Source organism: Equus asinus, chromosome 4 (assembly GCF_041296235.1).
Source record: "Equus asinus isolate D_3611 breed Donkey chromosome 4, EquAss-T2T_v2, whole genome shotgun sequence".
NCBI classification, from domain to species: domain Eukaryota; kingdom Metazoa; phylum Chordata; class Mammalia; order Perissodactyla; family Equidae; genus Equus; species Equus asinus.
This window is the reverse complement of record NC_091793.1, coordinates 69,298,866-69,419,736: the sequence shown is the minus strand read 5'-3', so window position 1 is coordinate 69,419,736 and position 120,871 is coordinate 69,298,866. Positions and strand designations below refer to the sequence as shown.

The following is a 120,871-nucleotide window of genomic DNA, read 5'->3' as shown; positions in this document are numbered from 1 at the left end:
CCCAGAACCCAAATCCAGGCTGACTAAGCAAGGTCAGCCAAGCACAGCAATCAATGAAATGCAAAGCTGGTCTAATTGTTTAATGACAGGAAAACGACATGTTATGAAACAAGCTGGTTACAAATAGTGGGCAGAGGATGAATTCATTGGATAAAACAATTAAAATGTATACAAAACACTGGAAAGTTAAATACCAAAATATCCACAGTATTTATTTCTGTTCAGTGATTAAATATTCTTCCTTTTGCTTTAGTCTAGTTTTTGAAACATGATTATTTCTGAAACAAAAAAGGAAACCAAGTTACTAGACAGAGAAACAGTAATTAAGCACGAGGAACGCGGCAGCTGAGGTCTGAAACCAAGGACAGGTCTACCTGGGTGACAGTGGTCACGCCCAGGTGCAGAATATCGTTCTTTTCTTTTCCGACTGAAATGCTATTTATCACCCTCTTTCCTCTAATTTGATGTTCTCAGCGTACTTAGGAGTCTATGAATATGAACTGGCACAACAGTAAAACAATGCTAGTACTTTGGTTTTGAATTGCTACAAAATGTTATAAGCACTTTGTAGTTATAAAATACACTAGAAATAAAACAAACTGTGAAACATACTAGAAATTAAGAGCTCCTGTAACAAAAAACCCATGTGACTAAACCATCGTCTCTTTCTGACCTCCATTCATTTCCAGTTTTCACTGTGAATCTATTTTTGTTTCATGGATCTGGAAGAAGTAATTTTTCCCGAAAAGGTAAGAGCATTGTGTGCGCTCAGCACCGTCGGCTGGCCGGGCCTTGAGTCTGCTGACAGTCGGCCCCGCCTTCTAATAACTGCAGTTAGGAGGGCTCGCCCAGTCCAAACCACTGGAGACAAACTCAAATGAGGAGCATCACCACTCTTTGTGACTACTCTTTTTTAAAGTCTCTGCCAAGTTACCAAATAAAAGCCGGAATATTACGCCTATATTGGTATAAATGAGGCTCAGTACATCCGATTCTGCCCCCTCTCAAATGTTAGGACTGCTAGGGGTGCTTGATTCAAACTATGACAAAGAACCCACATTTCTTGATGTTAAAAAGAGTTGAGAAATGCTCATGGTTTTAAAATCTGGTGTATATAAAAACCGATGCCACCTTTAGCACAAGGTGGCTTCTTAGGCGTCCCCCGGAGCTTGCTGCCCTGTGGCATGGCAGCATTTGCAGCAGGGGTCAAGAACCCCTGTTAAGGTCTGAGAAACAGCCAAAAGGAAAAAGTAAACCAAGACAGTTTTCTGCATTGCCACCAGCGTGCTAGGTCATCGGCCTTTTACAGCAGGCTGGTACAGCAATGTACGCCGCAAGACTTCAGACACCAGGAAGGAAAGGCATTACACTAAAGAAGAATTTAAGGAAATTAAGGAAAGAATTACACTAAAACAGTGACAAATGGGGGGGGTTAAACTTAAAAATACTCTATCATCATAACAAAGACCAAGAAGATCCCTTGCTTTACCGCTGGGCAATCAAGAAAAGCTGAGCTCCGTTTTACATTCCCAAGAGAAAAGAGAGCTGTGGGAACGACAGCACTGCGTGCTTGCAACCCAAGTCCAATTCCGCCCTCATGAGAACGGTCCAAATCCTGGTTACAGACCCTCCTTGCAGAGAGCAGGACAGTACTGCATTTCAGGACACGAAGGAAGGCAGGCCGGGGCGTCCTCGGTGAGAGAACTGCCTGCTGTCCGACGATTTCCTGCTGATGTGCTTGAAGATTTTGGATTTCTCGACTTTCCTGGTTTTCTGGTAACCGAATCCGCCACCGCCTCCCCTCTTTTTAAGCTTGCCTTCGTTGCTGTTCACGTCTAAAGGTGACCGTTAAGGAAATGAAGCAACACACAGATAATGAACTCCAATGCGACATCTATGAGAGAACAGACCAGCATGCGCACTGCTGTCCCTCTACCACAACCTCTCCCTGAACTACGAAAACGTGCACACTCGGGCCTGGGCAGCAAATTTCCAGAAAATCAGGAGTGGCCACGTAACCGTGAACTAAAATTAGCAGGTCTGATTTTAAGCCCAGTGTAACAGTCATATTCATTCTTCTCTCCACACAATGAAACTGAAGACAATTATTTGTAAGGACTTCCGAAGGAAATCTGCAAGTTTACAGGAACATAAGAAAAAATACCCTGTGTCAAAACAAATGACTTTCACCTCTGCTTGGAGCTGATTCAGGAATGCTTTACCCAGCCAAGGAGCTGTTCCTCCTTTCACAGGAGTCAACAGGTATTCATCACAACAGACATTTCCGCGACACCTACACTGGGGATGTTGACCCAAATGTGGTCCTCCAGTCTCCTTGGGAGGTACTGCCGGGGTGTTAACCAACAGGCCTCACTTCAGCTGCTTCAGCTGCTTCTGTTGAAAATGTGGTAATAAAGCACACATTATAAACTGCAACAGAAACAACTGGAGGTATTCCCTTTGCATTTTACCTCAGGCAGCACTTAAGTTTTATTTTCTTTTGCTGATCTTGCACCCTCCTTGTATGAAGTCTATCCATCACTGGCCGTGTGAGGATAAAACCTTCGGGAGGCCCCGTGTTCTCTCCAGTGTCAGGACATCCCGCTCCTCCACACCCCCATACGGTGAAGCCTCCTGACCACGGAGCCCTGCAATTTTACCCTCCGTGCCTCTCTCCGGAATCTACGACTTCCTCTGGCTCCCACTGTTTGCCAGTCAAATTCCTGGGTCTTTTTTAAGGCCGAAGTCATTCCTTCTGCAATCCCCACTCGGATAATTAATCCCTGCCTACTCTGTGCTAGCGCAGACAGTCAGACGGGGACCAGGACGAACACCTGGGCCTCCAGTCTTCAGCCAGAGCACAAACTAACCCAGGATCTAAGCCCAAATGCTTCTCCATCAAGCTCTTGTCCCCTAGGTCCTGGATGAATTCATAACAACAAAGAAAAGGATACTCAGATCAACAAAAGGAGGCACCTTGAAACCAAATGACAGAGCAACCTGAGGCAAATTCAAGTTATTCACATTAAAGATCTGTTTCAGAGAGTGGGAATCGTATGCTCGAATGTACGACTTGTATGCTTCCTGGGCTGACTTATGAAGGAAGCAGTTCTTTTCAATCAATTTTTCAAGCTGAAATGGAAAGACACATTGGTTTTAATAAAATAGGAAAGCAGATTGCATACATATTAGAACAAAACCATCCTGTAAAAAACACTTGCTCTAAGCTTTGTAATATATGCAATCAAGCTGCAGTAAGAATAATGACAAAGTTCTTGGAAGTTATGGATGAGAACAAGGTAGAGAGTACAGGAATGCAGTAACCAGCACAGCAAGAAACCTAAAAGATCACACAGTCCAAATTTCTCATTGATGAAAAAGGAGATGTGGAGGACAATGGCCACCGCTGAAACACTACATGGTCAGTGCTGGGACAAAGCCGAGGCTGGGACGAAGAGCATACCTGAGACTGAATGTCAGAAATTTTGGACCAGGAAAGCTCAAACTCACTTAATGGAACCTAGAAAATAAAAGCAGGAAGATTAGTAAACCAGGGGGGATCGACGTTCAGAAGCCTTTTACTCTCAATAAGGATCTCTACGGATGCGACATGGTTAAGTAGGTTGCAGCTTCCAGTTAGAAGGACCACTAGCCCTTCCTTCCATGTCAAGAGAGCTGCCCTAACAGCACACTGCCCTGTGACTTGACTGGGGTTTGTGGCCAAAAACTCCTACAGGAAGGAAAGCAGTCTTAACTTCTTAGATAACTGGAAAGTGCCAGACCTGTGCTGTGTGCTGGGGGTTGGGGGGATGCAGCTCACGTCCTGGGCCCAGCCTCAGAAAGCTTGCAGTCTTGCCGGGGACACAGGTAAGTGATAAGACGACAACTCAATGAGCCCTTGTGCTGTGGGAACATGAGGGAGGGCAGGAGATCAGCGCTGGCTTCCCAGAAGAGGTAACAGCTAGCTGAAACCAGAGCAATCCAGAGAACCAGGAAAAGGGCATTCTAGAGAAAACGTGCAAAGGCTGTAGGGCAATTTTGGGGAAATGTACCTAGCTGCACAGTGGAGGAAAATCTACTTGGCAAGACTGCCAGGGAGGCCAAAGAGGAGGCAAATGTCAGAAAAAAGAAGGCCTAACAAAGTTTATAAGATCTAGCAAAAAAGAGGCCACTGGACTCTAATGAATTCAGACTTGGTGGACAGGAGGAGGTCAAAGTCAGATGAGAGGGGCTGGAGATCAGGGGGAGGGGAAAGTAAACGGAGAAGATACAAAGCACTTCTCAAAAGTCAGGCTGAAGAAAGGCAAGGGGCAGTAGCCACGCTGGAGGTGGTGGTAGGAGAATGGGTTCAGCCTTGAAGCTCTTTTTTTAGTGAGACTTGAGATGGTAAAGAGCTAACTGCCAGGGAGAGAGTGAAGGTAAAGCACAGAGCTGTCGAACGAGGGCCAGGAGGAAGAGGAAGAGGTGGGAGTGAAGGGCGACCCCACAGCTTGCGGTGAGGTGAGAGGGAAAGACACCAGGATGGAGAAGCGTGGAGAAGATGGAGGAAGGGGAGCAGGAGCTGAAGATGATCAGGTGTGAGGGAGCTTAGAAGGAGAGGAGGTCTCAAACAGGGCTGGACGGCTGGGAGAGGGGAGCCTGGGGACATGAGACGCACCGATGAGCAATGCAGAGCTCCAGGGCTGAGCTGTGCGGGGAGCTCTTCCTGTTCACATTTCCTCGGCTGGACCCACGGAAAACCTCATTTGCTTAACTATGCACTGTAACCATTGTTCTCCCAGCACTGCAGTGACTCATGACTCCTTGTACACATCTAGAAATGCTGCTTACTGCTGTCTGCACTGGCAAACGAGGCCCAACAAGAGCAATCTGCTCCCAACTGAAGATTTTCCAAGCAAAGATCTTTACCTTGGATTGCTTCAAGTAACGAAGGAAACCCAACTCTTCAGGGCGCAAAATGAGCAAGGCGTGCCCTCTTCCGTTTAGGCCTCTGGCTGTTCTGCCCACACGATGAATATATTCCTTTGGTGAAGAGAGATAACCTGAGTTACACACGGACCTCCACAGAACCAGTGGCGGGCTGCATTCCCTGGACTTGCACGGTAGTGGACAGTGTGTGTCAGCACATCTGGATGAGACGGTGTTGGGCCTCCAGGGCTGTGCCACACAGACCATCATCACATACCACAAAGCTGGCCCACCATTCCTTCCGCTTGCACCATCCCCAAAAGGTAACAGGGCAGTGACCGAGGTCGAAGGAAAGCTGGACACGATACTCACATTAACTCTATGATCTGATAAAATGACTACTAAGTGTGCTTCATCTTCAAAACGGCTTTTTGAAACATGTTTAAATGCTGGATAATTTACATAATCTATTGTTTGTTTAAAATACTTAATGTAACTTATTTTACCACATATGCTACAGAATCTTACCTATCTCTGTAAGCAAACTGTATTTTCTTCTGACACCTACTGCTCCTAACACATCATTCCAAGCCTGTAAAGTTCCTAACTGAAGTCCCACTGATGCCTCTCACATCTCCGTGCACACCCGTTGTGAGTCCTGCAAACGCCCTAAATATTATCAGCAGCAGAGAAACGTGGCAATGGCTGCACAATAAAACATGACGGAACGACCAAGGGAGACACCTCTCAATGCGAAATGTGCCGTTCCTCAGGGAACGTGGAGAGTAAGCAAAGTCCTTAATGAGAGCCACTCTGGAGAAACCCCAAGGATGCCAGTTACCTTGGGGTCATCTGGAGGGTCATACTGCACAATCCAGTCGACTTCAGGAATATCCAGCCCTCTAGCTGCCACGTCTGTGCACAACAATATCCCTGAATCCTCATTGCAGAACTGGAAGAACATGGTGGTCCGCTTGTTTTGCTTCTGCTTTCCCTAGAATCCAATCACAACATCCATCAGAGCTGGACAGTGGAGGCTGTGTCCGGGAGGCCAGATGTAGACGCCCAGACTGTGGCATTGTTAACCTGCTTTCTTTCAAGTGCACTCTCTGGCCTATGTCCTATTTCCCCAAGTGGACGGCGTCTCTTACTCCTGTGTGGTCCTCACCTCTCCACACCGAGCAAAGCTCCCTCCACATAGGATCAATCACCCAATGCTCAGCGAACTACTTGGAACTATGTTTAGAGGAGAGAGCAATAGCTTAAACCCCACCACCTATATAACTTGATAAGCATAGCCTATTTTCAATAAACTCATCGTGATCACTTACATGAATGGCCAAGACAGGCAAATCGATGTAGTTCAGCAATTCGTAGTGGTATTTCACAGACTTACAGGAAGAAAAGAAGACCATTAGTTTCTTCTTCCGGTTCTTCTTAAGGAATGTAAAGAGCAGGAGGAACCTCTTCTCAGAGGGACAAACAACGTACCCCTAGAAGTGGTTCAAACGAGGAGATACGGAATAAGCAAACGGACATTTGCAGCTTCATGAACCAACATAATTTGATGGCGAGCACAGAAGGTAAGTATCGTACGCACTGTTATGCCTTACCTATAACAAAACCACTGCCTTCATTCTAACAAGCATTCCTAACATAAGACTAATTTGAGCTCTTTCGATTCCTTTTACTGGCTGCGAACACTGGATACTAAGTACTTTTCATATTCCTGAGATTACTGGTTATCAACAGTTCTTGCAACCATAATATATTAACACCTCTATTAATTAGAACCCTCAAGGCATATCAATGATTCATTTTTTTAAAAAGGTTTTTAACAGCAAGATCTCAAATAACCACAGCTTAAATGCACCGTTCCAAACAAGGTAACAAGGCTGGGTGAATATATTTTTAAAAATTAGACAGCACATGAAAGGTTTTGAAGCTAAATTGTTACAGCAAAATATTTTATTCAACAAAAGATTCAATCTTAAAGTTCTATTTTTTTTCGTGAGGAAGATTCACCCTGAGCTAACACCTGTGCTAATCTTCTACTATTTTGTATCTGGAATGCCTCCACATGGCTGACCAGCAGTGTAGGTCCGTGCCTGGGATCTGAACCTGTGAACCCAGGCCGCTGAAGCAGAGCACGCAGAACGTTAACCACTCAGCCACAGGGCCAGCCCCTTTAAAGTTCTACTTTTAATCAACCTAGTTTAGATCTTTGTCATCTCATTTCCAATCTTCTAAAGCTACGTGGGTGAAACCAGTCTCTCCATCTTCTAACTCACTTTGCGTCTCCAAGCAGGAGATTAATAAACAAATTTTTTTACTGCATTTGCAATTGGTAATGATTAATAACCTCCCACGTGGCAAGCCATATTGAGAGAGAGAGTAAAGAGAGCCGACCAAATTATTCAGAGTTCAAGATACTTTATATGAAAGAGCCAGAGACCCAATACCAAGTTGACTATATTCGAATTAAAAGTTCATTAATCCATCTGCTTTTTGGATGATCCTCCAAACAGTTACAAGGAAACATCAAGGAAGATCCTTAAAATTTAAGATATTGACACAAATTACCTGCTCAAGACCATCTACTGTTGCATTAGCTTTATCATCATCAACACCAACATACAATGGCTCCTTTTTTCAGAGAAATCCTCGCCAGGTCTTCAACTTTTTGAGTTTGTGTGGGAGAAAAGAGCGTGGTCTGTCTGCGTGCTGAAACAGATGCAAATAAAGGTAACACAAATCTTTCAGGAAATCTTCAGAAGTGCTTCACACCTACAAATGCTCCAAGTAGAACTCTGAACAACGGGGACATGACAGCACTATAGACATTAAGAGGAGAACATCATGAACATCTCTGTCCACAACCTTGATAACTTAGACGGAGGACAATTTCCCTGACAGACAAGCTGCTAAAGGCCACTCAAGAGAAAGAGAAAACGTGGACAGCCTCTATCTATTAAAGAAATTGTACCCCAAATCTTCACATAAAGAAAACTCCAGCCCCAACGGCCTCCTCTGGTGAAGTCTATCGAACATTTAAGGAAGAAATATTACCAATTCTTCACAAACTCTGCAGGACACTGAAGAGAGTCTACTTCCCGGCTCATGCTTTGAAGCCAGTCACTACCCTGATCCCCAAACCCAACGACGGTTCATAAGCATAGATGCAAAATTTCAGCACAGTGACTCAATATACAAAAAAGGATAATGCATCATAACCAAGTGGGGTTTTTCCAGGAATGCAGGGTTGGTTCAACATTTGAAAGTTAACCAATATCATTTACCATATTAACAAACTAAAGAAATAACATCTGACAGTTTCAAAGGACACAGAAAAAGCATTTGACAAAATTTAACATTTATTTCTGATTAAAAAATCTCAGCAAACTAGGAACAGAAGGGATCATGCTCAATATGATAAAGTGCAGCTACAAAAAAATCTATGGCAAACATCCTACTTAATGGTGAAAGACTGAACGCTTTCCCCTTAAGATCAGGAAGAAGACAAAGATGTCTTCTCTCACCACTTCTATTCAGTATTGTACTGGAGATGCTGGCCAGTGCAGTCAGGCAAGAAAAAAAGTAAGTGAAGAATTTTATTTTTTTACATGTAGGTGGTATGTTTGCCTAGGTAGAAAACCCAAAGGCTAATTTCATCTGGAAGGTCATACTGAACAATCCCACTGAGTACAGTAATAATTATCTTGCCAGATAAAGGGTCAAAATTAAAAAATTAAATGTATTGTATATACAAGCAATGAACAATTTAAAATTTTAATAAAATACTTAGGGATAAATCTGGCAAAAGATGTGAAAAAACCTGTACTCTGAAAACTCTAACACACTGCTGAGAGAAATTACGGAGCTAATCAATGGAGGTATACCTTATTCGTGGGTTTGAATGACTCAGTATTGCCTTCCAACAATGATCTATATTCAACACAATCCCAACCAAGATCCCAGTTTTTTAGGGGTAGAAATTGACAAACTGACTCTAAAATTGATACAGAAATGCAAAGAACAAGAAGAGCCAAAACAATCTGAAAAAGAACCAAGGTGGGGGTTAACACCACCCAATTTCAAGACTTAATAGGAGGAAATGGAACTCTCATACACTGCTGATGAGAAAGCAAAATGGCACAAGCTAAACATACACCAAACACTCCACTCCTAGGTAGTCACCCAAGAAAAAAGGAAATGTATGCCCATGGTAAGAGTTGTAGATGAATGTTCACAGCACCTTTATTTGTAATAACCAAAACCCGTAAACAGCACAATCATCCATGAACAGGTGAATGGATAAACAAGTTGCGGTACATTTACACAATGGAATGCAACTGAGGAATGAAGAACTACTGATACACATAAACAGCATGGATGACTTGCAAAAGAATTTTCTGAGCAGACAAATTTATACTGTATGATTCCATGCATACAAATCTCTAGAAAACACACACTGATCTGCAGTGACAGAAGGCAGATCAACGCCACCTGGGAGGCAGACGTGTGTGAGCAATCGTTGGAAGCAGGTGAGGGCTGTTCTTACTGAAGGTGAAAGGGAGGGATCACAAATGTGCACAAAGAAGCTTGAGGGTTACGGAGATGCTCACTGTTTGATTGTGGTGACGGCTTCACAGGCATAAACGTATCAAAACTTAAATTGTTTACTTAAAATATGTGCAGATTATGTCAATTATACCTCAACAAAGCATTAAAAAGCAAACTCTCTAATGAAGGAGATTATGGCCTTATTATAGATATAAGCAGCTTACAATGTTGCGAGTACTATAACCAAGATATGTACAACTCAAATACAACACAGAAGGCCACAAGTCTACTGCCACCTGGGAGACGCTAGAATGAGGTAAGGAAAGGAAGATGGGGTTGCGGATGTGGACTGGAATGACACGTAAGGACTGTTTAACTTGCATTATAACCTCTAAAATGGCAAAACCACTGTAACAAGTTACTAGTAAGCTTGATGCTTGCATTTCACACAACCTCTAAGGTTGATTGACACAAGCTCACTTGGCTGTGTTAGAAATCTGGTATTAACAGTTTTCACATAGGAACAACCCTCACCTACTTCCAACTACTTTGCAAACCACATGCAGATGCCACCTACTTACTCGTCAGAAGTTTAATAATTTGCTTTAATTTCTCTTCAAACCCAACATCCAAGATACGGTCAGCCTCATCAATAATCAGACACTGCAGATTTTTATACATAAACCCTGGGGTATTCTAACAAGACAAAGAAAAACTGTTAGCTGTCAGGTTGAGGTTTCACACAAGACAGTAAGACAGGGACTACACAACAGTGTTCTCTTACCTGCATGTGGTCCAGGAGACGGCCTGGTGTGGCCACAATAATGTTGATCCCATTAGCTAGTTTCTGCGCTTCAGCAGATCTGTTACTGCCCCCCATTGTTAACCCATACGTATGAATATGGTGTGTCATTAGCTCCTTAAGAACACCAAAAGTCTGCATGGCCAGCTCCCTCGTAGGTGAGAGAATAAGGACTCCTGTTCCTACAAAGGCAACAATGACACGCGGTGAAAGTCAGCCTGCAGTTATCACCATGAGTATGTACCCGGTACAATAACTCTAGTGAGGTACGGCAAAGACAGTGGATCACAGACTTACCATTTCTGGGCATGAACTTTAACTTAACAATGAGTTCAACCGCAGGGACGAGAAATGCCAGGGTTTTGCCACTGCCTGTTTTTGCAGCTGCTAGAAGATCCCTAAGGATTAAGACAGGAAAGGTCAGAGACACTTAGTCTACTCATTCAACAAGTCATGTACTGAATATCTGCCATGTCACTACCGCATATGGTTTGGGCATCAACGCCAGAACATGAGCAACAAAAGACCCAGTCCCCACCTTCTCCATCGCTGAAAGCAATCACCTGCGTCAGATACCCAACTCAGAAATAAGAACCAGGCTATACAACAGAAGGGAACGCTTTTCTTCAAACATCAGCAAATAAGTCTTTAAAGCAGGTTGGATACGTAAGCCAACACACAGTGCAAAATCAACCGAACATACTGGTATTTCCTTTCTGAACTACTGGCACTGAAAACAGATTAAAGCCCAAACATCAATGTGGATCATACCTTCCTTCCAGAAGCGGTCTGATGCTTTTATGCTGAATCTCGCTCATGTTTGTAAAGCCCATTTCTTTTATTGCCTTTAGAGTGTTCTCATTGACAAGACTAGTCAGAGAAGCAAATGAAGTATCCTCGAAGGCTCCTAAATAGAAGACAGTTTATCATGAGCAAGTTTCCCCCCCCCGCCCCTTTTTAACAGTTGATACTGCTATAATTGCCTGGTTAGTTTTGCTGGCTAAAGGCACCACTGGGTTGGAGTCAAGCTTAGAAGAGCTTCCTCCAGTCAGAAAAGCCAAATCCCCAACCATTTCTATATATAAAGACGATGACCCTACACTTCTGAAGTTTCTCCACCGCTGACGGTGGTGTACCTTATAGCCCAGAGCCTAAACTGTGACAAAATAAGAAGGGGCGGAGAGGACGTACAATCAAGGAACTTGTATGAAATGAAAATGGCAAGGCTGGTCGGGTTGGGAGAGAGTTCAGAGAAAAACGAAATGTTTAAGAAATCTGAAATAAAAAGTGAAAACATTTAGTATAATAACAACTGAATTTGAAGTCAATCGAAAGAGTTGTTAATTTAACTCTAAAGAGACTACTGAGAAGAGTCAGGTACAGACACAGACTGTTGGAGTGAACCCACACATCAACCGTGCTGTGGACCTGCAGCAGGTGAAGGCATCAGAATGACCCATGAGTTCCCCAGCCCACACACGCCCTGGCTATAACCCAGGTCTTGCCAACATGGGCACTATGGACATCGTGGGCTGGATAATTCTCTGTTGTGAGAGGCTGTGCTATGCATTATGGGATGTTCTGCAGCATCCCTGACCTCCACCCACTAAATGCCAGTAGCCTGTCCCCAGTTCTGACAACCAAAAGATGTGGCCAATCCTCACAGGCCACCTGGGACAGAGGTGGGATTTATGGGATGCAGGACCTTCGATGTTAAAACTGGTCAAGTCCTGGGTAAACTGGGATGAGCTGGTCACCCTACCTGGGAGGCAAAACTGCCCTGGCTGAGAACCACTGCCAGAGCCTTTGCCATTCTGATTGAGCACGTCTGGTGCTGGGCCTCAATATTTTAACAAACAAAAATCTCAAACCAAACCACTCAAGTAACTCCTGGACATCTCTGGTTAGGAGCAACTCATGCTAGCCTAAACTCTTGACTTTACAGACAAAGAGCCAAAGGCCAAAAGAGGTCAAGCCAGCACAGGCCCTCAGTAATGTTAATCTCATCCTTCTTCCTTATCAGTAACTGAGCCAGTACTAAACTTCTGGGCTCCAGACTCCTGCGCCAATGATTTTCCTACTACGGTATGGGATGAGTTCTAGAAAACGACAAACCGAAGGAACAAAGGATCCCAGAAGTTGTTTGTGTACACAGCAAAATATTTCAAGACTTTAACTCAGAATTTGATTTGTGTCTTTGTTAGACTTTTTGTCTGGTGCAGAGGGACAGTGGTGCCTGACCCTTTTTGTGAAACTAGGAAGTAAGGCCCCTGTGTTATTACTAAAACCTCCAACACTGTCACTCTGTGAAGTTGTTGCCTTTTCCCCCAAAGCCTGGATCTCTAGTGATTAGACCTTCCTCAGCCCCATGCTAGAACTCTGAGGGCAAAGAATCTAGTCTAGATATGAGGAGAGGGTGAAAAGGAAGTGATCTTCTGCATTTGGTTTGGGCATTTTGAGTGTCTGTGAATGTTCCGTGTTGTGAGTTGAATGCTGAGGGGCTTCCTGTCTGGATGTGAGGGCCTAGGCTGCTGGTTACCAGATTTCTTAATTTCATGGACCAGTAAAATTTTAAAGCAAAAATGGAGGTTGACCTATGGTTGCCATCTGTCTTTTGCCAGGCAAGGGCCTTTTTAAAAGTAACTGCTCTTAGTTTCTCTATCATTTCCTAAAAAGCCATTTAACTCCCAATCTTAAAATAAAAGACAGTCCTTCAAATTGAATACATTTAGCATCCTGAAAAGCTTACCACATGCCTCTAGTTTTTTCCTGTTTTGCTGGAGACCAGTGAAAGGATAGTCACGGACCAGCAGTTGGGAACCATTGAACTCGTTGTCTTGTGCGGGGCTCGAGACTCATCACCCATGTTCACACCATTTACAAAGCTACAGTAACACCCTCCGAATGCCAGCCAGGAGAAAAACAGGTCTAGCTTCCAGCCATTGGTATTCTAGGTCACATCTTTTTCTCCCACGTGGGATGTGTATCCTGTGAGGGTAGCTATTTTTCTCGAATGCCAGGGAGCTGTGGCAGAGCGTGGCTGTCCAAGAGGTTCCCTCCACAGCCCTTCATGCTGGGAACTCCAAAACAGTATTGGATTGTCTGTGGGAATCCTATGACTCAACATGCTTTGCCTTCCTTATCTGATCACACTCTCCAGCATCCCACCAAGTGATAATTCTGGGTAGATCTGATTAATGGAAAAGGAAACAAGTATGAAAGGCCAGAAACTGGATCTGTGGATCCAAAGCAAAGCAGAGACAAATTGACTTGAGCAAGCGTCAGCCTCCTTAGTTGTCTGGGGCTGTGGTGCTGGGGTCGGGGTGCGAGTTAGGAGCTACCGTAGTTCTGAGTGTGGTCTCATCCTCTGCCCCTGCTTCTGGCTTTGTCCGTGCCTGAGGTGGTTGTTTGGAGGTGGGGTGGAGTGGAGTGATGGAAATAAATGGAAGATGCTGACAACAAAAGAATGTTCCTTATGTAGATATTCTCAGCCGCCCCTATCCTGGGCAGCCACTTCCTAAACGTGTCCTTTCCTGGAGCTGGCTGCCCTCCGTGATCAAGCATTTCTTCCTGTCCCTGTGGGAGCACCATGCAGCATGCCACGTGTCTACTTTCCTAGGCAGCTAAACCTTGCCACGTGTGGCTGTGCTCTTGGGGAAACACAACTACTGTCCAAAAACTGCTTTTGAGATGTAGTGGCTCTCTCTGGAGAGAGAATGGCAAGCCTGACAGATGGCACCCCCTCCATGATGTTCTTCAGTAGTAAAGGAATTGAATGAAGAGCCAGGGGAGGACAACAAAGGCTCTTATTTGACTTTGCGTTCTTACCCTCAGAGCACTGGAATCTTCCACAGGTTATGGGGTGTGGGTGTGTGTATGTGTGTGTTTTAATTAACTGGAGTTTTAGGTAGGGAGAAACACCTCCTTTTGCACATCAGCCCAAAAGAGCTGGGAAACATTTAATGAAGCCCATATGTCCAGCCTTCTGGTGTGGAAGAGCCTGTGAGTTGTGACACCCAGCTTTGTGGTTTGCTAGCTGTGGATCAATGGGAAAATTACGTACTCTCTCTGAGCTTCACGTTCTGTCATCGTGGCCACTACCAGCCACCTTGTAGCATTGTGCGGATTGAGAGAGAGAATGTTGTGAGTGCCAAGCTAACCCGAAGCCCAAGGCTGTGTACTCAGTACACCCTGTTCTCACATCTGAATAGTTTGGGGATGTTTTCTCATCTGTCACTTGAGGGTTATACTAGGGGTTCTCTCTGGTTCTTCCCCTTTCTCTGGTCTGTGGTGCAAGAAGCAGGAAAAAGAATGACGTTGAGATCGATCGCTAGAACCAGGTGGTTGTGGGGATAGCTGCATTTGTGTTATGTTTCAGGTATTTACAAAGCACTCTAGTACATGTGGTTTCATTTGCTCCCACAGTAGCTCTGTGAGGTGAAAGGAACTGACATTCTCAGTTTCACTTTACATGGAGAGGGAAACTGAGGCCTGAGGATCTGAAGTGAGGCTCCTCCTGCACAGCTGCTCAGCTCTAGCTCCCACTGGATCTTAGCATCTCAGACGCTAAGCCAGTTGCTTTTGCTATAGGACAGTGTTTGTTGATAGCTTGTCATCACTTGGTCAGTTCAAGGACAGTGATTTGGGTTCACGAGTGGTGAGTTGGCCTTCACCGCAGTGGTGTTTCACCCCATCGGCTCACGTTTCCTAACTTTCTTCTGCAGTGGCTGGTGAAGCGAGCTATAGAAACAAAAGAAGAGATGGGTGACTACATCCACTCCTACTCTGTGTCCCAGTTCCAGAAGACCTACAGTCTCCCTGAGGTCAGTGTTCTCATTTTCTTTTCTTGTCCAGCTGAGAGCATGGGTGCACACTTAGAAGGAGCAGAGTGAGCGCAGGGTGCCCTGCACTCCCAACCCATATGGCATCTCTGCCTCTGCCTGGGCAGCACTGAGACTGGGCCTCCTGGGTCGCTAGAACTGCCTCTTTAAATGGGCACTGAGTGGAAAGCCCTATGGTTTTGTCCTTTTCTGTCAGTTTTGGTACTTGATCCATTATTTTTATTAAATTATAGGAACATGAGTATATTTTTGTATAGTCATATAAAGCTTCTCAAGAGACCACTTGCCTAGAACATTCTTAGAGTAACAGTTGGAAGGTAATCACAACAACAACAATAGCTCATCACTATGAAATGCTTACTACATTCTAGCCCCAGCACATCACCTGCCTTCTACTCTTTAATCCTCATGACTGCCCCCTGAGATAGGTGTTTCTGTCCCTGTTTTACAGATGGAGAGACTGAGGCTCAGAGGCTAGGTAACTTGCCTGAGGCTTCCGAGCTCATAAGGATTTGAAATGAGAATACTTGTCGTCACCACTGCACTCAGTGGTCCCCGTTTTTCTCTCTGACTATAGAGCTCTGTTTTGGAGCCAGCTGCAGAGGCGGCAGCTTTTTCCCGTGCAGAATGTATTCCAGTTTGTTAGAAAACTGAGACTGGTTCAGGTGAGGTAGTGACGGGAAGTCGGTTTATAGGCCAACGTCTGAGCAGTCCAGTGCGTTTCAGTCTTCGCACAAGATTTGTTTATTCCTTGTTTTGTCTTACAGGATGATGACTTCCTCAAGAGAAAAGAAAAGGCCGTCAAGACTGTTGTTGACCTCTCAGTAAGTTCGCCTGTCCGAGTCCCTGTGTAAGAGAAGAACGTAGGTTCACAGCCTCCAGATAGCCCTTTGGTTTAGTCACAAACGCCCTGCTCCCTTAGGCTCCGTCTGCTGGGGCTGCCCAGGAGCTGGCCTCAGGTTGGGGTGTGAGGGAAGCCCTGCCTTCTGTGCCCGCTGTCTGGACCCGGCGTTCACGGGGAGAACTTGCCACGACCACTGCACAGTGTTTTTCTTAGTTTCGGTTTCAAGGGAGAAATATTCCAAACTCGTAGCCCTTCCTTGTTTGTCCCAGTGCAGGTATAAACTTTGAGTAGCTCCAAAGAGGAGATGCTGACCTGGAGAGGGTAGATTGAGGTTGCTGCCCCCATGGTGGCTTTGGAGAAAGAGTAGCTTCTGTGGAATGTTCTGGGATGGCCTCTGTCACCATGCGCAGCCTGTTGTAACCTCTGGGAATCTGTATGCGTGTGCCCACTTCTCTAGCACAAGGGGTAGAGGAGCTTCGGGCCTTTTCAGAACACTCTGGGCCAGAGCCCAGCAGAACCCGGTCAGCCCGCCCCCACTCACCACCCAGCCTTCCTACCTGAACTGATGGGAGTGGAGCCTCAGTGCCAAGGTGCAAATTCTCTTTCTTCCGGAAATAATACATCATGCTGTTTTGCCTGTTTTTCACTTTAAGAATAAGTGTGTGGTCTCCCAAAGTGATTATTCTGAAAAGAGTATCAGTCGTTTGATGATAAAAGACATAAAGTGCTTGTTTAAAACAAAAAAAGTCTTTGTCGCTTTATAGTTGTCATGCGTATTTTTTCCCCTGTTCCATTTTGGAAATAGGAAGAGTGGAAAACCTTTAAGATAGTTAGGCTGTGAAGCCAGATACAATTGTAAGTTTGGTGGCAGTATTAAGTAACAAAAAGAAGAGGACATGCTATGACAGCAGAGTAATTTTTTTTCCTGGTTATGAAATAGGTGTTCAGTTTAGAATATCCTTAAAGTGTTTTTTTTAAAAAGGTTGACAGCTACAAGGGAAGAAACTCAAGCTTAATTTCACAAGACTGAAGCAGCCACTTCTGATGGTTGGACATGTTTCTTTCATATTTTTAATGTGCATTTTTATAGAATTATGCTTTAAATATAATTTTGTAGTGTTTTTCACTTACCAATATGGAGTTTTTTGTTTTTTGTTTTTTTTGAGAAAGATTAGCCCTGAGCTAACCTCTGCTGTCAATCCTCCTCTTTTTGCTGAGGAAGACTGGCCCTGAGCTAACATCCGTGCCCATCTTCCTCTCCTTTATATGTGGGACACCTGCCACAGCATGGCTTGCCAGGAGGTGCCATGTCCTCAACCGGGATCCGAACCAGCAAACCCCAGGCCACCGAAGTGGAACATGCAAACTTAACTGCTGTGCCACCGGGCCGGCCCCCCAGTATAGAGTCTTTTGTATGCTATTAAAGACTCCTCCTAACAGCATTTGTCATTACAAATAATAACCACTTGGTTGGATATGCTGTTGCTTTCTCTTCTTTTAAATGATGCTTCATTTCTGGAAAGATACGAGAATCAGATGACAGCCTAGCTCTGATACAGGGAATTGGGAGCTGGGGCAGGAGAGGAAGGGAAATTCTCTTTTCCCTATAAACCTCGTAGTATTTGAATTTTATACCAAGTCTGTGTATCACCTATTCAAAAACAGAAAATAAAAGTAAACTTTTTAAATGAATGCTTAGTTGAATATCTTCCTGTGTAAATCTCACTCTGAGCCGTGCGTGGTGAGTGGGAAAACATTACGGTTTTCAGCCTTATCAGTGAGAATAGAAGGCCAGCATAGCTGTCAGTCCTCCTATCAGTGGAACTGGGACTGGCCTCTCTGTACCCATCAGACATTTCAGGCCTCTAGAGACACATTATTTCTTCTTCTCATTTGTAGTGGAGTTTTTAAAGAAAATCATCTGCTTGGTAATGTAACTGTGTAGAATTTAAGGAGACAAAGACAAAAATCTGGTGCCCAGACGTTGTTCTAAGCATTTATATATAACTCATCTAGCCTCACAGCAACCCTAGGAAAAAGGAGTATTTTTTACAGATGAGGAGACTAAAGCACAGCTAGCTTATGTATGTTGTACAAGGTCACATTGGTGATGGTGGAGACTGCAGGCAAACTCTTGTAACCACTATGCTGTGAGCTTCTAGAGAAAACGGTGTTTGCAGCTAATGAGAAAATAATATCAAGAAAAACAAAAGTGGAAAAATATTTGCAAGTGTCTTTGATAATAGTTCAAGTTGCATAGTTTTTTTCTCTTTATATGTGAACTTACTCCTCAATTGTCTGTCAGTACATTTGTAGCAGGAATGATAAAGAATTTTTATGGAAGGCCAGACCTGGCCTTTGGGCTTTGTTTTCTTCTTTCCCTGTCTACTGAAAATACTTCTCACTTCCGGATTCTGTCTTCTTAGGTTTCTTAACTGATCTGCGTTGCTGTTAACCTCCATCCCTCCTGCCCCTCGCTTTTGCGAGTGCTTCCTTGCAGCCTGGAAATAAGAGTCCCAGAAGCTTGCAAGAGACTCCAGGGCTGCACTGCATGTCCCTGGCTTATTCTTGTGAATCAGTGTAAGAAGTGGAGCAGCTTGCTGTTTGTTATTGTTGTCACTGTCCCCAAGGAAAATCCTTCCCTTGGTAAAGGTAATGAAATCCTTCCTAGATGGCCAGGGCTTGTGGCTCTTCACCAGTCTCAGGCCCTGAAGGGAGTTTTCTTCTCCTTCTAGCCTTTTCCCAGTACAGCCCTTCAGATGCCTCATCAGTGTTTGTAACTTGCTCCTTATTGATAAATCTGGAATCTCAAATTTAAATTATGAATGGTAAATTGAGGATTAAAATGTGGCCAAACATTTTAATATAGGTGCCTGGTTTCTAGACCCAGCCGCTAATAAAATATGTATTTAGGGGCTGGCCTGGTGGCGCAGCAGTTAAGTTCGCATGTTGTGCTTTGGCGGCCTAGGGTTTGCTGGTTTGGATCCTGAGTGTGGACATAGCACCACTTGGCAAGCCATGCTGTGGTAGGCGTCCCACATATAAAGTAGAGGAAGATGGGCACACATGTTAGCTCAGGGCCAGTCTTCTTCAGCAAAAAGAGGAGGATTGGCAGCAGTTAGCTGAGGACTAATCTTCCTCAAAAAAAAAAAAGTGTGTAGTTGCTATTTATTGACTGACGGCCTCCGAGGAGCATGGCACCTAATTAGGCATTTTACACATGTTATTTCATTGACTCCTCACCAACACTCAGGGAGTTCTATATTATTATTTTCATTTTAGAAATCAGTAAGTTGAAGCTCAGAAAGGTTAGTAAAATGCCTACATAGTTGCAGAGCTAGGAAGAGGCAGCCAGAGTTTGATTTTATATCTGACTCCTCAAATACAACAGATGTTGGTGCTTTTTCCAGTTTTCTCCCTCTTCACCTGGTCTCTGATTTCTCACGTATTGCTGGCCCCAATTTTGTAGTAATGTTCTTGACATTTCCACACTCTGGGCAATTATTCTTCTGGGTCCCAGAGACTCAGACGCATCCAGAGTGGTTGGGTGCTCTCCCACCACCACTTCGGTTCCTTGTGGGGCCAATTCCTGTGACTTTTCCTATTTGAAGACCCCTTGTCCAGCTGGACAATAGATGCTAAGTGGAGATTGTTGTGTTGTCTTCTTTTTTCATCTATTAGCGTGATACTGTTGTGCCTCAACCAGTAGGCTTTTACTTACTCTTGTTTAGATATGACCTCTTTAAAAAAATCAATATTAAACATTTTAATGTTTTTCAAAATATTTAGCTTATTCTTATCTTTAGCCATCCTTATAGGACTATTCCAGTCTTTGCATTCATGCTTGGTTATGTAGCCCAGGCTTTTTTTTGGTGCATGACTTTTTGTTTTAAAAAAGCTTGTTTTTCTTTTGTACTGGTACTCTAGTAATAATGATAAAAAACTAGAAATTGGAGGAAAAGTACAAAGACTGAATCACCCATGATACCACCAGCCAGGAATACTCACTTCTATTCCAAGCATGAAATACAGGGTTTACAGCTATCAATATAGAGAATTAGAGAGAAGAAAAACTGGTATTATACTGTATATTCTGTTTTGTTGTTTGCTCATTTTGCTTAACAATGTAATTGAAGATATCTTTCCATGCCAGTAAATATGCCTCCATAGCTGTAGTGGCTGTGATCGTTTTTAGTGGCTGTTGAGCATTCATTGTGTGGTACTAATTAACTAGCTTAGTTTGTATCTTTTTTTTTTCTTTTGGCTATTATGTAGGACATCATCATGGCTAAATTTTTTCTTTTATCTTTAATTATTTACTTAGGATACATTCCATGAAGTGGAAGTGGGTCAGAGGTTATGCCTAAAGCTATTAGGACCTTTTGCCAGATTACCAGGCTGAAAGGCTGTTGTGAACTTTAACTTTTGAGCTCATCACCTGGGATATTCTCTTTGTCTAGGCCTTATTTTTCTTTCTCCTGGGGATTATTCCCAGTGCTTCTGCTTTTTTCTTTGAAATGTGTTGGTGTTGACTTTAAACAATAGACAGCCAGTTATTTCTCCAGCAAAAATGAGTTTATTCGGGATCAACAGAGAATTGCAGTTAGGCATCTGTCACCATGGTGAGCCACTTGCAAGGTCCAAGCAACAAGGGGAGGAGAAACTCTTTCACAGAGGGGAAGAGGATGTGGGGAGGGCTAATGTAAACAAAGAGTCCATTGGAGGAACTCAGAGTTCAAAGTGTACTGGCTTTTCACTGGCTGAGTTGTGACACTCTCTCACTAGCTGTGACAGTCTCTCATTGGCTGGACAAGAAGAGGAAGTCTTTCTTCTTCCACGTGGGCTGGACCATTGTTGTAGGATGTGAGAGCTTCCCCTTCTGGCCTCCTGACTCCATTTTAAATGAGGTTTCTATTTATTAATTTTCACATTTTTCTCTTTTGATCAAGACCTTTCTCTGAAAGCATCGCTGATTGAGAGGTTTTCCTGATTTTATCGGCCTTTATTCCTGGTGCTAAGGAATTTTCCTGGGTGTCGAGTCCCACATCAGAGGGAAAGTGCACAGGTTGGAAACCTATTGAGGTCACATTCAAGTAACAGGGAGGAATAGGAGGGAGAATTCTCAGGGTGGTTTTTTTCTTCCTTAAGTCCATATCTTATCAAGATCATAGGCATTGGAGGTCATCTGAAGCGTTATGTCAGCATCAGAGGTTTGGCAGACAAGCTCCCAGCAGGCCTCGTCTGGACATCTTGGGAAAGCTGTCTCATCAGATGTCATCTGCTTTAATTCCAGGAAATCTTTACTTTCAAGTCACCAGATGATGTGCAGGTCTGCTCATGGTTTGGTGGTTTCTTTAGATGTGTCACATGAATCCAAGAGTCTATTCCAAGAGTTTTGTGGAGGAGGGGTTAGTTAGCAGTACCTGATAGGGGCCTTTCCAGAGAGGTTGAAGAGAGTCCTTCTGGAGGTGTCTTTTCTAATAGATGGAATCTCCAGGGTGCAAGGTGTGATGCTTAAGGTCTTGGTCTCGCTGGAGCACACCGTGAAAAGATTGCTCTACCAGAACGTGCTTAATTTTGTTAGCATCTGTTAGACCTTTACCGTGTTGCAAAGTACCTGACAGGTAAAAGGGGTTCCTCGATCATCATGAAGTTCCAGAGGAGTTCCGCAGGTGGGATCTCCTTTCCAAAAGGATCTTAGCTACAGAAGAGGCATTAGCCTGTCTGCAAAGGAAGGCTTCAGTGCAGTGAGAAGACACAGACCATGATTAAACAAATTTATATCCACGAGACAGGGGAAGTTGGATGAAATTCATTTGCCAAACCTCGACTGGTTCGTTAGACCATTTAAAATGTCTGGGAACAATACAAACAGGCTTCCCTGGATTATATTTTGGACAAGTGGAACAAGTGAGGTATGCATTTCTTGTGGCCTTGTTTCTATTTCCCCACCAATATTGATTGATGAATGCTATCACTTTGTCAATAGACAAGTGGTTAAATGCATGTACACTGTTTAGGAGGGGGCATTCTGGAGTCTGTGGTAGGACTTGGTTGGTATTTAGTTTGAACCAGAGCTTTCTCTTCTCTTATCAAACCAACAACTGTTGAATTTCCACTCTTTTTCCTCTTCTGAGGCCAATTGTTAGGCTTCTCTAGCCAGTTTTGCTAAGTTATCGTTTGGGGAAATATCCCTTTGGATCATGACAAAGGCTTGGCTGCTGTTGGTTCCTTTAAGGGCAGTATTCCTTGTGGAAGTTTCAGCAAGGTGATTTTCTTTTGCTTCCAGAGATTCAAGTTTAGAATGCCCCGGTATCTTGATAATAGCTAAAGAGCAGGTAAAAGTATAGCATCTAATAATTTCTGAGTGTAGGGGCCATTTTTAAGTAGGCAAGCCCCATTTCTTTCACAACATTCCAAAATCATAAGCTTACTCTGAAAGTGTGTCTACTATTAGTATAAATGTTGGCAGTTTTGCCCGTGGCTAAAGTACAAGCCTGTGTTATAGCCTATAATTAGACCTGTTGGGCTGAAGTAGCCATAGGTAATGGTGCTGCCTGAACAATATCAAAAGGAGTTGCAATAGCATACCCAGCACAGTGTTTGCCATTGTCGCCTTTTAAATAAGAACCAGCAGTGAACCATGAGAAGTTGATGTTACTCGAGGGAGTTTCCTGAGATCATCCTGAGGGGTCAGGAGGTGATCTGGCGGTGTTAAATTGTCGTGAGGGGCGTTGTTGGTACTGGAGGGGAGAAGAGTAGCAGGTTACGTTTATTACAATGTGATAGAGTTACGTGAGAAGCAGTTACCAAAAGGATTTCATAGGAGATGAGGCAGCTGGCTGAAGTATGTTGAGTGTGGTGAGAATTCAGGAGGGCTTCTACTGCATGAGGTACAAAGATAGTTGAAGGGGATCCCACAATTTCCTTGGTGGCCTTGACCTAAAGGGCAGTGGCAGCTTTGGTTCTAAGACAAGGGGATATCCCCTTGCTACAAGGTCCACTTGCTGGCTATAATACCCTATGGGTCCATGGTGGTCTCTCTGTCTTCATGTGAGCACCCCAGGGGCATTCCCTTTCTTTTCATATACAAAAAGGAAAAAGGGAATCTGATAGTTGGGATGTCCAAGGGCAGGTGGATTTGTTAAACTCTCCTTTGGGTTGGGGTTTTTCTTTAGTAAAACATACAGAGGTTTGGCCATAAGAGAGAAATTTGGAATCCAATTTTGGCAGTAGCCAACTAACCCAAGAAAACCTCACAGTTGGTGCTTAGTTTTGGGTTTTGGAAACAGGACACTATGAAGCCTATCTGGATCTAGGTGTGGCCCTTGTTCTGATATCAGATGCCCTAAATATCGAACCTGGGTTTGGGCAAACTACAATTTTTTGTTAGTGACTTGTGTCCCTTAAAGGCTAAAAGCTTTAGTGATTGGATGCTGTCTTCCTGTGAGGAGGCAAGGGAAGATGAGCAAAGAAGCAGATGGCCCACATATTGCAGCAATTAGAACCCCTAGGGAACTTTCTATCGTCCAGATCAGCTTTCAGGATTTGTGAGAAATGGGGACTCTCAGTAAGATCCTGAGGTGTTACTGTACAGGTGAATTGTTTTCCTTCCCAAGTAAAGGCAAAAAGGTACCAGCTAGCTTTATCAACCAGAAGACACTAAGAACACAGTGCATAAATCAGTTACATAAGGGATCTATTTCCACTGAGAATGGGTGTTAGTAGCATATGAGGATTAGGAACAACAGGATGTCAAGGGATAACAATGTTGTTTATTGCTTGGAAGTCCTGGACAAATTTCCATGCTTGGCCCTTGGCAGAGCCTGAGATAAAGAAGCCGGGAAAGAGGAATGTCAAGTTTGGGAAGCCATTTTATCTTTCTTTAATCATTTTTATTTTGCAAAAGAGGCAATTTTAGACTTGTGATAATGTTTGGAAGCCTCAAAATACCATTCAAAATAGGTATTGCATTCAGTTTTGGAAATTATGGAGCTATGGTTGTCTGGTTTGGTTTTAAAAAAAGTAAGTTTGGAGAGTTCAAGAGTTCCCTATGATTGCCATTGGTGTTCTAAATTACCTTTGGTTAAGTTCATCCATTTAGTTAGAAACGTGAATGAGTGAGGACTATGTTTTTTTTTGTTGTTGTCATTGTTATTGTTTTTAAATATGGCGTATGAGGGCAATCTTACGTTTTGTTTTTTTTTATTCATTTTTTTAAACTTGATTATCTTTGAATTATTATTTTTTTGGCAGGGGAAGATTCACCCTGAGCTAACATCTGTTGCCAATATTCCTCTTTTTCCTCCCCAGAGTCCCAGTATATAGTTGTATACTCTAGTTGTAAGTCTTTCTGATTCTTCTGTGTGAGCCGCCACCACAGCATGGCAACTGACAGACTGATGGTGTGGTTCTGCAACTGGGAAGTGAACCCAGGCCGCTGAAGTGGTAGCACTGAACTTTAACCACTAGGTCATCAGGGCTGGCTCAGAACTATGGTTTTTAAATATAAAATCAGCCAGGGTCCCTGTGCAACACAGGGGGCCTCAAAATGTGTTCAAACAGCCTAAACAGCCTGCAGGTTTAATACCAGCACAATTCTAAGAGAACAGCCTAATCTGGGGTGGGGGGGGGGAGTGGCGGGGGTCAGCTTGAAGGCCAAAAGCACAGTTCCAGTGGAACATCCTAATCCAAAGGCTAAACAGCCCAGTTCCACTTGAACAGCCAAGTTCCAAAGGAATGGGGCCGAAGGCTGAACAGCACAGTTCCAATGAAATGATTCAGGATCAACAGAGAATTGCAATTCAGGATCCACAACCATAGTGAGCCCCTTGCAAGTTCAGAGCAACAAAGGGAGGAGGATCTCATTCATAGAGGAGAGGAGGAAGTGGGGAGGGCTGTTGTAAACAAAGAGTCTATTGGAGGAATTGAGAGTTCACAGTGTACTGGCTTTCCATGGGCCGAGTTGTGACAGTCTCTCACTGGCTGAGCTTTTGCTGGGCAAGAAGAGCTGGTCTTCTTCACTTGGGCTTTGCCATCATTGTAGGGCATGAGAGCTTCCTCTTCTGGCCTCCTGATTCCATTGTAAATGAAGTTTCTGTTTATTAATTTTCACATTACTTTCTTGTCTTCTCCATACCTCCTTTGCACAGAATAGCTAGCTGCTTTGCAGAAGGCTTGCTTCATAAGAGGCGGTATTTTTCAAAGGACGTAAGAAAATGAAATTGTTGCCACCCAGGACAAGCCTCCCCTTACCACCTTCCACTTTTGCATCATAATAATAATCGCTCATTTGTCTCAGTGTGCTGCTGTATAGCTTACTTCCTCCTTTTCTGAGCTGTCAGCCTTCCATGTTCATGAAGTCTCTGTCCTGTGCAGCGAAGTCTATTACTCTCTCTTAACCTTGAGTAGAGAGTACCTGTGAATTTTTACCCAAAACCCCAAAAGATATATTCATTTATTATTTATTGAGCATTTTTTGGTAATGTTTAGAATTGTGTATGAGAATAGAGGGGACAGGAAAAAACAAGACTTTTTAGAGCTTCCAGTCTAGTTGAAAGGAAATGCATTGCTGAACTTACTGGATCATCTAAGAAACCAGGTCATTTAAAATTACTACTCCACTGTGTTCTTCCATAGGGCATTCTGTGAGGAGGGCCTCTTCATTCAGCAGATGTCTGATAAAAATATGCAAAAAATATTTGTCTTATCCGTTATTATTTGTCAGATACCGTTAAATATATTGATTGATTAATCCTCACAATAACTTTACTTATACCTGTTTTACAGATAGAAAACCAGAGGTTAAAATAACTCGCCCTAAATCAGACAGGTAGTGAGTATTGGAGCAGGGACTAAAACCTTATCTGTCTGACCCCATGTATTCATTCAATAATATATATGTTTTAAGATTGGCATCTGAGCTAACATCTGTTGTCAGTCTTTTCTTCTTTTTCTTCTTCTCGCCAAAGCCCCCCAGTACATAGTTGTACATTCTAGTGGTAGGTCATTCTGGCTCTGCTGTGTGGGACGCTGCCTCAGCACGGTTTGATGAGCAGTGCTAGGGCCGCGCCCAAGACCCGAACCAGCAAAACCTGGGCCACCGAAGCAGAGCACGCGAACTTAACTTTTCAGCCACGGGGCCAGGCTCCCATTCAGTAATAGTAATTGAGCACTCACTGTGTGCCAGACCACATTCTAGGAGCTGGAGTAAAAGCAGGGACATTCCAGTAAGAGATTCGGGGTTTGGGGACCACAAGGTGGCAGTAGCCCACACAAGCTTTATTTGGGCTGTGCTTTGACAGGTTTGCATGTGCAGTGAGGGAGTTTCTCACAACGTGTGGCCATCCAGAGGCTTAGGCACAGGGGCCACCATCCAGAAGGGGAAGGGAAGAAGGGACCCCCCCCCCAGGGGTATCACAGAGGAAGTTTCAGTGTCTAGGTGATGTTGCTCAGCAGCACAAAGGGAAGTCTCTGGGTTAGAGGTGTCTGAAGGGCTTGGGTTCTTTATTGACCCAGGACTTATCCTGCATGGTTAGCACGTGCTAGGTGCAGTTTCACAGAGTATGCAATGTACCCAGACTGTAAGTGGCTAAGAGTCTGCTTATTTGGGGCATGTTTAAGACAATTGGCTGTGTAAAAACTTGAGTTTGGCACTGGCAGGCTTTTGAGCCAACAGGTCTCAGCCTGCTGTGAAGAAATAAACCTTGGAGCCAACATACAGAAGCCATCTGTGGCTGATATATATAATGCAGTGACCTGATTCTTATTTACTAAGTTATACAGTTTGGTACATACTCAAGGAGACCCGAGGCGGGACTTGTGCTGGACCTCAGAGCAGAGACATGCCTGCAGGGCTCATGTAAAAGAGAAGAGAAAAGAATTAAGGCTTGGGGTGTCTGGAGAAGTCTGCCTCCCCAGCTAACTTTCCTGTCTATAGACATGTTCCTCTCTTCAGAAATGATCGCCGTCCGTCCATCTCTCATCATTTCCTTCGCTCAGTCCCCAGGGGCTTTGTTCTATTTGTTGTTGTTTTATTAATGTGAGAATGAAAAAGCAAACAAATGTATTTGTCTCAGTTATAACTTTTTCTCATGGGATCTTTCAGGACTTTGCCCTTGGTGGTGGAAACATCTGTGGAGCCCCTTTAGGTGGAAGCCAGTTTGTTCACGGGGCTCACGGGCTGAGGCGTGTCTGTTATGGGTTTGGCCTGTTGAGCCCTGTGACAGTGAGCTGTTGAGGTCAGTGGAGGCAACTCAGGAGTGTGGCTTCCTGCCGGGTGGGGTGTGGTCTGGCCCACTGGAGCTTTGGAGTGTAGGATGCCAAGTTGGTAGTGACTGTTTCACTGCCTGCTCCTTTAGGTCATAAAGGAGTTGTGAGGGGCAGCAATCAGGGCTTTGCCGCAGACACTGCCGTGGCGCTGTGCTCTGCTACTCCCTCACCCTGGTGTTTGGCTGTGATTCAGAGCAGTTGCTCTCACCGGTGAACCTGCTAAATAGAGACGTGTGACTCTCACAGTGCAAGAATCTCTGCTTTACAAAGGACTCCCCTTAATTTTTTAATCCCATGCATGTGTCCTTTAGCATCTACTGAGACAAATGATCAGAACCCACCATGACGTGTGGTCAAAGTTGGGGTATCAAACACCTTGCAGAGTCCCAGTTCTGGAGTGATCCTGCCTCTATCATTTACTACCTTGTCCCAAGCTGTTTAACCTCTCTGTGCCTGTTTCATCATCTGTACAAGGAAAACAAGGATAGCTACCCTCGTAGGTGTGAGGATCAAATGAGCAGCACATATAGAGCAGTATATACCTGGCACATACCTAGCATTCAATAAATGCTTGCCATTACTATTGCTACCACTATCAATGGCAAAAGATAAGTTGATTTTGTTTCTTTTTTAAAAACACAATCAAGTGTAAAGCATTTTTTAATTAATCACAGACTTTAAATTATTGATGGAATTATGTTACCACATCAGTATCTTTGCAGGATTAAAAGAACATGAAGAATGAGAGACTGGGAGTATCCTTCAAGATCTGTTAGTCCAACCTTCATTTTACAGATGAAGAAATAGGCCCAATGAGAGGAACTGCATTTCCCAAGGTCATAGAGCTAGTTAGTGGCAGAGATGGGACTAGACATCAGTGTTCCTGCCTCCTATTGCTGCGAAGGGTGACTTGGCAGTAGTTCTTTTTACAGTTGGCCTGGAAACCTCTATAACATTTAGGTCCCTAAGCAAACCATTGTAAAGATCCATGTGGCAGCCTCACCTTGTGCAGTGAGTCTTGTGAGGAGGCTCAGCGGAAATGGCTGGTGGGGGACTAGAATGCCCACCAGAGGCAAGTTAGTGTAGTGGAAAAACCTTGGGACTGGCAGCCAGGGTACCCAGAGCTATGCTTGATACTATTCTAGAGATCCTGGACAAATTATTTAATCTCTGCTTCTGCAGTAGTAACGTGGAGGTAACAGCATCTGCCTTGCCTGTACTTCATAGAGTAATTATAAAATGCAAAAGGTGAGGTGCATATGAGGTGCTTTAAAGTAAAGGAGTAATTACATAAAGGCCAACAGTGTCATTGTTTGCCAGAATAGAAGGTCTTTGTAGCTGTTGGTTTCAGTATGCTCTCGCTTTGGAGTCAGTCTTCTTTGGAAGAATCCAGTTTCCTGTCTCAGGTCATTGACTGTGGTAACTAAGGAAGATAGCAGTTAAACTCAATTATATGGTACTGCTACAGTAGTTGAGCTCAATGGAAATTAAACCATACACAGTAAGTGACATCATATGGGTTAATTATATTTTCCTTTCCCTATAAATTTGTTTTATGTTTTTCATAGTTTCCTATTCATGTAGACACTAGCAGCAAACTAGGGAATGTTTGTGGCAGCAATTATAAGAACAACCTTCAGCATCATCCCGGACTCTTTTCCATTCCTTTTCTACAAAATTGTTGAGATTCTGTAGTATGTGTTGTAGAACAAATGTTTTTCTGTATGTTTGAAACTTTTCATAATAAAAAGTAAAATAATAAAATTAACTAGAATTCTCAAGGGGGGAACAATTCTAATTAGAATAAAAATGCCACTATCTGGAGAAGCCTAACAGGAACACTTGTCTTGGTGTTGTCCGGGTAAAGATTAGATGTGTTGAACTCTGGTGGTGGAGAAGAAAAGGTCCAGAAACAAATGGAATACCTTGGTTGTGTAAACAGCTGCCTATTTGTACCCAGAGCCTTGAGAAAATATTACTAAGGTATTATTTGACTGCTAGCTTGGCAGTCAACAAGGACATTTATTTGGGGTAGAATGACAAACCAGGTTATCTGGAGGTGAAGACCAACATTAATTGAGCACCTGTTACATGCCGTATGCTTTGTTTAGAAGACAGGGAGAGAGAGAAAGAGAAAAGATATATATATAAAAGACATGTATATGTAGATATATAGAGAGATATATAGTTTCAGAAGGTGTCCTACACAAAATAGATCTATATTTTCTTCTGCATTTATAACTAAATCACACTCTAGTAATTTAAAAAGTCAGTGAAAATTTTTAGCGCATTTTATGTTTTCATACATCTTTTTGAGGATAAACCTTGAAACACTTTTATAAAAAAAGATATGTATCTCTGAAGGATTTGTATCCACTCTCCTTTTCTTGTATTAGAGCCTAAGAATTGACATCTCCTTTGCCATTTCAGGACTTTTTTTTAAGGATTCTGGGTTAACATATATATGTCTGTGATTGTTGAACTGGTTTGCCACTCTGGGTGGTGGAAAGGTCTGGATATGTAGTGACTGTGCAAAATTTGTGTTTTTTCTGGAAAATTTTATTGAGGAATAAAAAAGATTTGAATACAGAGAGAACCCTTGTTTCTCAGTGCAACACTCAATATTATAAAGATCTTGGTTCTTCCCGAAGAAACCTATAAATTTGAGGTGATACTAATCAAAACAATAGTTTTCCATAATGAACTTGATAAGCTGATACTGTGATTCATTTGGAAGAGAAAATGTGTAAGAATAGTCAGGAAATTTGAAAAAGGACAGTGGAGACATGATAGAGACTCATAAAGCAAGAGCAATTGAAGAGGATAATATTGGCATATGTTAAATATGCATGCCATTTCAAATCAGGGAAGAATGACTATTAGAGTGATAATGCTGGGATTCTTAATTTTCCATTCAGGAAAAAATATCCCTACCTTTCACTGTACCAAAAAAAAGAAAACCTGGATGGATGAAAGAGCTAAATATAAGTTACAAAAGTAAGATACCAGAATTTTTTTCACAATCCCTAGGATAGGAAGTAAGATATAAAATGATTAATAACTTTGACTACATAAAATATGAAAATGTCATAGGACCAAAAAAACCCGCCAAGTTGAAACAAAGTTGGCACACAATAGATTGGGTGGAAATACTTCTACCTGTACGGAAGTCAAAGGAGCAGACTCCTTGAAGGCAGTGACCCTGAGTGCGCCCTGTGGACCCGCAGGAGAGCTGCGCGCTCGCCCTGATGGGGAAGGACTCACTCCCTGCCTGACTGGACGCATCTGGCAGCCAGCTCAGGAGGAGAGCCTTCTCACACGCAGTAACTGCCCTGTCTCCTCCACTTCTTAGGATGTTTACAAGCCCCGTCAGAAATACAAACGCCAGCAGGGAGCAGAGGAGCTGCTTGATGAAGAATCTCGAATCCATGCTACACTTTTGGAATATGGCAGGTAATGAATGGGACCCTGTCTAAAGTGTCTGTTTTATAGAACCATTGGAAAGAAAAGCTAATTTGAATGGCTTCATTGCGATTAACTTGGTTGACTTTTACCTGATTGAGTTTGCTGTTTTTGGCCCTAGATTTCCAGTGTCAGGGGCTTTTCTCTCTCAAGTTGTTAGCCAAGTTTCCTGATGGTGCTAGAGACCTGACCTTTGAAATTCCTCTCTGGAATTGCGGGTGTAACAGGGAGCCCTGGCTCTGCCTTCCTTGGGGGGTTGGGGTGTTCGGGGCATTTGCAGCAGCTGGAGGGAGGGTCTGCACTTCGTGCCCCCGCCATTTGTTGAAATCTTTAGATAAACTAAAGAATTGAAAGCAGTTATAGCAGTTTTACTTCCTTAAGTGTTAGAATAAGAGTTTTGGTTTCCTGTGAAGAATTGTCCTAACCAGAAAAAAGAATTTAGAAGTGGTTTGTTACTTCTTAAAAAAGTCTCTAATTTTTAAAAAAGCAACTCTTAGATGCTCAGTTTTTCTGTAAAACACACACACGGAAGTGCTTCTCCTCACTGAATTTTTGGTTGACCCTGGGTGTTGACCTTCGTTCATGTCCTGCGTTTTCTACTTAGGGTGACTGACTCCTTGATGTGAGTGTGCCTCCTTGTGCTTCTTCCTTTATGCTGGAAGTGGTTGCTGTGCGCTGCCTCCTAACCCAACCCTCCTTGCGTGGCTGGAACTAACAGCACTACCACCTAGTGTCTCCCTAAGTGAGCACTCGATGGCTTCCCCCTCTGGGGTAATAGAACCAGCGGAAATTAGGCTTAATTGGCTTAATTGTTCCATCTTTCAAATGGAATTGCAATCACCACTTTGTTTTTGTTTTTGAGGGAGTAGTGTGGGGTCAAGTCCTTCCTTCCCAAGGATGAAAACTAGTCTGTTTTCTAACTAGTTGTTAGTTCTGTCCCTAAGCCACCTGGTGTGTTGGCTGCCCCCACAGCTGACAAGTTGCTACTGTGAATTGAACTCCTCTTCTGAGTCAGGCAGTACCAGAGCAGCTACGTAATTTATGGGACCCAATATAAATGAAAATGCAGGGCCCCTTGTTAAGAATTATTAATAATGATTAATTGTCAAGAAATTCAAGACAGCAACAACAACCAAGTATGGGGCCCTTCTGCCTGTGGGGGCCCTTCTGCCTGTGGGGGCCCTGTGCAGCTGGACGGTTGCACGCCATGGGCACCGTGATGGGGTCTTTCTAGCCAAGCCCAAGCTGCAAGTGAGTAGATGAGGCTGCACTGCTCTGGGTGACCCAGAGCTGGAGAGACAACCTCTGTGAATGTCACATGTTCCAGAGCCAGAGTACTTAGGGGAATCTTGTGCTGTTTGTTAGTTTGTATTGTTCATACCTCCATTTTTTCCAATATCATGGATCCTCCAATGTTCCTGGGAGTGAAAAGGAGTCAGGGAGTTGGTAAATGACCCACCTCACGGAGACCATGCTGACGCTATTTCGATACTTTGTTTTGAAATCCTCAGTTTCAAATTGGATCTTTTGGTGCCTGATATATGGTAGCTGTTATCACCTTGGGAGGGCTGGGTAAATTCGAGACATCCTCTGCATCCTCAGGAGTGCTTGGTGCAGTTTGAGGCCAGAGTCAGGCTGGGCTTTCTTTACGGAAGGGAGCAGGACACAGCTTCTGTTTGTGACTCCTCTCACATTTGGAGGGTGAGAAAGGGGCACAGTGTCGCAGTACCAATCTTAGTTCCTGTTGGTGGGTCATGCTGAGTTCTCCTGATTTCTCAGACGAGGGTAGGTGTGTGATGAGGATTTTTTGTTTTTGTTTTTTTGGGAGAGGGATTATTTTGCTTTCTGTGGAGCTTTCTGGCAAGGAGAGAGTGGGTTTGTGAGAGGTGGGCAAGTGGATACTTAGGACATTTGATAGTTTTTTTAGCTCATTCTCCTTTGTGAGAATGATAAAGACAGCATTCAGAAGGGTTAGAAAATAATTTGCCCAAGGTCAACTACTAACGGTTAAGAACTATTAAGAGCCTCAGACTGTGACTTGAACTCAGGTTTGTTGGGCTCTAAAAGCGTGTCATTATCGTTATCTAGAAATATTGTTTGAGCCTCCAGTGAGAGTCTGGCTCTTGGTTTTAGAAAGACAGGTGTAGTCTTAGTTATTTGGTCTGAGACCGAATAAGAAAGGAGTGGTTGTTAAAACTGACAGAGTATATTGGATAAAGTTAAAGTGCCAACAAGTGTGTTTTGTTTTCCTTCTTTGGCAAGTCCCCTCCCCTCCTTTCTGGTTCTCCGACTCTTTCCTCAGGGTTCTGTTCAGAACTCTCCACTGCATGGAGACCTTTCCCCTTAAATGAGGATTACATAACAATATATATGTGAATAACTTTGAACAGTTTGTCTTATGTAGAAAATGGTAAATGTCAACTCTTAGGTGCTATCTGTCATCACCATTATCACCATCATTATTAGCAGCAGCAGTTTTCTGTTCTCAAATGCCCTTAAATGGGACCTTTAGATTCAAATGAGGATGCTATCCTGAGCCTCTCCTTTCAGTTCTCCTTGTCCCTAAATATTCAGTACCCCTAGCACTAACGCTCCCTGCAGCCCCTTCCCATCCCCAGTCAAGCAAGGCTGGCCCCCTGCTGGCTCTGGGACTCACTCTGCTGTATCCTGCCTCTCCCTTTATGTTGTGGCATCCCTTACTTGCTCATCCCCCCCTAGGAATCCAGATCCCCCATCTGTTGTCAGGACTTCTGTTTTCCTCTTCATCTCACCTCTTGATCAGAGGGAAAGTATTTTGACTCCGAGAGGAAGAAGGTCTGAAACTAGAGTTTCCTCTTTGGGCTGAAGATCACTCGTCAGCCGAGGCCCACAGTGCATCTGGCTTTGAGGTCAGCATTGCAGCTTATTCCTTCTTTTAGACTTTCAGTGGCTTAAATAAGGCTGAGCTTTAAGCCTGGTCAGCCCTGCTGAAGGCCTTAAGGACCGTGTGTCCATTAAAAACATGTTTGAGTATGTTTATTCAAATGTTATGCTGTTGGAAAAACAAAACTCATAGTTTTGATTTTTGACTTAAAATTGAAACGCTATAATATTTCAGTTTTATTATGAGTCCAGTCAACTTTTAGGAGCCAATTTAAACACCTAACCATGCTCTACAAACTGCCACTGTGGGGAAATGCATTTTATGTGCAGTGTGTTTGACTTGCAAGTGGAATTTTGAAGCACAGCCACTAGAGGCTGGAGTTAGCCTTCTCTACGCCATTTGACGCTTAATTTTGAGTTGCCTTGAATTCATTCTGTACTTAGTAAATGAAATATGATGTGCCTCTCCCGGGCTGTTTGTGTCCTCTCTGATGTTGAGGCCCATGACATGCTCATAGAAGGTAGTTAATAAATGCTTGTTGGATGAACAAAGAATAAGGCCCACAGTCCTTAATATTTAGGGTTTTTTAATGTCCCTATTTTGTTCTGGGTTGCAGATCGTTTGATATTTGTCTTAATTTGTCCTGGGGCAATTGTTCTTGATGTTTAGTTTGTTTTTTAGAACTGTGAGTTCCCACATGGTAGCCACTAGCCACACATAATGGAATATTATTCATCCTTGAAAAAAGAAGGAAATCGTGCCATTTTAACAGCCTGGGTGAGTCTAGAAGACATTATGCTAAGTGAAGGAAGGCAGACATAGAAGGAGAAATACTACGTAATACCACTTACTGGAGGCATCTAAAACAGTCAGACTTACAGAAGAGAGTAGAGTGGTGGTTGCCAGGGGCTGGGGAAAGGGGAAATGGAGAGGTGTCAGTCAAAGGGTACAGTGTCAGTTACTCAAGGTGAGCATGTCCTGGAGAGCTACTGTGCCTCTGGGTACTAGTGCTGGGTGTTGTATTTAAAACTTTGCTCAGAGGGTAAATCTTATGTTAGATATTCTTATCACACACACACACAATAATAAATAAAAAGGGTGGAGGAAACTTCTGGAGGTGATGGATACGTTCATGGCATAGATGGTGATGGTTTCACAGATGAATACTCATCTCCAAAGTCATCAAATTGTGTGTGTGAAATCTGCACAGCTTTTGCATGTCGATTATACCTCAAGAATATGGTTTAAAAAAAGTAAGAGTGGGTAAAGAGGAAACTGACTTAGTTTAGAAAGCTGCTGCAGGCCTCGTGGACAAGGTGACTGGGACGCTTTTACACTCCCTGCTGAGTGAGCAAAGCGGGCATAGGATGATATAAACCGTCATTTTGACCATATAACAAAATGGATAGAAGGCAAAGTCCGGAAGGAAACATGCAAAAATATTACAGTGATTACTTCCAGGCAGTGGGATTATAGAAGATTTTTACTAATTTTTCTTAAACTTTCCTGTATTTTTTCACACGAGACAAACAATAGAGGTGATTTCAGAATCTAAACTTGTGCCAGTCTCAGTGATTAGTTGCAGATGACAGAATCCATTCTTTCTGGTTGGAGCAGAGGGGAATCTGTTCATGGGTGCTAGGACTGAGATGCCAGGACCACCAGGGGACCAAGCTTGGATGCCCCATGGCCACGGACAACACTAACAGTCACCTGGACAATCAGTAAGCCCGCCCTCGACTGTTGCCGTGGAAACCCCACTGCCTGTGATGCTCAGGCCCAGACACTGGAGCATGCTGCTGTGGGAGAACCGGACCCTCTGTTCCCTGCCAGCCAGGAGCCCCATCCTCCACCACCTTGGGGGGCTCCCTTCCACGTTTTAAACCTCAGGCAGGCATCTGTCCAGAGGAGCTGAGGCTACTGGCAGAACCCTGGCTGCAAGGGAGTCAGGCAGATGCAGGTTTCAGTTTTTTCCAGAGACTCCCATGCAGCCAAGCACAGAAGGAGGGGCTCAGCACACATGTTGAGTGAATCAGCCTGCAGGGTCCACCAGAGAAGTGAAACAAGAGTGAAAAACATGATCAGCTGTACCTTCACCCTCCGAAGGCCCGGTGAAGGCTCAGTTATCTATTGTGCTATAATAGGGGACAGCAGGAAGCTCCCTCTTTGTCCCAGGAGCACTGGCTCTCAGAGCCCCTAGCCTCCACAGCGCACACTGGCCTGACTTCCAGCTGTTACTAACATCCTTGATCCACAGACTAGCAAACCGAGGCTCCTACAGGTTGGGTGACTCATGCTGCTTGGGGCTGGGACCAGGAAGGACTGACTCAGGGCTCGTGCTTGTTCCCTGTCATATTCTGGCTCCTCAGACACGGGAGGTCAGAGTGATGGGGCTACTGGTTTGCCGCATTGCTGCACCTCAGCCATTTGTCAAGGAGCCTCTGTACTGTCTTGGAATGTGGGGACCCTACAGTGAACCTAACAAATCCCCTGTCCTCACGGGGGCTTCCTCCTAACAAGAAAGGCAGAGACAGTAAACAGACGTGAGACAGCTCCAGGGGCCCTGAGTGAAAGCTGCCAAGCGGGGGGATAGCGGAGAGGCTCTGAGGAGGGGTCTCTCTCCTGCTGGGTGACAAATGACCCTGACACTGAGCAGCTACTGCAGTAAGTGTTTATTTTCTGGTCTCTGTGGGTCAGGAGCCCAGGGGCAGCATGGCTGGGCAGCTCTGACTCAGGGCTCTCGTGGGGTCAGTGAGGATGTCAGCTGTGGCTGCCTCGTCCCAGGGCTGGAGATCTACCTGTAATCTCCCGTGTGTGGCTGGCGGCAGGAGGCGTCAAGTCCTCACCATGTGGGCCCCTCCACAGGGCCGCTCACAGGTAGGGGATCTGGCTTCCCCCAGGAGAGATGGAGATGGAGATGAAGCTTGAGGTATGCACATGCACACCCACACACTCACACATACGCACACACACCCTGCCCTGCCTGCTTTCCTCCCGCACAGCTGTGATGAAATGGAGAACAAAGCGAGGACAAACACCCTCTCCCGTTGTTCCCAGACCACCCTTCCTCCCCGTCCACAGCTTGCTTTCCCTCAGGCTTCCTGAGAATGGCCTTGGAGAGTCGTCCCGCTGACAGAGAGCTGTCTGCTCCTTGTCCGTGTCCCCTGGAGCAAGGAGACAGCACAAGTTTCTGCTGGCCATTCCAGTCTTCCATCACCTGCCAGCACAGGGGGCTTTGTGGTGGGCACCGATGCCCACTTGGAATTGCTGGACAGGGCATTCAATGTCCTTCTAGAACAAGGGGTTTCCATTCAGGCAGCTGAGCACACATCGCTGGGAACTCCCTGCTTTGGATCTTATTTGCTGTTGGCGAGTTCTCAGGGCGGGGGTGGGGGGTTGGGCACTGGCAGGGGAGGCTGGGGGCGTCCACCTGTGACAAGGGGCCTGGATGTGGGAGGAGCAAAGTGGGGGCTCTTTTCTCCTTTTTAAAATAGTAATCCATCACTTCGTTGGACAATTGCTCATTTTTTTTCCTTTTCAAAATTATGATATAGACACACAGAAGACACCCAGTGTATACGCATCCATATGTGCATGTGTGTGTGTACAGTTTAAAGATTCATGTCGTGGAGATGTCTGTATTCACCCCCTGTGTCAGTAGATGGGATATTGCTAGCAGCCCAGAAGCACTTGTATCCCCCCTGACAACAGCCCCTCTCCCTGGGGTGACTGTCAGTGCCCTGACTTTGTGACAGTCGTGTCCCTCCTCAGCCTCATAGTCTCACTCCCCAGGGGCACGTTCAGCTGAGGCGTTGCATTTTCCCCATTTTTCTCCTTTACGTAAAGTGCAATGTGCACCCTGTTTGCGGCCTGGCTGCCTGGGTGACTCACTCGGCTGCTGGGGGTGGCCAGGGTACCTGCATTCTGGTGGCTGTTTTGTGTTCCTTGTGTGGATGGGCCATATTCAGCCATTGTCCCATTGAGACATGCAGGCCCATTCCAGCTTGGGGCTCCGAGAGCACACCACCCTAGGCCGTGTCCCACGCTTCACTGGCATTTATACCTGGGAGCAGAACTTCTGGGTCCAAAGGTGCTCTGACCTTCCTGGGCAGTGCCACTGTCTTTTCTAAACCAGAGCACGTGTGTGCAGGTCCTGTGCGGAGTTCAGGGAGGTGCAGCGTCCTCCAGGAGGATCAGTTGCAGAACAGCCTGGGTGGAGAGGAGAGCAGCCGGCTGCTCAGAGAGGGATGGATGGTGGAGGCCTAGCTGAGGGTGTGGAGGCAGTCAGTGATGTGGCTGCATAGAGCGGCCGCTGCTGAGAGGGACAATGGCAGGCATTAAGTACATGGAGCTTTCCAGGCAGGAGCAGGGGTGGGCAGGGGCTTTGAGGCTGGGGGCATCTGTCAGCTTGGCTGCCACAATAGAGTGCCATAGACGGCCGCGTGAACAACAGAAGTTCATTTTCCTACAGTTCTGGAGGCTGCAGGCCCCAGATCAGCATCTGGCAGGGCGGGTTCCTGGGGGGACCCCTCCTCCTGGCTGGTGCCTTCTCCCCAGGGCCTCACGTGGTGGAGAGATCATGCTCTCGTCCCTTCTTCTTGTCAGGGCACTGGTCCTACCGAGCTAGGGCCCCACCCTCATGGCCTCATTTAGCCCCTAGCACCTGCTCACAGGCCCCGTCTCCAGCTACAGCCACCCTGGGGGTTAGGGTTTCAACATAGGAATTTGGGGAGGACACAAACATTCACCCAGTAACGGGGGCTTCGGGGCCTTTGAGGAACTGGAGCCTGCATGGAGCAAGGGGGGAGAGGTGTTGTGGTTATCTGTCGTTGTGTAACAAACCACCCCCAATGTTAGTGCTTTAAAATGAGAATCATCATTTATTCACTCACGATTTCAGTTTGGGCTGGGCCCAGGGGGACAGCTCCTCTCCGCCCTCTGTGACATCAGCTGAGGCCTTGCTCACAATGCTGGCAAGTTGGTGCTGGCTGACAAGCTGGGAGCTCAGCGGGGCTGATGGCCAGGGGCCTTGGTCCTCTGCCATGTGGCCACGTGGGCTTCTTCACAGCGTCATGGCTGGTTCCTAAGAGAGAGAAAGTGCCACTTGCCAGTCTTTTTCAAGGTTAGGCCTGAACCTGGCAGGAGTGTCATTCCTTCCATCGTAGAAATCACAGAGTCCAGGTACAGCTACTGGCCATTCCTACCACAGACCTCGTCTTTTTGGGAAGAGAATAAAAATTATACATATTTAAGGCGTACAACATGTTTTGGTACTCCGATACATAGTGAAATGGTTGCTACAGGAAAGCTAATTAACATGTACATCTCCTCACATAATTGTCTTTTTCTTTTCTTGGTGCAAACACCTGAAATCCATTCTCAGCAAATTTCCAGTGCATGAGACAGCAGTGTTATTACTGCTGCACGTTAGATCTCTAGACTGACTCATCCTGCTAACTGCAGCGTGTGCCCTTTGACCCCTGCTCCCATTTCCCCCACGCCTGCCCCTGCTGACCACACAGGCCTCGCTTCTCTCGGCCGTGTGCGGTGGGAAACATGCCACCTTTTATGTTGGCCTCACATCCTGGGCTAAAGATCTTCATGTCCTTGAAGTGCATATTGCCTAGCTCTTTCTCCAAGCCTGCACCACCCCAAATAGTTAAGACACGGTGGAGCACCCCAAAGCTGGGACAGTCAGGGCCAGCTGTCTCAATTGCTGGACATTGCTCTGTGGCCAGTGCACAGGACTCTCCATGGCCAGAGTTGCAGTGGAGTGTGTGCTTTTTTCTGGCGTGGGGTCCATGGCTTTGATCACATGCTCTGATGGGGCTCTCACCCAGAGAAGGGGTGCCGTGATCGTGACCACAGATCTGATCGGACCAGCTCTGCAGCGTGGCTGTGAGAGGAGGATGGTCTGTCCAGCCTCTCTGAGCCGACCTCACAGAAGCCACGGTGCATCACGTGCCTGCTCCCCATCTGCCACTTAGCAGGAGTCCAGGAGTGCGGCTATCCAAATTCACTCACTTTTGTGTTTTTGTTCAGTTTTTTCTTGTGGAAAACCAGAGAGACACGAAAGTAGGAAACACAGTATAATGACTACTCCCCCCATGTGCCCAGTTCCAGCAATTATCAGCTCCTGGCTAATCTCGTATCGTCTATCCCCCCTCCTTCTTCCCCCTTTCAGATTATTGTTCTCAATGTTTTTATAGACTAGAACACACACTGCACAGTGCTTCTGTCCTCAGTGTGTGCATGGTGGGTTTGCACACTGTGAGCTCACCTGGTTAGAATCCTAGTACCCACTTCCGATGTGTGGATAGGGGGACAAAGTGTTCCCACACCACCAGCAATTCCCTGACATCTGACAATTCCCTGACAGTTCAACTCAATTGGGACCCTCTCCACTGGAGTCAGCATACTTACTTGGACCAGAGACCTTTATTTCTGCATAAGGTGTCAAGTTAAGGTCCCCTGTGGTTTCCTTTCAGCCTGAAGGACTCCCCTTGCTGGAGGCAGGTCTGGCGTACAGCACTCTCTCAGCCCTGGTTCTATGGGAATGTCTTAATTCCTCCCTCATGTTTTAAGGACAGTTCTGCCAGATATAGGATTCTTGGTTGGATTCTTTTTTCCTTCTGCACTTTGAGTACGTCAGCCCATGCCCTCTTGCCTCCAAGGTTTCTGGTGAGAAATCACCTCCTGATATAACTGGGGAAAATAGGAGGAAAGCTCTCTTCCTCTCAGCTCTGTGAACGTTAATGATGTCTCTTCGCATGTGTTATGCAACAGAACATTTTCCTATAGTATTATACTATCAGTTAAGTTGTAGGATCATTTTCAGATTAATCAGAATTTAAGGAAAAGGAATTGAATATTTGACATCTAGTCGTTATGAGGTCTTTAAAAGCCAAATATGATTACATATTTTTAAATTAGAAGTGAAAAGGCCGTTGAAGCATCCTACAGATTTTAATTGCTAATAAAGGAAACACCACTCTCTAATATCCCACACAAGTAAAAAACTCTTTGGGGTCCTTTTTCTTAAGAGTAAAGGGGTCTTGAGACCAAAAAGTGAGCCAACCACTGGAGTCTATCCCCAGCCATGCCTGGTGCCTTTCTTGCTCTGACCTCATAAGGAGCCACTATGATGGAATTGATGAAAACCTATATCAGCCTCTGGGTGGGGTTAGGTTTTCGGTCTTTTGCCCAGGCAGCTGTTTTGGTGACCTGTTGGTAGACCGCACCCAGCTTGTTTTCTCCGATTTTTTCCCCCATTTTGTTTATTTTTTCATCTACTGTTTTTTCTTCTTTCATTTTTATTTTCTTTTTGATTTTTCTTTGTTCTCCTTTCTCATTTTTTTATTCTTTTTGTCTTTTTCTCATTTTTCTTTTCCTTTCTCTCAGTTTTTTCTTTTTCTCTATTTTTCTTTGTTTCTTTTTTCATTTTTGTTTATTATTTTCTTTTTTATTTTTCTTGGTTCTCCTTTCTCACTTTTTTCTATTCTCATTTTTATTTTTCTGATTTTTTATTGTTTTATTTTTCTCTGTTCTTTTCTTTTTTTAATTTTTATTTTCTTTTTATTTTTCTCATTTTTTATTCTTTTTGTCTTTCTAATTTTTCTTTTTACTTTTCCCTTTTTTCTTTTTCTCCATTTTTCTTCTTTCTTTGCTCATTTTAATTTTTTCTTTGTTTTTTTTGTTTCTCCCATTTTATTTAAATTTTTTAGTTAGTACTTTTAGTATTAGTGCAGTTAGTATAGTTCGTATTGTTAGTGTAGATAGCATAGTTAACGTGTTTATTATACTTTGTATTATTTGTTACTATAGTTAGTATAGGTGCCCTTCTTAGAATCATTAGTGTTAGTTACTTTTGTTTATTAGCCTAATTAGTAAGTAGGGAGTAGTGTTAGTTAGCGTTAGTTTCAGGTCACCATGTCTCTGGGCCTGGCGGCCGCCTCTGGCAACAGTAAGACCCATGTAGCCAGTTACAAGCTGCTAAAGACCATCGGGCAGAGCAGCTACTGCAAGGTGAAGCTGGCCCGGCACCTGCCCACCGGGACCGAGGTGGCGGTTAAGATGGTGGAGAGGAGTGGGAAGAGCGCCTCCAGAGCAAAGGCGCTGCACTGCGAGGTCCAGAGCCTGAAGACCGTGCGCCACCCGAACGTGCTCAAGCTGCTGGAGGTCGTGGCCACAGAGGAGACGTCCTTCATCGTCAGCGAGCTCGTGACCGGAGGAGACCTGCTGGACCACATCCGGAAGAGCGGCCCCATGGCGGAGGACGAGGCCCGAGGGAAGTTTCGGCAGCTCGCCTCGGCCCTGGAGTACTGCCACCGGAAGGGCGTGGTGCACCGGGACCTGCGGCTGGAGCACGTCCTTCTGGACAGCGAGGGCAACGTGAAGCTGTCGGGCTTCGGCAGCAGCGCCGTGTTCCTGGGCCAGGAGCTGAGCACCCAGTGCGGGAGCCCCTGGTACGCGGCCCCGGAGACCTTGCAGGGCCGAGCCTACGCCGGGCCCCCGGCGGACGTGTGGAGCCTGGGCGTGGTGCTGTTCTTCCTGCTCACCGGGGCCCCGCCGTTCTGGGGGTGTGACCTGGTGACGGTGCGCAGGCGGGTGCTGAGTGGGAGGTTCCCGCTGCCGATGTTCCTGTCCTGGGAGTGCAGGAACCTCCTTGGCAAAATGCTCACCCTCAACCCACAAAAAAGAATAAGTATCCAGAAAATCCTGAAGGACCGCTGGGTGAATATGGGGCAAGAGAAACTGCGGCCCTACAAGGAGCTGCCCTTTGACACCAGGGATCCCTGGGTAATGAGTGTAATGCTGAGCATGGGGTTTCAGCAGGACAGGATAGAAGACTCTTTAAAAAACAAGCGATATGACTCCCTCATGGCCACGTACTTAATGCTTAGTGACAAGAAACCACGGGTGGTGGGCCACAGCATCCTCGTAAGACCTTATGTGCCTCCCATGGACCCCAGCAGCCGCAGCTTCTCCCTCACCTACTCGGTGCAGCTGAAGGCGTCTGCGTGCGCAGGGAGACGCCATCGCATCAAACCTGGCTTTCCCGCCTGGCTCTGCAGGGCTGCAAACCAGCATCAGCTGCCTAAGGGGAACGCGGAGTCAGAGCTGAAGGCCACAGAACCTGCCAGGATCCTACCAGGCCTGGAGTACAGGACCGCCACCCCCAGCCCAACCCCCCTGCATGGGCCTGGGGCCTTCCCCTCCACCCACAGCACCAGCAACATTCCAGGGGGCCCAGAGGTCACCTGCCGTGGCAACCTCCTCCATGCTGGGCAGCGTGAGGGGGCAAGGCCAATCTCTCCTTCTGGCCCCACCCAGGGCCGGTGGCGGGCTGCTGGGAGCTTCTTAAATTTCCTCAGAGACTGGTGTTGTTGCCTGGACCCCAAAAAGATACTTTGAAGTAAAAAGTACCCTTGTAAAAGATATTTGTTCTTCATTTGTTTAAGCTTAGTGTCTGCAAAATATCTTGTAGGGCCGGTTTAAAATAGAATGTATTAATGGAAATCTGGAGGTTCGGGAAGGCCAACAGATGAGGAGATGATGCCATTGCCAAGATAGTTTGTTGCTCATAGTTCCCAGAGGGGCCACACCACAGCACACAGGGCCCCACGGGGAAGCCCCAGGGTGGTCAGGAGGCAGAGGGAGCGGGGGACACTGTGGGCAGGAGGAGCCTTTCCTGTGATTTCTGGAGGAAGGAACAGCGAGGCAGGATGAGCAGGCTCAGGACTGGCTGGTCTAAATAACTTCACAGGCTTTGGGGCACGAGGCTGTCCCAGTTGTCTGATACCCACCCTGGGGGACAAGGCCCGGGGGTAGCAGCCTCGACTACACATGTCCAATAGAGGAGGTAGTTGGGGTGTGGATGGACACTGGATTGGTTGGTTTGTTTTTGAAAAATGGGCCCAAGAAGGAGGGTTCTCCCTGGGGAAGGCGGAACGGCATGACGAGGGAGGCAGGAGGCCGAATTGATCGGATTCAGAACAAGGCGTGTCCACATGTGCACGCAGGACACATGTTAAAGCATCAGGTTACAGAAGCTAGAAACATGGTCCAGACAAGGCTCAGCTCAGATGTCACCTGAGGAGCCTTCCCTGCCTGCTCCGTCTACAGTGACAGCGTCCCCACCCCAGTCTCCCTGCCGTCACCCACCCCATTCCCCTCACAGCGTTCAGGGCCCGGCCCCTTGCTCAGCACCCCACCGTGACTCTCCCCACCCAGAGGAAGGTCCTCACAGGACCTCCCATGCCCTGCACCATCTGGGCCTCCCCGTCTCTCGTCTCCTCCCACCACTGCCCCCACCCCCCTCTCCTGGTCCCCCGGCCCTGCTTTTCCTCTGTGGCACTTCTGCCGTCTAACCTGCTGTGCTCTGCTCAATGTTTGTCCCCCTCTGTGATGGCTCCATGGGCGCAGCAGAGTTTGTTGTCTCATCTCCTTCACTGCCATCTGTCCGTGCCTCCAGCCTGAGTCAGGGCTGGGCACAGAGCAGGGCTCCATGGACAGCGAATGAACAGATAACGCTTAGCACTCCTGGAAGCGTGCTCCTTTGTAATCTGCAGCGTTCACTCACTAGCGCAAGTCTGAGGCCCTACTGCTGCTGGGCCAGCTCCGGACACTGGGCAGCAGTGGGAGAAGCAGGCAGAGGTCTCCAGTCTCATACAGCTGCCAGCCTAGTGGGGGCTGAGAAAAAGTAAGTAAAATATACACAAAGCCAGGCGGGAGTATGTACCATGGTGAAAAAGTGAGGAAGGACTTGAGCAAATTCCTGAAGATCTTTAGGGAGTAAGCAATGCAGAGGGTAGAGTGTTCTAGGCTAGAAGACCAGCAAGTGCAAAGGCCCTGAGGCCACAGTGGGCTACAACTTAGAGAGTCTTAGTTATTAGTGTGGAGTGTTAGTTTTGTCTCGAATCTGAATTTCGCTTTTGTTTATAAACCTTGCTTTCACCTTTCTAGCTAGTTAACCTGAGTTCAGCAAATTCTATTGTATTCTATGATTTAATGTAGAACCGGGTGAATTTGGGTGAAGTCAGTATGTGTTCATTGAATGGCCTCCCTGGGCCCAGCTGTATTAGGCATCAGGAGGCTGTGAAATCAACACAGTGGTCTCCCTCTTAACGACCCCACTGGATGAATATCCTCGCTGTCCTCCAGCCCCTCCACTGCCCCATCTCATCTGAGTCTCGAGCTCCGACCCTGACCCTCTGTTGCACCTTCACCCCCACTTCCACTTCCCCCTAGACTTGTCTCTCTGAGTGTCCTTGAGCTTCTTGAAGTCAGCTTGACCTAAACGGAGTTCAGCCCTTGCCCCATGTCTGCATCCTCTCCATGAAGTCCCTCTGGGTGAGGGACCCCCCCCAGCGGACTCCTCCACCCCCAGGCAGGACTCCTCCCCACCCTGCCTTGCCGATGTGCCAACCCCCTGGATGCACTGCCTCGGGAACCCTGTGACCTTCTCCCTCCTGTCTTCAGCCTTGGGCTGCACACTGACCTCCCCCTCTTCACAAACTGCCAAATGGCTGCTACACTTACAAATGGGGACGCAGAGGTGACACAGGCAGGTGTGATTGGAAATGGTGAGCAGCATCGCAGAGCAGAGCGCAGACCAGGGCTCCCGAGAGGGCAGAGAATGGCTATTGTGGCATCAGGACGGCCATAAAGGGGGCGAGGTGGGCACCCACAGCAGCCCCTCTCCATGTTCCCCAGGAGCCCTGCGTCTCAGCCTCGGCTTGGGCTGGCTGCCCCTCCTTCTGTCTGTTAGGTGGGTGCCTGTTCATTCGTTCACTCACTCATTCGCTCATCATGGACTTGGTTCCTGCCTGGTGCCAGGCCCTGGCTAGATGATGGCGGGTCCTTGGAGACCCAGCTCAGACCTTGTCTCCTCCATGAAGCCGTTCTTGATCCCCACCCCCTCCTGCAGCCCCTCTGGCCTCACCTGGGCCCCCAGTGCTGTGATCACACTCTGATGAGCTCTCCAAGCTGTGAGCCCTCGGGGGGCTCTGGGCCAGATGCAGAAATGGGTTCAGACATGGGATGATGGCTAAAACCCTGAATACATGAGAGGATTACCCACGGGCCTGATGGGGGTCAAGTTCACCTCCTCTCTCCCTCCTGGACCAGGGCTCCTCATTCCCAGGAACTGAGTGACCTCACCCTGTGCTCATTTTGACCCTTATCCATCGATTTTCTTTCAATGTTAATTCTTTTTAAACTCTGAAGTCAGGTCATGAGGGTGTTCCTCAGTAATGAGAAACTTAATTATGACTTCAAGGGAGGGAATGCATCTGTGGTGCCTGAACCAAGACAGAACAATGTGGAAAGCACAGGATGCTGAGGAGGAGCTGGCTCAGGGGCTGGGCCTCGGGGCAGCAGAAAGAGGGGAGACAGAGACTTAGATGGAGACAGAGCTGCCAGGGTGGGGTTCAAGCCGGGAGGAGTGGGAGTCCAGGGGCCTCCACACGTGAGGGTGGCGGCTTCCGGAGTCCCCCTCTGTCATGTACAAGCTGTGTTTCTCATCCTGCAGCACCTCCAGGCCTTAGGACGAGCTGGTCCTCCAGCAGGAGCGCCTTTGCTCTGCTCTCCAGACAACAGTGCCCTCACGCTGGGAGACTCTGCCCTCTGGGCATCTGTTCCTCAGCCTGCCTGTCCAGTACCCCCACCCCCACCATGACACACGCAGCCCGCTCTGTGCTTAGGTCACCTGGTTGTCATCGCCTGAGGCTGGCCTGTCTGCTTGTGTGAGAGACCGGCAGACCTGGCTTCTAAGCCTTTCAAGTCTGCGTGACCTTGGACCAGTCCCTTGTCCCTTTGGAGGCTCAGTTGGAGGCTCAGTTTCTCACTATAAGTGGGTCTGGCAGTGGCCTCCTCACTGTGGCGCTGTGCTCTCTGAGCTGCTGGAGATGGCGCATTGGATGGGTGCCTCTTGCTGGTGCCCTTGGTGCTGACCCCAGGGTCATGGCCCCAGCATGCCCAGGGTTTGTGGAACACCCGGCTGTAGTGATGCATGAGGTAGTGGGAGATGGGCAGGAGGTCAGGGTGCAACTTTGGAGTCAGAAGACACAGCATTCCTTGGGGACACTTCCCTGAGCCCCTGGTCCCAAGCCTCGCCCACCCACACCCCTTCTCAGCTGCCTTCGGGGAACTCAGTGAACCCCTGCTCTGAGGCTGCATTCCCCGTGCATCTAACCCAGGCCGGACACTGCTGTGGTCACGTCCCGGGTGAAGGAGTGAAGCTCCACGGGGCTAACGGGAGGACCACAAATTCAGATGCCTCCAGGGGTCAGGCTGGCTCAGGCTGTGGAGGACCTGGGCAGGGGGAAGCTTAGGGAGTAGCAAGCTGGGAGCACAAGCGCTGTCCAGAGAGCAGCTGCAGCTCAGCTCTAGAAGAGCGTTGCCTTGAGGGACTGTCACAGGTGGCCAGATCTCATTTCATACATAAAATAAGCTAGACAGCTGGAATTTTGTTGGTAATCTTCCAGTTTTTAAATGTTAGCGTTAACTTTTAAAATCTAGATTTGCCGCTATTCCCTGTTTTGGTTTAAAATGCTTGGCTGTGTGTGGGCTCAGGAGCAGCTGGCAGACTGGATGCTCTTGTGACTCTATTCCCCCTCCTAGCTCCCTCACCTAGTGCCTCCTTGTGCATGTTCAGGGGACAGCTTCATCCCCCAAGGCAGAGTATGTTGGCCTGTTGGCTCCTGGGTGGCTGGCTCCCATATGGGGGCGCTGGGCTCTTGGGGGAGTCACCCTTTCCTGCAGCGGCCCCGTGGCAGGTGGTGCTGTCCAAGCCCACTCACACATACCTGGCGCGTCCATCCACCCTCTGTTAGACTCGCTCTGCTGTATCCTGCCTCTCCCTTTATGTCGTGGCATCCCTTACTTGCTCATCCCCACCTAGGAATCCAGATTCCCCATCTGTTGTCAGGACTTCTGTTTTCCTCTTCATCTCACCTCTTGATCAGAGGGAAAGTATTTTGACTCCGAGAGGAAGAAAGTCTGAAACTAGAGTTTCCTCTTTGGGACTGAAGATCACTCGTCAGCCTAGGCCCACAGTGCATCTGGCTTTGAGGTCAGCATTGCAGCTTATTCCTCCTTTTAGACTTTTAGTGGCTCAAATAAGGCTGAGCTTTAAGCCTGGTCAGCCCTGCTGAAGGCCTTAAGGACCGTGTGTCCATTAAAAACATGTTTGGCTATATTTGTTTAAATGTTACGCTGTTGGAAATACAGGGATTCATAGTTTGATTTTAGGCTTAGACAAAATTGTAACTTTGTAATATTTCAATTTTATTGTAGATCAAATCAACTTTTAGGAGCCAACTTAAACACCTAACCATGCTCTACTAACTGCCACTGTGGGGAAATGCGTTTTATGTGCAGCGTGTTTGACTTGCAAGTGGAATTTTGAAGCACAGCCACTAGAATGCTGGAATTAGCCTCTTTTACACTATTTGAGGCTCAATTTCGAGTTGCCTTGAATTCATTCTGTACTTAGTAAATGAAATTTGACGTGTCTCTCCCAGGCTATTTGTGTCCCCTCTCACGGTAAGGCCGATGACATGCTCATAGAAGGTAGTTAATAAATGCTTGCTGGATGAACAAAGACTAGGGCCCACAGTCCTTAGTATTTAGGGGTTTTTAAATGTCCTTGTTTTGTTCTGGGTTGCAGATAGTTTGATATGTGTCTTAATTTGCCCTGTGGCTATTGTTCTTGATGTTTGGTTTGTTTTCTAGAATTGTGAGTTCCTACGTGGTAGCCACTAGCCACATGTGGCTATTGAGCACTTGAAATGTGACTAGTGTGACTCAGGAACAGAATGTTAATTTTAATTAAGACACACTTAAATTTAAAAATTCATGATTGATTTAGCTATTGGACAATGTTTGAGTATGTTTGGAGTGTCTTGAGAGGTGAATCTACTGATTTTAAGTTCTGTGTGTGGCTCCCGTATTTCTCGTGGACTGTGCTATTCTGGATGGTCCCCCTTGATGTCGAAGACCCGATACTAAGTCTAGGGCATGAGGAAGGGAACTGAGGGGTAAGAGGGCTGGGACGCCATTGATGCTGACGGTGTAGGACGTGAGCCCGCTTGGGGAGTCGGAGCTCACGATAGGGAAGGCAGGAACGTACTGAAGTATATGGCACTGAAGTTCAGCCTGGCATTTGGGAAGAAAGGGCAGGGCTGACAGGGCAAGAGGAAAGGGTGTAGGATAGAGCAGCATAGAAAGGATAAAAGAGAAGTAAATGCTTTTGTAGTAGAAATTAGTGGAAGCATTCCCCTGCTCTTTGTGAGGGATGACAGGCCGTAAAGGGCTATCTTACTCTCTTGATGAAGCTCGGACAACATGGAAGAGTCTCCCGGAGACACTGGAACACCTTCTGTTCAGAGACACTGAACGCAATGAGGCAGGCATTAATAGGCAACTGAGGACAGCTGTTCTTTGTTATGGAAGCATTGCCTCTATGCCACATGGAGGAGGAGCCCTTTAGGAAAATGAGCTGGACTTTTCATTCATTCAGCAAACGTTTATTGAGTACCGACTGTGTGCCAGGCACCGTACCAGGTGGTATCGAAACAAAAGTGAATGAAGTTGTACGTGAATATTCATAGCAGCAATATTCACAGTCTCCAAAAAGAGGAAACAAACCAAATGTCTATCAGCTGAGCAATGGATGAACAAAATATGGTTTGTCCATACAGTAGGGTATTATTTAGTTATAAAAGAGAATTAAGTGCTGACTCATGCTACAATATGGATGAACCTTGAAAACATGCTAAATGAAAGAAGCCAGGCACAGGAGGCAACATGTTGTATGATTCCATTATGTGAAATGTCCAAAATGACCAAATGCATAGAGACAGAGAGTAGATTAGTGGTTGCCAAGGGATGCCGAGAGGGGGCAATGGGACAGACTGCTAGTAGGGATGGAGTTTCTTTTTGGGGAGATGGAACTATTCTGGAATTCAGTAGTGGTGGGATTTGCACAAAATAGTGAATACACTAAAAACCACTGAAGTATACACTTTAAAATGGTGAATTTTATGTTATATGAATTTTGAGGGGTGGGATGCGGACATAGTGGGCCTCCTGGTGCGATGCATGGAGAAGAGCTCAGCAGGCGTCTCTGTAGTTAATTGCAAGAACGTAGGACCGGGTCTGCACGTGTGCACACCCCGAGTGGCCTGAGGTTGAGATCATCCTGTGGAGTGAAAGTCCCGTACTCTTAAAACTCTCAAGGCAGGGGAGACAGGGAACAGCCGAGGAACCGTTCTGGATGGAAGGAGACCGAAGAGACGGGACAATAAACACAACGTGTGATCTCGAACAGGATCCTGGGCCAAAAAGAAAAAGCGATTCGTGGGATAGTTGGTAAAATTGGAAGGAGATCTATGGACTGGATGGGAGATTGGTATCAATGTTCATTTCTTGATTGGAGGAATCATTCTAACGTAGGAGACTGACTAGCTACACACTAGGGTATTTAGAGGTTATGGGCAGGAAAAAAAAGAGGGAGAGAAGTGGAGTAAAATGTTAACAGTTGGAGATTCGGAATGTAGAGTATGAAGAAGTTCTTTGTATTATTCTTGTAACTTTCTGAAGGTCTGAAACTTTAAAAAAAAAATTACTTAATTACCAAAAAATTAAAATAAAAGAGCTGGCAAAAACTAGAAGATCTTGAATTAGACAGGCTTCAGGCATAGTTTGCTCAGGGCTCCAGCTCACTTTTTCTCCCTCACTCTCAGCTCTGCCCTTCTCTATAGATTTTACCCTCAGGCTGGTTTCCTTTTGGTCCCAATGTGGCTGCCAGGAGCAGGGACTATAGGCCCCCAAACTTCCAGGGGGGAATTAGTGAATTAATTACATTGGTTGGACTAATCTAGATGCTGGATGTGTGTGAATCCTACCCAAACCGTAGTGTTGTTGCATCATGATGAAGGGGAGCTCCCCAATGGAGAATGTTCATGTTCTTGGGAATCAGCCTAGGTACTTAACCAGTGAATGCCCAGCACCCAGCTGTATGTTGAGCAGACACCCAAGAAGGTGAATTTAGTGCAGATACAGAGGACATGAGTAAACACTTGTACTAAAAGAATTGAAGGTATTTTCTAGGAAAATATAAATTATTCAAGAGAATGAGGAAAAAAAGCCACAGAAAGAGAAAATATTTGCAAAAGACTTAACTGATAAAGGTTTGTTATCCAAAATATACCAAGAATTCTTAAAACTCAGCAATAAACAAAAACTCAATTAACAAATGGATAAAAGATCTAAACAGACACCTCACTAAAGAAGATGTACAAACAGCAAATAAGCATGTGAGAAATGCTGTGCGTCATATGTCATCAGGGAAGTGCAAATGAAAACATCAGTGAGATACAACTAGACACCGAATAGAATGGCCAAAACCCAGAACCCTGACAACGCCAAATGCTGGCCAGGATGTGGAGCACCAGGAGCTCTCATTCAATGCTGATGGGAACGCAAAACAGTCCAGCCACTTTGGAAGACAGTGTGGTGGTTTCTTACAAAACTAAACATACTCTTACCGTATGATCCAGCAATCATGCTCCTTGGTTTTACTCAAATGAGTTGAAAACTTACGTCCACACACAAAAACCTGCGCTGGATGTTTCTAGCAGCTTTATTCATAATTGCAAAACTTGGAAGCAACCAAGATGTCCTTCAGGAGGTGAATGGATGAATGAACTGTGGTGCATGCAGACAATGGAATAAAAAATGAGCTGTTAAGCCATGAAAAGACATGGAGGAACTTTTAATGCATGTTCTAAGTGAAAGAAGCCAATCTGAAAAGGCCACGTACTGCATGATTTCAGTGATGTGACTTTCTGGAAAAGGCAAAACTTTGGAGGCAGTAAAAAGACAGTGGTTTCCAGGGGATAGGAGGGAGGAAGGGATGAGCAGGTGGAGCATGCAGGATGTTTAGGGCAGTGAAAATACTCTGTGTGATGACATAATGGTGGATATGTGTCATTACACATTCGTCAAAACCCATAGAATGTACAACACCGAGAGTGACCCATGGAAACTATGGACTTGGGTGATAATGATGCGTTGATGCAGGTTCATAACTGTAACAAATACTCTACTTTGGTGCCGGGATGTTGATAGTGGGGTATGTTGTGTGTGGGGCAGGGCTGGGGGAATATGTACAGGGTATCTGTACTTGCCACTCAATGTTTGCCGTGAACCTAAAATTGCTCTAGGAAACAAAGTCTGTTAAAAGGGATATGAAACAAAACAGCGATTGAAAAGATAGTCAAAGATCTATACCTCAAAAGACAGCAAGCCCAGTGTTGTAGGTAAGTTCTACTAAGCTGTCAAGGAAGATACAATTCCTGTATAATATAAACTGTTCCACAACTTAACAAAAGTAAAGATCTTCCTGCCTTTTTTTATGATCCTGACATGCATATATCTTAGATTAAATATTAGCATAGTCAATTCACTACTGAATTAAAAGAAAAAAATGTACCATGACCGATAGAATTCTTCTCAGTAATGCAAGGAATGTGCCAGATTGACGTAAAGGAAACTCTAAAACTAGATGGAAGGATGTAAAAAACCTGAAGAAATGGAGAGACAGGCAGTGTTGTAGGAGAGGGAGATGTGACCGGGTCAAGAGGCCGTGTCTTCCCAAATCAATGTGTAAGTCCACAAAAGTAATTCTAATCAAAACGCCAACAGGATTTCAGTGAAGCTTGACAAGATGACTCTTAAAGTTCATCTGAATTAGAAATGCATAAGGATAACAAAGTCAATTTTGAAAAAGAATAATAATCAGTAGGTATATGAACTATTTACCAAACATATTTTGAGGTTAAGTAATAAAATACTGAGGTATTGGTGCATGAACAGACAAATCATTCAATGAAACAGAATAAGGTATAGAAATAAACCTGATTATTGAAATATTCACTCATCCAACTAATGTTTATTGAACGTATCAGCATGGTTCTCTATGTGGGTGAGGTAGGAATAAACAAAACGGATAATGTCCCTGCCTTCTTGGAACTGACCTGCTAGCAGGGGAGGATGAACAGTGAGTGAACCAACAAGTCCTTTGGTATGGCACGTGGTGACAGGTGCAGCTCAGGCCAGGACGGCAGGAGTGGAACTGGTGAGAATGGTCCAATTCTGGAATATTGTGAAGGTAGAGCCAGCAGGATTTGTTCATTGCTGTTGATGTGTGGTATGTGAGAGAGAGGAATCAAGAATGATGCCAGGGTTGGGGCTCATGTACTGAGATGGGGGAGATTTGCGAGGGGGGGAGTGCATGAGTTTGCTTCCGGTCCTTTGGTTAGAGATGCTCACCACACCCCCAAGAGCATTTATCCGGTAGGTAGTTGAGTTTGTGGGTGTGGACTTAGGTGAAAGTATTGGGCTAGAGATATTAATTTGGATGTCAGTCAGAGACTGGAGAATGATGGAGAGAGTGCAGACAGACAGGAGAAGGACAGAGCCCCGGGCCCTTCAACAGCAAGCAGTGGGGAAGATGAGGGGACCGAGTGAAGGACACTGGAAGGAGCAGCCAGTGGAGGAGGAGGAAAACCGGGAGAGTGAGGGCTCCTGGGAGCACGGAAGGCAGTGTCTCGAGGCGGAGGGAGCGGTCCACTCCGTCAAGCGCTGAGAAGTCCATGACCGCGGGGTTTAGCACAGTGCTTGTGGTCTGCACAGAGACAGCTCGGGAGCGACCGGCAGCAACTTCAGGGTAGCGAGGGAGGGGAACCGTGGGAGGGGGATTAGCTTTATACAGCACATTCCATTTCCTTTATCAAATTAAAAATATCTCTGAAGCGAGTATGGTTAAAGTTGTATTTACTTCTATTTAATCTGGGTATTGGATTCATGAGTGTTTGTTACATTATTTCCTTTATTTTTCTATATGTTTAAAATGTTGCCTAATTACAAAGAAGAAAAACCATTTATACATAAATATTAAAAACAAGTATGCATAAAATATTTTTAGAATGATGCCCAAGAAACTGGTAAATACTTGTCACTGGCAGGCTGGCATGCGTTATGACGTTCGTGGGTCCTGGGCAATTTTGCCTCCTTTAAAAAATATTAAAAATTATGTTTTATAATTGCCTTGGTATAAAGACAAATATCATCCAGGCTGGGTTCCTTATTATATGTTCATTATTATTATATTTATTTTTTCTTGTGATTGTAAAAGAAATTAAAATTAAAACATTTCCGGGAGCCCCTGAAGGTCGTGTGGCTGTGTGTACGGTGCCTGTGTGCCCAGTGGAGTCGTCGGCCCCGGGCGCCAGGCGGGGGCTGGGAGTCAGGGATGGAAGGCGACTTCCTTTTCACTCTGTACCTTTTGTTTTATTTGAATTTTTTAAATTCTGCGTATTTATCCCTTTTTTAAAAGGAGGCAAAGCCTACACACGAATAAGTAAAAGAGAATGAAGCTAAGAGATCGGGCAAGGATGGAAAGAGACAGTTCACAGTCGAGTCAATACAATCGGCCAGTAGCCCTGAAAAGACGCCCAACCAGACGTGATCAGGGAACTGCAAATCAGACAATAAAAAGTTTTTAATGGCAAAAATGAAGAATATTGATGCTGCTGCTTGCTGACTGGCATGGGGAACGGGCGCTCTCAGTGTGATGGGCTGTCACTGGTTCAGTCTTTCAGGAGAGCAATTTATCAGTGTTTGTCCACACACGTGATGCAAATGCCCTTTGACCAGGGACAGTAATTCCAAAATGTCTAACATATAGAAATACTCTCATGAACGAAAAAAGATATGTGCATTGCAGCCTTATTTGAGTGAAAATTAAAAATAACGTAAATGTCCATAAACAGGGGAATTGATAGATTGTGGTGTATATATCCTGCAAAAAATTTTAGTTAGTTGTTGAAGTGATAAGATAGATCAACATGCAGCAACACAGAAAGTCCACCGTATTGTTATGTGAAATAAGCCAGTTGCAGACTGAGTTTGGGCCTCTCTGCAGGTGTGTGTCTGTGGAAATAGATGGAAGCCATCTAGAAGAATCCATGTTCAACTCTGGAAGGGAGACTGATGGAGGCGAGGGCGGGGGGTTAATGGGGGATTTTTAGTCTGTAGTTTGTATATGTCCATAGTGCTTAATTTTATTACAAAGAGAATATGTTTATATAATACTTATATAATCTTTTAAACAATTAAAAAATTTAAGGTAGTTAAAATTTAAAATTGAATTAGTTACAATTTAAGGTAGTTGCTGCGCAAGGCTGGATACGATCCTTCCCAACCAGGCCGAAGGGTTGAGAGGCAAGGAGAGGCCGGATTTGTGGGGTCTGGGGGGAGCTTCAGTTTGGGATTTCAGAGCTTCAGGGTTTCCAAGCTGGAAAGGTCCCGGGCCCTTTGCCTGTGCAGAAATCCAGCTAAAATCCACGAACTGCTGGCCTCTTGTGGCCAGGTCTGCGCCAGCCAGTTTCACAGACGTGAGATGGTGCAGGTTTCAGCCCCACCCCACGAGGGAGGGGTTCTCATTCCCACTCACAAGATGAAGTCTCGAGGCTCAGGCAGATGGCCCGGCAGGAAGTGGCAGAGTCGGCTGGAAGCCTGGGGTAAACCCTCCCAGAATGGTGGCCTTGCCAAGCCCCAGGGTGGTGGGGCTGAAGCCTGGCAGCACCGGGACACCCCAATGAGGGAGGGGTAGCAGGGCACAGGGCTGATTTGGGGCAGTTGTGCCCTCTGTTCCAGAATAGGTCTGGATTTCCAGGGACCGTGTTTGTCCTTGAGGGCCAATGATGGTTTGAGCAGCGTCAGTGCCGGTTGCGTGTGTGAGGAGAGTGGGTGAGGGCAGAGGACCCTGTAATGCAAATCAGAATGGGCAAAGGACTAAAGGAGAAAGGTCAAAGAGAGCCCCAGGCTAGGCTGGTCCTCTGAGTCCCAACACACACAGTTCTGGGAAAGCAGCCGGGTTCCATCCAGGTCCCCAAGGGCACAGCCTGTGTGTGGGGTCCCTCCCTCTCAGGATTCTGCCCCAAAGAGGCAGCTGAGATGTCCCTAAACATCACCAATTTTGGGGAAGCCCCAGCCCAGCTGGCACCGAATCTGGGACTCCTCTTCCTCACGCTGCCACCGCAGCTCCCGCAGCCGCCTCAGTCAGCCTCTCTGTGGTCCCTGCATGAGCTGGCGCCCTCGCTGGGGCTGCTGCTCAGGAGCAGAGACTGTGGAGCCAGGACGCTCAGGCCTGAACCCACTCCACTTCCCGGCTGGGCCTCAGTTTCCTCATCTGTAACATGGAGTTAATGGTAGGTCTCTGGAAGGCTGGGGTGGGACTGAGTGGGTTTACACTTGCAGAGAGAGAGTTTAGAATTCGGCCTGCCACGCCTCGGTGCCTGGTCACCGCGCTCCCTGGTTATCCCCACAGAAGAGACTGTGCAGGGACTGCAGCCTGAAGTCCCAGGCCCCCCCGAGTCATCTGCACATGGGCCCGTCCACCTCTCCACGTGTGGCTGAGGTTGGGGAAGCAGGATCGCCATCTTCAAAGAGCCTGCAGACTGGAGATCAGGAAATGCACTCAGCTCCTGGCACAGAGGCCCACAGGCCCTGGGCAGCCCACCTTCCAGCAGCATCCTTGTCCCTGAATCGGCGGCAGGCCTGGAGGAGCCCAGGCAAAGTGGGTGTGAAGAGAAGCCCTTTGAGGCTGGGAGTGTGACGTTGGTGCATCCTCCTCAGGGTCAGCTAGGACTGGGAAGCGGGACCTCGGGACCCCTCCTCTGGAGCTGCTAATCTTGCGCATGAGGAAATGGGGCCAGGGTCACCCAGTGCTGGGGCTCCTGAGTCTGCTGGGCAGGGCAGGAGTGGAAGGGGCCTGGCCTCCAGGAAGGGGGAATTGAGGACCCACGGGTCCTCCTGGAGCCGAGCCGGCTGGTTCTCAAGCCTCTGAGACTCTGACCTCGAGCTGCCTTCAGGATCCAGTGGAGGCCCTGGGGCAGAGGTTCGGTTACGTTATTAGATGTTCCTGCCTGTGTCCAGGAAGCTCTCTCTGCTCCCACTTGCTCTTCCCTCCCTCACTGGAGAGGGACAGGCTCGCCCGGAGAAGCTGGTCCTCATGGTGCTGCCAGCCAGGGGACCTGAAGAACAAAGGTCCAGCCTCTTAGGGCCCAGGCCCTGTGCTGGCTGCACCTGTGTGCTCAGGCCATCCTCACACCTTCAGGGGGTCTCCATGACACCCATCCACAAGGGAGGAAATGGGGGCTCGGAAGGTGCAGTGGGTTGAATAGAGGCCCCACAAGCATATGCCCAAGGCCTAACTCCCAGTCCCTTGACTGCGACCTTATTTGGATCTAGGTCTTTGCAGGTATAACTAAGGTGAGGGTGTCAAAAGAGTTCATCCTGAATCTGGGGTGGGCCCTGTACTTAAGAGAAAGTAGAGGGAGATTCAAGACCCTGACATGGGGTAGGGACAGAGAAGAAGGCCATGTAATGACAGGGCCAGGTTGGAGTCTCCCAGCCCCAAGCCAGGGGACGGAGGGCTGCCGGCAGCCTCCAGAACCAGGAGGGGGAGAGATCCTCCCCCAGAGCCCCCGGGAGACCCAGCCCTGCCAGCACCTTGACCTTGGACTCTGGCCTCCAGGACTGTGAGAGGACAGACCTTTGTAGCTTCAGGCCACCTCGTGTGTAGTTGTTCGAACAGCAGCCCTGGAAGCTAACGTGGGGGTCAGCCATGTGGTTTGCCCAGGGTCACTCAGCTCGAGGGGGCACGAGTGACTGAGGTCTGTCCGGGGCTGCTCGCTACTCTGATAGGTGACACACTGGCACTGGAAGGCTCGCCTTCGTTTGGGGGAGTTCCAGAAGGATGTTTCGAGCACACATCACGGGTGTGTGTGTTTATAGGAAGAGGGGACCTGGGAGGCCTGGCCTTTTCTGCCCATGGCTGTGACTGGCCAAGAAGGGAGGGGCACTGCTGGGCTGGGCTGGGCTGGCGGCCACCTCCCTTTAGTGCTCTGCCTTCTCTTGCGTCCGAGAGCGCTGGCCTGCTCCACAGACCATAACCTCCCCACCTCTACCTTCCCCACAGCCTGTAGCCTTGCAGAGAAGGCCCCTGGCTGGGGTAGGCTGTAGGCCATCTCTGGGCCAGCGGAGGGGGCATTGGCAGGGTCCCCATGGGGCCGCGGTCTCTCCCGGAGAGCCAGTTTTCACCTGTCTCACCAAGAGCCACTCCAGGCTGGACGGGGGTGAGTGAGGTCAGAGGCTGGATGCAGACACCTGTTGAGGGGCCACGAGGGTAGGTGGGCCCTGAAAGTCATCCTCCCCTCAGGGCCCGGCCCAGAGAGCGGAGGCCAGAGGCCTTTTAGCTTCCAGGGAGTCCTTCCCTCACTCTCCCCCGCCCACCGTGGCCCCTGAATGTCTCCTATGCGCTTCTTGAGGGCGGAACTGGGGAGAGCTACTCAACTTTACATTCCTGGTGCCTCGTCAGTGTTGGCCCCCTGCAAAGGTGAGAACTAGGACAGAGGCCAGCTTGGGTACGGAGGGAAGCCACGAAAGGGGCGCCTCACCCAGCCTGGAGGTGCAGGTGGAGAGGGGATGTGCCCGGCTGGCCTCCACTAGAAAGTGAGAGGACTGACACCTGCCCATCTTGCCACACGGAGACGGAGGGACACCCCTCTGCTGCCACACTGCCCCCCACCCAGGCCTTGGCCCCTCTGTGTGACAGAACTCAGGGCCATGTCCCTCTGCACCACAGGCCTTTGCACAGCCTGGAGTGAGACCTGCCTCACCCCAGCCACTCTGCATGGCCAGGCCAAAGGCGACACCTCGATTCTGAGCCCAGGTCACAGCCCCTTGTGACCTCCACCTCTCACATCCTCGAAGCACGTGCCTGTGTCTCCCCATCATCATCCCCCCTGGGTGGGGGACTTGGGGAGGACGAGGGCTGGTCTTCTCTCTCCCTCTCCCTCGTGACAAGCGCAGTGCCCGTGGGTGCTCAGCAAACCCTGTCCAGTGAACCCAGGGCACCGGGCGGAGCTGGGCCAGCCTCAGACCACCTCGATCTCGTGTCCTGTGACGTGGAAATGCAGTCACTTCTCAGCCTCTGCACTGGGGGAGGCCGTGGTGGCGTGGACGATCCACAGTCATCCTCAGGCTCACCTTCAAATGTGCAGGACACTGGGTTTTTGGCAACAGATGTGTCTTCATGACGCTGCTAATTAACCTGAGCTGCAATTCCAGGCTGTGGGAGCCTCGATGCCGGAGAGGAGGGTGAATGCAGCCAAGGGGGAGCTTCTGCAGTGGAGTCTGTGCAGAGGAGACCGCACGTGCGTTTGAGATGGGTTTGAGCGCAAAGGCAAATTCTAATTGTCCAAACAGAGAGAGACAGGTTCAGTCCAGCAGGGTCAAAGGTTACCTGCAACGCCACGAGTGAACCCTATGTCAATTTGAATCAATCCCCAAACCTTTGCTGGACGACTGTGAGGCACGCAGGACTTTGGGGGTCGTGAGAGAAGGCCCCACCCCCCTGAGCTGATGTTAATGAGAATGACCCAGAATGTGAGATTTTTCCTGTTCCAATTCTGACAACTTATCAAATTCCCCACATGGGGCCAGGGTCTGGGTTAGAGAGAAGTGGGTCCTGGGATGGTCTCGTCCACACTGCTATTAGATTGTTTATTGGGGTTACACCTCTGGGGCTCCCACTGAGAAGCAGGAGACCCCCACCTCGCCCTCCCCCATTTTCCCCGAGACGTTTGGTTTCTGGTTTCACTTGTTCTCTCGGGTCCCCCCTGGGCTGGGTTCTCTCCACTTGCCCCTCAGGCCCCATCTCTCCCGGCTTCCAAGTGGGCTTGGCTGGTCGGGTCCCCACAGGCATGTGGACAGGAGGACAAGTGGACAGAGAGACGAGTGCTGACTCTCCTGGCCCCTCCCTGCCAGGCCTGGATCCAGAGGGAGGCTGCGTTCCTACGTGGCCACAGCTCCTGCCAGGTGGCCCCTCAGGCTCCTGCTGGGCTTGTCCTGGTCCCCCGCCCTCGCAAGCCCCTTAGCCCTGCCCATGCCTCTGCCTGCCGTCCTGCCGGAACCTCTCTGCCGCTAGTCCTCGGGAGGGTCCTCTCTGCCAGCCGGCCCCTGGCTGACCCGCCTCCACACCCTGGATAACGTCCTGCTGGACTTGGGATGGGCTGAGGTTCCTCCCTTGTCCCCAGCCAGGCCCCACCCCCCATGGCCTAACCTGGGGCTTAAAACTTCCACAAGATGTGGAATTGTGTGTGCACTGCAATCCCAGGGATGTGTGTGTGCGCGCGAGTGCGTGTCCACCCACACAGGGGTGAAAGGTCAGGAAGGAAGACACTGTTAATTCAGCAATGTTTGTCTCTGGGAGACGGACTGGTCATTTAGGTTCCTTCTTTTACCTGTCCGTATTTTTCAAGGCTTCTAAAATGAACCTATATTGCTTGTATAAACAGAAAAACAGCAAATGTTAACGTGTTTAAAACTACAGTTTTGCTAAACCAAGCAGCTGGGGCAGGAGGTGCTGAGAGAGCAACAAGGGTCGGTGAGGCCGGGGTCCCGCGGCTGCTTGACTGAGCCTGGCCAGGTGGGGTGGGGATGGGGACAAGGGCGGGTGTGCCTGCTCCTGTGGGGAGGAGGGGCGTCCAGACAGGTACTGTGGAGCCTCGAGGTCTCTCTGGTTCCTGTCCCACTGGTGGGCCCCAGTCCCGGAGGCCAGGCCCCGGTGAGCCCAGCTGCCCTGTATGCTGCTTGGCTCGGCCCTGCTGGCTGCTTTGGCTCTGCCTCAAGGGCTAAGTGCCAGGGGAGGTGAACCAGGTGTCACAGAGCCACAGCTGGGTGTCTGGGGGAGGGTGACAGAGAGGCACGTCGTCCTGCTTCTCTGGGCTGGCATCTGGTTTCACCACCTGACCCCACTATGGAGGGCTCCGGGGCAGGAGAGGGTGGCAGGCCTGGTCAGCATGGCACCTGCCCTTACCCTGGCTGGGAGGGCGGACACGGGGACTGCCCCGTTCTTGAGCACCTACCGTGTGCTGGGTACATCCCATGACCCGGAGAAGCAGGATTGCTGTGCCCATTTTACAGACGAAGGAGTTGAGGCTAAGAGCCCCCCCACTTGGTGAAAACCCTGCAGCGCTTCCTCCTTGCCCTCAGGTGGGTCCTGCCATGGCCCCCACCACTCCTGCTCCTGCCACTCTGAAATATTCACAGCCCTTCCACCCACTGCACACCCACCTGCCTCCACCTCTGCTTAGGGTTTCCACTCACTGTCAGCCCTCCCCTCTTTCACATCCTCATGTCTCTGTGGCAATGTCACCTCCCCAAGAAGCCCCCCTGGATAGGCTCTGACTGGTGGGGCAATGCCCATGAAATCAGTGTTCATCTTTGCACAGCCCTGATTGTGCTGTGTTATAAGCATAGTTTCATGTCTCTTCCCCTACTGCCCCCAGCCACAGACTCCCTGAGGACACGGAGGGGTCAGGGCCACTGCACAGAATCCTTCCTCCAGGGAGAAGCCCCCAATTACCCCAGGGGTAAGGGCTTAGTGAATGGAGTACTTGCTCCCTTGACTGGTGTCCTTGTGCAGGATGCAACCTGCACAGCAGCGTACAGTGTCCCTGGCCTGGGTCTTTCTCCTCTCTGGGCCCAGCACAGAGGTTTGTGTGAATGAATGCGTGAATGCGTGGGTGGGGGAGTGACAGAGCTGCCCAGAGTCTTCCAGTAGCGATGGGATGGCCAGAGTTCCAGCCCTGGTTTGAAGGAGTCCAGATCTCATGTTTGGCAGGCCTGCTGGAGGAGCCGAGATCTTGGGGCACAGCCAGCTCAGCCAAGGCTGGTCCAGAGGCCTGAGCCCTACCCTGGAAGGGCCACTGACTGCACAGGCCTCGGGCCTCCCAGGGGATGAGCACCCAGGTGGGAGGGATGTGCTGCTGGACAAGGAACCGGACAGACTGATGCCCACACGGTGGTGAGCCCAGAGCGAAGCCAGGCTCAGGGCAGCCATCTTCAGGAAGCCCAGGCCTGGCTCCTAAGGGTACACACCACCCTGGGACCGACCTGGAAATCCTCTGTCAGGAGGGCCAGGACCTCAGCATGGGTCCTCTCCCGCAAAGGCTCCCCCGAGGGAGCTAAAATGGAGTATGGAGTCTGACACAGATCTGTTGAAGAGCATTACGTGTGGGATCCTGTGCCAGGTGCTGGGGGACTGAATGGCCAGCACACTCCTGCCCTCAGGCTGCTCGCAGCCCAGAGGGGATGTGCAGAGCGGGCCTCCCCTTCCCCAGGGACGGGTGGCTGGACTCAGGGAGCATGGTGCTGATTCTCCCACAGAGGGTGCAGAGACGATGGAAGCGGGGACCGAGCCGGAGCGTGGGGTGCAGGGGGTACACTCAGAGCAGAGGCTGGCAATTACTCTTCAGAAACTGTGTTCACTCTAAGGCTGTTCTTAGAGGCAGGGATGTAGCAAACAGAAGAAGATGGGCTTTGGGGCCAGACAGAGCTGGGAGCAGATTCTGGCTCTGCGTCTTCATGACTGTATGACGCTCACAGTTTACTTAGCTCCTGCAGGCCCCAGCTCTGTAAAATGGGAGTGATGAGAAGACGTGCTGGTGCACCCTACCATGTGCGTGAGTCTCAAATCACACCGAGTGATGAAGCCAGGCCAGAAAGAACACATCTTACATGATTCCATTGGTATACAATTCCAGAAAACGCAGACCCATCTATGGGGAGAGAAAGCTGACCAGTAGTTGCCGGAGGACAGGGATTGGGAGGGAAGGGATTATAAGTAAGTGACAGGAAACTTTTGGAGACGACGGGCGTGGTCATTATCTTGAGTGTGATGATGGTTCTTTGAGAGTATACCTATGTCAGAACTTGAGTTGTACACGAAATCTGTGCAGTTTATTGTATGTCAGTTATACCTCAGTAGAGCTGTTTCATGGTGGTTAGTCCCCTCTCTGTCCTTGCATCATCAAGATGATTATTCCCTTATCTGTTGTTGAACGCACGTCTGCTAAGTTCCAACAAGGCTCCAGGTTAAAGGGCCAGGACAGACCTCCCAGTGGAGACCACGCCACGGGGTAGGCCTGTCTGAGGGGGAGCCCAGGGTGCCCCTAACTTGGCCCCAGGGTCCAGAAACCAAGGTGGTGATGTTCAGTATACTCTGGTTGGGCCCCCTGTCAGGAGGCCCTCACTGGCCAGCAGGAGGCTCACAGGCTGAGCTCCCCGACTGTGTCCATGCTGATGAGCGTGGTGCCCGTGGGCTTTTCAACCTCCTGTGCTGTGTAAGCAGGTGTCGTCATCAGATTTAGAACACTGTCTCTTGTTAGTTCTGATTCATTTTTGGTCAGTTATTCCTACTCTGAGCTGTAATTGCAGAAAGTTCAAAACAAAAATGTCCAGCAGTAAGAATTTGGTTAAAGAATTAGGAGTTTCAAACCAGCACGTGAGATATTTCAGTGTGGTGTCTGTGTGTGTGTGTGTGTGTGCACGCACAGTCAAGGGCCACAAGGTGTGAGCAACGATTTCTCTGTGAAGAAATACCTGTGACAGTCCTTTATGCTCTTTTTGCTAGTTGATATTTTCTGTTCTCAGAAATGATCATGGACCACTCCAGTATTAAGAAAAAAATAGTGAAAGAAACCAGGAAAGAAGTCTGTGGCACTCCATCTGTCCAGGCATCACCCCCTCGCTGGCCCGAGGCTGCCCCAACACCTCCCTCCCCTGGTCTCCAGCAGGCCCCTCCTCTCCACTCTGTGCCCTGAGTGACCGCCATGACATGCACATCTGATTATGTCCTTCTTCTGCCTTCGTGTTCTCCATGGCTCCTCTGTCCGCAGAAGGAAGTCTGGGCCTCCTGGTGTGGTAGACAAGGCCTTTCACAGACCATCCGTCCCACCTCCCAAGCATGAGATCGCACACCTCACCCCCCAGCCCGGGCTCTGACTGGAACATTCCAGACTCTTTTTGCTACCATGCCTTTTGTGCAGGAGACTCTGCTGGAACTGCGTTCCTGCCCCGGCACTCGCCCTCGTCTGTCCTCAGCAGCCAGCTCCTGCCCCTGCAGGTCTCAGTCAAGACCTCCCTCCTTTCATGAGGCCACCCAGGCCCCGGGGGCTCCCACGGCCCCTGCAGCCATCCATTGGGCATATGTAACCCTAACCCCTTGTCCCTGCTTCCTGAGGGCGCCTCCCATCCCTCCACACGCTGCTGCTCCCCCACCCACACAAGGCCTGCCCCGGAGAAGGTGCTCATCCAAGTGCTGTCGGTGGATTGACAACAAATCTCTAAGGCGCATGAGCTTGAGTCCTGCCCGGATCAGGTCCCTATGCCTTCACAAGGCCTCTCAGCTCTCTCAGCCCCTGGTGGCCTGGCTCCCATCTGACCTTTCATAGAATCTATTGTAAAAACTGCTTATCTGGGGGGCTGGCCCCGTGGCCGAGTGGTTAAGTTCGTGCGCTCCGCTGCAGGCGGCCCAGTGTTTCGTCGGTTCGAATCCTGGGCGCGGACATGGCACTGCTCGTCAGACCACGCTGAGGCAGCGTCCCACATGCCACAACTAGAGGAACCCACAACGAAAAATACACAACTATGTACCGGGGGGCTTTGGGGAGAAAAAGGAAAAAATAAAATAAAAAAAAAAAAGCACTAACCATAAAGAAAAAAAAAACATTAAAACTAAGAACTTCTTTAAAAAAAAAAAAAAACTGCTTATCTGGCCCTTGGCCTCCACCACCTGCATTCTTTATTTCTTTGTCTTCAGTATTTGCGTTTGTCCTGCTACATCCCTCAAGGGTTTGGTGTCACCTATAATAATTTAAAAAATAATTCTTAAAACTCTGGTGCATCCAAGAACATTATCAAGAAAGTGAAAAGACAACCCACGGAATGGGAGAAAATGTTTGCAATTCATTTATCTGATAAGGTTTTAGTACTCAGCATATTTAAAGAACTCTTAAAATTCAGTAGTAAACAGACAAATAACTCAAGTAAAAATCAGCAAAGGGTTTGAATAGACATTCCTACAAAGAACATCTACAAATGGCCAATAAGTTCATGACAAAACACTCAACATCATTAGTCATTAGTGAAATGCAAATCAAAACCACAGTGAGAGAACACATCACAGCCACCAGGCTGACTTTAATCAAAAAGATGGCCAATAACAAGTGTTGGCGAGGATGTGGGGAAATCAGGACCTTTGTACATTGTCGGTGGGAATATAAAATGGTGCAGCCACTGGAAAAAAGTTTGGTGGTTCCTCCGAAGTTGAGCATGCAGTGATCAAGGCCGGCCCTGTGGCATGGTGGTGAAGTTGGGAACACTCCGCTTCAGCGACCCGGGTTTGCAGTTTGGGATCCTGGGCATGGACATATACCGCTAGTCCCAAGATCAGCAAGCAGTACTCAGGTCAAAGTGATTCTTTGGCTTCCTAATGGCTGGGGGCTTCTGGCCACGGTTGGGGGACGAGGTCCCTGCGGTGTCTGAGGGCCCGCTGTGTGCTGGCACAGGCTGCGCAGAGAAGAAAGATCAGAGGCCGGCCCAGAGCTGTTCACAACCCAAATACAGATGAGTCAGCCAGGCAGACAGAACCATAGCTCGTGGGCTGTTTCCATGGGTGAGGGATGGGGGTCGGGTCAGAGGCCCACGTCTGCTGGGGAACTAGTTAAGGGCAGAGAATATGTAACTGAGACTTGAAGGCTGTACCAGTGAGATAGGAGTTTGGCTGAAGTAACAGAAAAGTCTACTGAGAGTGGCTTAAACCACAAAGGCATCTAATGTTAAATGTTTAAAGACCATGTGAAAGATGGGAAGTCCAGAGGTGGTCTGGCAGCCCAGCAATGTCATTGGTGACTCAGATGCCACCCCTCTCTACTCCACCATTAAGAGAATGTTGGTGTTGCTCCCTCATGATTATAGTGTGGCTGCCTCCACTCCAGCCACCACATCTGCACAGTCAGGGCTCAAGCCAGAAGCAGGGGCGTATCTTCCTCCCTGCCCATCTCTTTCTTTTCAGGAAGGGAAATCTCTCACAGAAGCCCCCACAGATTTCCTCTAACATCTCATTGGCCAGAACGAGTCCTTGCCCCGACCAATCACCAGGGGTGGGGGAGAGGAGGGGCGGTTGCTGTGACTGGCTTGGACCAACTGTGATTCCTCCAAATTGAGCATCCACGGGAAGAAGGCAGGGTGGGGTGGGCAGAGGCTGCTGTGTGAGCAGCCAGCTTAGGGAGAGAGAAGCGGTTGAGTCCTGGCTCCGTCCTGGGCTGAGTCGCTGAGTCCTCCGAGCTCAGTCCTCCTGTCTGGGGGCTGGAGTCAGTAGCTACTCCACGAGGATCCAGGAGGATTAAATATGCTAAGGTACGAAATCCTTGCGGGACACACGGGGCACTGGGAATCACCAGTTGCACCAGTCTTGTCATTTCTCTCCCCTTTGCTAGACAAGGCAGAGACCTGCCGGGGCAGGGCTTGTCCCCATTCTCACTGCTGCCCGACAGGGGGTGGTCCCAGGCTGGACTCCATCTCCTGCCCCTCCTTGGCATCCCCACTCCCACGCCTCAGCTGCCTGGAAACTCAGCGAGGCTGCCCCACATCCTGAGGCCTCTGTGTCTCCCCGCTGCCTGCCCGGCTTCTCCCCCGGGATGACTCCAGTGCCCTCCGGCCCCAGGCCCCACGCCCTCTGCCATACTGGGTGTGGATGAAGCGATGGACACGCACTGCACCTCCTGCACCATCTGAGTGTGCTCAGCCTCCCAGTCCTGTCCGAGGCCCCGGGAGCCCAAGGGCGCAGGGTCTGAGTCTTCAGTCATGCACGAATTCATCTGACGGTTCTCAGCACCTGCTTTGCCAGGTGGTTACTGGGAATGGAGAGATGAGGCAATCACAGGCCAGCTGGGCAGAAAGGGGACCCGTGGATGTTCGTGGTGCAGCATGAGGACAGGGTGACCAAGGGCTGACCTCGTAACCATTCTCAGCCTCGGTTTTCTTATCTTTAAAACGGGGACAGCAAAACCTACATGTCAAGGTGAGGGACAGCCTGGTCCTCTGCTGGGCACTGTCCTGAGTACTTTAAAAACACAAACTCACCTGATTCACATGAAAATTCTGACATAGGTACCACCATTATCACCCCTTTTTGCAGATGAGGAAACTGGGGCCAGACAGGCGAGGTAACTGCCTCAGATCACGGAGCCCGGGTGGTCCAGCTCTGGCGTCCAGCTCTTGATCGGTGCCCGAATGGGGTATCCAGGGCCTCCCATCGCCCTTTACTGGGAGCCACGGCCACAGCAATTATTCATGGGGGCGGGGTGGGGGCACCACCGGCCAGTTTCTCCAGGTACTGCTTTCCTGTGAGACCGGCAGCTCAAGGGGCTGTGTTGTATTCGCTGCTGGATACCCAGTCCCAAGTCCAGCCTGCCACATTGCCAAGCCTGAATCAATGTTTGTAGAATGAATACCCAAACATCTGTGTGTAGCATGCATTGTGCCCACCATGTCCTTGTCTGCACTGCACACCTGGCTGCGTGACTGTCACCTCTAGCAGGCCCTGTGCCAAGGACAGCCAAGGGGACTGGAGCTGCTCAGCCGGGGACAGGGAGCCTCGGGGCCCTGTGGCTGCCCCAAGTGTCTCCTGGACTGTCCCGGGTCAATTCACAGGGCGGCTGAGCCAGCTTCCAGGAACGGCAGTGAGCTCCCGCCCCCTGCGGATGTGCAAGTAGGTGTTGGGGGTGTTTCCTGAGGATGACTCAGTATCCAATGGGGCACGGGCTCAGACAGCTTTCAAAGTCCATTCGAGGCCTGTGTCTCTGCAGGCAGCACAGAGCAGTAGTTAAGGACATGGGCCGTGGGGCCTGGGATATAGCAAGGTTTCCTGCTCTGTGACCTTGAGCAAGCCCCTCCCCTCTCTGTGCCTCAGTGTCGTCTTCTGTAACAGAGAGCTAATAATGGGCTCCCGGGAGTGCTAAGAGCTGCTCTCCTCACCATCTCCATCATCTCAGAGGAAGGGAGGAAGGAGGCCTGGTCCAGGAGCAGGGTGACATCGGGGAGCCCCAGTCACATCTGCTCCACTCCCCACACTGTGAACGTCTCGCCTCTGAGCCATTGTGCGTGCTGTTCCACCAAACACACCCACACCCTGTCCCCGTCCCCACCAGAGCAGATTGTGGTGATGCTCTGAGGCCACCCCAGATCCTGGCCCCCTCCCTTCTTACTGAAGCCGTCTACATTCCTGGCTCCTCCTCTGGTGTTATTTGGTCTCTTATGGACAGGTGCCCAGGCTTCCTTCTCCTCACAGTCTCCTGAGCTCCCAACCTAGGACCAAGCACTCAACAAGCGCTCAATACACGTTTAAGGCTGCAGGGTCCGGCTCTCTGTCCTGCACCGTGAGGGCATACTGCTCTCCTTCCCATGGGTGCCCCGAAAAATGTCAGTGCACAGAGCGAGTCTAGTCGGGCTCACAGAGGGGTGGAGGGATGTGCCAGGAGTGTGTGTGGGGGGGGGGTGTGGGCCCTGGGCAGCACCACCTGCCATGGGGCTGCTGAAGGAAAGGGCGGCTCCCCTAAGACCCCAGCCCCCCGTATGGCAGTCAGCCACCCAGCAGCCCGCAGGCCCCCGTTCTCTCTTCTGGGGGCTGAGCTGCCCCTGAACATCCACAAGGAGGCACTAGGTGGGGGATCTGAGGGGAGTGGAGACTGCAGGGCCAAGAGCATCCAGAGTCCGGGTCGCCTCGGGCAGCCGCTCCTGAGCCAACCCTGGGCCAGGCATTTGAAACCAAGAGCCTCAACCCGGGGCCCCGGGGAAATCTAGATTTTAAAAGTTAACTCTAACATTTAAAAAGTGGAAAATTACAGATGAAATTCCAGCAGTCTAGCTTATTTTATGTATGAAATGAGAAGATCTGGCCACCTGTGACAGTCCCTCAAGGCAACGCTCTTCTGGAGCTGAGCTGGAGCCGCTCTCTGGACAGAGCTTGTGCCCCCAGCTCGCCACAGTCCCCTCCACTCCCTAAGCTTCTCCCTGCCCAGGTCCTCCGCAGCCTGAGCCAGCCTGACCCCTGGAGGCATCTGAATTTGTCGTCCTCCCATTAGCCCCGTGGAGCGTCACTTCTTCACCCGGGATGTGACCACAGCAGCGTCCGGCCTGGGTTAGATGGACTGGGAACACAGCCCTCAGAGCAGGGGTTCATTGCGTGCCCTGAAGGCAGCTGAGAAGGGGTGTGGGTGGCCGAGGCCTGGGACCAGGGGCTCAGAGGAATTGTCCCCAAGGAAGGCTGTGTCTTCTGATTCCAAAGCTGCGCCCTGACCTCCTGCCCGTCTCCCACTCCCTCGTGCATCACTGTAGCCAGGCGTTCCACAAACCCTGGGCATGCTGGGGCCATGACCCCGGGGTCATCACAAAGGGCACCAGCAACAGGTGCCTGCTCAACCCTCCATCTCCAGCAGCTCAGAGAGCACAGCACCACCGTGAGGAGGCCACTGCCAGACCCACTTATAGTGAGAAACTGAGCCTCCAAAGGGACGAGGGACCCATCCAAGGTCATGCAGACTTAGAAAGCTAGTCTGCCAGTCTCTCACACAAGCAGACAGGCCAGCCTTAGGCGATGACAACCAGGTGACCTAAGCACAGAGCGGGCTGTGTGTGTCATGGTGGGGGCGGGGTACTGGACAGGCAGGCTGAGGAACAGATGCCAGAAGGGCAGAGTCTCACAGGGTGAGGGTACTGCTGTCTAGAGAGCAGAGGAAAGGCACTCCTGCTGGAGGACCAGCTCTTGCAAAGGCCTCGAGGTGCTGCCGGATGAGAAACACGACTTGTACATGACAGAGGAGGCTCTGGAAGCCACCACCCTCATGTGTGGAGGCCCCTGGACTCCCCCTCCTCCCGGCTTGCCCCTCACCCTGGCAGCTGTGCCTCCATCTATGTCTCTGTCCCCCCTCCTCCTGCTGCCCCGAGGCCCAGCCCCTGAGCCAGCTCCTCGTCAACATCCTGTGCTTTCCATATTGTCCTGTCTTGTCTCAGACACAACAGATGGATTCCATCCCTTGAAATGATAATTACGTTTCTCATTTCTGAGGGATACCCTCATGACATGTCTTCAGAGTTTAAAAAGAGTTAACATTGAAAAAAAATCCAGACTGTTTATGGTCAAAATGAGCACAGGGTGAGAGAAGGTCGCTCAGGTTCCTGGTAATGCAGAGCCCTGGTCCAGGAGGGAGAGAGAGCGAGGTGGTGAACTTGACCCCAGGTGGCCTGTGGGTAATTCTCTCGTGTATTCAGGGTTTTAGTCGTCATCACGTGTCTGAGCCCATTTCTGCATCTGGCCCAGAGCCCCCCAGGGCTCACAGGTTGGAGAGCTCATCAGAGTGTGATGACAGCACTGAGGGCCCAGGTGAGGCCAGAGGGGCTGCAGGAGGGGGTGGGCATCAAGAATGGCTTCATGGAGGAGGTCAGGTTTGAGCTAGGTCTCCAAGGATGAGCCATCATCTAGCCAGGGCCTGGCACCAAGCAGGAACCAAACACATGATGAGCGAATGAGTGAGTGAACGAATGAACAGGCACCTACCTAACAGACAGAAGGAGGGGCAGCCAGCCCAAGCCGAGGCTGAGACACAGGGCACCTGGGGAATGGTGGGGAGCTGCTGTGCGGTGGCCACCTCGACCCCTTTATGGCCGTCCTGATGCCACAACAGCCATGCTCTGCCTGCTGAGGAGCCCTGGTCTGCCCTCTGCTCTGGGATGCTGCTTGCCATTCCCACCTACACCCACCTATGTCACCTCCGTGTCCCCGTGTGTAAGTATACCAGCCTCTTGGGGGTTTGTGAAAAGGAGGAGTGTGCAGCCCAAGGCTGAAGACGGGAGGGAGAGGGTCCCAGGGCTCCCGAGGTGGCAGATCAAGAGGGTGGGATGCATTGGCAGGAGGGATCAGGAGAGCACTTCTCTGGGGGTGGAGGAGTCCGCTGGTGGGGGCTCCCTCACCCAAGGGGCTTCATGGAGAGGAAGCAGACGTGGGGCGAGAGCTGAACTCCGTTTGGGACAAAGTGACTTCAGAAAGCTCAGGGACACCCAGACAGAGAAGTCTAGGAGGAGCTGGATATGGGGGTTAAGGCGCAACAGAGGGTCAGCGTTGGACCTCGAGACCCACACGAGGTGGAGCAGAGGGGCAGTGGAGGGGCTGGAGGATGGTGAGGATGTTCGTTAATGGGGTCATCAAGGTGGAGACTGCTGTGTTGATTTCACAGCCTCTGGGTGCCTCACAAGGCTGAGCCCAGTGGGGTCATTCAGTGAACACGTATTAACTTCACCCAAATTCACCTATTCGTCCTTTAAATCATAGAATAGGTTAGAATTTGCTGAACTCAGGTTAATTAGCTAGAAAGGTGAAGCCAAGGATCACAAACAAAAGTGAAATACAGACTCAAGATGAAAGTAAGCATCCACACTAATAACAAAGACTTTCAAACATGCAGCCCACTGTGGCCTCAGGGCCTTTGCACTTGCTAGTCTCCCAGCCTGGAACACTCTACCCTCTGCATTGCTTGCTCCCTGTACACCCTCGGGAATTTGCTTAAACATTCTCCTTGACTTCATTTTTCTCCATGGTACACATGCCCGCCTGACATTGTATATATTTTCCTTCTTTTTTCTCTGTCTCCCAACTAGGCTGTCAGCTGAATGAGAATGGAGAGCTCTGCCTGCTTCTCCTGCTGCACTGTGCCTGGTGTCCAGAGCCGGCCCAGCAGCAGCAGGGCCTCAGTGACATGAGCTGGGTGAGTGAACCCTGCAGACCACACAGGAGCACGCTTCCAGGAGTGCTAAGCGCCGTCAGCTCCTTCACTGTCCATGGAGCCCAGCTCTGTGCCCGGCCCTGACTTGCGCTGTAGGCACGATGGTCGTGAAGGAGACAAATTCTGCCGCCCCCGTGAAGCCGACGTCACAGAGGGACAAACAGTGAGCAGAGCACAGCAGGTTAGAAGGCAGCAGGGCCACAGAGGAAAAGCAGGGCCGGGGACCAGGATGGGGATGGGGGCAGTGGTGGGAGGAGACGAGAGAGGTGGAGGCCCAGATGGTGCAGGGCATGGGAGCTCCTGTGAGGACCTTCCTCTGGGTGGGGAGTCACGGGGGGGTGCTGAGCAAGGGGCCGGGCCCTGAACGCTGTGAGGGGATTGAAGTAGGTGATGGCAGGGAGACTGGGGTGGGGCAGCTGTCATTGTAGACGGAGCAGGCAGGGAAGGCTCCTCTGAGGAGGTGACATTTGAGCTGAGCCCTTGTCTGGACCATGTTTCTAGCTTCTGTAACCTGATGCTTTAACGTCTGTCCTGTGTGCATATGGGGGACACGCCGTGTTCTGAATCCTATCCATTCGGCCTCCTGCCTCCCTCGTCACCCCCACCCCCCACCCCCAGGAAGAGCACTCCTTCTTGGGCCCGCTTTTGAAATACAAACCAAACAATCCAGTGTCCATCCACACCCCAACCAGCTCCTCTATTGGACACGCATACTCCGGGCCGCTATCCCCTGCCCTCGTCCCCCAGGGTGGGTACCAGACAACGGGGGCAGCCCCGTGCCCCAGAGCCTGTGAAGTTATTCAGACCAGCCAGTTCGGAGCCTGCTCACCCTGCCTCGCTGTTCCTTCCTGCAGAAACCACAGGACAGGCTCCTGCCCGCAGTGTCCCCGCTCCCTCTGCCTCCTGACTACTCTTGGGCTTCCCTGTGTGGCCCTGCGTGCCCCTCCTCAGGGAGCTGTGAGTAACCAACTACCTTTTCAATGGCATCGTCTCCTGGTCTGTTGGCCTTACTGAACCTCAAATGTTCCATTATTACATCCTGAGTGGAACCAGCCCTCCCAGACCCTTTGCAGACACTCAGCGTAAACAAAGGAACGGTGTACCCTGTTACAGTATCTTCGACAAGTTTAATATTTTAATATAAACTAGAGCTCCTTTTTCCCATCAGATTGGAGCCTCCGTAAAAGTGGAGGGCACATCAGGAATTACATGGACAAGACCAGACCCCTGGGACGTCCCGAACGTCTGTCTCCCAGACGTCGGGCTCAGGCCAGGGCTTGACCGAGTCCCAGGCTCTGCCTGCCCACTGTGCCTGGAGCTTGGTTGGTTTTGCAAAATCAGCTTTTAAACTTGTCAGTTTAGCAGAGAACTCCTCAGTTCCAAACTCATCTTTCCAGCAATAATCCAGTTACACCACGAGTGAGGGGGCCTGTTCCCTGAGGCAGGTAACGAGAATCTGCAGATATCAGCAGGGAGAGAGTCAGCCTGGCCTATTTCAGAACAAGGGGCATGTTTGGGAGAGAGTCGGGGTGCACAGCGTGGGAGCACAGAACAAGGGGACGCCCTGGGGGACACCAGATCCAGACTTGTTTCCTTGGGAGCTCAACAGTCACGCATCAGATTTCCAGGGAAGTGCCCCGAGAGGGGAGTGGGTTGGAGCTGAGCTTGGCTGTCACTCCATGGAAAGGAGGGCTGAACATTGCAGACAGCTGTGGCCCTGGGCACAGCCGGACCCAAGGGAGACCCCCAGAAAGTCCCCTTCAAGACGGCCATCCTGGTCAGGACATGGTCCAGCTGCTGTAACAAAGGCCCACAGCAGAGTGGCACACAGAGCTGGCCCCTCTCCCACGCTCAGTCTGGAGGCAGACAGTTGGCGCTGGTCTGGCAGTGCTGCTCCAGGAGGCTCCTGTCCCCATTGCCCTGTCATCCCAGAGGAGCTGCCCTCATCCGTGTGGTCAGGACAGAGCTCCAGCCTCAGAGCTCGTGCTCCCGGCAGCAGAAAGAGGGAGAAGCAGAAAGAAGGGCCTGCTTCTCTCTCCTGGGAAATATTTGGAAGCTGCACAAGTCACTTCCCTTCCCATCCTGAGGGAGAGCTGGGTTCCAGGCCCAGCCCGCTGCAGAGGAGGCTGGGAAGTCTGTGATCCTGGGTGGCCACATGCCCAGCTAGGAGTCAGGGGTTCAGTTGCTCTGAGAAGTGGACGATGCCATTGGGAGCCACCCGGACCTCTCTGCCACACCCCTGTTAATGTTTCCTCCCACCACGCCACCACTCCCTACCCTGAGTTCATGTTTTGTGAAAAATGGTCCATCAGACCAATTGCATTAACTAATTCATAAATCAGGAACCAGCTGAAAATCCCAGGCTGGCGTGGGTGTTCGGTAGATGTGCTGGCAAATCCCTGATGGGGCCCCACACCTACTCCAGTTCTCTGTGCATGTGCAGCCAGAGGTGTCTTCTCCACTGGAGGCCAAGCACGTTGTTCCCTGCTCGTGATCCCCTGCTCCTTAGGACCAGACCCTGGGCCCTTTCTGTGGAACTGAGCTTGGACTAACGAGGGAGCTGAGAGGCAGATGCTGGCCAGCCAGCCAGGGCCCAAGCTGTCAGAAGAGAAGGAGAAAGCCTCATTAGCAGAACATGTCACTATCGGAGCTGACTGCTTTCCAGGCCTGAGATGGAGGATATGTAAGTTCGGAGATGCAGAGCACAGTGCACCATGGGAGTGGTCCCAGAAACAAGGGGTGCTGGTCCAGCCCCCTCCCCAGCCTCGCACCCGCCTCTGTCTTGTATGTGCCTGCCACTGCAGCCTCCTTCTGTCTGGAACGCCTCCTCTCCGATTCCTGTGGTCAGAGCCAGGCATCAGGCCCCGCTAGATGCCACCTCCTTTTAGACACTGTCCCGATGCTGCCAGCAGGGGGTGAGCGTGTGCTGTGCTGGGCACGTCCTGCCTCTGCCCCTGGAACAGTGGACTGTACTCTAGTTGGGTCCCCGTCTTCTCTTCCCAGCTGGGCCGTGCTCTTCATGCATGTGTGGTTCACCTCAGGGAGCCCGATGGGGTCTGGCCAGGTGCCCGGCATGCATGCTTCACAGAGGGTAAGCCTCATGGGCAGAGGATTTGTGGAAACTGAACAATTCAGTGTGAGTAAAGTGCAAGGATAGGGTAGGAGTGCAAAGGTCTGCAGGCGGACAGGTCACAGAGGGTCCCAAAAGCCCACTCAGGCAGTGGGACTGGCCCTGAGGGGAATGGGAGCCCTGGACAGATGCCAGGAGAGCAACATTGGAGGACCACACGCTGGGCTGTTTGGCATAGAGAAAACCACAATGGGGCACCTGAAGGGGGAGCGACAAGACTCTCAGCCCATCCCCAGCCCTTTCTTGCTTCCCCAGGCCCTGCTCTCTGTGGGTGAAGGAAAATCTCTGCCTGCTCACATGCTGGGACCATCCTGGGCCATCTTGTGAGCAGGTGGAAAGACTCCACACACAATGCCACCTGCCTTGCGAGCAGCAGCCAGTGGCCTCCTGGACATCCTCAGGCTTCTGAGGACCCCCTGCGGAAGCTCCCTGATACACAACCCTCCCTCTGGACCCTAGGATGTCTGGCTTCCCATGGAGCTCCACTGGAAGTGGAGCTGGGTGAGCAGCCCACACCTGGGTCAGCACTCCCACAGGGACCACTCCGCACCACTCATGAAAAGGAGACATCGTCCCAGTGGACAGGCCCAACTCCTGCGTTACAGTCAGAAAACTCAGCTGCACGTGGAAGTGACCTGAGGCCCCTTTGGGGTCCCAAACCTGTGCTGCTTGTCTGCCCCTGCAGCAGGCTGGCTCATGGGACTCAGGTACCCTGTTCTGGACCTCTTGGTTGTAGTCATAAAGGCCACAGGATCAAAGTTTCCTATGCTCCTGCTGAAAACGTTAGGTAGTTTTAGCAGCAGTTGTTGCCTTTCTGCCCTGCAACACGGCTCCCAGTCTTTTCCCTTCAGAACTGCATTCGTTGCTATGAGATTTACCACAATAATTCTGAGTCACTTCTCCACTTCATTGTTCTGATCACCTCCACGTTCTACATCCCTACGCGCATCTCAAGCTGGAGCACGCACAGCCCCAGCTCTGCATAAGGAGGGTGCAAAACAGCATATCGTAACACAGCTTTCTGGAGCATCAAGTTTATTACAAGACTTGGAAAACCAAGGACTTTCCGAGACCTGTCCGTCCTCCCATAAACATGGAAGAAGAGACGGGGAGGATGGGGAGGGAAGTTCTGCCCCCAGGAAAGCAGTCCAGGCTTTGAGGTTTCACCTCAGTGAGGCCGAGGGCCAGACCTGCAGCGAGGGTGGCCTCTCCACGTGACCCCAGGCACCTCCAGGCCATCCTCTAGCTTCACCGAGTGTTTTGGACATGATGCTTCTTAGGCCATGGAGGTACCAGGTCCCTTCTGAGTTGAATCCCTGTAGAGAGTGCTGCTGTGGTTGGCACAGCTCCGCCAGGTGCTGGACCGAGGCTTCTCACCTGCACATCCGTGCACACATGCATGTCTTTCTTGTCCAGCCCCCACTCACAGCGGAAGGTGTCCACCTTGGGCTGAAGCCCCACATTGCAGGCCGGCTCCAGGTTCCGCGTCTCGTCTCCATGTAAATGCATGGGGGCGGTCCAATCGCCCGCAGTGGGATGGGACCTGCAAGGTCCTGCTGGGCAGGCAGCAGCACAGGCCTCGGAGGGCCTTGAGCAGCCTCCCAGCGGTGCCGCCCTGGCCCTGGCTGCGGCCCGAGGGGGAGGTCGGGGTCGCCCTACCGGGCTGGCCAGCCTGCTGGGAGTCTCCTTGGCAGCTTCCCTCCCAGGCCCCACTGCTAGTGCCGGCGCTGTGGGAGGAGGGGACAGCCCTGGGGACCCATGGGGGGGTCGGACTGGGGGTGTTGGCGCCCGAGTCCAGGCAGGGCAGGGAGCCGGGAGGCTCTGCGGACTTCAGTCCTGACTCCTGCTTCTCCTCAGGCCGCTGACGGCCAGCTTCACGGAGCCAGGTGGGCAGAATGGGCTCACGCCACTGTGTCATCCGGGGCGTGCCGAGGCCCTCAGCTGCACAGTGCAGGGTGGCAAAGCACCACAGCTGCTGACCTCGGTGGAGGGGAGGGACCTCCCGGTGCTGGCGTCACCATGCCCCTGGGGCTTCTGGGACTTAAGGATCAGGAACAGGGCCATGGTATTGTCATACCTTCGTCTTTTGAGAGACTGCTGGATTTGGTTCCACTGAAAACCCATTTTCATCATTGCCTCTGTCACCCAGGAGTCCCTCTTGTCTTCAGGCAGCTCCCTATATGGCCTCAGCCTTGGCCGGCCCTGATTGACCCACGGGTTCCCCATCACCTCCTCCAAGGTCTTCCTCTTTCTGGGGTTGACGGTCATCAGGCCTCTAAGCAGTTGGACGCATTCCTGTGATAGGAACTGGGGCACCGAGTAGGCCCCCCTAAGCACTCTTCGCCGCACATCGCTGAAGTCCTCTCCCCAGAACGGCGGGGACCCGGTGAGCATGACATGGAGCAGCATGCTGAGGCTCCAGCCGTCAGCTGGGGGGCCGTTGTAGGGCTGCAGCCGCAGGACCTCCAGGGCCGTGTAGCAGGGGGTGCCACAGTAGGTGCTCAGTGGCTGGCCAGGGACCACACTGCTGAGGCCGAAGTCGGCCAGCTTCGCGTTCCCCTCCGGGTCCAGGAGCACGTTCTCCAGCTTCAGGTCCCGGTGCACGATGCCCTTGCGGTGGCAGTACTGGAGAGCCGAGACGAGCTGCCGGGACCAGCCGCGGGCCTCCTCCTCCGTCAGGGCGCCGTGCTGCAACAGGTGGTCCAGCATGTCGCCTCCTCTGACATATTCTGTAACCAGAGACAGAGTCTCCTCACCGTCAATCACGTCTAGCAGCTTTACAATGCGGGGGTGATGCGAGGTCCTCAAACTGTGCACTTCACAGGGAAGTCTCTTGGCACTGGAGGAGCTTTGCTCCTGCTTTGGGATCATTTTCACGGCCACCTTGGTCCTGGTCGTGATGTGCAGGGCCAGCTTCACCTTGGCGCAGGAGCCCTCCCCAATGGTCCTGAGGAGCTTGTAATCACGAAGACAGATCTTCCTGCCAGCAGAGGTGGCCGCTAGGCCTGGAAGCATGGTGACCTGTTAACTACACTAACTGATAACACTAACTAACGATGCTAACTGTGCATACTAACTACACTAACAAACAAAATGATAGTATGCTAATACTAACAATAGTAACGAGGCCACGTATGCTTCCTAACTACGCTAATGAGTAACACTAACTATACCAAAGAAGCTAGCTGTACAAACTACACCAACAATACTAACTATACTAACTGTACTAACTTTACTAACAATACTAAAAAGTTTTTTAAAAACAAGGAAAAGTAAAAAATGAGAAAAGAACAAAAAGAAATTGAGAAAAGGAAAAAATAAAGTGCGAAAAATAAAAGGAATAATGAGAAAAAATTTAAAAATGAGGAGAACAAAGGAAAATAAAAAACAAAAGAATGAAAAATTTAAAAACCAAAAAAGCAGTAAATAAAAAATAAACAAAATCAAGGGCTAAAAAACCAAAGGAGAAAACTAACTGCGGTGGATTCCTCAGGTCACCAAAATCAGCTTCCTGGGCTATAACTACCAAAAATGTAGGACAGGCCAGAGGCTTATGTAGGTTTTCGTAAATTCCGTCACAGCGGTTCCTTATGAGGTGAGAGCAGGAAATGCACAGGCGTGGCTGGGGATGAACTATAGATATGGTTGGCTCACTTTTTGGTCTCAAGATCCCTTTACTCTGAAACAAAGGGACCCCAAAGAGATTTTTTTTTTATTTGGGATATTAGTGATATTTACTTTGTTAGAAATTAAAATCTGTAAGATGCTTCAGTGGCCTTTTCATTTCTAATTTAAAAATCTCATAATTTTTGGCTGTTAAAGACGTCAACATATCTACACTTAAAATACTCAACTCCTTTTCTTTAAACTCTCATTAGTCTCAAAGTGATCCTACAACTTAAAGGATATTCCTATAGGAAAACGTTCTGTTGCATAAGAAATGTGAAGGGACATCATTAATGTTCACAGAGCTGAGAGGAAGAGAGCTTTCCTCCTATTTTCCCCAGTTAGATCAGGAGCTGATTTCTCACCAGAAACCTTGGAGGCCAGAGGGCATGGGCTGACGTACTCAAAGTGCAGAAGGAAAAAGAATCCAACCAAGAATCCTATATCTGGCAGAACTGTCCTTAAAGCATGAGGGAGGAATTAAGACATTCCCATAGAAACCACGGCTGAGAGAGTGCTGTGCACCAGACCTGCCTCCAGCAAGGGGAGTCCTTCAGGCTGAAAGGAAAGGACACTGGACGGGAACTCGACGACTTATGCAGAAATAAAGGCCTCTGGTCAAAGTAAGTATGTGGATGATTATAAAAGCTGGTACTGTTGTAACTTGGTTTGTAGCTCCATGTTTTGTTTTCTACATTTAAAAGACTAAAATATTAAAAACCCCAATTCTTAGTATCTGTTTTTGGACTCTCAGTGCCTAAAGATGTAATTTTGTGACATTAAGAACTGAAATGGGGGCCTGGCCTCGTGGCCTCGTGGTTAAGTTCGCGTGCTCTGCTGCAGGCGGCCCAGTGTTTAGTTGGTTCGAATCCTGGGCGTGGACATGGCACTGCTCATCAAACCACGCTGAGGCAGCGTCCCACATGCCACAACTGGAAGGACCCACAATGGAGAATATACAACAATATACCGGGGGGCTTTGGGGAGAAAAAGGAAAAAAATAAAATCTTAAAAAAAAAAAAGAACTGAAATGGGGTGGAGTCCGAGCTCTATAGGAGCTGAGTTTCATACGTTACTGAAGTTGAGCTGGTATAAATTGACATTCGAGTGTTCTAACTTTAAGATGTTAAGTGTAATCCCATGGTAACCACAAAGAGCTGTAGAATATACATGAAGGAAAATGAGAAGGGAATTAGATTGCCATTTCAGTAACTGTACAAAGTAGCTGCACAGCCCCGTCAGCACAGAAAGCCCTGGGGACGGCTTCTCCACAGAACCGCCTCTGCTGATCACAGGAGACCACCCTGTGCCCCGTCCTGTGTCTGCTGTGTCAGTAACAGTGTTACTCAGGTAGTGGGGGGTTTTTTTTTACTTTTTTTATTTATTTCTTTTTTTAAAGATTAGCACCTGAGCCAACAACTGTTGCCAATCTTTTTTTTTTTTCCTGCCTTTTCTCCCCAAATCCCCCAGGCATGTAGTTGTATATTTTAGTTGTGGGTCCTTCTAGTTGTGGCACATGGGATGCTGCCTCAGCGTGGCCTGACGAGCAGTGCCATGTCCACGCCCAGGATCTAAACCAGCGAAACCTTGGGCCGCCGCAGCAGAGCACGCGAACTTAACCACTTGGCCAAGGGGCTGATCCCTCAGGTTGCCTTTTGAGCTAATTGACAGTCAGGTGCAGGATGATTTCTCTGGGATGCCATAAAGCAGTTGTCAGCTTTCTCGAAGGCTCTGGCTGTCCACAGCTCTCGCCACAGCTACACAAGGCCTGCCAGGGCCACAGCCCACCTGCCATCTCACCACAAGTGCAAAAATGGAAATAACACCAATGACAGTGATGCTCAGTGCCACTCCTCACGTGCCAAGCCCTGGGCTGGGCCTGGTGCATGTTACTAATGTTTTTCACAGCAACCTGGCAGGTCCAGCGTGGTCTTGCTGCATAAAAGAGGGACTGAGGCTCCTGGAGGCTGTGTAACTGCCACAGTCACATGACCAGCCAGCACTGAGGCACATTTTGAACCCAGGTTTGCCGACTCAACCCACTCCACCCACCACCTGCTACGCCATGCTCCTGTCACCGTCTCAGCAGCCAGCGAGCAAACCAGCCTCAGTCTGTCATGTTAGAAGTCAGAACAGAGGTTACTTGAGAGCAGTGACAGAAGGGGCCACAGTGGCTTGTGAGTGCTGATAATATTTGGCTCCTGATCCAAGTATTGGGTACCCAGATGTGATATGGTGACTAAAGAGAAATCAACATTTGGTCATTCAGATGACCAAAATATACTTCTTCTATATCTTTGGTCTGCCTCTCTGGTTCCTGGCTTACAGCTCCCAAAGCCCTTTGCATTTCCTGAGAGACAAGAGCAATGGAAGCATATTTGGTTGTAATATTGGGTCTCTGGTCCTCCACTCCTGAAATTGCTTCAGAGCACAAAGGTGAAATGGGTGTCTTGTTATTCATGATAAGGCCCAGTCTACCACAACTGGGTCTCTGTTCATGAGGTGACTTTTTAAGCCCCTAACGGTGAGAGCTGGTTGCTGGGGGAACCAACCATGATCAGAGGGTTGGAACTTTCAGTCTCACCCCCCAATTTCCGTGGAGGGGAGAGGGGCTTGCAGTTGACCCCATCACCAAAGGTCAATGAGCTACTCCATCATGCCTAAATAATGAACCCTCTTAAAAACCTCAAACCCAAAAGAGGTTCAGAGCACTTGCAGGTGAGGAACTAGCACGCTTCCATGGGCCACCTGCCAGGCCCCAGACTCCACGAGGACAGAAGCTCCTTTGTCAGGGACCTCGCCATGTGTATCTTCACCTAGTTGAGTTATATCTTCATATCTTATGTAATAAACCAGTAATCTAGTGAGTAAACGGGTTTCCTGAGTCCTGTGAGCCACTCTAGCAAATTAATGGAGCCCAAAGAGGAGGTCATACTGACCTCTGATTTATATCTTGTTGGTCAGAAGCACAGGTGACAACCTGGGCTTGTGACTGGCATCTGAAGTGGAGGCCGTCTGGTGGGACTGAGCCCTCGGGCTGTGGAATGTGATGCTGGCTCCGGTGGAGAGGGTCGGAACCGAGGTGAACTGTCAGGGAATTGTCAGGGGCCAGGGAATTGCAGGTGGGGTGGGAACACTTCCCCCTACACACACATCAGAAGTGGGTACTAGGATCCTAACCAGTGAGCTCACAGTGTGCAAACTCACCCTGCGCACACTTAGGACACAAGCACTTCTCAGTGAGTGTGCTAGTCTATAAAAAAATTGAGAAAAATAATATGAAAGGGGGACAGAGGAGGCGGGACAGATGACATGAGAGGCTAAGAGCTGCTAATTGTAGAAGTCGGGCACGTGGGGAAGGGTGGTCATTATACTGTATTGTCTGCTTTTGTGTATATTGGAAGTTTTCCACAAGAAAAAGTTGGGAAAAGAAAACACAAATGTGAGTGAATTTGGATACCTGCACTCCTGGCCTCCTGCTGAGCGGCCGGTGGGGAGCGGGCATGTGATGCACCGTGGCTCCTGTGAGGTGGGCTCGGCAAGGGTGGACAGACTGTCCTCCTCTCACAGCCACACTGCAGAGCCGTGATCAGACCCGTGGTCATGATCATGTCACCCCTTCTCTGGGTGAGAGCCCCATAGAGCATCTGATCAAAGCCAGGGACCCCACCCCAGGAAAAGGCACACACTCCACTGCAACTCCAGCCGTGGAGAGCCCTTGCACTGGCCACAGAGGGGGGCCCAGCGTTTGGGACAGCTGGCCCCGACTCTCCCAGCGGTGGTGTGCTCTCGCCCCGTGTCTTAACTGTCTGGGGTTGTTCTGGCTTGGGGAAAGAGCTGCGCAATATGTGCTTCAAGGACAAGATATTTAGCCCAGGAGGTGATGCCAGCATAAAAGGTGGCGCATTTCCCGAGGTCTGTGTGGTCACCAGGGGCAGGTGCTGGGGAAATGGCGGGGGGGGGGAGGTCAAAGGGCGCAAACTGCCGTTAGTAGGATGAGTCAATCTAGAGATCTAACGTGCAGCAGGCAGGATGACTACAGTTAACAAGGCCATCTCATACACGGGAAATTCGCTGAGAATAGATTTTAGGTGCTTGCACCAAGAAAAAAAAAACAAGTATGTGAGGAGGTGGGCATATTAGCTGTATTGTAGAAACCATTTCACTATGTATCCAAGTAGCAAAGCACATCATACACCTTAAATATATATCAGTTTTATTCAAAAAACCCCCCAAAAGACGAGGTCTGTGGTAGGAATGGCCAGTAGCTGTACCTGGACTCTGTGGCTTCTACAATGGCAGGAATGACACTCCAGCCAGGTTTAGGCCCAACCTTGAAAACGACTGGCAAGTGTCACTTTCTCACTCTTTGGAACCAGCCATGACACTGAGAGGAAGCCCACTCAGCCACACGCAGGATGACCAAGGTCCCCCGGGCCACGAGCTCCACTGTGCTCCCAGCTGTCAGCCAGCACCAGCTTGCCAGCTTTGTGAGCAAGGCCTCAGCTGATGTCACAGAGAGCAGAGAGGAGCTGTCCCCCAGGGCCGGGCCCAAACTGAAATCCTGAGTGAATAGGTGATTCTCGTTTTAAACCACTCAGTTTGGGGGTGGTTTGTTACACAACGACAGATGACCACAACACCCCTCGCCCATTGCTCCATGCACACTCCAGTTCCTCAAAGGCCCCTCACCCCTTGTTACAGACTGAATGTGTCCCCCACCCACCCCAGCAAATTCCTGTGTTGAAGCCCAAACCCCCAGTGTGGCTGTCTCTGGAGACAGGGCCTGTGAGGAGGTGCTGAAGGCTAAATGAGTCCATAAGGTTGGGGCCATAATTCAGTAGGACCAGTGCCCTGACAAGAGGAAGGGAGACGAGAGCTCTCTCTCTGCCACATGAGGACGTGGGGAGAAGGCACCAGCCAGGAGGAGGGGTCCTCCCGGGAACCCACCTTGCCAGACATTGATCTGGGGCTTACAGCCTCCAGAACTGTGGGAAAATGAACTGTTGTTCATGTGGCCCCGTCTATAGCACTCTGTTGCGGCGCCGAGCTGAGGGATGCCCCCAGCCTCAACGCCCTGTACCCACCTCCTCCTGCCGGGTTGCTCCACGTAGCTAACACCTGCCATCACCCCTCTCAGCAGCCACGTCTCTGCAGGGACACCACTGACCGCCCTCCACACCCTGGGCCAGGCATCCCCAGTCATCCGTCTCTGAGCAGTTGGCCCCTTCCCACCACCCAGGCCAGTCTGCAGCTGATCCTCCTGGAGGATGCTGTCCCTGCCTGAACTCAGCCCAGGACCTGTACACACGTGCTCCATTTCAGAGAAGACAGTGGTACTGCCCAGGAAGGGCAGAGCGCCTTTGGACCCAGGAGTTCTGTTCCCAGGAATAAAGGCCAGTGAAGTGTGGGACCCGGCCCAGAGCCCTGAGCTGGAATAGGCCCGCGTGTCTCACTGGGACAGTGAGTGAATGTGGCCCATCCATGCAAGGGACACTAAACAGCCTCGGGAATGCATGCACCCTGGCTGCTACCAGCAGCCGGGTGAGTTGCCCAGGTAACCAGTCCCCAAACAGGGTGTGCATCACAATCCACTTAATGAAGGAAAATGGGCAAAACTCAATGCCTCAGCTAAGGGTGCCCCCTGGGGAGTGAGACTATGAGGCTGAGCAGGGACCACGACTGTCACAATAGTCAGGGCACCTGTCACCCCAGGGAGAGGGGCCGTTGTCAGGAGGGACACAAGGGCTTTTGGACTGCTGGAAATGTCCCATCTACTGACGTGGGTGGAGAATGCAGACATCTATACTACATGCACCTTTAAACTGCATACATGCACACATATGCATCTGCATGAATAGATATTTTGTGTGTATCTTTTCTGTGTTTAAGTCACAATTTTAAAATGGAAAAAATGAGTGTCCACAAATTGATGGATTATTATTTTCACAAGGAGCAGAGAGCCTTCCCTTTGCTCCTGGCACGTCCAGGCCCATTGTCGCAGGTGGACTCCCCTGGCAGCGCCCAACCTCCCCCACCCGGCACTCTAGCCAGCAGCAAATAAGACCCGAAGCAGGGAGTTCCCAGTAACGTGTGCTCCAGCTGCCTGAATGGAAACCCCTTGTTCTAGAAGGACACTAGAGTCCTGTCCAGCAATTCCAAGTGGGCATCGGTGCCCACCACACTGTCCCCTCTGCTGGCAGGTGATGGAAGACCAGTATGGCCAGCAGAAACTCGTGCTGTCTCTTTGCCCCAGGGGACAGGGACAAGGTGCAGACAGCTCTCTGTCAGCTGGATGACTCTCCAAGGCCATTCTCAAGAAGCCTGAAGGAAAGCAGACCCCACACAGGGAGGAAGGGTGGCCTGGGAACAGCAGGAGAGGGTGCTTGTCCTTGTTTTGTTTTCCATTATATCCCAGACGTGCCGGAGTAAAGCAGGCTGGGCGTGTGTGTGCATGTGCGTACCCCCATCTTCATCTCTCCCCAGGGAAGCCAGCTGCCCTGCCTGTGAGCAGCCCTGTGGAGAGGCCCATGTGGTGAGGACCTGATGCCTCCTGCCACCAGCCGCACCCGGGAGCTTACAGGTAGATTTCCAACCCTGGGACGATGCGGCCCCAGCTGACATCCCAACTGACCTCTTGAGAGCCCCTGAGTCAGCCACCCAGCCGTGCTGCCCCTGGGCTCCTGACCCACAGAGACCAGAAAATAAACATTTGCTGATGTGGGCTGCTCAGTGTCGGGGTTGTTTGTCACCCAACAGGAGACAGACTCCTCCTCAGAGCCTCTCCACTGTCCCCCGCATGGCAGGCTTCACTCAGGGCCCCTGAAGCCGTCTTATGTCTGTTTACTGTGTCTGCCATCCTCATTAGGAGGAAGCCCCCGTGAGGACAAGGGATGTGTAGGTTCACTGTAGGGTGCCCAGTGCCACGACAGCACAGAGGCTCCTTGACAAATGGCCGAGGTGGAGCAATGCAGCAGACCAGGAGCCCCATCACTGATGTCCCATGTCTGAGAGGCGGGAACATGCCAGGGAACAAGCACGGGCCCTGAGTCAGGCCTCCCTGGTCCCAGCCCCGGCCCCGGCCCCAAGGGACCTCAGAGTCACCCAACCTGTAGGAGCCTCGGTTTCTGCATCTGTGCACTGGGGATGATAGTAACAGTTAGCCCCCAGGATGCTGAAAGGAGACAAGGCACACGCCTGGCACAGAGCAGCTGATCAATCAAGCTGCTTCTCTCACCCTCCCGCCTGAAAGTATAACATGAGAATGTGAGCTCCCTGTCGCTAGGCTGCAGGTGACTGCTCAGGGGCAGACCTGCAGTGAAGGAGGGCAGCTGACATCTGTAGTAGAGGATGCGTCCCCATGCGCCAGAGCCAGCATCCTCGTGCCCCGAGCAGAACAGGCTCCAGGGGACTGTTGGTTCTGTGAACCCAGGACAAAGCTGGCCCCAACCTCATGCACTAACAGCAACACACGGCAAAGTCCCATTTAAACCAAGGGTGGCACATGCAGAGGATGCCCTTGAACCCCATGGAGCATCACCTCCGATCCCAGGGCTGAAGCAGCACTGAATGACGTGGGGAGAAGAGGCAGAGAGGGTCGGGCAGAATCCTGGGGTGGATGATGCCTGTGTGCACACATGGTCCTGGCCTCAGCATTGGGTGGGGCACCGGGCAGCTGAGAGCGTCCTGGAGCCCTCTGGGTTCCTGCCCACGAGGATGAGAACCAGGAACAGGACGACTGTCCAAACTGGAGTGAGCAGGTGCAAGGTCACAGAAGTAACCTCACACCTGTTAACTCATGGCCCAGGGACTGTCCCCAGCAGGACTTCCAGAGCCGGGACGAGGCTTTCCACGTGTGCATGCTTAGGCCATGGATGCCTCAGCTTGTGCGGTGCCAGACGCAGGCCTGGGGAGGAAGATTCTGGAGCAGGAATTTATCTGGGAGGTGGAGGCAGGAGGGTCAGGATCAAGAGAAGGAAGAGACGGTGGCTAGTGAAGGCTCCTATCGAGGTGCTCAGCACTGTGGGGCCTGACTCTGGACACCCACCACCGTGGACAACAGGAGCTTGGTCCACCAGGGAGCCTTGGCAGCCAGGGCAGAGCACACTGCTCAGACCTCTCCCACCCAAGGGGTGAGGCAGCTGGGGTACCGGGTGAAGGTGCTCCTGGGGGACAGCAGTTTTCCACACTTGAGCCTGTCACCCAGGGGGCGAAGGAGTCTCCAGCAGTAAAGAAAGTCCCCAGGCAGACAGTGCTGGCAGCTGGAAGTCAGGCCAGAGGTTGAGGAGGCTAGGGTGAGGGGCTCTGAGAGACAGTGCTCCCGGGACGAAGAGAGAGCCACTCACTGTCCTCCTTGTAACACAGTAGATAACTGAGGCTTCACGTGGCCTTCGGGAGGTCAAGGGTGCAATGATCATTTTTGTCACTCTTATCTGACTTCTCTGGCGGACCATACGGGCTGACTCACTCAACACGTGTGCCAGCCCCTCCCTCTGTGCTTGGCTGCATGGGAGTCTCTGGAAAAACTGAAACCTGCATCTCCCTGACTCCCTTGCAGCCAGGGTTCTGCCAGTGGCCTCAGCTCCTCTGGACAGATGCCTGTCTGAGATTTAAAAGGTGGAAGTGAGCCACCCAAGGTGCTGGAGGATGGGGCTCCTGGCTGGCCGGGAACAGAGGGTCTGGTTGTCCCACAGCAGCATGCTCCAGCATCTGGGCCTGAGCATCACAGGCAGTGGGGTTTCCACGGCAACAGTCTTGGGCAGGGTTAGTGATTGTCCAGGTGACTGTTAGTGTTGTCCCTGGCCATGGGGCATCCAAGCTTGGTCCCCTGGTAGTCCTGGCATCTCAGTCCTAGCACCCATGAACAGATTCCCCTCTGCTCAAACCAGAAAGAGTATTATGTCATCTGCTACTAATCACTGTGACTGGCACCATCACTTTTAAAGCCGTTCAGTGAAGGACGATTTACAGAGACGTGGACAAGTTCAGGGGAACCAACGAGGGACGCCGAGGCAGTCAGGAGCTGGCCGCAGCAGATGCTGTTACACCCTCAAGGCCAAAAGGGCAAGGGGAGAAAACAGCAGTACCAGAGCCCAGAGAGGGCTACAGCTTTAGCAGGGGGCTGCCCAGTGGAGCCATAGTCCTGGAGGTGCTGAGGCAAGGAGAGAGTGGAGTTTACACACCGGGCCTCTCTCCTCCCACCCTCCCGTGTCCTGTTGGGCTCTCCCATTGGCTGAATCCAACTCACAGCCAGAAGGAAGGGAGTGGGGATGAAGCAGTCTCCTGGGGTCAACTTCCCGGGGTGCAGAGCAGGGCGGGAATGACTCTGGAAGGGCAATGGAGAAGAATTAGCTCATTATATTGTGAGCACTATCTCATGTCAGTAGCTATCCCTTGAAGACAGTGTTCTTAATGCAATCCCAGCTGAACAGAGCCTGGTACATAGTAGGTGCTCAATAAATGTGTGCTGATGAACGAGGATTGATGGCAATAGTGTGGCAGATACGTGCTAAGATTCCCTACCTTGTGGTCACCGTGAGGTCAGCGGTCACTAGCAATCAATGGTTTCCCCAGCTCCAGTCCTCCTGGCATGTACAGTGACCTCAACAATGACCTCGACAGCTGTGCACCCAGCCACAGCCCAGGTGGCCCTTGGGTCAGACCTGATCTGAGGACTGACCTCTGCCCAGGGGCTTGTGAACAGCTGGGATTTCTGGACTCTGTCCCCAAGCAGGCTGCCCCTTCCTCTGCATGCATTTATTCCTCTGGGCCTCCTGGGCGAGCCCTGTGGATGCTCGGTGGATGCAGGATGAGGAGGCGCAGGCCTCCAGGCCCTCTCACTGGCCCTGCTGGCCCCCAGACTCGGGCACCTGCAGCTCCTTGTTCAGCAATCGAGTGGCCTAGGCTTCGGGCCTGGCCAGGCACCGTAGGAAGCTGTGGCTGCAGAGCCAGTCCCTCCTTTTATAAACCAGGATGTCGATGCCACCAAGGGTCACAGGCTGGTTGGGGGGAAAAGCCAGGACTCAAAGCAAGACGCAGGCCCAAGGCCGTGGCGCTTTTTGCTACACCTCACGTAAATTCTGTAAACCCACTCTCTTCTAAGGTGGCACAGGATAGCGTGTGCCATTCACCTCACCAGGGCTGTAAAGTTCAGAAACCACCCCGTATGAAAGTGTCTGTGAACCGACAAACGCATCTCGGGATCTGGACTTTTCCCCAGAGCCTCGCACTGTGACTGGACACACGGGCACTCAGTAAATGCTTCGGATGGGGATGGGGCGTCCTCCCCTCCCAGTGCTTCCCCTCACCCCTCTGCTCCGCTCCACCCGCCCTGCTCACCCAGAGCTCTGGGTACCCAGCCAGGTGGCCCCCGCAGAGGGCAGGCTCACTTGTGGAGATGTTGGCAGCCCAGGTGGGAGAGACTGACAGGGACCAGGGAGGACGGTGTGCAAGTGCACGCAGAGCGCACCAGGCTGCCGTGGGAACGGGGGCTTGTAACCAAGGATGAAAACAGGTCTTACCTCGGGTGTTGCCTTCAGCTTTTGAGAGATGGGTGTAAGGGGGCGTGGACAGAAAATTAAATGAGTTTCCCGGTCTCGTTCTGTTCCCATTCCAGGGCCATCACCGTCCTGAGTTTATGCTCTTTCGATGGAAAAGAGAAGGAAGACACAAAGATACTTGCACACACCCGTGAACTTTGTGTTTCAGGCGGCTCCGTGTTGCATGATCGCATCCTGATATCTGTTTCTCAGAAAGGCTCTGTGGCCTCGGGAGACACCGGCCGGGAGGGCCGGGCATCGAGAGGCCGCAGGATCGCTGCCAGAAGGCAGGTCCTCACCTCCTGGTCATGAACCTCTGCGACCTGCTGCCAGCTTTGTGCCCAAATCCCATGACTCGTCTCAGGGGAGAGTCCAGCCTTTGTGGGGTGTGGTTCTTCACTGCACCCAGCAGCAGGAGGGGGTGAACGATGCAGTGGTGACAAACAGCCCCAAATCTGTGCCTAAACCCACAAAGGCTTATTGTCGTTCTCATGCCCTGTCTGTCACGGGCTGGCGGGCTCTGCTCCACGCCGGCCTCACTTGGGGACCCAACCTCTGGAGGCCACAGGGGAAGGGAAGATGGAGACACCCGGCTCTCAGAGACTTTCACAGGGATGTGGCCCCTCTCACCTGTCAAATCCACTGGCCAGAGCTGGTCACGGGGCCATGCCTCCCTCCAAGGGGGAACAGTCAGTGGGGACAAAACCCGGTCGACAGCAACATTTACACAAGTGGCAAAGAGCACAAGGCGCTCCCAGCATGAACTCCATCCCGCTCACCTCTGAGGGCCTCGAGGCTTCCTCGGTCCCCACCGTGGAAGATCACCCTTCCTGCCCCTCTGGTTCCACTGTCCAAGGGAGAGTGCGCTGGGGCCGGGACTCTCAATGCTGCCTGGGGTGAGGGGTGTGTGTGTGTGTGTGTGTGTGTGAGTGGGTGTGTGTGAGTGGACGTGGTGTGGATGTGGTGTATGATGGGTGTGGGTATGGTGTGTGTGTGGTGTGTGTGGGGTGTGGATGTGTGTGTGTGGTGTGTAGTGCATGTGTGGTGTGCAGGTACATGTGGGGGAGGGTGTGTGTGTCCTCTGTGGCTCCGGCTGCTGGGCAGAGGCCACGTGGGTGAGCCATGTGGTCCCCGTGGAGGCCTCTGTGTCAGGAATGGCTGAGGCCTCTTCCCTTAGAAGGCGGCTCCACTTGCGGGTATTTGAAGAACAGTCACCTAAACGTGGACTCTCCGAACTCGGAGACTCTGGAACTTCAGGGCACACGTCACCTCAGGGGGAAGCTGTGAGCAGGGCAGCACCCGGTCCTGGCCCAGACGGGCTGACGCCATGCTTCTCCCGGACCCGCATGGAACAGAGCCCCAGGCAGTGCAGGAGCTTCCAGCTCCAGCAGCAGATCTAACTTCACCCTCCACTGTCCCTCCGTGGAGGAAGTGTTGGGAAGAGCCCACTTCACAGAGCAAGACCTCAGGTCAGATCACACCCCCACACTGACGACACCTCAGTGACTGACACACTCCAGCTGTGGCTCCCAGGTGCCCTGGGTGCAACTGCTTCAAATCTGTCCACCAAGAACGCCCCACAGGGGCTGCTCCCGGGGTCTGCAGGAAGCTTCGTGCTTCACAAAGGGATGCAGCCTCCTCAGTTGTAGAAGCCCTGGGTGGTCCCTACTTCCCCAGCGAGGCTGCAGCTTTGAGAGAGAAAATAGCGCAGACTTCGCATGAAGGCTCCAGGGTCCCATCCCGACCCCAGCAGAAAAATTGTGTGTCCATGCGCAAGTTACTTAACCTGTCTGAGCAGCTGCTTCCCACCTAGACTGGGGACTACTACCTGCCTTTCTTTCGGGGGTTTTATGGTGATTAAGTGAGATAATGTAGGAGACAGCCTGGCACAGAGCGGCTGCTCCCATTGTGGGAGCCGTGATACTGTTCCACGGAGGGAACTCCAAGTGGCACTGGGCAGACAGGCCGAGGGGAAGCCTCCCGGTGAGGGCCTGGGCAAGTCTGAGAGCCCCGCCGCCCCTCGCCCCTCGAGGAGCACCAAAAGGCAGCCCCGCCCCCACTACTGAGGGCCGGCCTGCGCCAGCCCAGTCAGGGGCACATGGGCCGAGCGCTTTCACGAGGTGCTGTGAGCCATCGGCTGCATCACCCCAGTGGCTCCCTCCACGGGCCCGGGGCCCCTGCTGGCTGGCACCGTCGTCATCTCCAGGCCTCTGGCCCCTGCCCTCCCCTGGGGTGTCGGTTCCCCTTTCCTCAGGCTGATGGAACCTCTGAGCAATTAGCACGTCTCCCCTTGCTCAGCTGAGGATCTGCTCACGAGGCCAAAGAAAATCGACTCACGTGGACGCGAGCATGTTCCCGGCAGCTGTGCTGGCTCAGGCAGCAGATGGCTCCTGACGTTCGTCTGGCTGGCAGGGACGGCCTCGGGTGCGGGATCCAGAAGGGGTGGAACAGGAGTGGAGACAGAGGGAGCTGTGGCTCTGCCATTAGGAGGAGGCACCAGCAGGCAGGGCCCGACTCCCATGGGGCCCCGAGAGCTGTGGCTCTGCAGCCTGGGACTCTGGATGAGTATCCTCTGCAGGGCCCGACTCCCATGGGGCCCCGAGAGCTGTGGCTCTCTGCAGCCTGGGACTCTGGATGAGTATCCTCTGCAGGGCCCGACTCCCATGGGGCCCCGAGGGCTGTGGCTCTCTGAAGCCTGGGACTCCGGATGAGCGTCCTCTGCAGGGGCTGAGTCCAGACCTCAAGGCTGGGACATCTTTCTTCCCCAGTGACCAGCACAGGACATCAGTGGGCCAGCTGGCTGGTCCGGACCTGGGAATGGATGCTGAGGGTGGCCTCCAGCTGCTGCTGGGAGCAACGTCAGAACCTTATCTAGAGGGAACAAGACCGGGGTTTGGAGGCGCCGCCAGAGCAGCATCTCCCCTGTGGGCCCCTGAGAAATGCGGGCTGAGCCGACCCTCACAGGCAGAGCCTCTGGGATCTGCCCACTTGTCACATTCCTCCCCTGCCATCACACTCAATCATGTGTTCAGCAAAGGCTTCCTGACACTGATGCTGTCCCGTCCTGGGAATGAGGGAGGGGGCGTGGCCTTGCTCCTGCCCGGAGAGAGGTCTCGGCCGGTGGGGAGTCAGACACGCGAATGAGATTCTGCTTCAGGGCTTGAAAACGCCGTATAGGGCAGTACTGCCAACTCTGACTCACATCACGGTCCCCGGAGACGTCTCCAAAAGTGTCACACGGGCCACTTCCCAGCAACCTCGCCTTGTGAGTAAAAATGCACTCGACCTCCTCAGGCTACCACTCCGCACCAGGCACTGTTCGAAGAGCTCTACAAACACCAACTTAGTAAATTCTTAAAGCCACCCCAGGAGGCAGGCATTGTCACCACTGCCACTTACAGATGCGGAAACTGAGAGGGAGGGAGGGTGAGTAATGTGCCCCGGGCAGCAAGTTGCAGAGCCAGGATCTTACCCGGGTGGTCCGGCTCCGAGGCCAAAGGCTGCCGGAGAGGCACCTACAGATTTGCCCCCGGCCAGGGGCTCCTAGTCTGCCGGAACCCTGGTTCCACTTTCTTTCCCGCTTCAGCAAATCCACCAAGACAGACCTGCTTCAGGCCTGCACGATGCTCACAGCAGTGGGACCCAGAAGGGTTCTGTCAGGTTGAGCTCTGACTGGGACCAGCTCAGGGGACTTCTGCTGGGGGACCAGGAAGGTGAGGGAGTCCCTCTGTGGGGAAAAGGGCTGGGACCTCATCTTTTTGCACGTGGATGATGTTGGGAAAATTCAACACTGACCCTGACTTGAGGTCTTGGAAAACCGAGCCAGTGAGCAGAGAAACAGTGTGCACCTGCTTGTGCTGTGGGAGGCAAGCAGAATTAGGGCCGTGCCGTGCACTGTCCACGCCTGACCAGCCGGTCAGTGTCCAGGCGTGGGACCCTGGCAGCCTTTTTGGACGGCAACAGTGGTCTATAAACACAGAGGGTCCGATCATAAAGCAATGACACTGCTGTCCGTGTGGAGTGTGCATGCCGCCCCTCCCCCTCTACGTGGGCTCTGGCTCCAGTTGGTCCCTTGGGCCTGGGCTCCAGCTCCACAGTTGGTCCCTTGGGCCTGGGCTCCGGCTCCACACTTGGTCCCTTGGGCCTAGGTTCCGGCTCCACACTTGGTCCCTTGGGCCTGGGCTCCGGCTCCACAGTTGGTCCCTTGGGCCTGGGCTCCGGCTCCACACTTGGTCCCTTGGGCCTGGGCTCCGGCTCCACAGTTGGTCCCTTGGGCCTGGGCTCCGGCTCCACACTTGGTCCCTTGGGCCTGGGCTCCAGCTGCACAGTTGGTCCCTTGGGCGGGGCCCCAGCTGATGCCCTCCAGCCCTTCACAAGGCCTGCAGGCCCGGCAGCAGCAACCGATTCTTGCAGAATCCTGTGCAGCAGGCGGGTCAGGGGTAGGGTAGAGGGGGTGACAGCAGGAGTCTGGACCTATTGACACGGTTTGCCTTTGACTTGTGGCAGGGAGCCAGGCCTCTGGGCAGACAAGGCTCCAGGAGGCTGGGACTGGAAGAAGCCCAGGACCAGGGCGGCTTGAGGCCCGGTGGCTCCAGGCCGTGTGAAAGACACCCTGTGCTCCCCAGGCTGCTGGAGCTCAGCGCGCAGAGGCAGGGGGCAGGAGGGTGGTGGCGTGCACCTGCACCCGGGGAAGGACAGGGCGGGATGGGCCCTGGACCTTGGCTACTCACGTCCACTGGCCTTTGCTCTGAATAATCCGCGGCTGCTTTAAAGACCACTCTGCAGTTCTTCTCACTCATTCTGCCTCAAGCTGGGAGCTCTCAAGCATCCCAGCGGGCTGAAAGGCTTCAGTCACCATCAACAACGACACAGCTGTCTTTCCAAGGAGGCACAGTCACCAGGCGAGGGACATCCCAGGAGACAGAGCGTCTGTGAACTCCACAGCAGGGAGAGGAAAGGGCAAAGGACGTGCCCCAGACACTCAGCTACCAAGATGGAACCGGGAGACATTCCTGACCCTTGACCTCTGACATTCCCCTCCCACAGCCCCAGACTCAGTCCACCACCAAATGCCGTCAATACTACCTCCTAGATGTGGCCCGTCCTGCTCCTGCCCATCTCCACTGCCACCACCAAGTTCAGGCCACCATCATCTCTGCTGCCTTACCACAATGTCCCCTCCCCCACCAAACTGGTCACTCTGCCCCCTCAACCCATTGTCCACACTGAAGTCACGTTCTGAAATCAAGCATGCCCACGTCCTGCTCTTGCTGCATTCTCAAAGGCTCCCACAGTGGCCAGAGTGAAGTCTAGACGCCTCACCACGCCCACAAGGCCCCGCGTGCTCAAGGCCCCGCCAGGCCCTTCGGCCTCCTCTCCCACACCCTCCCTTGCACTCCGTGCCAGCCATGCTGAGTGTTGTTCTCTGACACCTGGCCCAGTTATCAACTGCGAATCCATCCTTCACCGCCTGCTCTGAGAACATGGAGACGGACGCTCTGAACATTTCTCTCCAGCCGGCACGTGCTGATTGTCGTCAGTGGAGGGTGCTGGCGGGACACTGGCACGGGACTGGAGTTTTCTCTTCCTGGCTCCAGTGCACTCCTCTTGTCAGGCTCTCGCAGGGCAGTTTCTGCCACAGTGGGCTCCTCCAGAGCACCGTCTCCCGGGGTCCAGAGCCTGCAGTGTGCCTGCCCTGGCAGTGCCCTGAAACCCCTTCAGAGGCTTCCCAGTGGAGCGCCACTGCTGAGGCCCCTCCTCGTGGGCCACTTCCCAGCATTCCCTCAGGCGGCTTTGTACCGAGTTCTGAAGTGGGGCACCCGCTGTGGATGGCTTCTCTGTTACCCGCGACGGGGGACTTCCAGCGAGTTCTGCCAGTCTGGTGCCTGACTGAGCCTCTTCTCACACCAGTGAGCCCCGCGGGCACGCCTACACTGAGGTCTGCATCCGAGCCCCGGCAGGGCAGGACTGCTCCTTCCAGCTGGTCTTCATGCACGCAGAGCTCTCCTGATTTCTTACACACTCCTCCCACTTCCCTCCAACCCCGTTATAACAGTGTAATAATTCCTCACAGAGTAATAATTCCTCATATTAAACTTCCCCTGTTCTAATCACTGTGGGCTTCCGTCTCCAGGCTGGGCCCTGACTGACACAAAAACCACACAGACTGCCCCAGTTCTGTCTCACCTCTGTGCCTTGCTCTCCCCACCTGTAAAATGGGGATGCGAGGATTGTTGGGCGAATTACATGAATTAATATCCGTAAAGGTTTCGGCACATCAGGGTTATAGAGGTCTTTGAAGTTATTAGCATTAGCTTCTCTCAGCTCACACTCCGGGGTTCCAGCAACAGGGTCCCCTCTTCCGGGAAGGCCTTCCTGACCACCTCCCATGCCAGGCTGGGGTGGGGGCGTCCCCTGTGCTCCTGCACTGATCTGGCCCTCACGCCCTTGCTGCACCGACATCACTGTGCTGTTCCTATGGGTGTCCTGTCAGACAGTGGCTTCTGCAGGACCGCCAGCTTTGTGAGGGCAGGGGTGTGCGCCAGGACCTCACACGGCACCCGAATGAATGAGGGCGTAACTGTGTCAGTCCAGGTGCTCTGGGAAACAGACACCAAGGCAGGTGACGTGAGAGAGAGATGTGCTAGGGGAAATGCCTGCACGGGATAAAGCGGGAGGGAACCCGAGAAGGTGGGAGAGCCTGCCCACCACGATGCAGGCCTGACACTGAGAGGGAGAGCAGGAAGGAAGGCGGATCGGGAAGGAAGGGTCCCAGACTTCAGAGTAGTTCCAAGATCTGCCCAGGCCACTGGGGAGTCCTCGAGCCCCTCACTGGAGGGGTCCTGCCTCACTGGAAGGGTCCGCATTAGGATTGCCACCATGATCAGTCGTTGGCTGAAGGCAGCCTGTGGGAGGCACGGCCTGAGCGCAAAAGTGCTGGTGGATCTAGAGAAACAACAGCTGGGCTGTCAGTCAGTTCTGCTCCCGCGGCAGATCTGAGCAGCACATTTTCATGGCCGCCACAGGAACTGACAGACAGAAGGTTGGCCACACCCCAAGGACACAGGGCCAAAGGCAGTGATGCCAGAATCCGTCACCTGGATGCAGGGAGAGGGAGCGGGGCCACGGACCCCCTGAGTAAGCCTCCATATGTATACAAATATATACAGTGGTGAGCACTTATTTATATTGACTGAATAAGTTCCTTCAATATTTCACCGTAACAGAACTACTTCCTGTTACGAAATTCTGAATTTCAGAAATTTTGTGAATTTCCTTTCAATTATTACCATATTTTCATTATTGCAATCATCATGCAAGTAGTACTCATATTTCTTTTTGTTTGGTATTGCATAAAAAATTACCATAAAACTAAGTAGCTTAATACAACCCACATTTACGGTCTCGCTGTTTTTGTGGGTCAGGGGTCCAGGCACAGCTTAACTGCGTCCTTCACTTCAGATCTCTCAGAGGCCACGGGGAAGGTGTTGGCTGAGGCTGGGGTCTCATCTGAAAGCTTGACAGGGGAAGGATTCTCTTCTAAGCTCACACGGTGGGTGTCAGGATTCAGTTCCTCGTGGGCTGTTGGACTGAGGGCCTCAGTTCTTAGCCCGCTGTTGGTCAGGGCCCACCCTTAGCTCCTTGTCATGTGGGCCTCTCCAACATGGCAACTTGCTTCATCAATGCATACATCCAAGAAGGTGACAGTCTGCTAGCAGGACAGAAGTCACAATCTTTTGTAACTTCATCACAGAAGTGACATCCCCTTTACGTTGCCATGCTCTACTGTTTTGAATCAAGGGAACAAGGGGAGAGGATGACAAGGCCAAGAATACCAGGAGCAGGGATCATTGGGGGCCATCTTGGAGGCTGCCTACTACAACTGTCACCAAGAGTATACACTTGGCCCAATCTTACCACAACCTCACTTACACTGAATGGTCCAGTATTTAAAAACTACCAGCAGAGTAGGTGTAAATCACTGTCTCCCATTTTAATGCCCTCTTCTCCAGCCTGGGATCTCCCCCTGGGGTCACCCGGGTCCTTTGCTCTCAGTTGCTGCCAAGAAATTTCCCAAAAGGCGTCAACGGATAGCAACCTAAAGCAGTGGCCTACCCGGGCCTTTGAAAACCTGTGCGCGTAGACCCGTGTTCAGCAGGAGTGAGCTCCCAGCAGGGCTCCCACCTCAAGGAATTGCTGGTATTTGGGCAGCAGCTCCAAGGCCTGAGCACCCGGGCACCTGGACCACTTAAAAGCACTAAATTTAGGAACCCAACCTCTTGCACAGCTCACTACACACCCGTACTGGGCTTCACATTTTGCAAACTTTATTTCACTTTCATTGTCAAAACAAGGCTGCAACATACCTATCAATATCCCCATTTTACAGACAGGAAACGCGGGGTCAGAGTTGTGACGTCACTTGTTCAAAGTCACTCTGCTCCAGTGACAGGACGCGGATTTGAACCCATAGCTGGCTGCCCAATCTGTGCTCTCTCTGCCTCCTATGGTGCCCGTGTTCTCAGTGGGCCTCCCAGGGCTCCGTAACACTACGCCCTTCTGTGCCATTCCCACCTTAGCACTAACACTGATCGAGGGGGTGCCCCTTCCTCTTCACTTAGCTGAAAGGGGTCTCTCCTGGCAGTTCCAGAAGGCTCTGCTCAGTGACCATTTTTTCCTGATACAAGAGGTGAGCCTGGACATTCACCTCTAACCCGCATGGGGAGAAAGGCTGTGGAGGCCACAGTACAGGTTTGCACCATGAAACCCTCAGCATAAACAGGACAGGATAAATGTAGGGTTTACAAATGGGATCTGGAACCAGACTGCCAGTGACAAATTCAGGTTCTGCTACTTACAAAGCTTTCTGATTTGGGGCAAATTTCTTCACCTTTTTGTGCTATTTCCTTGCTGTAAAATTGAAATAATACTACAAACTATATGTTCCAATTTGGAGATAAATGAAAAACTGCCTCTAAGAGGACAGCACAGTGTCTGGTGCACAATCAAGGCCCCACACACATTACTGGAGGGACGTGGGGGTAGGAGGGAGCCCGAGGCCGCACCGGGGGAGGAGCCGTGCATCGATCTGAGACCAGCCTGTGACACACGCACACAGGGTATCGGGGTCCACATGTGTGCCCAGCTCCAGGCATGGCTGCATGGCATCTTGCACTGTGGACACTGGCTGGTGGGGATGGAGGCAGTGGGGCCTGCCTCAAGTCAAGGATGGGCAGAGCCAATGGCAGCATGTGACTCAGGGACTCCCCTCCTCACATTCTGGCTGTGTGTGAGTGTGTGTGTGGTGTTGGGAGGCTGACGCAGCCCCCTGTAAGTCAGCCTAGTTCTGGGTCTGTCATGATTGTTCTGGCTGTCGGGCACCACATTCACACCCAGAGAACCACGAACAAGCGGGGGCTACGACTCAGTAGAACAATGTTCTCTAGGGATCCAGGGCCAAGTGCCAAAGACTGAGGTGTGCAGCAGGCACCTAGAAGGGAAGGGCAACATTTACAGGGTCACTTTCTGTCACCTGGCCCATCTGCGAACATGTTTCTTAATCTTTCTGGAATCAACCCCTGAATCTGTGTGCAGGGGCACAATACATGACAAAATTTTGAGGGTCGCCTTCCTCTTAAAGCTCTTGGGGTCCCCGGCACCCTGAGTAGTAATCTGTGCCCTGTAGGAAGGGACCAGAAGTGTCCTGGTTGCCCCCATGGAAGTCAGCAATCATGGAAGATTGGGGCCAGGCCCTGCCCTTAGAAAGCCCCAAGCTGGGAGGACAGGACAAGGTCACATCTGATTTATACTGGCCTCGCCCAGGGCAGCCAGCCAGCCTTACTGTCATTGCTCAGAGACTCTAGGGAACTGATACTGTCTGTCACAGCTAACAACCCTGTTCATTTATTACATCATGGAGAGCCTTAGTCCAGAGCTATAAACAAGACACACACCCCACCCTTGTAGAGAGCACATCTCAGCAGTGGAGACGCTAAGCCGCGAACTCCACGGTAACCTAGTTACTTAATTACAGTTAGCAGTAAGGGCTGGAGAGGTGCAGGGTGCAAAGGATGGGGAAGGCAGTTAAGTAACCAGAGAGCTCATGAGGCCAGAATCAAGAGAGTCAGTGGGGGTGTGGGCACATGGGACACGCAGGCCAATTGGGGAGGCCAGCAGGCCCAGGCTCAGAGATGCAACTTTAGCCAAAATCAAGGGGATGACCACAAAGGGTTTTAAGCAGGAGAGAACCCAGTCATACCTGGGTATGCAGGGGTATTGCACGGCCTGGGGAGGGCAAGGATGGAGCTCAGAGCTGCTGGGCAGGGAATCGCCCAGGCTGGGTGCGGGTTTAGCCACGAGGTGGGGTGGTGGGGCAAGGGAGGCCTGCCGAGCCCAAAGCAGGTTCTCAGCAAGAGCTGCTGCCTGCCTGCCTGCCTGCTAGGGGAGGGGCTGCAGATGGTCAGGGTGGCTGGGCCTGAGCCAGATCTCAGAACAAGCAGAACACATGAAGGGGAGGGGTGGCGTGCAGGGCACAGGCTCTGTGAGCCAAGGTTTGGAGGCAGCCACGTAAAAGCATGTGTGGGGACGGGAACAGCTTGAGTGGAGCCAAAGTTTGTCACCTAGAGAAGAGGAGCCAAGTAAGCCATTCCAGGGGATCGCTCCCTGATTAGGGCTCCCTCACCTTACCATTTTGGCAGATCAGCAGGAAGGCCTGGTGCCACCGTCTCGGCTCCTGCAATCTCGAGAATGGTTGGGGAGGGGTGAGAAAATGGAGCTTACCAAATCCAGACCCCAAATGACACTTCTCCAGCTACGATCAGACAGTCCAATGTGGTAGCAGCAGCCGGTGACATGCCAGGGGCCCCTTGAAGTGGTATTTCCCATGTTTTCATCCATCCATCTGCATATCCATCAAGCCTGCGCCCAACGCCATCCCAGGGACCAGAGACGGGGTGCTCCGCCCTCAGGAACTCAGTCTGCAGAGGCCCGATGCAGGGACCCGCAGGTTGGCACAGAATGGAGCCAGAGGGCTAGCTCCAGCCTGGGGCACAGGACCCAGCAGGAAGGCATGCCATCCCTGCCCACTCACTCTCCATTCCCGGTCTCCTGCAGGATACTGCCTGCCACCACTGACTGGGCCTCCCGGGACTGCTCTGTGCCCCTCCTTGGGTGTGGCCTGATCCCTCTGCCAGAGTCACACTGGCACCAGGCCTGAATCATTCACCTCTTCCAGGGAAAAGACAACCACCGACAAAATACACGAAGGGCCAAGCGAGCCTGGCTTGCTGAGCCAACTCTCCTGACCTTTCCTGCTGGGGTCTCCTGTCCGAGGATTGAAAGTGGGGTCTGCTTTGTCCACCGCCAGAGGGCTCAAGGGAAACAAGCAGGTCAAAGGTGCAGCCTCCTCCTGGGTGCCTAATGTCAACTGCCCCCTCCAGCCACCTGCTCTCCTCACCCCCTCCTGTGAGCCAAGCCTGCCCCCATCTCCACCTCCCCTCCCTGCTCCCTCCTCTCTCCCTCTGCTCTGCAAGCTGACTGTGCTCTGTCCCCAGGAGGCTGACCGCTTGGGACTGTGTCTGTGGGCTCCCTCCCTGCAGGGCCTGGGCTTTGCAACGGCTCGTTCCCTCCTCTTCCTTCGGCCAGAGCTCTGCCAGGTCTCCCACACCACAGCTCTCGCAAGGTTCCGGCAACACTTTCTCTCCCCTCAGGTGCGGGGGCTGTCCCGGGGCCCCACCGCGTGCTGGCTGCCCAGCCTCTCGGAGTGTGCCATCAGCTCTGGCAGGACCCTGGCAGACACACCTCCCGTAAAGCTGCACCACAGGCTCCAGCTCCCAGCCTCGCGGCCCACGGCAGCTTCTCCCCAGACCTCTCAGTGCCTTTCATCTCCACCAGCACAGAAAAAAACGGGATTTGGCCACCAGGCAAACTCCGGGGTAGTCCTTCGCTGTAGGAACACGTTCGCATCGTGCACGCGCCTCTGCTGGCGAGATGTGGCCTCACTCCCACAGCCCCCTGGCACTCAAAGACCAAGCAGGAGGGACATCCTGTTTATTTATGGCAAGCCCTCCCTGCCAGATGCTCGCGTTCACTTCTCACACAACCCCACAATCCTGCCAGGAGGCTTATCCCTTCCCCTTCTCACAGTGGACGGAACCAAGGCTCCGACTCATCCAGAGACTTGCCCAAGGGCACTGCGACCATGAGTGGAGGGCTGGGGTAGAATCTCGGCTGCTGAGCTCAAAAGCCTGTGATTTTTCTGACGCTGGGCTGTGTGGGTGCAGAGGCGCCAAGAGAGCCCCCAGAGGCAGTGGCGGGGCGGCGCCTGCGCGACCAGGGACTGTCCTCAAGGTGAGCCCCTCAGGAGCAGCCTGGGGTGAGCATCGCCCTCCACAGCTGCAGCACAGAGTCCCGGCGGGTCGTGTAGGGTAAGTGTTTGATGCGGAACCAGTGCCTGGGAGTGACGTTCCCGCTGGCCGTGTACAGCTTCTCTCCAGGCCGGCCCAAGAGGCCTCGCAGGGCCAGGTTGCCTGACAGAACCTTCTCATAGAACTCCACGCCACCCCGGGCGTAGGCCGCAGACAGGGAGGCTGTGCGGCGGTCCAGCCAGGCTTCCAGGGCATGAGTGAGAGAGTCCGTGGAGAAGGCATAGGCCACAAAGCCTGCCACTGCTGCCACCAAGTTGAAGGCGGCCCGTAAGTTCATGGGGCCCCCATAGAGCCCCAGGGCATGCTTGGCACCCACACCCAGGGCCCAGGTTCCTGCCAGGCAAGCGGGGGCCGGCAGGGCCTGCAGGGCGGCTGCAGCGCTCTCCAGGTACACCACTTCCCTGGCCAAGGCGAACTTCTGGGCGTCACGGGACAGGGTCAGGGCATCTCTCAGCCGGGCGTCTGCTGGGCTCTGCCAGTTCACTCTGTGCCCATGGACGATCACAGGCTGGTCGCTGTGGGTCACTGGGCCACCCAGGAAGCTGGCGGGGATGCCCACCACGGCCCCCGCAGGGAGTCTTGGGAAGCCAGCACTCACAGGCTGGAAGGTGAAGGTGGTGAAGGCCTCGTAGCAATGGCCTGAGGGGACGCCCATGTCCTGGAGCACCTCCTGGAAGAGTCTCTGCAGCTCTGGGGAGAGCGGGGCTGGCTGGCCCTGAGGCCAGTACTGGTACAGCCATTGGACCACAGGATCTGGGAAGAGGTGGTATGAGATTTGGGCCCCAAACAGGCCTGCACAGGAACCCACCAACAGGCCTGTCCTGTGTCTCTGCACAAATGCTGAGGCCCGCCACAGGGGACCCGCCATGAGTGCTGCCACCACTGGAAACCTGGGCCAAAAACAAGAGAAGTCAGCCAACAGTTCCCTGGGTCTGCCTGCAGACTGAGGAACCCCAGGGCCACATCCTTTTTAACGGAGGGAATACAGCCCAGAGGTTGAGAGCACGGGCTCCAGAGCCTGAGTTCAAACCCCAGCTCCAGCCCTGTGCAGCGCCTTCCCCATCTGCCAAATGGGCACGTGACGATGGCCCAGTACTACGGTGGCTGTGACGAGGAAATGATGGACAGACATAAAACAATCAGCACCTGGCACAGCAGCACACAGCCCTGTGATAATGGCTGTGATGATTACCTTTATTCCCCTGACTAGGCCCAGGACTAAGTACCCAACTGCCTCACCCACTGTTCACCCCATAGTGAGGCCCCGGGATCGCTAATTTATAGATGAAATGTACGTTCAACTTACCGAGATCTTCCTGTGAGCTAGACACGGTTCTGAGAGCTTTACACACACCATCCAACAACTGAATCCTCACAATCCCACGACCTAAAGACCACTGTTGCTCCTATTTTAAAGCAGTGAAAACAGAGGCACAGACAGGCTAAGCAAACTGGTCAAAAGCCCAAACTTGTAAAGTGGCAGCGTCACGGGCTGAACTGTCCCCTCAAATTCACACACTGAAGTCCTAACTCCCAGTACCTCACAATGTGACTGCATTTAGAGACAGAGTCTTTAAAGAGGTAATTAAGTTAAAACGAGTTCTACAGGTTGGGTCCTAATCCAATATGACAGGTGTCCTTATGAGAACAGGAGGTGAGGACACAGACACACACAAAGGAGAGACCCTGAGAGGACACAAGCCGGAAGGGGGCCATCTACAAGCCAACGAGAGAGGCCTCAGGAAAACCAGTCCTCGGACACCTCCACCTTGGGCTTCCAGCCTCCAGAACCCTGAGAGAACAAATTTCTGTGGTTTAAGCCACGCAGTGCTTGCAGGGCAGCCCTAGCAGAATAATGCAGGCACAGTATTGAACACAGGCTGTCAGACGTCCACAGGAAATCTTTCATTTTAGAATCTTTTTTTCCATATTCGCCCTGAGCTAACATGTGTTGCCAATCTTTTTTTTTCTCCTTCTTCTCCCCAAAGGCCCCCAGTACATAGTTGCATATTCTAGTTGTAGGTCCTTCTAGAAGAGCTATGTGGGACGCCACCTCAGCATGGCTTGATGAGCGGTGCTAGATCCTCAGCCCAGGATCCAACCTGAGAAACCCCGGGCCACTGAAGCAGAGTTCATGTTAACCACTCGGCCATGGGGCCAGGCCCTAGAAAAAATTTTAATGCTAAATTACAAACATATACAAAAGCAGACAGAATCATCAACTCATGGCCAATCTCATCTCATCTCTACTCCCACCCACATTCCCTCTCCAACTGCTTTATTTTAAAACACATCCCGGGTATCGTATTATTTCATCCGTAAATATGTCAGTAAAAATTCGCAATTATTTAATTTGGTTGAAGTTTACTGTGTTCCTGTTTGTGAAAAATGTTTAATTAGTAAATAGGCTGAGGCAATCAAGACGGGGTACCGCTTGGCCTATTTTAATAAGAATCTCTTAAAGAGTCACATCACTTGGGCCTTTTTTCCAATGAGGAAACTGAGGTTCGGAAAGGATGGGTCCTGGGCAAGGTCCCAGCGCCCCCAGGGCCCCGAGCGCCAAACCTGCGCTCCAGGTCGCCCTCGGAGACGATGCGGCGCATCCCGCAGGCGGCTGGGAGAAGAGCGGCTGCAGGACTCTCGCAGAGGGCTTCCCACGGGGCTTCCATCCCCCCAGCTACGGTTGGCGGCTCTAATACACGGCAGGCACGACCCCGGGAAAGGAGAACGACCCCGGGGCGGGGCTCGGCCGCTCGGCCACTCCGCGCCGCACACCTGCCCGCCCCTTCCCACGCGCTTACCTCCTGCGCCGCAGCTTAAACGCCACGACACGTGCGCCGGGCGGGGCCAGGCTGAAGGCACGCTCTGGGGGCGGGGGTCAGGCCCAAAGCACGCCGGCTGGGGCCCTGGGGGCGGGGCCAGACTCAGCGAAGCACATTCTGGGGTGGGGGCTCAGAGAGGCGGGGCCAGGCGCAGAGCACGCCCTGGGGCGGGGCCGGTGGAGAGGGGCGGGGCCGGTGCAGAGCGGCGGGGCCGTCTGGGGCTCCCGCGCGCGCGGCAGGCTCCGCCCCCACTGGGCGCCTCGGGGCGGGTCCGCGCCTTGAGTGGTCGCCGGCCGCTGGCAGAGCGGCGCGGGGAGCGGTCCATCTCTGCGCCTGAGAGGCGGCCGTGATCGTCCCGTTCTGGCCTCGAGGGGACGGCGGCCCCGCGGGGGTCAGCAGGCGGCCTGTGGCAGAGCCCACGTCCGCCTGACTGCCGGTCCGTGTCCTTTCCTGTCTGGAACCGCCTTCGCCTGCGGGGCTCTGAGCTTTATTATCACGTTCACCGCCCGCCATGTGATCCTCACTGTACAGCCCACAGAGCAGCGACACATCTGTCGCCTCACCTTCCCTGAAGCTCCATGAGGGCGAAGATCAGGGATGGACGTGCCTGCGCCCAAGCCCAGCGCGCCGCTTACTGGGACCCAGCCAGGCCCGTTCCTTTGCGGGTGGTCCCTGCCTGCGTCCCCGGAAGGACGGGGTTGCGTGCGTGGAACGCAGACAGTTTGGCCCGGGAAGCCTAAAATATATACTACCTGGCCCTCTACGAAAAAAGACTGTGGACTCTTGAAGTAGATTATCCCCATTTTACAGATGAGGAACCTGAGGCATCTCGCTTGGGCAGGGTACCCAGCTCCTGTGTCCCCAGCTAGCCCTGGAACAAGATGGGACGCCTCTCCCTGTCCATTTCCCATTACGGCTCCTGCTTATTACAAATTCTGCCAAGTGCATCTGGCCTCTGTGTCAAGCTTTCTCATCGTTCCAGCCCCCAGGGGAGGAGAAAAGTACGGCTTACCTCCCGGGTGGAAAGGTGAGGATGTAAGGAGCCCCAGAAGGTGTGGGCATTGGGGTGGGGCTTTGGAAGGTTAGCAGCCTGTGGACCAGTGTGTCTCCAGCCAAATCAGCTGCTCAGCCCTGGCTGCAGGGCTCCCAACACAAAGAGACCGGCTGCAGTGGGTCAGTCAGGATCACACCTGAGTCACAGCTAATCCTCAGGTAGAGCATCCTATGGGGGCACCTTGGGGTCAGCATTCCCTGTCCTTGGGCTTGGCCCAGCAGTGCCTTGTGGAGTCTGGGCTGGTCAGGCAGAGAGGACCCTGCTGTCACTAGGGGAGAAGCTAGGCCTTGAGTTGCTGCCCACTAGCCCTGGGCCAGTCCCTCAGCCCAGAATCAGCGCTTAGGGAGGCTGCAGCCCAGGCAAAGAGACCTTCCTTAGGAAGCAGGGGGACTTTGGGTGAAGGATGTCACCTCTCTGGACCTCAGTTTCCTGGTCTCTAAAGTCAGGATAATAATATCTGTCTCGAAGGGCCCTGTTATCCTCTAGTCCTAGAACCTGCCTAGACACTCTCATTTGCATAACTAAGGGGGGGATGACACTTCAACTCACTTGCCCCTGAACAGGACTTGGGGTTTCCTTTCAGTCTTGGCCATGAAAGGCACCCTGCCTGTCACAAAGGGCTTCCCGGATCAGATGCGAATCTGGCGATGGTGAGGAGCAGGGATGCTGGAGCCAGACTGCTGGGTGAAGTCCCGGCTCCAGCCCTTACTAGCTGTGTGACCTTGGGCAGGTTAAGCTCTCTGGGCCTCGAGTTCTCACCTGTAAAATGTGGATGGGAGTACTCCCTCCCTCCTGGGGTTGTTGCGGGGATTCAGGGAGTCATGTATGCACAGTGCCCAGCAGAGTTTGTGCCGGATAGCAATTAACCGTTATTGTTAAGATCTGTTCTGCTTCTGAGACTCCAACTTTGGCTGCTCAGTTGTCTATGTAAATACTGTTACACAATGTTTTAATATGTGATCCCAGCCAGATCCAGAATGTGAGATACTCTACAAGGCAAATGATGTGCTTTCTCTAACAAATCAATGGCATGAAAAACAAGGAGAGAAAGGAGACATAAAATAAAACAGACTTGAAAGACATAGCAGTTTAATGCAATATGCGCCTTTTGTTGGGATCCTGAATCAGGAGTTAGTTCACTAACTGTAAAAAAGACATATTTGAGACAACTTGGGAAATCTGAATATGAACTGAGTACTAGGTGTTATTAATGAATTATTTTGTTAGGTGGGATGAAGCATAATGTCTCTGTACATGAGAAGACCAAAAAGTCTTCTTGCATGCTGAAGTATTTACAGGTGCAGACGTGATGTCTGCTGTTAGTTCAAAACATTCCAGCCAAAACAGAACAAGCAAAAAGCAGGGGCTTAGATGAAACGACATGACAAAATGTTGGTAGTTGTTGAAGCATCATGACAAATTCAGGGGAGGTCATTATACTATGCTTTACTTTTTTGTAGGTTTGGAAATTTCCATAATAAAAAGGTTTTTAAATATGTGTCTTTAAAAAGTAGGGTGACCAACTGGACTTCCTCAAATTCAAAACATTTGCACATCAAAGAAGATTATCAAAAAAGTGAAAAGACAGTCGACCTAATGCCAGAGAATATTTGCAAATCATAGATATGATAAGGGTCTAATATTCAGAATATATCAAGAACCCCTAACAGGGGCTGGCCCCGTGGCCGAGTGGTTAAGTTTGCACGCTGTGCTTCGGTGGCCCAGGGCCTGTGAATCGTGGGCACGGACATGGCACCGCTCATCAGGCCATGCTGAGGTGGCATCTCACATGCCACAACTAGAAGGACTCACAACTAAAAATACACAACTCTGTACCGGGGGGCTTTGGGGAGAAAAAGAAAAAATAAAATCTTAAAAAAAAAAGAACCCCTAACAACTAACAACAAAAAGAAATAATCCAATTAAAAAATGGGCAAACAACTTGATAGACATTTCTCCAAAGAAGATACACAAATGGCCAACAAGCACATGAAAAGATGCTCAGTGTCATTAGTTATTAGGGAAATACAAGTCAAATGCACAATAGGATGCCAGTTCACAACCACTAGGACGGCCATAAAAACGAAACAAAGCAAAGCAACGCACAGAGAATAACAAGCGCGAGGACGTGGAGAAGCTGAGCCTCTCAAACGTTACCGGGGGAATGTAAAGTGGTTCAGCCACTGTAGAGAGCTGTTTGGAGCTCCTCACAGAGCTGAACGTAGAATGACCATGTGATCCAGCCATTTCACTCCCAGGAAGAAAGCCCCAAAGTGTTGAGAGCAGGGACTCAAACAGAAACTTGTACGCAAATGTTCATGTAATCACAATAACCAAAAGGTGGAAACAACCCAAATGTCCATCAGTTGATGGATGGAGAAACAGAATATGGCATATTCCACACGATGGGACATTATTTGGTCATGAAAAGGAATGTAGTGCTGATACATGCCCCACATGGACGACCTTGAACACATGCTAAGTGAAAGAAGCCCATCACAAAAGGCCATGTTTTGTATGATTCGCTTTTGTAAAATGTGCAGAAAAGGCAAATCCATTGAGACTGAAAGCAGATGAGCGGTTGTCAAGGGGTGGGGGATGGGGAGGAGGAGTGACTGCTAACGGTGCGGGTTTCCTTCAGGAGTGATGCGCGCGAGCTGGAACTAGGTGGCTGTGCTGGCTGCACCGTATTGTGAGTACACTCAGAACCACTGAATTGTACACTTTAAAATGGTGAATTTTACCTCAACAAAAAATGCGTATTAAGAAAAAGTATGTTGCCCACCCCACTGCAGAGCTGGTAGAACATTTATCACTCATTCAACTAAAGCGCCCCATAGGATTAGTGTTCAGGGATGGGGAGTGGGAACCCACGGGATAGGCAGGTGTTTTGCTTAAGCCTGGGCTTCCAAAAAGAGTATGTGGTCATCTCCATCGTGTGCTTGAGGACACGACCACCCCCACCCACTCCTCCCTCAGCACTCCCGGGGTGTCCGTTCACTTGTTCATGCAGCTCCTGCCCTGTGCCAAGTGCTGTGGTAACACACGGACAAGAAAGAGCCGCGGCCCTCAAGCAGCTTCCAAGTCAAGAAAGCAAAACCACAAACAAACCCACGTGGGCAGACAGCTCTCCCCTCCTCCTGTGGTGGGGCCACCATGGAGAGAATGCACGTCGTCCTCAGGGAGGTGCCCTTGTGTCTGGGCTCAGGAAGACTCATAGGAACTCACTGGCAGGACAAGAGGGCAGGTGGGGGCGCTTTCCCTGCAGAAACTGGGTCTCTTGTTTCAGGAGCCGGCGAGGCTTCTCAGCCGGATCCCTTCTGAGTGTGAGAGTGAACGGGGCATAAAGGGTGAGGGGGAGCAGCCATGACAAGAAAGGAAAGGCCCTGGAGAGAGGCCCCTCGGGGGACTTGGGGTTCATGGGGAAGGCTCTCTGAGCTGAGGCCTGCACAGTCCCAAAGCCTCCTTACAAAGCCCTTAGGTGAGGCCGGAGGGTGGCCAGCGTCCAGCACCATTGGCCCAGGCTCCCCAGGCTGCTGTCCGTCGGCACTTTGCTGCTGCCGTCTGGTGGGTTCTCTTGCTCCTTCTCCTCCTCTGCTGGGATTCTCCTTCTTTTCAGGAATGCCCTGCTCCGAGTCTGGGAGGGGCAGGCCTGAAGGTGGGCCAGATAGGCCGGGGGCAAGGGCCTGCTTCTGCCGTGGAGCTGCTGTCCTCCTCCTGCCAGCTGGCCCTGACCAGGGACAGTGCCCAGGAGTGACTGGGGGGTTGTGAACCAGGCCCTTGTGAACTAGGCCCACAAATGTGTCCACGAATGGCGCTTCTGGGCTGTTGGCTGGCTAGGCATTTTAGGGGCAAAAGTGAAGGCCCTGGGCCAGCTCCAGTGGCCTAGTGGTTAAAATTTGGCATGCTCTGTGCCATACCAACTCATATGGGATACAGCAAAAGCTGTATTAAGAGGAAAATTCATCGCAATACAGGCACATCTTAACAAACAAGAAAAATCCCAAATAAGCAACCTTAAAGCACACCTAACTGAACTAGAGAAAAAAGAACAAATGAAGCCCAAAGTCAGCAGAAGGAGAGAAATAATAAAAATCACAGCAGAAATAAATACTATTGAAATGAAAAAGGCAGTAGAAAGGATCAATGAGACAAAGAGCTGGTTCTTTGAGAAGATAAATAAAATTGACAAACCCCTAGCCAGACTTACAAAGAAAAAAAGGGAGAAAGCTCAAATAAACAAAATCAGAAATGAGCGAGGAGAAATAGCAACAGACTCTGCAGAAATACAAGGGATTATAAGAGAATACTACAAAAAACTATATGCCAACAGAATGGATAACCTAGAGGAAATGGATAAATTCTTGGACTCCTACAATCTCCCAAAGCTCACTCAAGAAGAGGCAGACAATTTGAACAGACCAATCACAAGGAAAGAGATTGAAACAGCAATCAAAAACATCCCAAAGAATAAAACCCCAGGACCAGATGGCTTTCCTGGGGAATTCTACCAAACTTTCAGAGAGGATTTAATACCTATCCTTTTCAAGCTATTCCAAAAACTTAGGGAAGATGGAACACTTCCTAACACATTCTATGAGGCCAACATCACGCTGATACCAAAACCTGACAAGGACACCATGAAGAAAGAGAACTACAGGCCAATATCACTGATGAACATAGATGCAAAAATTCTAAACAAAATTTTGGCAACCACAATTCAGCAATTCATCAAAAGAATCATACATCAGGATCAGGTGGGATTCATACCAGGGACACAGGGATGGTTCAACATCCGCAAATCAATCAACGTGATACACCACATCAACAAACTGAGGAATAAAAACCACATGATCATCTCAATAGATGCAGAGAAGGCATTTGACAAGATCCAACAGCCATTTATGATAAAAACTCTGAACAAAATGGGCATAGAAGGAAACTACCTCAACATAATAAAGGCCATATACGACAAACCCATAGCCAACATCATACTCCATGGGCAAAAACTGAACCCCATTCCCCTGAAAACAGGAACGAGACAAGGATGCCCTCTATCACCACTCTTATTTAACATAGTACTGGAGGTCCTGGCCAGAGCAATCAGGCAAGAAAAAGGAATAAAAGGAATCCAAATAGGGAGGGAAGAAGTGAACATATGAGGAATTTAAAACTATGGACCAAGAACAGTTTAGTGGATACCAGGGGAAAGGTGGGATGGGGGGTGGGCACAAAGGGTGAAGTGGTGCACCTACAACATGACTGACAAACATTAATGTACAATTGAAATTTCACAAGATTGTAACCTATCAATAACTCAAAAAAAAAAAAATTTGGCATGCTCTGCTTCAGTGGTCTGGGTTTGGTTCCTGGGCACAGAGCCATACCATTTATCTGTTAGTGGCCATGCTGTGGCAGCAGCTCACATTGAAGAAAAAAAAAAAAGGAAGATTGGCAACAGATGTTAGCTCATGGCCAATCTTCTTCAGCAAAAGAAAGAAAGTGAAGGCCCTGGACCTGCTCACCTGGGCTGTGACTACTCACCACCCTTCCTTTCTGCTACTGATGTGTTTGGTGAAACTTATGGTAAAAGTTTGCTTATTTAGTCAACACATTTGTTTAAGCTTCTCATTTATTTAGCAACATAAGAAAATAAGATAATTTCCAGCAGGGCAAGGCTACTAAGGAAATACAGCTGTAGGGAAAGGCATTCTTTAGCTAAGGTGGCTAGGCAAGGCCTCTCTGAAGAGGGGGTGTTTGGGCTGAGTCCTGAGTGATGGGAGAGATTGGATGGAGATCTGTGTGAACGACATCCTCAGCAGAGAAGATGGTTAGTTCCAAGGCCCAAGGACAGGAATGAGACAGTGTGTTTGAGGAGCGGAAAGTCCAGTGTGGCTGGAAGACAGTGTGGTGAGAGGACCGGCCAGGAGGGGAGGGGGAGAGGTAGGCAGGGGCTAGATCGCTGGGCTCCGGCAGCCCGAGAGAGGCCCTTGCATTTTATTCTAACGGCAGTGGCTGGTCCTTGGTGACCTCGGCAGGAACTGTTTGTGGAAGGTGAGCAGGGTAGTTTGACAGGATGAGAGAGAGTGGGAGGAAGTGAAGGCAGGGAGCACAGCAGCCCTGCTGTGAAGAATGGCTCTGAGAAGGGTTTGGGTTTGTTCTGTAAGTTGTGCTTGTATGATGATTATCTCACTGAGGAATACTGTTATTGAGATGATCTCATTGAGAGAGACAAATTGATGATGCCAGAGAGAGGGGTCACCGCAGGAAGGAATTCCCTGGGTGGGTGAGAGGGCACGGGGTCCAGGGCACGAGTGGGAGAGGAGAGAAATCAGACAGTTCTTCACTGTTACAAGAGGAAGCTGCAGTCAAACCGTCACGTGTACACCTTAGACATACACGATGTTGTATGTCAATTATATCTCAATAAAACTGGAAAACACAGGGGGAGGCTGTGGTCAAGGGCCCAGGCTAGTGATTTTATGAGGGAAGATGAGGTGGTTCTTATCTGACTGCTTCTTTGTTCTCGGTGACATATGGAGTGAGGTCATCAGCTGAGAGTGTAGTGAGGAGGGGGCGGTGAAGGTTTGAAGAAAGCAGAAAAGATGTGAACTTTCCATTTGAAGAGGGAGAAAGAATCCCCAGGAAAATCTAATGGTTGTTGGACAGCATCGAGTGCCCGTTTGAGATCTGGGTCAAAGACGCAGTGCGAGACTAGTTAGTGCGGTCATGTGATTTTCTCCAACAATGTTCAGGCGCTCAGGTGCAGGGATGGGTGGATGGGTAGCTAAAGGGTTTAACCAGAGCTGGAGTTTGCCAGTCAAGTACAGAGTGAGGAGAAACGGGCGAAGGAGGTGAGAACGTTTGCAAAGGAGGATAGTGAGGGCCTGGGGGTGATCTATGTGCTTAACACTTAGATGGTGCGTACCACGTGCCCAGCACTGTTTCTAAGCACTTTACAGAGGGAAGAAGTGGCAAGATCATTGGCCCAGTGGAACGTAAGGATTGTTGGAATGGGGTCACGAGAGTAAGCCAAGCAAAAGCATAAGGAGGTGGTGATTAGAGGGTAGGAGGCTTGAAATGGACACTCCAGAGGTGGCATCAATATTGGTGATGGCAAGTCAAGAGTATGACTGTGGAAGTCCATGCCTGAGGTGGGGTGGAAGAGATTATTAAGAATTGAGAATTGTATTAATCATGTTTTTTATTTTCTACATTTTATGACAATTTAGGGGCCTTGCTATTCACGGAGAGACTGCCCCTTCCAGGACTAGCTAATTCCTAGAGACAGCAGAGGACTCCCCCCCACCACCCCAAGCACACCATTCATATGCAAACCAATCAGTCCAGAGCCCACACCCCCAACTGCCTCCTTTACCTAACCCTCACAGCCAAGCCAGTCTGTCCCCTCCTCTAAATGACCCCAGGGTCAAGTATGGCAAACTAGAGACCACCCCCATAGCCCCGCCAAAATTATTCAAACTATCCAATTCTAAACGCGCTTAAACTCCCCTCCCCTGCCTTGCCATTCCTTCCCGTGGAAACCACAGTTAAAGCTCTGGGCCATGTTTTCCACTCGCTCCTTCTGCTTCTTAACGGACCGTGGAAGTTCCCCATGTGGTCCTGCATGGCATGGCGGCCCCCTCCTCTAAATGCTTCTTTCAACGGTACTGACCTTTCTATGTTGTTCCTTAATCACCTCTATAAATTAAATCCCAGGTACAATAAAAAACGGAGGCTCGGTTACAAGAGGCCAAGATGTTGGGTGGATTGTCTCTGCCAATGTTGAAGTTGGCAAGAGTGGTGAAAGGGAAGGGGTAAAGAATACAGGGATCCGGGTACTAAAATAAGTCAAGAATGAGAGAGAGCGACCAGGAGGTGGGTTGGTAACAGCAGCAAGGATCGGGAGTGTACTGGAACGGTCTGATGGAGTGCATTTCAAAGAAGCCGGGCTTTGTGAAGGAGAAAATGGCCACGGGGAGCAAAGAGGACACCTATTCTACCCTGATTTCCAGGGAGCACAGGGAAGAAAATGGCTTCACTTGAGGCGGCTAGGGTGTCCTCAGGGAAGAGAGCCAAGCTTCGGGAAGAGCAAGCCAGGGAAGGGAATGTTCAGAGGAGGTGACAGTGTGGGGAATTCGGTGATGGTTGATCAAGCATTCTAAAGGTCGCAGTGAGGTTTGGGAGGCCTGCGAGTGGTGGGTGACTGGGACTAGATTAGGGGAGAAACGGGAAATAAATACAGGGACAGGCACCCAGGGAATGATGGCTTACAGGGCATCTGATGGTGGTGGTTTTTCATTGTGGTAAAATATACATATCTACCGTCTTGACTTTTTGGACTGAAGTATACTAAATACATTCATAATGTTGTGCAAACATCACCACTCTCCACCTCCATAACCTTCCATCCTGTAAAACTGAAACTCTGTACCCATTAAACAGTAACTCCCCACTTCCTGCGCCCACCCCGAGCCCCTGGCAACCACTATTCTACATTCTTGTCTCTATAATTTTGACTATTCTAAGTATCTCCTATAAATGGAATCATACAGTATTTCTCTTTTTGTGAGTGGCTTATTTTACTTAGCATAATGTCCTCAAGATTCTTCCACGTTGTAGCATATATCAGAATTTCCTTCCTTTTTACGGCTGAATAATATTCCATTGTATGTATTTACCACGTTTTGCTTATCCATTCATCTGCTGATGGACACTTGGGTTGCTTCCACCTTTTAGCTACTGTGAATGATGCTGCTGTGAACCTGAGTGTGCAAATATCTCTTCAAGACCCTGCTTTCAATTCTCTCGGGTGTATGCCCAGAAGTGGAATTGCTGAATCACATGGTAATTCTATTTTTAATTTTTTGAGGATCCAGCAAACTGTTTTCCACAGAGGCTGTACTGTTTTCATTCTCACCAACAGTGCACAAGGGTTCCGATTTCTCCACATCTTCGTCAACACTTGTTATTTTCTGTTCTTTTGATAGTAGCCATCCTAATGGGTGTGAGTAGTTTTGAAATGCATCTACCTGAAAATTAGTGACATCGAGCATCTTCTCATGTGCTTATTGGACATTTGTACATCTTCTTTGGAGAAATGTTTATTCAAGTCCTTTGCTCATTTTTGAGTTGGGTTTGTGTGTGTGTGTGTGGTTGAGTTTGAGGAGTTCTCAGTATACTCTGGATAGTAATCCCTTATCTGATATATGATTTGCACATATTTTCTCCTATTCTGTGGGTTGCCTTTTTACTCTGTGGATAGTGTCTTTTGATGCACAAAAATTTAAATTTTCATGAAGTCCAATTTGTCTATTTTTTCTTTTATTTCCAGTGCAAAATCTAAAACATCATTGCCAAATCCAGAGTCGTGATGTTTTTGCCCTATGTTTTCTTCTAAGAGTTGTCTAGTTTTAGGTCTTAAATTTAGGTCTTTGATCCATTTTGAGTTAATTTTCTATATATGGTGTTAGGTAAGGGTCCTATTTCATTCTTTTGCATGTGGATATCCAGTATTCCCAGCAACATTTGTTGAAAAAACTGTCATTTCCTCACTGAATGGTCTAAGCACCCTGTCAAAAATCATTTGACCATACGCAAGGATTATTTCTGGACTGTCTTTTCTGTTCCATTGGTCTGTATGTCTGTCTTTATGCCAGTACCACATTGTTTTGATTACTGTAGCTTTGTAATAAGTTTGAAATCAGAAAGTGTGATTTCATACTTTCCTTCAGCTTTGTTCTTTTTCAGGATTGTTTTGGCTGTTCAGGGTCCCTTGAGATTCCATACAAATTTTAGGATAGATTTTTCTATTTCTTCAAAAAACATCATTGGGATTTTGATAAGGATTGCATTGAATGTGTAGATTGCTTTCAGTACTATTGACATCAACAATATTCAGTCTTCCAATCCGTGAACATGGATGTGTTTCCATTTATTTGTCTTCTTCAATTTCTTTCAGTGAGGTTTTGTAGTTTTCATTATATCTCTTTGTTCACGTTCATTCTTAAGTATTTCATTCTTTTTGTTGCTATTGTAAATGGAATTGTTTTCATAATTTCCTTTTCAGATTATGCATTGTTAGTGTAGAGCAACTGATTTTTGTGTGTTGACTTTGTATCATGCTAGTTTGCTGAATTCATTTACTCACTTTAACTGGATTTGTGTGGAATCTTTAGGGTTTTCTACATATAAGATCATATCATCTGTGAACAGAAATAATTTTACTTCTTCCTTTCCAATTTAGGTACCTTTTATTTCTTTTCCTTCCCTAATTGCTCTGGCTAGAACTTCTATTACCAAATCGAATAGAACTGGTGGGAGTAGGCACTCTTGTCCTGTTCCAGATTGTAGGGAAAAAGATTTCAGTCTTTTACCAGTGAGTATGATGTTTGCTGGGGTTTTTCATATATGGCCTTTATTATGTTCAGGCAATTTCCTTCTCTTCCAAGTTTGTTGCGTGTTTTTTTCATGAAATGGTGTTGAATTTTGTCAATTGCTTTTCCTGCCTCAATTGAGATGATCACGTGGTTTTTATCCTCCATTCTGTTAATGTGGTGTGTTACAGTGATCAAATTTTGTGTGTTGAACCATCCTTGCATTGAGGAGTAAATCACACTTGGTCTAATCCCTTTAACATGCTGCTGATTTTGCTTTGCTAGTATTTTTAAAGGACTTTTGCATCAAGGTTCATAAGGGATATTGGCCTGAAGTTTTCTTTTCTTTTTTTTTTTTTGAGGAAGATTAGCCCTGAGCTAACTACTGCCAATCCTCCTCTTTTTGGCTAAGGAAATCTGGTCCTGAGCTAACATCTGTGCCCATCTTCCTCTACTTTATATGTGGGATGCCTACCACAGCATGGTGTGCCAAGCGGTGCCATGTCTGCACCCAGGATCATTCAGATCAAACCCTGGGCCGCTGAGAAGCAGAATGTGTGAACTTAACCAGGCTGGCCCCATGAAGTTTTCTTTTCTTGTAGTGACTTTTGTCTGGCATTTGTATCAGGGTAGTGCTGGTCCATGGAATGAGTTAGGAAGTGTTCCCTCCTCTTCAATTTTTTGGAAAAGTTTTAGAAGGATTGGTATTAGTTCTTCTTTAAATATTTGGTAGAATTTATCAGTGAAGCCATCAGTTCTAGGGCTGTTCTTTGTTGGGAGATTTTTGATTACTGATTCAATATCCTTACTTGTTACAGGTCTTTTCAGATTTTTTATTTCTTCCTAGAAAATTTTCTGAGGGGGCTTTTGGGCATGAAAGGAATACTCAGGAGTTATGGTTTTTTTTGTGAGGAAGACCGGCCCTGAGCTAACATCTGTTGTTAATCTTCCTCTTTTTGCTTGAGGAAGATTGTCGTTGAGCTAACATCATGCCAATCTTCCTCTATTTTGTATGCAGGACTCCACCACAGCATGGCTTGATGAGCAGTGTGTAGGTCTGTGCCCGGGATCCGAACCTGCCAACCCCAGGCTGCCGAACCAGAGCATATGAACTTAACCACTAAGCCACTGGGCTGGCCCTGAGAGTTATGTTTTAATTACTATTCAGTTGATTAAAAGTATCAAGTTTAAATATCCCGTCTTCTAAGCCTAAAATCTCAATTTACAAATATAATTATTTTATTACTAAATCCATTATTTTTTGTATAAAAATAAGAATTTTTTCTACATGTTCTTTGATTAACTTTCAATTAACCATGGGTTTAACAGAGTAACTCCTCCTTAATTATACCACACCACTTCTGTACTTAATTGATCAAATTCCCTTAGACGTTTCAAACCAGACTTTCAAATTGAATTTAGGTGATTCTCTTAAATACACCAACACCCCCCCTCCCCAGTAGTCTTTTAAATCTAATAGGCAAAATCTTCCTAGACCATTTAGCATCTCTTGTAAGTCTAGTAAAAGAGACTCAGAAATGTAACACAATCTCTTACCTGTTTGGCACATCTTAAATTGAAGTACATATTTAGCAGTGGAATGAAACTTGTTATTACGATAACCTAACCAACACCAAAGTATCAATTCAGGTAGATTCTTTTATTCATCCTGACATTACAAACATGCTCTCCCAACCTAGGGGCACAGAACCATCATCTCAGGCCACTTCACACTGAGGTGCTGTGGGTTGAACTCTTGGTGGGATATTCTTGCCCAGGACGGGGTTCCAGAATGGTTTCCAGGGTGATTCATCATGAGTTGGTGTCTATTAGGCTCAGTCACTGTGGAGGTAACTGGACTTTCCAAACCTATATCTTTCCTTTTTTTTGTAAGAGTGAAATCTTACACAATTTCTCATTTTGTTGCCTGAGTAGGGCTGATGAGATTCTGCATCCCCTACCAGGACTGCAATGAACCTTTTAGCTATTTGATTAGAAATTATGAAGTTTTGATGATGATTAAAACATATATAGTATGCATATAGTTTGGCTTTGTCAACATACTGTAAACATTGAAACTTTTACATGCCTTTTTTTTTCTTAAAGATTTTATTTTTCCTTTTTCTCCCCAAAGTCCCCCAGTACATAGTTGTGTATTGTTAGCTGTGGGTCCTTCTAGTTGTGGCATGTGGGATGCTGCCTCAGCATGACCTGATGAACGGTGCCATGTCTGCGCCCAGCATCTGAACTGATGAATCCCTGGGCCGCCAAAGCAGAGCACGTGAACTTAACCTCTCGGCCACAGGGCTGGCCCCTAAATTTGTGATTTTTTTAAAGTTAATTTTTATTGAGTTTTGATAGGTTACAATCTTGTGAAATTTCAGTTGTACATTATTGTTTGTCAATCATGTTGTAGGTGCACCCCTTCACCTTTTGTTCCCATCCCCAAAACCCCCTTTCCCCTGGTAGCCACTAATCTGTTCTCTTTGTCCACGTGTTTAAAATTCTCATATGAGTGGAGTCATACAGAGATTGTCCTTCTCTATCTGGCTTATTTCACTTAACATAATTCCCTCAAGGTCCATCCATGTTGTGAATGGGATGATTTTATTCTTTTTTATGGCTAAGTAGTATTCCATTATATATATATACCATATCTTCTTTATCCAATCATCAGTTGATGGGCACTTAGGTTGCTTCCACATCTTGGCTATTGTAAATAATGCTGCAATGAACATAGGGGTGCATGGGACTTTTGGAATTGCTGACTCCAAGCTCGTTGGATAGATAGCCAGTAGTGGGATGGCTGGGTCATATGGTATTTCTATTTTTAATTTTTTGAGAAATCTCCATACTGTTTTCCATAGTGGCTGCACCAGTTTGCATTGCCACCAGCAGTGTATGAGGGATCCTTTTTCTCCACAACCTCTCCAACATTTGTTACTTTTTGTCTTGGTTATTTTTGCCGTTCTAAAGGGTGTAAGGTGATATCTTAGTGTAGTTTTGATTTGCATTTCCCTGATGATCAGTGATGATGAACATCTTTTCATGTGCCTATTGGCCATTGTATATCTTCTTTAGAGAAATGTCTGTTCATGTCTCCTGCCCATTTTTTGATCGGGTTGTTTGACTTTTTGTTGTTGAGTTCTTTATATATTATGGAGATTAGCCCTTTGTCAGATATATGATTTGCAAATATTTGTTTCCCAATTAATGGCTTGGTTTTTTGTTTCAATCCTGTTTTCCCCTGCCTTGAAGAAACTCTTTAGTCTGATGAAGTCCCATTTGTTTATTCTTTCTATTGTTTCCCTTGTCTGAGAAGACATGGTGTCCTAAAGGATCCTTTTAATACTGATGTCAAAGAGTGTACTGCCTACATTTTCTTCTAGAAGCCTTATGGTTTCAGGTCTTACCTTTAGGTCTTTGGTCCATTTTGAGTTTATTTTGGTGAATGGTGAAAAAGAATGGTCAATTTTCATTCTTTTACATGTGGCTTTCCAGTTTTCCCAGCACCATTTGTTGAAGAGACTTTCTTTTCTCCATTGTAGGCCCTCAGCTCCTTTGTGGAAGGTTAGCTGTCCATAGATGTGTGGTTTTATTTCTGGGCTTTCAATTCTGTTCCATTGATCTGTACACCTGTTTTTGTCCCAGTACCATGCTGTTTTGATTACTGCAGCTTTGTAGTATGCTTTGAAGTCAGGGATTGTGATGCCTCCAGCTTTGTTGTTTATTCTCAGGATTGCTTTAGCAATTTGGGGTCTTTTGTGCCCCATATGAATTTTGGGATTCTTTGTTCTATTTCTGTAAAGAATGTCATTGGGATTCTGATTGGGATTGTGTTGAATCTGTAGATTGCTTTAGGTAGTATGGACATTTTAACTATGTTTATTCTTCCAATCCATGTACATGGAATGTCTTTCCAACTCTTTATGTCGTCATCCATTTCTTTCAGGAAAGCCTTGTGGTTTTCATTGTATAGGTCTTTCACTTCCTTAGTTAAATTCACCCTGAGGTATTTTATTCTTTTTGTTGTGATTGTGAATGGTATTGTGTTCTTGAGTTCTTTTTCTGTTAGTTCGTTATTAGAGTATAGAAATGCTACCAATTTATGTAAGTTGATTTTATACCCTGCAACTTTGCTGTAGTTGTTGATTACTTCTAAAAGTTTTCCAATGGATTCTTTGGGGTTTTCTATATATAGGATCATGTCGTCTGCAAACAGCGAGAGTTTCACTTCTTCCCCCCCATTTGGATTCCTTTTATTCCTTTCTCTTGCCCAATTGCTCTGGCCAGGACCTCCAGTACTATGTTGAATAAGAGTGGTGACAGAGGGCATCCTTGTCTTGTTCCTGTTTTCAGGGGGATGGCGCTCAGTTTTTGCCCATTGAGTATGATGTTGGCTGTGGGTTTGTCATATGTAGCCTTTATTATGTTGAGGTAATTTCCTTGTATCCCTGTTTTGTTCAGAGTTTTTTTTTTATCATAAATGGCTGTTGGATCTTGTCAAATGCCTTCTCTGCATCTATTGAGATGATCATGTGGTTTTTATTCCTCAATTTGTTGATGTGGTGTACCACATTAATTGATTTGTGAATGTTGAACCATCCCTGTGTCCCTGGTATGAATCCCACTTCATCATGATGTATGATCCTTTTGATGTATTGCTGAATTCGAGTTGCCAAAATTTTGTTGAGAATTTTTGCATCTTCTTCATCAGCGACATTGGCCTGTAGTTCTCCTTTTTCGTGCTGTCCTTGTCAGGCTTTGGTATCAGCGTGATGTTGGCCTCACAGGATGTGTTAGGAAGTGTTCCATCTTCCCTAACTTTTTGGAATAGCTTGAAAAGTATAGGTATTAAATCCTCTTTGAAAGTTTGGTAGAATTCCCCAGGAAAGCCATCGGGTCCTGGGGTTTTATTCTTGGGATGCTTTTGGTTGCTGTTTCAATCTCTTTCCTTGCGATTGGTCTGTTCAGATTGTCTGCTTCTTCTTGACTTAGCTTTGGGAGATTGTAAGAGTCTAAGTATTTATCCATTTCTTCTAGGTTATCCATTTTGTTGGCATATAGTTTTTCGTAGTATTCTCTTATATTCCGTTGTATTTCTGTGGGGTCTGTTGTTATTTCCCCTCTTTCATTTCTGATTTTGTTTATTTGAGCTTTCTCTCTTTTCTTCTTTGTAAGTCTGGCTAGGGGTTTGTCAATTTTATTTATCTTCTCAAAGAACCAGCTCTTTGTTTCATTGATCCTTTGTACTGCCTTTTTTTGTTTCAATAGCATTTATTTCTGCTCTGATTTTTATTATTTCTCTCCTTCTGCTGACTTTGGGCTTTGTTTGTTCTTTCTCTAATTCAGTTAGATGTAATTTGAGATTGCCTATTTGCGATTTTTCTTGTTTGTTAAGGTGTGCCTGTATTGCAATGAATTTCCTTCTTAATACATCTTTTGCTGTATCCCATATGAGTTGGTATGGCATATTATCATTTTCACTTGTCTCCAGATATTTTTTTATTTCTTCTTTAATTTCAACGATCCATTGCTTGTTCAATAGC

The 120,871-nt window shown here is 49.8% G+C and overlaps 3 protein-coding genes and 1 pseudogene across 7 annotated transcripts; 1 reads left to right on the top strand and 3 right to left on the bottom strand.

Annotated features, from left to right (window-relative positions):
- Positions 1–1,659: 1,659 nt before the first annotated feature.
- On the bottom strand, positions 1,660–11,091 carry LOC123284930 (ATP-dependent RNA helicase DDX18-like). The gene is given in 12 exon segments (XM_070506610.1): positions 1,660–1,835; positions 2,955–3,132; positions 3,464–3,520; positions 4,909–5,022; positions 5,750–5,902; positions 6,240–6,401; positions 7,492–7,560; positions 7,562–7,632; positions 10,053–10,167; positions 10,256–10,455; positions 10,571–10,671; positions 11,045–11,091. Coding segments are annotated over 12 exon segments (1,443 nt in total).
- Positions 11,092–14,993: 3,902 nt separating this feature from the next.
- Positions 14,994–71,508, top strand: LOC123285341 (coiled-coil domain-containing protein 93-like). 2 transcript variants are annotated; one of them, XM_070507468.1, is made up of 4 exons: positions 14,994–15,096; positions 15,882–15,938; positions 30,582–30,682; positions 71,187–71,508. In XM_070507468.1, the coding sequence occupies exons 1-4, from the start codon at positions 15,034–15,036 to the stop codon at positions 71,200–71,202; spliced, it is 237 nt and encodes a 78-aa protein (XP_070363569.1). In that variant the 5' UTR covers positions 14,994–15,033; the 3' UTR covers positions 71,203–71,508. The 2 variants fall into 2 exon arrangements, with proteins under 2 accessions (XP_070363569.1, XP_070363568.1); XM_070507467.1 differs by lacking the exon at positions 71,187–71,508 and adding an exon at positions 36,339–36,894.
- Positions 71,509–75,470: 3,962 nt separating this feature from the next.
- LOC123285333 (serine/threonine-protein kinase MARK2 pseudogene) lies at positions 75,471–77,724 on the bottom strand (annotated as a pseudogene).
- A 1,985-nt stretch (positions 77,725–79,709) lies between these two features.
- LOC123285332 (transmembrane protein 177-like) lies at positions 79,710–120,579 on the bottom strand. Of its 4 annotated transcripts, XM_070507461.1 has the most exons (4): positions 103,872–120,579; positions 102,377–103,234; positions 88,628–101,960; positions 79,710–87,432 (listed from the first exon to the last, which is right to left on the bottom strand). In XM_070507461.1, the coding sequence occupies exon 3, from the start codon at positions 101,936–101,938 to the stop codon at positions 101,003–101,005; it is 936 nt and encodes a 311-aa protein (XP_070363562.1). In that variant the 5' UTR covers positions 101,939–101,960; positions 102,377–103,234; positions 103,872–120,579; the 3' UTR covers positions 79,710–87,432; positions 88,628–101,002. The 4 variants fall into 4 exon arrangements, with proteins under 4 accessions (XP_070363562.1, XP_070363561.1, XP_070363564.1 ...); XM_070507460.1 differs by having other exon boundaries at positions 88,628–103,234; XM_070507463.1 differs by lacking the exon at positions 102,377–103,234.
- Positions 120,580–120,871: the final 292 nt, after the last annotated feature.

Excerpts from the sequence above, each read along its gene's own strand:
- LOC123285332 (XM_070507460.1), bottom strand. The coding sequence starts at position 101,938 with ATGGCGGGTCCCCTGTGGCGGGCCTCAGCATTTGTGCAGAGACACAGG.
- LOC123285341 (XM_070507467.1), top strand. The coding sequence starts at position 15,034 with ATGGGTGACTACATCCACTCCTACTCTGTGTCCCAGTTCCAGAAGACC. Across the intron at positions 15,097-15,881 it reads AGACCTACAGTCTCCCTGAG|GATGATGACTTCCTCAAGAG; the intron begins GTCAGTGTTCTC and ends TTTGTCTTACAG. Across the intron at positions 30,683-36,338 it reads ACACTTTTGGAATATGGCAG|GGCTGGAGATCTACCTGTAA; the intron begins GTAATGAATGGG and ends GCCTCGTCCCAG.